Source organism: Desmodus rotundus, chromosome 5 (genome assembly GCF_022682495.2).
Source record: "Desmodus rotundus isolate HL8 chromosome 5, HLdesRot8A.1, whole genome shotgun sequence".
Classification (NCBI taxonomy): Eukaryota; Metazoa; Chordata; class Mammalia; order Chiroptera; family Phyllostomidae; genus Desmodus; species Desmodus rotundus.
The window spans coordinates 5,478,181-5,609,504 of NC_071391.1; the positions used below are offsets into that span (position 1 = coordinate 5,478,181).

General features: G+C 53.3%; 14 protein-coding genes and 1 non-coding gene across 36 annotated transcripts in view; 6 read left to right on the forward strand and 9 right to left on the reverse strand.

Annotated features, from left to right (window-relative positions):
• Positions 1-7,112: 7,112 nt before the first annotated feature.
• On the reverse strand, positions 7,113-23,476 carry LOC112317039 (solute carrier family 22 member 20). 6 transcript variants are annotated; one of them, XR_006653202.3, is made up of 11 exons: positions 23,078-23,475; positions 22,898-23,001; positions 21,023-21,183; positions 18,231-18,399; positions 17,525-17,648; positions 16,585-16,700; positions 15,330-15,544; positions 13,742-13,850; positions 13,358-13,561; positions 8,344-8,623; positions 7,113-7,585 (listed from the first exon to the last, which is right to left on the reverse strand). XR_006653202.3 is itself a non-coding variant. In XM_053923957.2 (10 exons), the coding sequence occupies exons 1-10, from the start codon at positions 23,450-23,452 to the stop codon at positions 8,527-8,529; spliced, it is 1,668 nt and encodes a 555-aa protein (XP_053779932.1). In that variant the 5' UTR covers positions 23,453-23,475; the 3' UTR covers positions 7,113-8,526. The 6 variants fall into 6 exon arrangements, 4 of the variants coding, with proteins under 4 accessions (XP_053779932.1, XP_045039423.2, XP_045039422.2 ...); XR_006653203.3 differs by having other exon boundaries at positions 7,113-7,588; XM_053923957.2 differs by having other exon boundaries at positions 7,113-8,623; positions 21,023-21,177.
• A 1,106-nt stretch (positions 23,477-24,582) lies between these two features.
• On the reverse strand, positions 24,583-46,004 carry CAPN1 (calpain 1). Of its 6 annotated transcripts, none has more exons than XM_053923964.2 (22): positions 45,986-46,004; positions 44,215-44,482; positions 43,991-44,060; positions 43,610-43,728; positions 41,993-42,126; positions 41,735-41,903; positions 40,965-41,048; positions 40,567-40,652; positions 40,173-40,247; positions 39,875-40,035; positions 31,392-31,570; positions 30,493-30,504; positions 29,664-29,875; positions 29,536-29,575; positions 28,906-28,971; positions 28,760-28,817; positions 27,335-27,399; positions 26,855-26,923; positions 26,528-26,606; positions 26,006-26,122; positions 25,679-25,737; positions 24,583-25,306 (listed from the first exon to the last, which is right to left on the reverse strand). In XM_053923964.2, the coding sequence occupies exons 2-22, from the start codon at positions 44,479-44,481 to the stop codon at positions 25,280-25,282; spliced, it is 2,148 nt and encodes a 715-aa protein (XP_053779939.1). In that variant the 5' UTR covers position 44,482; positions 45,986-46,004; the 3' UTR covers positions 24,583-25,279. The 6 variants fall into 6 exon arrangements, with proteins under 6 accessions (XP_053779939.1, XP_053779935.1, XP_053779937.1 ...); XM_053923960.1 differs by lacking the exon at positions 45,986-46,004 and adding an exon at positions 45,747-45,880; XM_053923962.2 differs by lacking the exon at positions 45,986-46,004 and adding an exon at positions 45,386-45,404.
• Positions 46,005-51,983: 5,979 nt separating this feature from the next.
• SPDYC (speedy/RINGO cell cycle regulator family member C) lies at positions 51,984-53,719 on the reverse strand. The gene is made up of 6 exons (XM_024573991.2): positions 53,569-53,719; positions 53,264-53,322; positions 52,914-52,999; positions 52,641-52,812; positions 52,218-52,560; positions 51,984-52,012 (listed from the first exon to the last, which is right to left on the reverse strand). The coding sequence occupies exons 1-6, from the start codon at positions 53,702-53,704 to the stop codon at positions 51,984-51,986; spliced, it is 825 nt and encodes a 274-aa protein (XP_024429759.2). The 5' UTR covers positions 53,705-53,719.
• An 8,461-nt stretch (positions 53,720-62,180) lies between these two features.
• Positions 62,181-62,286, reverse strand: LOC112317467 (U6 spliceosomal RNA). Its single transcript, XR_002976099.1, has one exon. It is a non-coding gene; the product is annotated as a U6 spliceosomal RNA (small nuclear RNA).
• Positions 62,287-63,683: 1,397 nt separating this feature from the next.
• SYVN1 (synoviolin 1) lies at positions 63,684-70,926 on the forward strand. Of its 5 annotated transcripts, none has more exons than XM_045183167.3 (16): positions 63,684-64,125; positions 64,829-64,977; positions 65,194-65,286; positions 65,375-65,527; positions 65,642-65,714; positions 66,113-66,216; positions 66,835-66,961; positions 67,055-67,154; positions 67,245-67,310; positions 67,411-67,527; positions 67,622-67,785; positions 68,050-68,178; positions 68,269-68,424; positions 68,509-68,695; positions 69,454-69,605; positions 69,685-70,926. In XM_045183167.3, exons 2-16 carry the CDS (start codon positions 64,846-64,848, stop codon positions 69,789-69,791), a joined length of 1,860 nt encoding a protein of 619 aa, XP_045039102.1. In that variant the 5' UTR covers positions 63,684-64,125; positions 64,829-64,845; the 3' UTR covers positions 69,792-70,926. The 5 variants fall into 5 exon arrangements, with proteins under 5 accessions (XP_045039102.1, XP_045039103.1, XP_024429958.1 ...); XM_045183168.2 differs by having other exon boundaries at positions 63,684-64,026; positions 68,272-68,424; XM_024574190.4 differs by having other exon boundaries at positions 63,684-64,026; positions 65,666-65,714.
• Positions 70,830-75,043, reverse strand: MRPL49 (mitochondrial ribosomal protein L49). The gene is made up of 4 exons (XM_024574203.3): positions 74,914-75,043; positions 73,764-73,914; positions 72,881-73,005; positions 70,830-72,767 (listed from the first exon to the last, which is right to left on the reverse strand). The coding sequence occupies exons 1-4, from the start codon at positions 74,989-74,991 to the stop codon at positions 72,621-72,623; spliced, it is 501 nt and encodes a 166-aa protein (XP_024429971.2). The 5' UTR covers positions 74,992-75,043; the 3' UTR covers positions 70,830-72,620.
• Positions 75,044-75,122: 79 nt separating this feature from the next.
• On the forward strand, positions 75,123-76,609 carry FAU (FAU ubiquitin like and ribosomal protein S30 fusion). The gene is made up of 5 exons (XM_024574202.3): positions 75,123-75,243; positions 75,480-75,562; positions 75,652-75,796; positions 76,215-76,270; positions 76,437-76,609. Exons 2-5 carry the CDS (start codon positions 75,488-75,490, stop codon positions 76,560-76,562), a joined length of 402 nt encoding a protein of 133 aa, XP_024429970.1. The 5' UTR covers positions 75,123-75,243; positions 75,480-75,487; the 3' UTR covers positions 76,563-76,609.
• Positions 76,610-78,924: 2,315 nt separating this feature from the next.
• On the forward strand, positions 78,925-80,383 carry ZNHIT2 (zinc finger HIT-type containing 2). The gene has a single exon (XM_053923974.2). The coding sequence runs from the start codon at positions 78,979-78,981 to the stop codon at positions 80,176-80,178; it is 1,200 nt and encodes a 399-aa protein (XP_053779949.1). The 5' UTR covers positions 78,925-78,978; the 3' UTR covers positions 80,179-80,383.
• On the reverse strand, positions 80,379-84,805 carry TM7SF2 (transmembrane 7 superfamily member 2). 3 transcript variants are annotated; one of them, XM_053923972.2, is made up of 10 exons: positions 84,615-84,804; positions 83,920-84,116; positions 83,764-83,818; positions 83,208-83,402; positions 83,025-83,128; positions 81,831-81,950; positions 81,584-81,752; positions 81,280-81,360; positions 81,074-81,196; positions 80,379-80,768 (listed from the first exon to the last, which is right to left on the reverse strand). In XM_053923972.2, the coding sequence occupies exons 2-10, from the start codon at positions 84,100-84,102 to the stop codon at positions 80,608-80,610; spliced, it is 1,191 nt and encodes a 396-aa protein (XP_053779947.1). In that variant the 5' UTR covers positions 84,103-84,116; positions 84,615-84,804; the 3' UTR covers positions 80,379-80,607. The 3 variants fall into 3 exon arrangements, with proteins under 3 accessions (XP_053779947.1, XP_045039099.1, XP_053779948.1); XM_045183164.3 differs by having other exon boundaries at positions 84,540-84,780; XM_053923973.2 differs by lacking the exon at positions 83,208-83,402 and having other exon boundaries at positions 84,540-84,805.
• A 94-nt stretch (positions 84,806-84,899) lies between these two features.
• On the reverse strand, positions 84,900-90,520 carry VPS51 (VPS51 subunit of GARP complex). The gene is made up of 10 exons (XM_024574200.3): positions 90,212-90,520; positions 89,619-89,748; positions 88,608-88,754; positions 88,308-88,527; positions 87,481-88,198; positions 86,906-87,121; positions 86,532-86,750; positions 85,997-86,118; positions 85,821-85,908; positions 84,900-85,294 (listed from the first exon to the last, which is right to left on the reverse strand). Exons 1-10 carry the CDS (start codon positions 90,503-90,505, stop codon positions 85,034-85,036), a joined length of 2,415 nt encoding a protein of 804 aa, XP_024429968.2. The 5' UTR covers positions 90,506-90,520; the 3' UTR covers positions 84,900-85,033.
• Positions 90,521-95,543: 5,023 nt separating this feature from the next.
• TMEM262 (transmembrane protein 262) lies at positions 95,544-96,123 on the forward strand. Its single transcript, XM_024574451.3, has 3 exons — positions 95,544-95,717; positions 95,823-95,922; positions 96,011-96,123. The coding sequence occupies exons 1-3, from the start codon at positions 95,544-95,546 to the stop codon at positions 96,085-96,087; spliced, it is 351 nt and encodes a 116-aa protein (XP_024430219.1). The 3' UTR covers positions 96,088-96,123.
• An 11-nt stretch (positions 96,124-96,134) lies between these two features.
• On the reverse strand, positions 96,135-104,682 carry ZFPL1 (zinc finger protein like 1). Of its 4 annotated transcripts, none has more exons than XM_045183454.2 (8): positions 104,543-104,682; positions 99,550-99,659; positions 99,128-99,239; positions 97,810-98,003; positions 97,628-97,700; positions 97,408-97,554; positions 97,062-97,185; positions 96,135-96,594 (listed from the first exon to the last, which is right to left on the reverse strand). In XM_045183454.2, the coding sequence occupies exons 2-8, from the start codon at positions 99,649-99,651 to the stop codon at positions 96,408-96,410; spliced, it is 939 nt and encodes a 312-aa protein (XP_045039389.1). In that variant the 5' UTR covers positions 99,652-99,659; positions 104,543-104,682; the 3' UTR covers positions 96,135-96,407. The 4 variants fall into 4 exon arrangements, with proteins under 4 accessions (XP_045039389.1, XP_024429874.1, XP_045039388.1 ...); XM_024574106.4 differs by lacking the exon at positions 104,543-104,682 and adding an exon at positions 99,959-100,114; XM_045183453.3 differs by lacking the exon at positions 104,543-104,682 and adding an exon at positions 99,780-99,877.
• CDCA5 (cell division cycle associated 5) lies at positions 100,263-104,705 on the forward strand. 2 transcript variants are annotated; one of them, XM_024573994.3, is made up of 6 exons: positions 100,263-100,395; positions 100,624-100,718; positions 100,795-100,860; positions 100,939-100,974; positions 103,954-104,388; positions 104,568-104,705. In XM_024573994.3, the coding sequence occupies exons 1-6, from the start codon at positions 100,329-100,331 to the stop codon at positions 104,646-104,648; spliced, it is 780 nt and encodes a 259-aa protein (XP_024429762.2). In that variant the 5' UTR covers positions 100,263-100,328; the 3' UTR covers positions 104,649-104,705. The 2 variants fall into 2 exon arrangements, with proteins under 2 accessions (XP_024429762.2, XP_045039391.1); XM_045183456.2 differs by having other exon boundaries at positions 100,795-100,974.
• Positions 104,706-117,773: 13,068 nt separating this feature from the next.
• On the forward strand, positions 117,774-129,469 carry NAALADL1 (N-acetylated alpha-linked acidic dipeptidase like 1). The gene is made up of 18 exons (XM_053925352.2): positions 117,774-117,977; positions 118,064-118,236; positions 118,323-118,444; positions 118,787-118,909; positions 120,745-121,028; positions 121,122-121,223; positions 121,970-122,055; positions 122,173-122,292; positions 125,873-125,958; positions 126,042-126,105; positions 126,189-126,256; positions 126,453-126,544; positions 126,621-126,711; positions 127,790-127,871; positions 127,954-128,127; positions 128,202-128,289; positions 128,397-128,489; positions 128,798-129,469. Exons 1-18 carry the CDS (start codon positions 117,778-117,780, stop codon positions 128,982-128,984), a joined length of 2,235 nt encoding a protein of 744 aa, XP_053781327.1. The 5' UTR covers positions 117,774-117,777; the 3' UTR covers positions 128,985-129,469.
• A 53-nt stretch (positions 129,470-129,522) lies between these two features.
• The window catches only part of SAC3D1 (SAC3 domain containing 1), a 2,387-nt gene continuing 585 nt past the window's right edge, over positions 129,523-131,324 (reverse strand). For both annotated transcript variants that reach the window (XM_053925354.1, XM_024574502.4), the window contains 2 exons: positions 131,062-131,324; positions 129,523-130,046 (listed from right to left, as the gene is read on the reverse strand). The exon at positions 131,062-131,324 is cut by the window's right edge. In XM_053925354.1, coding sequence (XP_053781329.1) covers positions 129,523-130,046; positions 131,062-131,324 — 787 coding nt within the window. The remainder of the gene's footprint in view (positions 130,047-131,061) is intronic.

Consider the following 131,324-nt stretch of genomic DNA (forward strand, 5'->3'; position numbering starts at 1 on the left):
CCCCCGCCCCCCGAAATATCTCCACATTCTTTGTGCGAAAATCACCTTTGGCTCAGCTTAGGTCAAACAACCTGAGGCATCACGCCCCGCCAATGGGATAATAGACTTGTAGAATCTGTCTAGAAAACAGTTTGGCAACATAATCAGGAGTCTTAAAAATGTTCATTCCTCCTTGACTCAGTATTTCTTATCCTAAGAAAAGCAGCCAAAACCCAAAGTTTTATGTACAAAGCTGTTCGTCGTGGCCATATTTACAATATTTTTTTTTAAGGAAACTGTCTGAACACCCAAAAGTAGGAGCTAATTGAGGACAGTATGGGGTTTTAACCAAAGCAGGGATTCTCCAGGCTGTGCCAAAGAGGCTAACGACTCCTAGGGGGCAGCTCAGGGTATGCGTGGAGACGAGGACCAGACGGAGCAAGAGCACCCTGTCTCAGCCTCAGTGGGGCAGTGTGGAGCTGATCAGAGTCTGCACATTAACCACAGCAGGGATTTGGGGGGAGGTGTTGTGGAGAGGGAAAACCCCTCACTCAGCCCTCACTCCTCTGCCTGGTGGGGTCCAAGGGTGGAGGGTGGGAGTGGTCCACCTGGGCACAGGGCAATAAAGGGTGTGTTAGCTTTCCATTGCCATGTAAGAACTTATCACAAATTTTAAATGGGTGTTGGCTTAAAACAACACCCATTGACTTGTTCACAGTTCTGTAGGTCAGAAGTCTCAGCACAGCATGTCTGGGTTCTCGGCTCAGAAAGGCTGAAATCAGTGTCGGCCAAGCTGCTTTTCTTTCTAGGGGTTTCTTCCCCAGCCAGAGAACCCGTCTTTAAAGGGCCCATGCTGTAGGTCAGATCCACCCAGATAACGTCCTTCTCTTAAGAACGATTAATTCTGCCCTGGCTGGTGTGGCTCAGTGGATTGAGTGTCAGACTGCGAACCAAAGGGTTACCGGTTTGATTCCCAGTAGGGGTGCATGCTTGGGTTGCGGCTGGGTTCCCAGTAGGGGGTATGTGAGAGGCAGCCACACATTGATGTTTCTCTCCCTCTCTCCCTCCCTTCCTTTCTCTCTAAATATAAACAAATAAAATCTTTTTTAAAAAATGATTAATTCTGTTATCTGTCTCTGTTTCTATTTTGTTTGTTAAATTATTTTGTTCATTAGATTCCACATATAAGTGAGATCATATGATATTCAACTAGCTTACTTCACTTAGTGTATTACACTGGCTTAACATGAAAAGACGTTGACCCAAGAAAGCCCAACAAAGAAAAATAAAACCAAAAAGACAAAGTTATTGAAACAAGGGCTGGATCTACTTTGAAATATGTAATGCCTTCAATACGGTAATTACTGAAGATAATGTCATATAGAAGAGGGAAGTTAAAAATCATCTGCTCAGATAGACTGGGTGTGTCATCCCCCCCCTTCCAATCCTTCTCTGAATTACCTGCTGCCTGTGTGTCCGCAGATGCGCTATGCGTTGAGAGATTGGTCCTGGTCTCTTGTACAGAGTTGCCAATAGGACGTCAAGACCCTGTCTCTGGACTGTGGGATTATTTGTCATGTATCATACGCAGATAACAGGAAAAATCCCGTTCACCATTCTGTTACAAGTGCTTGGCGACCACTTGGACTTCCTCTTCTACCACTTGCACGTTTATATCTTCTGATCTTTGTCTTTTCTCACAAAGTGTCAGGAGCTCCTGCTAGATCACCAACCAGATATCAATTCGACCATTCCGCTGGCAAGTTAGGAATAGTTTTTACATTTTTCAATGTCCGAAAAAATTAAAAGAATAATAATATGAAACCCAAATTTCTGTATCCATAAAGTTTTGTTGGAACATAGCCACGCTCATTAGTTTATGGGTGGTCTGTGGCTGAGTCTGTGCCACACAGGCTTGCGTAGTTGCGACAATGACCGTATGGCCCTTGAGCCTCGTGTACTTATTACCTGGTCCTTTATAGAAAATGTTTGCCCGCCCTGCCCCAGACAGGATCATTATCGGATGTGTTGCACACGGATTTCCCAGCCTGCCCTTTGGCTTTGAGGTTTCTTCTACCAAAAGTTTTCTATTTTTTATGTCTATCTTTTCCTTTATGGCTTTTGGTTTCCTGCTCTCTTAATAAGGTGTCCCCAACCTAAGCCTATGTAAATATTCTTCTGATTTTTCTTATATTAATTTAATTGCTTTACATTTTAATTTACATCTCTCCTCTACCTGGAATTAATTTTAGTTACGATGTGAGGAAGGATTTAGTTTTGTTTTCTCCCAGACAAATAGCCGATATGTCAGTTACACTTAGTGAATAAAACGTTCTCCAACGGAAATGGACTGTGATCTTTTCCTGTATTAGGTCCTCATAAATAGTTGGATATTTTTCTGGATTTTTAAATTCTATTCTACTGATTAATTGGTTGCCTTTTCTGTGTCAATATAACAATGTTTTGGTTGTAGCAGTGTGCGAGCTAGGTTTTATATCTGTGACGTACAGACAGATCTCAGAATCACAGGGGCTGGGACAGAACAGAAGTTTATTTCTCTGTCAGGTAAAATAATTCCAGGGCTGATCACGTTCATCAGAGACTGGGTCCTTCTGTCCTTCTGCTCCACTATCCTCGAATTAGCCTTCAGGTCACCTCGGAGTCCAAAGTGGCTTCTGGAATTTCAGCCATCACATTCATATTTCAAGTAAGAGGAAAGTGGGGCAAAAAAAGGCGAGTCTTACAACATCTAGGCGAGTCTTACCACCTAGATGTTCTTCCTTAAGCTGTGGTCTTAACTGTGCTTCCAGAACCAGGGTAGCACTGAGCTGGCCCCTCCCCCCGCCCCTGTTTTGGCTGTTTATCTTGTCCTTACAGGGGACATGGCAGGAGCTGTGTGGGTCTCCATGGATCAGGTGAACATCTGAGATGAACTCTGCTTCTCTCTTTAGCACTTACGGAAGGGCAAGCCCAGGTGACTCATTTTCACCATGTTCCCCCTGCCTCCCCACCCCTGCCCCATTTATCAAAGAAGAGCAGTGCCTCGCTGGCCCCTCTCCCTCAGGGCTGGTGAGTGGGTGGGGACGGTGGCAGAGGAGGGGTGCCATTCTCTCTTTGCCGTGTTTCACCCTAAGATCCAGCAGGAGGAGCGCTGTTGGCTTAAGCGCTAGAGCTTTCTTGGGCCAGGGGACAGGTAAGTTTAACAAATCCAAATGTTCTTCTGGCTAATTCTGGGAATGGTATGGGCTTAGTTAAGGTAGAGATTGACCTTTGTTAGGGAAATAATACCAGCCTAGGACATGACTACCTGCCATGAACTGCTTTTAGTTAGAAAGTTTTAATTTCAGACCATCCCACGGGTTTACTTGAGGTCTCTGAGTGTGTAAGGCTGCCACGCAGTCCTCCCTGATCGGTCAGGTTTCACATGTGGCCCCCTTTCGCCCACAGTTACCACCTGTTTACATCAGGTTAGGCAAAAGTTTGGGAGGAGAAGAAACTGTCAACATTATGGTAAAACAAAGTGACTGAACAGAAACCTTTGTTATGTGCCATCGCCATCGGTTTCTCCCCATAGGGACGTATCTGCAACGAGGGAGCACTTACCCTGTAAATGCCAGAGCCCCAGCGCCCCCCTCCAGGGTGGCCCTGCAACCCATGCTTGGCTCTCCCCTCTGTCTCTTCCAGTGTCCCTTCTCCTTGCCAGCACCTTCTCTTGGTCACAGATTAACACCTTCCCTGAAAAAGGTCTGACTTTATGCAGACAAGCCCAGCTTCTAATTGGAGAGGCCCAGAGAAAATGAAAATGGAGGACTCCCAGTTCAAAATGATTAAGAATGTCAGGGTGGCAGCAGAGCACCTGTGGGACCCTTCTGAGCGCGGATCCGGTGCAGCTGCACAGGGTACAGACCCAGGAAGCTGGCTGTGTTCACAGGCGTTCTGGGCTAATGGCAGAGGGTCCCTTTGCTTGAAGCCAGCACCGGGCCAGGACCACATGGGCCGGCTGCCCCTCGCTCGATGGATCTATATTAAAACCTCACCGGGTCCTGAGACCCACTACTGGTCCAGGAGAGGGAAGGGTGTGCGAGGAAACGCCCTACCTGGGGAACTGGGAGACTTGGCTGGGTTCTCTCTCCAGCTAGAGCAGGGTGAGGGCTATGACAGCTGACCTGGGGTTGCCCTTGAGTTCTTGCTGAATAGAGAAGTGGCCCTGGGACCTGCCAGCCGATGAAAGTCTGTCCTGAAGAGATAACAATGGTAGCATTATTTAAGCTGTGGTTTTGATGTTTGTTTTTTTTTTCTTTTTTGGATTTTGCATAGTCATCCTTATTTGCACAGAACTGCTCTAGAAATTTCCACCTAAAAGTAGTAGGAAATCACCCCAAAAGTCTTATTTTTCCTACATTACCTTATTGGTTAAAAACAATCAGGACTCATTACGAAAGGTGTCCCCTTGCAAATGGGCACTTCATGCTCAGTGCCTCTTCAGCAATGGGACTCTAACACCCCACCAGTGATGATCCCGTGCTCAGAGAGGAAGCTTCTAGAGCAGGGTGATGGTGGAGATGTTCTTGATCTGTGCTGCCTGTAGCATACAGCGGCTGCTAGCTGCAGGTGGCTACTGACCATCGGACTGTGGCTAGTGAAACCTAGGAACTGACTTTTACATTTTACTTGATGTTACTTAATTTTAATCTCGGTAGCCACAGGTGGCTAATAGCGATCACATTGAACAGTACAGACTAAATCTAGATTCTGGATTCAGAACACTGTAACCCCAAACAACTTCAAAATACTTGTCAAAACCAAAATAATATTACAAAGTTATGAGTCACATGAGTCAGGGCTCAGGGAATTGGGCCCTGACTGGTGTGGCTCAGTGGGTTGGGTGGTGTCTCGCAAACTGAAGAATCACAGGTTCAATTCCGGGTCAGGGCACATGCCTGCGTGGTGGGCCAGGTGCCCAGATGGGGCGTGTGAGAGGCAACCACATATGGATGTTTCTCTTCCTCTCTTTCTCCCTCCCTTCCCCTGTCTAAAAATAAATAAATAAAATCTTTTTTTAAAAAAGTGGATTGAATAGTTGTTGGCAAGCGTCAGACGAAGACTCTTCACTGGGCCCTGACTGATGCGGCTCAGTTGGTTGGACATAGCTCCACAAAGCGGAAGGTTGCCGGTTTGATTCCCGTTAGGGCACATGCCTAGATTACGGGTTCACCCAGGTTAGGGTGCATGTGGGAGGCAACCAGTGTTTTTCTCTCACATCTATGTTTTTCTCCCTCTCTTTCTCCCTCCCTCTCTTTCTAAAAAAATGAAATACAAATATTTTTTTAAAAAGACTTCATTGGCCAGTGGTCAAGTTGAGAGCCGCAGCCTATGTCTGGGTTAAAGGGGCCACCCGCCCTATGAAGAAGAGCTGAAAGAGATGGGTGGTCCCTGTCTCCACCCTGACCTCCTGGGTCTGAGATCTTCCCTTCCTTCCACCTCCTTTCGATCCCTGATCCCCGGAAACAGCCCCTGCAGCAACCACTCCCCCTTCTGCAGCCTTCCCTGTGTCTCACCCACATCACTTGCCCAGACTTGTCCCTGGGGACTCAGCAGTTTCTTCCGTATACACCTTGTGCCATCCTGAAGCACCTCCCCGCTGGCCTCAGGGGTGTCACCTCTTGTTCATGATAACTATCATCAATATCCATAATTACTCAAATGCAGGGAGCAGAGTGGCTGCCAAAGAAGCACCAAGTTGGAGTTCCCCGCCCCCACTGTCTTTTTGCTACTTGCAGGTTCCAGTAGCCTGGTTGCCCGTGGGTAGGCCCGGGGAGGAAAGAATAGCACAAGAGGGGTTACTTGTGTGGTTTGGTCTCTTATAGCCCATCTGAGACTCCTCGCCTCCCCACCCCAATCTTCATAGTTGAAATTCTATTTAAGTGGGGGGTACCCTTTGGGGTGAACTCCTGAATTGAGAGCCCCACTGGCAGTGCATGCTGCACTCGACCCTGAGCTCTGGCCATCCTGTTGTCTTTTTCGGTTTCTCCTCTAAAGGCCATCTTTCAGGGGCACCTGCTGTCTGGCAGGCAGCCCAGGTCTGATCAACGTGTTGATTCCACTGACGTGGCACGTGGGTCACGATCGGGGGTTTGTGGGCTTCGTGCCATCTTCCAGTCTTCCCCCTGCCCGGCACCAGGCCACACTGCCCGCGGGACCGTGAGAATGTAGGGGGCTGCTTCCATAGCCTGCACCTCTGCCCGTTAGGCGGAGTGCTCCATTCCATGCACAGGTGTTGGCAGCAGAGGCCCAGGACACCGTCTGCCTCACCATCTGCCTTAGCTGATCTTTCCTGGCCCAGGCAATCTCTGATACATGGAAGCCCCGGGCCCTTGGCAGCCATGTCCCTGTAGACACAGGCCCACTGATACTTAACGAGAAACTTAGAGGTGTTTGGGAGATTGTAGCGGAGGGCTGGTCAGTGCCTGAAGGTGTGAAGGTAAAGATGCCTGGAGGCCGTCCGCCAGTTACCGGGAAGAGGGGGACAAGGAACGTCAGCCAAGTGGAGTCCTGTTTAGACGATGCAGTCTACGTAGCACCATCGGGAGCTTGTCTTCACTTAACGTTTCTGGCCCGCGTTGTTTGCCAAGGATGAGGCTGGTCAACCGCATGGTTTTACCCCAGGGACTGTGACCTGTAACCTCAAAATTATTTATGCTTGTCGTGGCCAACATTCATGTCAGAACATTTGATGTAGAAAATCAAGTTTGTTCCCATAAAAGTATGTCTTTCCTTTGTGCTGGGAAATCAGCTCACTCACCTCATGGTAACTCACCCGACCTAGGACTTCACAATATTGTTACTATTAACCCTGTCTCCTGGGGGAAGCTGCGCCAGTTCTCTTGCTGGTGAGGAAAACTACTTCTAGACAGCGGCTCTCGGCTCTAACTAAAGACGTCAGAATTCCTGGGAGTGGACCCCATCCCTGTATTTTTTAAAAGCTCACAGCTGATTCCAGAATTGAGAATCAGTATTTTAAGTTTTCTTAAAAAATAAAAACGAAATGGTGTTTCTAACAGATGTATTTGTAAAATGCATACAAAATCTTGTTATTTTATCCATTTCTCCCATTCAGTTTTTCTCCACCAGTGTTCACAGTGACAGGCCACTTGTGTTTTGTACCACCCTATTTCATTCACTCCGGTAGCATGAACTAAGCACCTACTATGTGCAGGTCACAGTACTGGCAAAGATGACCTAACTCTGCCTTCCAGGAGCTACCAGGTGAGACCAGCATGTAATTGGATCCATTACAACACAGTGGGAAGGATGTGCAGAGGGCATCATGGGAGCCCAGAGGTGGGCAGGGGAAGTCAGAGAGTGCTGCCTGGAAGAGGTGACTCCCAAAGTGAATCTTAAAACATGACCAGGTACCTCTGCCTTTCAAGTTCAGTGACCTGCTAAGGGCTGTGAGTTGAGAACAATTCTAATAGGAAAGCTCATGTATCGGATGGTTGAAACAGAGACACAGCTGTGGGAAGGACTGAGAACTTGGTGCATCAAGGCCGGGGCCTCAGGACCGCTTCTGGGGCAGTTTCACTCGAGCTCCATTCCAAGGGCTGAGCTGCTGAAAGACTGACCTTGGTGATAGGTTGCAGTGTTTCCTGCCCAAACTGTGACGTTCCTACCTCTTTCCTACTCTGTGCTTTTGCTTGGACTGTAGGGGACTGAGCCTTTAACCTGTTTGATTCTCAGGCAAGTCCCTGAAGAAGGGATTAGACAAGGAAACTTGCCCCAGGCCCCCAGTAGGCCAGGATTTGAATCCCTCATGAATTTAATCTGAATTCTGATGAAGGTCAGGGTCAGGGATGAAGGCACCCATTAGGCACCTGGGCTGGAAATGGGTCTGAGGTCAGAGGGGCACCGCGCCCCTCCGCGTGTCTTCCGCAAAGCGGGATTGCTGGGAATACAGTGACGGGCAGCGGTCTCTCTCCACTGCCCAAGACTGCTTCGTCATTTATTCATCAGCTATTTATTTAGCGCGTGCCACGGGAGGCCCACTGCGAGGGGCGAGAGGCTCTGGCATGGAGACATTTGCCCCTGAGGGGGGTACGTCACACACACAGTGGAGAGAGCTTGCGTCCTACAAGGCAGGAGAGAGGAATGCCTCACCCAGGGAGCACAGCGAGTTCTGATGTCCCTCAAGGACAAGTTGGCAGGGCTGTTCCAGGGACAACTAGGGGCAGAAATGTTCCCCTCACCCTGCAAAGACACAGCATTTTCAGGTGGAACGAGAATGAGCAGAGAGGTTTTAAGGGGCAGAGTCGGGGGTGGGAGAGGAAAACAGTCCCTCCTCTGGTCACAGGTGTGGCTTTTCCTGACCTTCTGTACATGTGTGACACTGGTAGCCGCTGGTCTGGTGTCTTCCAGCAGCCCCAGCCTGGTTTGTGGGTGGCTCTTCGACATGGGCTGGCAGAGCTGCCATGGTGTCTGGCCAACCTCGTCCCCGGGCAGCACCAGCAGAAGCCTGGACACTGGCTGGGGTGCTGCCCAAGTGCTGGCACCTTAGATGGTTTCTATGAGGGGAGAAGCTCCCAGCTGCTGAAGAGAAATTTCTTCCCCCTTCCCTCCTGCCTCCTTCTTGGAAAGGCCTTCTCTGGCTCTGTGGACATGAACAGGCAAATGAAAACATGGCAAGGAAAGGTGGAAAGGAGGAGGCGAGGGGCAGGGCGGGCGTGCATAACATGCAAGCATGTGTTTGCACCACACACAAGTCCTGTCTCCACGGTCCCTTCTGCCCCATCCTTGCTCTGTTCTTGAGGTCTCACGGTGGCAGAGGCTGGCCTGGCTGGTAAGAGCCGGACTTGGAAAAGCTGCAGGTCAAAGAGATTTCCAAAGAGAACCCGAAGCCAGACACGCACTCGAAGTCACCCAGTGGGGCCCAACTCAATGTGGACCAGGGGCACCAGCAAAGACCCGGGGGCTGGGCACTGCCAGGCCCCTCTCACCCTGGCCCAGGGTGGAGAGGCAGCCAGCCCACCTGGCAGGGAGGGCAGAGGTCAAAGGCCAGCATCAGGGGAAGAGGAGGGCAGGGAAGTCCCCTGGAATAGGCTTCCAAAGAGCCTGAGGGCTACCCACCCGATGGGGTCCAGTTTGCCCTATTTTCCTTTTAATCTGCTAGTCTTTGCAATGATTTGTTCCCATCTCCTTTCGTTATTTCATCCTAGTGTAGCACAGACTGAGAGCTGTTTGTTCTCCTACTTAACAGTCTTCCTTGTCCTCATCTTCTTGTTTTAATCACGTACACATCTTGCCAATTTCTCCTGTCAACTTTTAGCTGGTTCCATTTTTAGAACTTTTTCAAAGTTCAAAACATTTTATCTGTGTTTTCTATCCTTACCTTTTAACTCTTCTATTTCTGGTCTTTTAGTTCAATGATTTAAGCCATTTGTGTGTGTGTGTGTGTGTGTGTGTGTGTGTGTGTGATATTTTTCTTAACAGAATCACAGAGAAACCATTCTATTGCCCCCCACCCTCTAAGGCCTTCCTGACTCTGTCCTTGGGTTCGCTGGGCTTGTGAGTTTTATCTGCTGTGTGCCTGTGGGTGGGAGCTGAGAGCTGGGACCCTGTGTCATCCCAGTTCTGTTTAATAGAGTCCTCATCAATTAAAGATAGTTCCAAAAAACCCAGAGGCGGACATTCTTTAGTTCAACTGCTGCAAATGGTTAGGCTTGCTCCACACCATTTTTAACTCCTGAAATGAGCAAAGACGACAAGAGCTAGCCTGCTGAGTGACCTGAAATCCATGGACTTCTTTTCCAATGTCTGAAATGTAATAACACCAGCACGAAAAATGTACTCGGGTCAGCCTGCCACTGGTGCTCACCATGGGTGGGAGGGTGGCAGGAGGTCCCAGCTGGCCAAGGGCCTGGGCCACTGAAAGGCTGAAAACCTGTCCCCTGACCCCTCAGCTCCCCAGGGCTCCCTACCAGTGGGAGGAGCTCCATGGAAGGTCACTGGTTGGAGCCTTGAAACTTTCTCCAGGCCAGGCCACCTCTGTGCCAGGTAATTCCATCATCTGGGTGGGCTTTCGGAGCATTGCCTCCCCCAGATGCCTTCACCAGCCTCTAGGCAATAAGGGGGACTGCCCTGCATTTTTTCATTGTGTGCTTCTTCCCTCTAATTACCAAAAACAAACAAAACAAAACAAAAACAAAAAACCCTGCTCAATATAGATAATTTGGAATTAATTTAAAAAGTCTAAAGAAGCTAGGAAAAAACAAATCATCACCCATACTTCGAGGCAAGCGCTGTCACCATTTAACATATTTCCTTCTCCTTTTTGGTCTGTATTTCCTGACATATAAGAAATATTATGAGAAATTCTAATGTACTGTTTAACAGTATATTGTAAACATCCCCCAGGTCTTTAACAACTTTCATCAACCTGTTTTATATTTTGCACAATAGACTCAGATATTTGGAAAGTTCACTTTTTTTTTCCCGGTATATTACACACGGTGATGGATGTTCTTGTAAATAAACTCTGTCCACACTGAAGCTTATTTTCTTAGGGCAGGGTCCCGGAAATGTCATCGCTGCTTAGAAGAATATGAAAATTTTTATGACTCATGATCAGTAATCCCAAAGAAACTTCTAGAAAGGATGCAGGAGTTTCCACCCCCCTACTAACACATCTTCTGCATTGTCTATTACTATGTTTCTAAATCTTTCCTCATTGGATATTTTAAAGTGACATCACTGATTTAATTTGCATTTCTTTGATTATGACTGACATGAATACTTTTCCTCTGTTTACTTCCTAGTGGTGTTTCCTCCTTTGTGAGTGTTTTTCATTCTTACATAAAAGGATTTATGAACGGGGTGAGTCAACTATTCCTTTGCTATGTGGCTGGAACACACACCCACGGGGTCACTGGAGCTGACCCCGGGACCACCGTAGGCATTCAGGCCATTTTGAAGAATCAGTATCTAGTCTTGTGATTAATGGAGGATCTGGCAATTTAGATAGAAATAAATTATCTATAAACAGATTTTGGTTGGTCTATGAAATGCATCTGGGGAAGTTCACTGATGGCTTAAGCTCAGGAACCAGCGTTGTAGGTAGGTTAGAGCTGAGCGCTCTTGGCTTGCTGTCCTCCTGAGGATGAGGGACTTGAACCTTTGAAAGGGGTCATTTTTTTCTCATCCTGATCCTTGGCAGCCCAGGCCTGTGAGCAGACTCATAGTTATCTGATGGGATTAGAATTTAAGGAAAACGGGATGGGCTGAGGAGTTCCAGATTTCCTATTGTCCCAATATCTGAAACTCCGTTTGATGGGCTCAAGAGAGAGGCTCCCTCTCGCCACCCTCTTCCTCAGCAACCCCCTTGCCTACAAAACCAAGACAAGTCATTTCTAGGGTATGCCATGATGGAGTAGCCGCTTGAGCTGAAGCCGAACCTTTCTGTCCAACGTTTGGTTGGACTGGAGCAGTCGAGGAGAACCCCAAACAGGCTACAGAAGAAGCCCGGGGGCCAGAACACCAGGGAGTCATGCAGGGGCAAACTAAATGCGCATTGATTGTAAGCCTCTCAGCAGCTCTAAAAAGCCTTAACTGCAAGGAGTCTTTACAGGCATGACGGTGGAGCATGCATTCTCCATAGGGGTGATACTGCTCCCAGGGGGGCAGAAACCAGTTCTTGGGGGGCAAAAATATCCGAGCTACTGCAGCGGTTTAGGCCTTCCAGAGGGCTACAGTACACTGAGAGATACACAGGGGTATTCAAATGTTATTGGGACGGTGGGCTGTGATTAGGACAATACATAAAAGGCCTCTTGGAGGGGGTGGGGGGCAGATAACATAAAAGGGCTGAGAAACTCTGTTCTAGAGCAACTTTCCTAAACGTCCAAAGCCAAGGCCTCATTTAGGGTGAGATTTAATAATGCCAAGAGACAGAAAGATCTTTTCAAGATATAAATTTTAAAAACTAATCTCTCCCTTCAAGTCCTGCACCGGTTTCTCCATTAACTGAAGACAAAAGCCTGAAATCCCCGAGGGGTCTCAGCGTGCCCAGCCCACCACTCCTACCTTGTCTTTCGAGTTCCCGGTAGGGCTGTCACTTAGCTCCTCCCAGCCCCCTGGGGCCCCAGGGGGTTGCTAGCCGGCTCCCTCCTCCAGGCAGACACTCATGGCCTTCTCAGCCTTGCTAACTCCTCCTCCTCCTCCTCCGTCAAGTCTAGCAGCATCCCCCCACAGCCAGCAATCTCTCTCTTAATTACACAGTTATTTGTGTGTTTGTTCTCCGTGTGTCTCCCTTACTCTGAAGCCCCAAGAGGGCAAGACCACATCTGTCTTGTTCTCACTACATCCCACACTTAGCACTGCGTCCGGCACACAGTAGGAACTCAATAACAATAATTGAACACGTGAATTGGATTTCAAAGGGCCTAGATTAAACACCAGGTGAAACCCTCGGCCCCCAGCTCTGCAGCAAGCCCTTCCCGAGCTGGGCTCACAAACCTTACCCACTCACTCACGACCACGCCCCACCTGCGCGCACTCTCGCTGGTGTTCACCCGAGGGTGGCATTGTTTTCCCGGCTGCCAGCCCACCTCCCTGTTAATAAGCACCATGGTCTGCGTCTGGCCTACCTGGTAGCGTGGCTGGTTTTGGCTGTGACCAGTGGGATAGAAAAGACCCCTCAGCAAACTTGTGCCTAGATTCCTTGAGAGTGTTACCTTCCCTGCCACTGATCCCCAAAATTAAGGGTCTTCACAGAGCCCACTGTTGCTGAGAAATGCTTCTAGAAGCCTCTGGCACTTAGAAACATTGTCAAGGACAGTGCTGTCACCTAACTCAGTGACCTCTCTAAGGAGACCCATGAGAGAAATTTTTTTTCCAGGAGAAAAATTTCTTTAGTGCTACTTGCTAAGAAAACCTGCATTCCCCCGCTCCCCGCTCCCCCAACCCCCACCAAGGAATTGGTATGCCTTTTCCTCCCTGACAGTAAGAAAAAGTCACTAACAGGGTCCTCCTTCCTGTTGTCAGGAAGCTTCGAGCCAGATCCGAAGCCATAAAGGTCACGTGGGCTGGCCTTTGTCCCAAATAGGGGGCCCTCCCTCCCCCAAATTGTCAACCCCACTGCCCCACCGGGAAGTCCATGTCCGTCCATGCACATTCCTCTTTCTCCTGGTCTAAGGCTGATTGTTATTTCTATCTCTCCACTCATGGCCATTGGGTCTGTTCTTGTGATAGGTAAGTCTCTGTCGAGGAGGGAGGGAGGTGTGGCGATGGCACAGTCCTCACTCGCCCAGGGACACTGCCCCCCCAGTTGTTTTGTGGGAACCACAGCCTGTGTGGTCGTCCCACCCGGCTGTGCCCAGAGGTCCCTCACCTCCTCTCCATCGCCTCAATGGTCTCCACCAGGGGTGTGTTGCGGGTCTCAGCCAGGAAGCAGACAGCCAGCCCAGCCAGGATCGAGGTGGCCCCAAAGGCCACAGGTGGCAGGATGGCGCTGAACTCCCCGACCACGGTGACCAGGGGTGCCGCCAGGCCCCCGATGCGGGCGTTGATGGAAGTGAAACCCATGCCCATCTGCCTGTCCGAGGAAGGTGGACAGGTCAGTGGCCATGGCCCAGACTGACCAGAGAGCTGGGAGTGTGGGGGCGAGGGGCAGAGCAGAAAGAGAGAGGGCACCTGCCTCGGCAAGTGTTCCCCAGGAGAGCCAGGGGTCCCCGGTTTGGGGTAGGTGCTCCACTGCCTCCCCCTACAGACCCACCTGATCTCTGTGGGGTACAGCTCTCCCGTGAACAAGTACACGCAGATGAAGGAGCTGGCCAGGCAGCCTTTGCCCAGTGCAGCCTGGGCCGTGCGCAGGGCCTGCATATCTGGGGAAGGGGAAAGGACAGAGCTGTGGGAGGGAGTGGCTCAGAGCCCAGAAGGGGACCAGGGAGGCAGAGGGGGGTAGTGGTGGGGGTGGGGGACTCAGGAGGAAAGGGTGGGGGAGAAACAGGGGGAGGCTTAGGGGCCTGTGCTGGGCACAGTCACGGTGGCCAGAACATGGAAGGGGTGAACCAGGACTTCTACCACCTCACGTTCCCACCTGGGACCCAGAAGTACCCACACAACCCTTCTCTGACCTCTGCCCCCTCCTCCTCCCTTATGTCCATATGTCACCAAGTCTGGCTGGGGAGCCAGGACAAGCTTTAGAGTTAGGCTTGGGTTCAGATCCCAGCTCTGGCCCGGATGGGTGACGTCGGTCACTGCTACTTAACCTCTCTGAGCCTGGCTGTCCTCATCTGTAAAATGAGGCAACTACCAGCACCTGCCCCACAGGCTTGTCATAGGTCGGCACGATGCGTGAGTGCAAAGTGCTGGGTGCCCACTAGAGGTTTGCGTTCCCACCGTCATTACTATGCGCACCCTGCCCTTGGGCATAAACCGTACAAGCCCAAGGCCCTCGCCCAACATCGGGGCAGTGGTCAGGGAAGTTACAGCATGTCCTTTGGTGAAGCACGTGTACTGACGTGGAAAAGCATGTTCATGGTATAACAACATGGAAAAGCATGTTTCTATAAACATGCAATGTGGAAAAGGATATATTACACATGTAAATATATACACACATATATACATACATAATCCTTTTTATATTATTGTATATATACATGTATATAATAGTGTCTCAGTTATGTCAAATACAAAAATCAATAAATAGGAAAAACACTGGAAGAAGTTTATCAAAACACCAATAGTCAGAACCCATCTGTCTCACAGATAGGGGGTGAAGCACCGAGGACTCAGACAGTGTGCCTAAGTCCATGGTTGTCACACTGAGCCCTCGGCTCGGCACGCGCTCTAGGACTGTGACACCCAACCCTGGCTTCTTGCTGCACTCGCTGGACAGTTCTTTAAATCCTAAGGGCTGGGTCCCACTCCTGAGACCAACCGCACTGGCCGGAGCCCCTGGGCGTGGCGGTTTGTGAGGGTCTCCAAGTGGCGGCAGTTACAGGCAGATTGCAAACCCCTGCTCCAGGGCCAGCAGCTGAGGTTCAGACTTGAGCCTCTCAACCCTGGAGATGCTGCCTGGCCAGGCTCCAGATGCGCACACACCAGCCAGCCCCCTGGTTGGTTTTCTGCGTCAGTCTAACGTCCCTGATGAGATGGTAAAGGCTTTGAGGGTATTTACAACCACAACGCTGATACTAGGCACTGAGTGCTTTATAAAAACCCTACTAATTGACAGTCACTCCAGATCCAGAACCAGAAGGCTGTCTCTCAGCCTTGTTCCCTTGTTGGATGGGTTGCCCACCAGACCCTTGACCCCAGAGGCTCCCAGGCGGCAATGGCAGAAGCCGGTGGCTCACCTTCTGGCACAAACATGTTGGCGATCACCATGAGCCCGGCCAGGATGAGGAAGGAGGCCACTGTGGCCCGGCGGCCCACGTAAATCATGGTGGCAGTGGCCACCAGCATGGCCGGGATGTCTATGACCCCGAACAGGACCTGTACCAGGTAGACGCTGAACCCAAACTTCTGCAGGCCCATGGCCAGGCCGTAGTACGCCATGGAGTTGGAGAACCTGGGGAAGGCAGTCCTGCTTTGGAAGGTCCCGAGGGGAGGACAATCCCACATTTCCAGCGCACAGGGGACAGAGTCCCAAACTCAAATAAGAGAACGGACTCTTTACCTGAGCATTTCCCGGGGCCAGGTGTGGGTTTTCCTGCCAACTTTTAGTCCTCACAAGGACCTTAGGGGCAGATACATAAGTAGGGAACGAGGCACTAGAGGCTGGCTCACTTGCTCTGGGTCCGCCGGGGGGTCTGGGGTACCTGAGCCCAGCTGGCTACCACTAAAGAGAGTGCCCAGGTCTGCTTCAGAGCACAGAGAGTGTGCAGCCTGCGCTCCATGCTTCATAAATATCAACCCCTATTATAATTTCATGTCCAGGACATCCTGTCAAGCAAATTGAAAGCTTTTTTAAAGCAGCCCCTTCCCTCAGGATTTGCTAGCTTCCAGCCTGCGCTAACAGGCAGGGGTTGCCTTTGCATTTTTATCCATTCCACACCTTCACGCCCATCTCTGTACCTGTAAGGAATCCCTTCCTGCTTGCCTGGCAAACTCTATTAACTGTCTTTTAAAGCCACCCAAATGCCATCCCCTGCGTGAAGCCCTCAGCAGCCCCAGTCAGGAGAACTGTTTTAGGACACTTGTCATACCTGTGGAAATTACTGTTCTCCTGTCTGCTCCCTTCTGCACCCACAAGTGTTTGTCCAGAATGGGCCATGTCCCAGAATCCCCTGGGGCGCCCCAAGGGCATATTAGGATCAGATTTGGTGCATTCTGAGACAAGCTGCCCGGATGATTCCAATAAGTGTCCCCACCCAGGTGAGACCCACTGCCCAGAAGTGGGGTCCCCAGGTCCGCACGCATGTCTCACCCATGACCACACCCCAGCACCCAGCAGAGGGCCAGAGGACCCTGGAGAGAGGGTTTGGTGCAGGATTGAATTCACAAGGTTCATCTGCTCCTTGCATCGAGCGCATTTAAGAGTGAGTCAGTGGGGACGAGAATTGTGTCTCAACCTCGGGTCAAAGTCTGGGGCACGAGCCCACCACCTACCAGACCACCATGAGACAGCATGTGACCTTGCGGATGGCCGGGGTTCGGAAGAGGTCCAGAACTGAGCTGGAGGTGCGGACGCTTGTAAACTCACTCTGGACGTAGGAGCTCACCACCTGGGCAAAGAAGGCTTGGTCAGGGGAGGAGGGGGATCTGAGACCCTAATTTCCTGCCAGGTGTCCCTTAATCCATGGAGAGGAAGGCCAAGGTCAAAGTCCCTGGGAAGAAGGCTGGTCCTCGTCTCCTCTCCATCCTGGGGCTGATGGCCCTTACCAGGCTGTTTCCAGGGATTTGGGATGAAGCCAGGGCTCTCCTAAGTGTCCCAAGGCTCCTGAGCTGCCACCCATGTGGCTGAAATAGCCGCCTGCTGTTCCAGCGGGACCCTCACGTCCCACCCTTTAGGTAGAGACCCTGAGACAGTCTTGGCCAATGGTTAAGAGCAGCAGTTCTAAGTGGTTCGGCCACTTCCTGCTGTGTGTTGTGAGGCAAATTACCTGACCCATCCAAATGTAGGTTTCCTCCTCAGCAAAAGCGAGACATTAAATAAGATTGTGTATGTAAAGCCCTTAGCATGCTGCCCAGCATGAGGCTCGATAAATGGTATTTATTTCTACTAAACGGTAATGATCTTATCATAAATAGTTGTATAATAAATAGTATTATGGTTATTAATTCTTCATAAATTTTATTTTATGATCTTTAATATTTTTATTTTATTATTTTATTTAAATGTTGGCTGGCTGTCAGTGTGAGTGGGGTCATTTCTCCATTGCACCGATGGATAGTCCTATGAACAAAGCAGCTGAAGAGGCCGTTTACACCCAACCTCTTCCCCTGGATGGTGGCTGAGTCCTGGGAAGCTACTAAATCCTGGCACAACGCAAGGCCACCAGCAAGACTGAAAACTGTTCCCGCCCTTCCTCCCACCCGTCCCTCCTACCTCCTGGGTCAACCTGTCCCCTTCCTCCTTTCTCCCATTCATCGCGGCCACCTTCTGCAGGTTCCTCATAGCCAGCTGGGACTTGCCGTGGAGGAGGAGCCAGCGGGATGACTCTGGCAGCCACCTGGGGCCAAGAGAAGGGTGGAGAATGACGCAGGGCTGAGTGGAACTCCCTCCACTACCCAAACCCAAACATGCCTTTGTTCACCTTCTTTCAGACCCTAACAAAGGTGAAATGTCCTGCTCTCTGAAGAATCGGGAAGACTGGGGGACACACCAGCTCCCCTTTATTAGCAACACATCAGACAGAGAATCACTGAGGTACTTAGAGACGACTTGGGATTTGGGACTTGGACAGGTCCAGTTTTGAATCTGAATCTGACCTGGGCGCGTGGCCTTGAATAAGTCATGGACCCCCCCTTGGCTGTGACTCACGTCCCCTCCTACAAAATGTCGAAGATGCTTGCGAGACACAAAGGGGTTGATAAAGGCAAAACCACTCAGATTGTCCTGGAGCCCTAAGCTAAGGTAAGGGTTTTTCCAGGGCTTCCCCAAGGCCATGCACACACTCGGAAGCCCGTGGCCCCACAAGCACTGCCCTCCTTCATATCCCCCCACACAAAGAGCAAGTCCCAGTCACTGCACTCCCTGAGCCTCCCAGAGGGACAGGTCAGCCACACAGGTGCACCCTCCCCCACCCACGTACCAAGAATAGAGGGAAAAGATGAGGAAAGGAACAGAGACGGCAAACTGCAGCCACCGCCAGGGGCGGATCAGGTATGCCACTCCAGCCAGGATGAGCTGGCCCAGGGTGAAGGAGAACCCCAGCAGGGCGCCCGCCGCAGTCCGGCCCCGGGTGGGCATCCACTCCACAACTGTGGGAAAGCACAGCAGGTCAGTGGACTCTTCACTTACAAGGTTGTTTAGTTTGCCCGCCCCCCCTGCAGTGACTGTGGTCCCTTGAAGTCACCTCAGAGATGGGCTGAGACCCAGGCAAAGGCATTCTGACCTCACTCCTCACACTCAGTAAAATTCCAGGTGGGCCGACAACACAAATATAAACAACAAAACCACAAATGTATTAGAAGAAATCATGATAGATTTTTTCTTTTCCTTTTTTTTTTTAAAGATTATTTATTTATTTGTTTTTAGACAGAGGGGAAGGGAGAGAGAGAGGAAGAGAAACATCAATGTGTGTTGCCTCTCGCATGCTCACCACCTGGGACCAGCCCACAACCCAGGCACGTGCCCTGACTGGGAATTGAACCAGCGACCCTTTGGTTCGCAGGCCGGTGCTCAATCCACTGAGCCACACCAGCCAGGGCAGATTTTTTTTTTTTCAGTCTTAGAGTCAGGGAAGGCTTTTCTGAGAATGTCACACAACCCACTATAAAGGAAGCAATAAAGGAAAGATCAATACACTTAACTTCATAAAAATAAGAAGTGTGTGCCTTAAAAAAACAAAAACAAAAAAAAACCCAACCCACTATAAGCAAAGTCATAACACCAGTAAAAAAAGAGAAAGAAAAAAACTGCAACTCAGCAGATAAAGGGGGAACTTCCCTAGCCTTGGAAAAGTTCTCACAAATCAATAGGAAAACAACCAACAAGCCAAACAAACAAGTAACAGGCAAAGGATGTGAAGAGTCTGGTGGAAAAGGAAATATAGAGGTTCTTAATGACACGATTTTTTGGTGAACAGCAAAACTCAGAGACAACCTGAAGTGCACACGCGGGGGACTGGTAGGTAAATCACGACATACTTGTACAAGGGAACCCTAAGAAATTGGCAAGGACGCTTCTTTCCAAGAGCACCCCGCTCCCCCATTCAGTCCATCAGCAAATCCTGCTCAGTCGAGCCAGAGTCTGAGCCCTTCCCGTCCCCTCTGCTGCTGTACCCTAACCCAAGCCAGCCTGGCCTCTCACTGGGTGACCACAGAAGCCTTCCCGCTTCTGTCTTTCGGCCAAATGCCAGCTGAGGGATTCCGACAAATGCTAACTCAGACCAATGAGGTCTCTGCTCAGCCCAGGACCCTCCCGAGGCTCCCATCTCAGAGGAAAAGCCAGAGTCCTTAAATGGCCACAAGGCCTAAGGATCTCCCCCCCCATCTTCCTGACCTCATTGGTCACCCCCCGCCCCCCACCATCTCTGCCCCAGCCACAAGGACATCCCTGGGCTCGCTCTTCCTTAGGGCCTTCGCCTGAAATGTTCTTGCCCTGGAACCGCAGGGCGCGCTTCCTCACCTCCTTTAAGCTCTCCCTAAAGTGACCCCATTTCCCTGATCATTCCAATTAAGACTGCAGACTCCCCTCCACCCTGGGCATCCTCACTCCCTTTCCCACCTTTAGTTCCCTCTGTGGCACTTACCACCTTCTAACACACGGAGTGACTTGGGGTGACTTGAGTTTTTGTGTTGTTTGCTACCTATCTCCCTGCACGAGAATGCCCACTCCACGGGGGCGGGGGCAGGGCCTGCTTTGTTCATGCTGCATCTTGGTGCTCAGAACCGCACCTGGCACCTGGCAGCAGTGTGCGCACGTGAGTGTGTCTGCATGTGTGTGTAGTTGTGTGTGTGGTACACGGGTGATTCTAGCATGAGATGGGCCTTAGACACGTGTTCCTGCCTTCAGATTCCATAAGCCACGGCTGGACATCCACCCGAAAGAACGAGGCCGATGGGCTGGGGTTTGCTGACATCTTGCTGTGAGCTCAGCGCCCTTCGATGTCCTAATGTGGGAAGGGAGGGTGTGGCCTGGTGCACCCTGGTTCTCTGGGCCCCGAGATTTCCCCCCAACCCTGAAATGAAAGGCCCAGTCCACTTTTGGCAGTAGTTTCCAAATCCCTCAGACCCTCCCGGAGGCCTGGTGGTGTCCCCAGGAGCAAACGAAGACGAGGGCAGTGTAGGTAGGTGGCAGGCCTGCATCCAGGGTAGCCTCCTATTGCCCCTCCATGCTCTCTGCCAGGGCCACTGGGGGGCTGCCTGGAACGAGCCTGGAGTGAGGACTGACCCTGTCACTTTGAGGGGTGGGTACACACTCGCCTGGCACCCAGGAGGCCAGGTCTCTGCCATGGCGCTAAGGGGTCACCAACTTTGCAGTGTGGTGAACCCCGCCTTTTTGGGGTTTACATCATCTCAGGGCTGCCTGCAGCCCTGGGCACCGCTGTGTCTCACCTCACTTCTGTGTGCCCACACTGGGAGCCTGGCACACAGTAGGTGCTTAGTAAGTGGTTATTGCTGACTAACACACATGGGAAATAAACCCAACCCTCTCGGCTAACTGATAGCAGATCACAGTCAGGGTCCATGGCTCACTGCTGGCAGGGCCACTGCTGAGAGCCCAGGTCTCTGAAGACCCTGGTGGGAGGCTCAGAGTCGAGGTCACTGCGCGAGCATCCCACACAGCTCAACAGGTGAGATGTCTGATGACGGGGCTGCCATGCTCCTTCCACAAGCCTTCCCCCGCCCAGGCCCCCCCGCTTCCCTTGGCTGGACTCACCCAGAGAGAAGGAGTTGAGGATGATGCCAGAGAAGGTCATGCCCGTCAGGAACCGGAAGACACAGTAGGCACCGAAGGAGCTGAAGTACGCCGTGGCGGCCCCCGAAACAGCCAGCTGCAGGTATGACCAGACCAGGGGGGCCTTGCGGCCCAGCCTGAACCTAGCCATGGGCACTGCATTAGGGGATTATTGAAGGAGGGCGAGAGGAAGCTCCCCCGCCCCACTGCCACCGAAGCCGCCCCTCCATAACAGAACCGCTCATCTGCCGGGACCCCAGCACTGGTGGTGCAGGTTGGGCCAGCAGGGAGGATCGTGATGTGGAAGAACATCGAAGATGAAGAGGTGTATTGTCTCTTTTATTTCTTCACTCGAGTAGTATTTCTGGCCTCCCTACCAAGCCACCCCATTCCAGGGTCAGGGACAGGCAGGGATTCTGCAAAGGCCCAGAGGCAGGGGCAGCAGGTGGTGACTGGAGAGAGGCCTCAAGCCAGAACTCCCAGGCTGGGGCGGGGACTTGTCACACCACAGAGGCTCCTGGGTGGAGCAGCAGCGTTACCCCTCTGCGGCCGTGGCACTGCCCCATCTGTACGTGGGGGTGCAGGAGGGCAGCAGGCCAAGAAGGGGCCGGTTGTATTTCTTCTGCACACGCCCCATGATACACCGATGCATTCATTCACTCATTCACTGTGTTACATAAAAGTTCGCCCATCACCTCTAAGTGACAGGCCTCCACTGGGGGCTGACGACATACAGGACACTATGGAACAGGTAGGACCCGTGGATGTGAACAAAGGTGTGGGGATTGCCTGAGGGAATGGGGGTGCTGGGTAGAGGGGGAAAATTGGGACAACTATAATAGCATAATCAATAAAATACGATAAAAAAAGACACTGTGGATCAGAGGCCAGGCTCTCTTTCATACCCAGAAAGACCAGGACATGCCGTGTCGCGGGGCAATAGGGCTGTGACGGGGCTCCCACCAGGGACCTGCCAGCAGCACCCTCCAGGGTGTGGGGTCTAGAGTCCAGGAAGACCCCCCTGAACCTGAACTGGCAGCCATGAGAGCAGCATCGGAGAGGAGAAGGGGAGAGAGAAGGGGAAAGAGACAGGGAGGAAGGAGAAGGAAGCCCAGAAGAGCAGGCGTGGGAACTGACTCTGGCAAAGTCCCGGATCATGCTGTATTTTCTGGGCATCTCTCTAGAGGGGCTGCAGTCCGTTACTGGGGGCCTGTAGTTCCGACTCATCCCTGCAGTGGGGTGCAGCACAGACAGTGGGGAGGCTGGGGAGCACTTTCTGAAGGCATGCGCAGAGGCCTTGAGGGGAGGAGAGAGCCAGGTACAGAGCTGTGTGGGGGTGTGCCAGCATGTGTAAAGAAAGGGGGACGCAGCATCTACACATTTTTGCTTGGGTTGCATAAAATGTCTCTGGTAAGGTCCATAGAAACCAGGCTGCCTTCCAGAAGTTCCTGGAGGGTGGATAGCAGTGGGAGAGGGATGCTTCCCTACAAACTCTTGTGCCTTCTGGGATTTTGAATAATGTGAATGTATTACGTGTATTATCAATCTACAAATACGTGAACAACATGAATAAAGAAAAATTGCCGTGAATGGTGTGGTTCAGTGGACTGAGTGGTAGCCTGCAGACCAAAAGGTCACCGGTTCAATTCCCGGTCAGGGCACTTGCCAGGGTTTCAGGCAGGTCCCTAGTTAGGGGCGTTTGAGAGGCAACCAATCTGTGTTTCTCTCAAGCATTGATGTTTCTTTCTCTCCTTCCCTCCCCCTCTCTCTATAAATAAATAAAACATTTTTCAAAAAAAAGAAAGAAAAGAGAAATGAACAAACAGGCTGGGGGACTTCCAGCCTGTGCTGGCTCACCTGTCCGCAAGGCTGCCGAACACAGCAGCGCCCAGCAGCACCCCAGCCATGTATATGGTCTGAGCCAGGTCGCGGAGGGTGCGGGCCTCGCACACCAGATTCCACTGCAGGGGAGAGAGAGGTGCGCTCCAGCCTCAGCTCCAGGCAGCAGCCCCCCACGCCACCCTGATCCCCACAGACCTCCGTCACGATAGTGGACGGGAAAACACTGTGGTCATAGACCCAGCCATCCTTGCAGCTCTCCATGGCCTCCCTGCCGACTGAGGTATTGGGGCTCAGGAGGGCCCACTGAGGCTCCGTGAAGCGCTGGCAGGGCTCAGGGACCCCAAATTGGTCCAAGGGTACGGTGGCTCTCAGCCAGGCCCCGGAGCTGTTGGTGGCGGCTGCAGTAGGTTTGGCAGGGCCTCGGCAGTGGTGGCGGGGCACGGCGGCCGTGAAGTTCTGCAGGAAGTTGTGGCAGGCCAGCAGGCTGCAGGGCAGCAGCAGCAGGGTTGTGTAGATGAGCTGGAAGCGGCCCATGCCCCCCAGCGCGTCCAGCAGGTCTGTGAAGGCCATGCCTCAGGCCCGACCCAAGGCCCAGCCTGCAGGGGCCTTATGTAAAGGGGATGGGACCAGGCCCTGGGAGGTGGAAGAACAGGGCCAGGGTTAGGGCCACAGACACCGTGGATCCAGTTACACCTCACAGGAGGCCTCAGGTGTCCCCATGTCCTCAGGGCTCCCCCTCCCTCCAGACCCTTTCTCCCCAATTTCCTTAGTCTCTCACCTCCCTTGAGTGTTTCACAGCCCACTGCCCAAATCTGTAGCCTGTGCCCTCCCCAGGGGATCCCAGCAGTAAATGCTTCCTTCCCCTTGCCTTTGTATGGGTTTTTGTGTGGGGGTAGGGCCCCCAGGTCATCCAGCCCCATGGTGTTTCAACTCTCATCTCTCTCATCAAACAAAACCCAATGCAGAGAACTCAGGGGACTGGACCAGCACGCTTACCCACCCTCCCCCTGGCTCCTCCACCTGGCCCGCTCAGAGACAGCTCAGGCTCCCAGGGAGTGGTGGGCCAAGCCCCTTACTGATGGGGACACCTACACCCCACAGGACCTGGCCCAGGGACCCCCAAAGACAAGATGCTGGCTCAGGATGGCCCGCTCCAGGCCCTGTGCCAGGCTTTGGTGGGCGGAGTCAAAGCAGTCTGCTGTTTGGGGCTCCCACCTGGGGCCCCCAGCAGCCAAGGGCAGCCCCACCCCCCACACCTGGGCTCCATCAGCCTTTGACCTGCACAGCCTGTCCTCGTTTGTGGTTTCCTCTTCATCCACCCCCCCCACCCTGTCCCAACTCCCCCTCTACCCCCACCTCAAACCACTCTTATCTCTGGTAAGAAAAGCCCTGATCCCAGAAGGGGTGGAAGCCACTTACATAAGCTGCAGCTGCCTGGGCCAAGGGCCCCTGCCCCCAAAGAGCACCTGAAGGAGGCTCTGTGCTCTGGGGAGCTGCCTGGGGGGTCAGGATTGGCTAACTGGGGGTTTTGATTTCAGCCAGAGCCTCACAGGCAGGAGCGTGCAGGGAAGGTAGGGGTCAGGCCTCCAGCACTGCTAGGAGGGGGTGTAGGCCCAGCTGGGTCACACTGCTAGGGTCCCAGTTGGCCCTGCAGGATAAGGCAGCAGTTTGGGGCAGAAACACATTCGAGAGAGAAGACGTGGGGCCTTTCTCCTTTATTATTTGGGGTTTCTCTGCATGGAAACATGAGTCCCCCCACCCCACACCCAGGTGCCTGTGGCACCTCCATAAGCTGTACACCAGTCCCTGAAGTCCCCTTTAACATCACCAATATAAAAAAGGAGGGAGGGAGGGGCAGAGGGGAGGCCTGACCATCCCCTGGGCCAGGCGGCTCCTGGGCAGCAGACAGGGCTGGGGGCCAGAGGGGGCATTGGCTTCTGCACAGGAAGGAACAGGCATTCCCAGCCCTGGGGAGGCAGCCCGGGCCTGGCTGGGAGGGGGCCCTGCACACTACAATACAGACTGTGCAGAGCTAGTGGTTACGGTTTAAAGTCTGCAGGGGAGGCCAGGTGAGTGGTCTTGTCAGGATGCTGGGAGGCTGGACTGTCAGCCTCCCAAGACCCTGTCCCGAGGCAGGAACAAGCGAAAGCTGCCCTTCTGGTTTGGTGGCGAGAAGGGCTGGGGAAGTCCATCTGGGCCCATGGTCTTCGGAGCAGGGCGGGCCACACAGCTCTGCCCAGAGCAGATGAGCCTTGGCGGTGGGGAGCTGAAGGGACAGGCCACCTCCACTCCGAGGAAGGCACTTGCAGCTGGCGTGGCCTGATGTGGTGTCGTGAGAAGGCGTGGCGTGGCAGATGACGGAGGGAGAGGAACGCGGCAAGGGGGCTAACTGTTGTCTCATGCGAACATGGTCAGTTGCAGCCACTGCCAGGTGCAGAGGAGAGCGGAGAGCAGGGTCAGCCAGGGCAGACCCCAAGGCCAGTCTCCCAGCCCCATGGCTCAGGGGCCACCATCTCCTCAGCCCCTCTGAAGGCAGGTCAGAGAGGGGCCCTCTCGGCAGGAATGGGGACATGCTTTCCTACCTCTTCTACCCCTGGGAGGCCAGGCTGCTGGCTCCTGCATAGGCCTCCATGGGCCCGGCTCTCCCTCCCTGCTCCCTTCCCAGGACCCAGACACCCCACCCCACCCTTCCCTGGCTTTGAGGTCTGGCTCTGAGGCCACAGGCTCCAGCCCCAGGAGGGTAGAACACTCCACCGCCCGAGTACTTTCCCCAAACTGGCCAAGGGAGCTTCCCACCTTAAACAAGTCAAAGGTCACAACTCCATCCAGGTCTGTGTCCAAAGTTTTGAAAAACCCTGTGTATTGAAGAAGAGATGCCGTGAGGCTGAGACTTCTGGGAGGTGTTCTCACAAGCCTCCCCTCCTACCTCACCCCCGACTTCCCTACAGCACCCCAAACTCTCTCACTGGTCACAGCCATTAGAGGCTCTTCCTGCTGCCTGAGAGCACCCCCACCACACAGGTTTCTTGGCACTCGAGGGCACAACCCCCAAGACCTCCGCCTCCCTGGGACATGCCTTGGAGGGTCTCTGTTGGGAGGGGGGAGCTGAATGGGGACACTCACGGAACATGGTCTCCAGCCGCACCAGGCAGCACACGAAGTTGTCGAAGTCCACGGCCAGGTCAGGCTCCGAGTAGCGGGTGATAATGAGCTCATACAGCTTCTTATTGAGCTTGAAGCCTGGCCCAGGAGAGTAGGTGAGAACCAGGGAGGCCCATCCCAACCCAAGGGGACAGGGAGGGAGCTCAGGGTTGGAAGGGTGAACCCTGGGTCTCTCTCACTGAAGGCTATAGCGCATTCCACTCCCCACCCCCATCTGTGCAGCCTCAGGCCAGTCACTTCCCCGCTCTGTGTCCCACTTTTCTGTGCACAACGGGGACAATAAAAGCCCCAGTCCTCAGTAGCTGCAATGAAGACAAAAGTAAATGCTGCTACAGTACTTAGCTCAGTAGCCGTGGGAAAAACGGAGAGGGCTGTTCCCACAACCCTGCCATCGCCATCGTCACCCCAGGGACAAGGGCCAGTTATCAGGGAAGCAGCCTGGGGCCTGGGGCTCCACAGGTACCCGCTGCCCTCAAGCCTCACCTGCAGACTCGATGGCCATCCGCATCTCGTAGGCACTCATGCTGCCCGACTTGTCCAAGTCAAACTTCCGGAAGATGGACTGGGGTGGGGAGCAGAGGGTGAGGGCTAGACTGAGACAGCCAGCCCTTCCAGTCCGCCCCAGAGTGGAGGATCATTCAGAGTGGAGGGGACAGGCCCCAACAGTGGGTCAGTGGCTGGAGTGTGCGGGCTCCAGGGAAGCAGCCCCAAGGCGGAGGGCCTGGTCCACGCAGCCTGCAGCCCGGCCTGGCCCTGCCGTGACTAAGGCCACAGAGCAGGGGAGACGGCGCTGCCAGCAGGTCCACCTACCAGGTAATTCCGGATGCGGTTCCACAAGATATTGAACTCCAGTAGGCCCAGCTTCCCGTTGCCATCTCGCTGAGCAGCCATTAAGAAAAAAATTCCACAGCTTAAACCAGGCATGGGGAGTGAGCAGGCAACTGGGGAGAAGGGGAGACTGGCCGCAGAGAGCGCCAGATAAGGGAAGAAGCAGCAAAACCCGAGCACAGTCGGCCCATGGCCAGGCCCGCCCCATCCTCTGAATCTGGGTGGGCCGGGGACGCGCATGCAAAAAGAGCATCGGCCTGAGGGGTGCAGGCCCTGCTCCACCGCTCACTGGACACAAGCCCCGTGACTCAGTTTCCGCTCCCAATCAAGGGGACAATGCCCAGAAAGGAACTGGTCCATCCCACTCCACAGAACTTTGTCCCTTTCTCTGCACTCCTGGGACAAGTCACCCAGCGCCTTTCCCACGCCAACCCCTGCAACCCCAAGCCCGCGGCAGGATACATCCATGAGGTTCACCATGCTGCGGCAGGACTCCAGGCTGAAGCCCTTGGTCCGCAGGTCTTTGTCTGCAAGGAAAAACAGTTCCAGAGATGTCCCCCAAAATTAAAAATGGATCTGCCTTTGGAGCCAGTGATCCCGGTTCTGGCAATATATCCGAAAAACCTAAAACCCTGATTCGAAAGAACACAAGCACCCCCGTGTTCACTGCAGCGTTGTTTACAGTCACCAAGATGTGGAAGCGGCCCAAGTGCCCATCAGTAGGTGAGTGGACGAAACAACTATGGGACATTGTCACAATGGAATGCTACTCGGCCGTAAAAAAGAAGAAAATTTTACCCTTTGCAACAGTATGGATGGACCTGGAGAACGTTATGCGGAGTGAAATAAGCCACGCAGAGGAAGACAAACACCACATGATCTCACTCCTATGTGGAATCTAATGAACCAACTGAACTAACAGGCAAAACAGAGACTCATAGATGGAGCGCAGATGACAGCTAGTGGGGGCGGGAAGGTGAAGGGTGGAGGGATTGAGTAAAAAAGGAAAAAGGATTCATGGACATGGACAACGGTGTGGTGATTGCTGCGGGGAGGGGGTGTAAGGAACTAAATGGTAATGAAAAGATAATAATAAAGATTACATATTAAAGAAAAAAAGAAAACACAGTTCCAGCACCCCAGCCTAGTGAGCTTCCTGGGCCTGCCCCAAATGCGGGGGGGGGGGGGGGGGGGGCACTGGTAGGACAGGGTCAGGTAGGCAACATTCCTGTGGCCCCTGGCATATAAAATTTATCACAGTAAGTGTGTAGTAGTACTTTTTTATAACCAGAAATAACAGTTTAAAGTCTTTCAGCCATCAAGCCAGCGTCCTTACAGCCAGACCAACACCACGATCAGACCAGGGTAAAATGAGACAGGTGCAAAGTAGCAGTGACAGACGCGGCGGAAACAAGCAGAGAAGGCGGGTCTGCTGCAGGCTCCAGCGTGAGAAGAGGGGTGGCGTTCCGGGTAGGGAACAGCATGGATGGAGGCTGGGAGTCAGAGGGCAGGGGTGGTGGCAAAGGGAAGGTTGAGGGGCGGCTGCCTTCAGTTGTGCACATCGGGGAGTAGCCCTGGGCCCATCTCTGGGAGGAGGGGTCCTGTACATTAGCCCTAAGGTGCTGTCAGAGGCTGAGCTTCTAATCGCACCAGGGCACTGCACTCAGGTGCAGAGAACAGGGTCCAGCAAGACGGCATGAGGAGTTTGGGAGGAAAACGGGGGTGAGCAGGGCTCAGGAAGGCGGTGCAAGGCTTCCCCACCCACGAAGACCACGGAGTCGGGTTTGGTCAGTGGGGGAGTGGAAACCTAGACTGTGGAGTCTGGAGGCAATGGGGGGCGGGGGTGGCAGGACACAGGATGGGGAGCAACCCCTCGGGGACACTCACGTTTTTTGATGATCCTGTTGAGGATGGTCTGCAGCTCCTTGACGCTGATCTCCATGTCCTGCGGGAGAAGGGAGGATGGCACCCGCCCTGGGGAGAAGCTGCCCCTCAATGCCCCAGAGGCCCTGCTCTATCGCACCCCCACCTACCTCCCCTGCCAGCTGTCTGAAGAGCGTCTTGAAGCTCTCGTCGATATCCTCTTCCGAGAGCACTTGCTGGATGGAGAAGGGGGGCAGGTCAGGGACACCCCAGCATGGCCGCTACGTGGGCAGCAGCTGGAGGCAGGGCTGGGACCACTCATTAGCTACGTGTCATTTCACCTCTCCGAGCCTCACTCTTCTCATCTGTAAAGTGGGAATCTAGCCCCCACTCCACCCCCGTCCAGGATTCTTGTGGCTTAAATGAGGAGGCAGCAGTTCACTCAGTGATGGGTGAGCTTTGGCTCCCTGCTGTGCTACTCTGGGCAAATTCCTTAACCTCTCTGAACCTGAGTTTCCCACTGAGAGGGGAGATGCTGACAGAACCCTGATGGTGTCATGGAGGAAACAGGGAGACTCGGAGAAAGACCTCAGCGCAGACCCGGCAGAGAACGAGAGGGACACAAAGTGCTCTGCAAACTGGGAAGTGCTGGGCAAATGAGGACTCAGTATTACTGTTGTGGCTCTTGCCAGAAGGGGCTCTGCCCCTCCAGCCAGAGCCCGGGGCACAGGACCCCAGGTTCTGCTCACACACCAAGGGGGAGGGAGAGGGGAAAGCACTGGTGGGGGCAGGGCACGCACCTCATCAGGAAGGTTGGCCTGGACCTGGTCATCCAGCTCCCTGCAGAGGATGGGGAGAAAGAGGGGCCAGTCAGGAGAGGGCAGGAAGGCCTTGGGGAGTGGGATGCAGGGAGGGGCCCATGACTCACTCGGTCCCGGCGCTCTTCTCCGAGAAGAAGCGCAGCACAAAGTCACCCTCCTTGTTGGGCTCGAAGGTGGAGGGCACCACCACGTACTCCCCAGGAGGCAGGCGGAAGCGGGTGCTGACCTCCCGCAGGTTGATGAACTGCTCTGATCGGGCCCGAGACGCGTTAGCCAGGAAGAAGTCACGCTTCAGGTGCACGGCTGGCTGGCCCACCAGCTGGTGGATGGGAAGGAGGAAGTGGGGGCTGCAGCTATCTGCTCAGCCCACCCTTAGGAGCTGCAACATGGGGTGGTAACCCTGACTACCGCACAGGGGTGGAGGTGAACGTAGCTACTATGGCCATGCAGTAGCACTCTCCTTGTTGCTACTCGGGGCTGCCTCCATGTCAGACACTGCAGGGCACTTCGCATATGGCCCCTCACTGAGCGCTCACGACAGCCCTGTGAAGGTGCCCTTAAGCCCATTTCACAGACACTGATGTCAAGGCTTATAGCTTAAGGGTGCAGAAGGCTCAGCCATCTACTGCCCTGCTCCTAACCAGTGCCCCGGAAGGCCTCAGCCAACACTTTGTGTATGTAGTATAAACAGTAGGACAGGAAGAGCCTTGGAGGTGCATGGTGGGTAGGGCTCTGGAGGCCAGGGTTCAAATCCAGCTCCCTCACTTGTTACTGCTCTGACCCCTGGAGAGCAGTTTGTTCTGCCCCCTGAGCAGCAGGCATTTTGTGAGCAGGGAAACGAGGTGACTTCCTAATTCTCTCTGTGCTGGGCCTGCCACCATCAGGCATGCATGTGCAGGGGCGAGCAAATCCAGGTGAGTCCTGTGCCACACCTACCTCCGGGGGGACCTACAAGAGAGACAGGAAAGTTAGAGAAGTCGTCAGCTCAGGGCCAGAGGGTGCAGTACATACTGGGGAGGAGCCCTGAGTTCTGAAGATGGGAATGACGAGCCAGGAGGCAGGGCCCTGGGCCTGGGGCCAGCAGTTATCCAGACCTGTTTTCATACCACAGAGGGGCACCCAGAACTGGGGGGTGAGGGGACAGGCAACATCCTTGGTCCCTGAAATGTCCCTGGGCCTCAGCTCTGAGTCAGAGCCCCCATGACAGCCCCCAGGGTGGTCAACAGCAATGTCCTACAGCCCAGGGACATCAGGGGTTCTTCTGCCACCAGGAGCTCAGGGCCCAGGCCGAGGCTGTGGCCGTCCTTTACCTCCACCAGGGAGGTCCAGTGTTTCTGTCTGTCTGGAACACAGTGCAGGTGTATCATACACCTCCACACCAGCCTCTGCTTACACACTTCCAAGACAGGGAGCTCACTACTCCTCCAGGGCAACTACTTGCCCACTTTTTTCTGAAGCTGAGCTGGGGTGTGGCCCCCAGAAGCTGCCTTCCAGGTGTCAGCCAAGTCAGCTCCCTCTTCCCACCAGTGGCCTTCTAGCCTGTGAGAATGGGAACAAATCCCAGAATCTTCCCTTCTCCTAGCCAAACATCTTCCTCCCCCTCCAGCCGCCTCACGGGATGAATTTTAGGCCCCTCCCTGCCTCAAGTCTGGCAGAGAAGGCCTCAGCATGTGCCTCCCTGGGATCAGTCTGCCTCGGTGGCCTGATTCACCACCCCAGGGGCTCAGGATGGGCCAGTGACAGCAGCGGTGTCCTCGGGCGCCCCCTGTCGGATCTGGCCCGCAGTGGGCGGGAGCCTGGCTTTGCAGCTAGGTTCTGGGTCCATCAGGGCTCACCTCATATACTGCAAAGCCGATGGTCTCCATGTCGCGGCCAAAACGGCGCTCGCGGCGGCGATGCTTCTGCATGAGCGCCAGGACGAAGCTGCAGCCTGACTCTCGACCCCCATAGTCGTCGTCAGGGTCATCTGTCTCCTCCAGCCGGATCTTGAACTGGGGGTTCACCCAGAAGGTGGCTACAAAAGGAGAAGAGGTTGCGATCAGAGCCTCAAGCCTTCTCCTCCCCCTTGTGTCCGTCCATTGTCATTCACTTAACAAATATTACTTAGTGCCCACAATGTGCCACGTGCAGGGGGACACACACACAGTTCTCCCTGCTCAAGAATTCACATTCCTGATAGGGGAGGCCAAGCATGAGCAAGCCAGGTTAATTAACAGAACAGTTACAGAGAATAAGCAACCTGGAGTGGGTCAGGGAAGGCATCTTTGAGGTGGCATTGATCTGGGAACTGAAGGGGTGCCCTGGGAAAACACTGGGAAGCAGGGGTCAGGCAGATGGAGGTGTAAGCCAGGGTCTAAGTGGGCTCTGGGCTCCAGGGAGGCGCCAGAGGTTTGCAGGAGTCAGGGTGGTGGTGAGGAGTGTGGATTGAATCAAAGAGCATAAGGACCTTCCACAGACTCGCATGGGAGGGCATGACTGGGTTAGGGACAAGGATTTAATTTTTCTTTAATCCTCACCCGAAGACATCTTTTCATGCTTTTAGAGAGAGAGGGAGAGAGGAAGGCGGAGAGAAAAGCACTGATGTAAGGGAGAAACGTGGGTCAGTTGCCTGTCGTATGTGCCTGAACCGGGGATTGAACCCGCAACCCAGACATGTGCTCTGACGGGGAATCAGACTTGCAACCTTTCAGTTATGGGACGACATTCCAACCAACTGAGCCACACCAGCCAGAGCAGGATTTCATTTTTTATTTTTATGTATTTTAATCCAGCTAAAGGTTTTGATGAATTTACTGTACCTAAAATGGATTAAGATTTTAAAAGATGGCTGGAGCTACTCTGTGGATAGTGAGAGCCCTGGCTGGTGTGGCTCAGTGGACTGAGCACCAGCCTGAAAACCTAAAGGTCACTGGTTTGATTCCCAGTCAGGGCACATGCCTGGGTTTCAGGCCAGGTCCCCAGTTGGGGGCATTGAGGCAACTGATCAATGTCTCTCTCACACACTGATGTTCCTCTCCCTTCCTTTCTCTCTAAAAATAAATAAATAAAATATCTTAAAAAGAGAAGAAGAGGATGAGAGAAAGCAGGTCTCATAGGAGGCCACAGAGCTGCAAAGGGTGACGGACGGCACTTGCATTTCTGACAGTTTGGTGATTCACCTCCCTGAACAACTCCCCTGCGGAAAACCCAGTGCTGGATGGAATATGCAAAATTTCGTTTTAAAGGCACTAAGAAGCCACAGCATCCCCCCTACCCCCACACAAAGTTGACATTAATAAAAAAAGATATGTAATAACAAGTGTTTGCCAGGACGCGGAGAAATCAGAGCCTCGAGAAATCAGAACCTCACACACAGCTGATGGAATGTGACGAGGTGCAGCCACTTTAGAAAACAGCCTGGCAGTTCCTCAAATGGTCAAACTTAGACTGAACCATATGACCCTGCGATTCCACTCCTAGGCATATACCCCAGAGACATGAAAACATACGTCCACACGAAAACCTGTACGCGAATTCCATAGCAGCACCATCTACAAAAGCCAAGTGGTAGAAACCACCCAATTTCCCACGAGCTGATGAAGGGATAAACAAAACGTGGCGCAACTGAGCAAAGGCATATTATTCGACAATAAAAACGAATGGAGCACTTACGGATCGACACCGGGACGTGATGAACTGCAAAGGCACGCTAAGTGAAAGAAGCCAGCCACAGAGAACCCCGTGCTGTACGAGTCCATGTACACTAAAGTATATTGTCTGGAACAGGCAAATCCATAGATTTGCTTGGTACCAAAGCCAAGTTAAGGATATCACAAGAAAATTACAGACCAGTATCACACATGAATAGCAATATAAAAATCCTTAACACAATACCATTAAGCCAAATCCAACAGTATATTAATAGGATTATAGAGCCCTGGCCAGGTAGCTAAGTGGGTTAGAGCATACATAGTCCCAATACACCAAGTTGCAGGGTCGATCCCCGGTCAGGGCACATACAAGAATCAATCAGTAGAACAACAAATGGACGTTTATGTTTCTCCCTGTTTCTCTCTCTCTCCCCCTTCCTTCCTTTCTCTCTATAAAAATCAATAAATAAAATTTAAAAAAATAAAATAAAAATGTATTCAAAAGAGGACTATATAACATGCAATAGGCTTTAGTCCTAAGAATGAAAGGACAGCTCAGCACATGAAGATCAATCAGCGTAACACGCCACATTAATAGAACAAAGGGAGAAACACACGATCATCTTAATCGGCAGAGAAAAGGCATTGGACAAAATCCAACAAACATTTGCGATAAACTATTTGAATAGACACTAAAAATAGATAAACAAATGGCCAATAAAGAAATACATGAAATGGTACTCAACATCATCAGTCATTAGGAAAATGCAAATCAAAACTTCAACAAGATACCGCTTTCTACCCACTAGGAGGGCTATAATAAAAAAAAAAAAGTGGACAATAACAAGTGTTGGCAGGGATCTAGAGAAACTGGAACCCCCAGATATTGCTAGTGGGAATGTAAACTGGTGTTGCCACTTAGGAAAACAATGGCAGTTTCTCAAAAAGTTAACCATCAAAATACTACACAACCTAATGATGTCCACCTCCTACTTACAGACCCAGAAGAACATATGCTCACACAGACACATGTACACGAATGTTCACAGCAGCACCGTTCGTAATAGCCAAGCACTGGAAATAACCCAAATGTTCATAGACTGATGGATGAATAAGCAAAATGTAGTCTACCCATATCATGGAATAGCATCCAGCCATAAAAATGTAATGAACTATTGATATATGCTACAACGTATATGAACTTTGAAAATACTGTGTTAAGGAAAATAAACCAGGCACAAAAGGTTACATATTGTATCATCCCATTTATATGAAATTTCCAGAAAAGGCAACTCTTTAGACACAAAAAAGCAGATTAGTGGTTGCCAGGAGCTGGGGAAGCGAGGACTTGGAGGGATCACAAATGGATACAGGGTTTCCTTTGGGGGCTGTGAAAATGTTTCAGAACTAGATAATGATGATGACTTCACAGCACTGAGAATATACTAAACCCCACTGAACGGTACACATTAAAAGACCGAATTTTGCCCCGACCAGTGTGGCTTGGTGGGTTGGACATCATCCTAGAAAGTGAAAGGTCAGGCCATGTGCAGGGGCTGCAGGTCCGGTCCCTGAATGCGGTGCGTACAAGAGGCAACTGATTGGCGCTTCTCTCTCACGTGGATGTTTCTCTCCCTCTCTTTCTCCCTCCCTTCCCCTCTCTCTAAAAACAAGTAAATAAAATCTTTTTAAAAAAGAAAAAGGGTGAATGTTATGGGTTGTGAATTATCACAATTCTTTTCAAAATTATGTATCAACATTGTATAACTCAAAGATACATTTGATCAGGACATGTATGAGAAGCAACGAATCGATGTTTCTCTCCCTCTTTCTACCTCCTTCCCCCTCCCTCTAGAAATAAATAAAATCTTTTTTAAAAATAGTAAAAAAGACACATTTGGAGGGAAATTTATTGCCTTAGGAGCTTATATATATATATTTAAAAAAACTCAAATTAATGAAATAAGCCTCTAATTTAAGAAGTCATAAAATAAATTTAAAAATAAATCCAAAGAAAGCAAAGGAACAGAAAAGCAAAAATGAAAGAAAAAAAATTACTATACACAGGATCAACTGTCAGGAGAGATTTCTTTGTGAAGTCTAATATTGACAAATTTCTCACAAGATTAACAAAGACAAAAGAGGCAGTGCAGCCCTGAGGGGTGTAGCTCGGTTGGGCGTAGTCCCTTCAAGGCGAAAGGTCACCAGTTCCATTCCCTGGTCAGGGCACATGCCTGGGTTGCAGCTTCTGTACCCAGATGGGGAGCATGCAAGAGGCAACTAATCAATGTTTCTCTCACACATTGATGTTTTTCTCCCTATCTTTCTCCCTCCCTTCCCCTCTCTAAATATGAGTAAGTAAAATCTTTTTTTTAATATGTAACTTAAAAAAAAAGAAAGGAAAATGACACAGCCATAAAAAGAAGGAAATCTTAGCCTTTGTGGCAGCATGGATGGACCTGGAAAGTACTATGCTAAGTGAAATAAGCCAGTCAGAGAAGCATAAGTACCATATGATTTCACTCAATAGTATGGTGATTACCAGAGGGAAAGAGGGGTCGGGGGAGGTTGGAGAGAGAAAAGCAGGGGACTAACGCTGACGGAAGGAGACTGACTTGGGGTGGTGAACACACAATTCAATATACAGATGATGTGTTATCGCATTGTACACCTGAAAGCTATGTAATTTTATTAACAAGTGTCACCCCAATAAAGTCACTAAAGAAATGAAGAAAGGAAAATTACAGGCAAATCTCACTCACGAACGCGAATGTAAAACCATTGTATAAAAATGTTATGCTATGAACTTTCTTTTATCTCAGAATGTCAGGCTGGCTTAATATTATAAAAGTGGTAAATGTAATTTACCATTTGGACAGATAAAAGAAAAAAGTATATTATAATAATAGATACAACCAAAAATACTTAGTAAGATTACACTGCATTAATCAGGTAAATGGTGTCTACAAAAGAACCGAGAGTAGGAAAGTTTTTAGTGAGGAAACCTATAGTAAAGACTTAGTTAGTGAAAATTTTTCCTTTAAGAGAGGATATAGCCATTTCTTTTTCTTAAAAAATTTATTTACTTTCATTTATTTTACTTTTTAAACAGACTTTATTTATTTACTTTTAGAGAGAGGGGAAGGGAGGGAGAAAGAGAGGGAGAAGAGACAGCAATGTTAGAGATACATTGATCAGTTGCCTCTCGCAGGCCCCCGACTGGGGACCTGGCCCGCAACCCAGGCATGGGCCCTGACTGGGAATCAAACCCGAGACCTTTTGGTTTGCAGGCCAGTGCTCAATCTACTGAGCCACACCAGCCAGGGTAGGACACAGCCATTTCTATTCAACACTTTACAGTCCTGGCCAGCATATGAAACAAGAACACATTAGAAAAATTATAAGAATTGGAAGAGAAGAAACAAATTTGTCATTATTTGCAGAAGCTACATTGTCAATTAGAAAACCAAAGAGAACCTACAGATAAATCCTTAAAATTAATTAGTTTAACAAGTTTGCGGGATACAAAGTAAACTTAACAGGTCAACTACACGCTACTGTATCGGAAGCTCTTCCTTGAGAGATGTTATTTTAAAAGAGATACTATTGCTCTGACTAGTGTGGCTCAGTGGGTTGGGCATCATCCCTCAAACCAAAAGGTCACTGGTTCTATTCCCCAGCCAGGGCACATGCCTGGGTTACAGGCCAGGACCCTGGCTGGGAGCATGCAAGAGGCAACCAATAGATGCTTCTCTCGCACGTCCAAGTTTCTCTCCCTCTCTTTCTCCCTCACTTCCACTCTCTCTAAATATAAATAAATAAAATCTTTTTTAAAAAATAGAAAGAGATACTATTTAGCCCTAACCAGTGTGGCTCAGTTGGCTGGGTGTCGTCCTGCAAAGCAAAAGGTCACTGGTTGGTTCTTAGTTAAGGCACATGCCTGGGTTGTGGGTTTGGCCCCAATTGGGGTGCATATGAGAGGCAACTGATGGATGTTTCTCCCCCTTGCTTTCTCCCTCCATTCCCCTCTCTCTAAAAACAAATGAATAAAATTTTAAAAAGAGAGATACTATTTACAATAGCAACAAGATGGAAGAGCCTCTAGGAATAAATCTCAAAAGATGTATGAGCTCTCGCTGATAAAAATTACAAAACTTTGTTGCAAGAAATTAGAGAAGGCCGAAATAAATAGGGATATACAGTAGTCTTCCCTAATCCATGGGAGAAACGTTACGAGACCCCTGCTAATACCTGAAGCTGGTACGAAACCCTATGTATTCTATGTTTTTCCCTATAGATACACGCCTACAATGAAGCTTAATTTATAAATGAGGCACAGTAAGAGATTGCCAACAATTGCTACTAATAAAATACAGTAATTATGATATACTGTAATAAAAGTTATGTGAAGGTTTAAAAAATCAAAAAATCAAATCAAATAAAAAATAAACCTACCAACCCAGAATGTTCCGTGAAGCAGCTCTCTCAGAATAGCGCATATGGTACTCACCCTTCTTTTCGTGATGACGTGACATGCCACAATGCCCACGTGATGTGACGAAGTGAGGCAGTGACGTAGGCGTTGTGACGGAGCAGCAGACTACCCTAAGGGCTACTCGGTCCCAGGCACGGTGACACCGAGGCAGCGGCTCTGACACTCTAGACTGCTACTAAGTGACTACCGGGCAGGTGGCGGATACAGCATGGGCTCACCGATCAAAGGGGTAACTCCCGCCCTGGGCGGGTCTGCCCAGGATTTCATCACGCTACTCAGGCTGGCTGGCAATTTCCAACTTACACACTGTTTCTTTCTGGGATTTTCCAATGCATACTTTCAGATCTTAGTTGACTGGGGGTAACTGAAACTGCCGAAAACAAAAATGCAGGTACGGAGGGATGACTGCACCATATTCTCGGATAAGAAGACTCAAAATGGTAAAGATGGCATTCTGCCCAAACTGACCTACAGGTTTAATGCCATTCCAAGCTAAAGTCTCAAAATGATTTTAGGACTTGGGAAATTGATTCTAAAATTCACACTGAAAAACAAAATATAGGAATAGCTAAGAGACTCCTGAAGAAGAAATTTGGCCGCCTGATAGCAAGACTGCTTCTAGATCTATAGCAGCTAAGTCAGCATGCTGCCAGCAGAGGACAGACCAAGGGGCAGCACGGGAGCCCCAGAGACCCACACATTTGTGGTGGCTCTGGCACTATAGGGCGGTAAGGAGAGGACAGACATCTCAATAAACGGTACAGGGAACAATGGCTACCTATTTGGGGAAAAACTGAGATTGGATCCCTAGGAAGAAGGCAGCTTCAAAACAGAGGGCCGTGAGCCACGCTGAGAGTGGCTGGGGACGCAGGGCGTGAGAACAGCTGCGGTGGGCAGGCCTGGTAAGGCCACTGCTGCCACGGCCCTCGAAAGAGCAGTAGCAGTGGTGAGGACAGCGGCTGGAATGGAGAGGGGTAAAAACTGGGCTGGATGTAAGAAAGAGAACAGGAGTGGGGCAATTCTTGAGAAATTCTGCTTGGAAGGGGAGCAGAGAAATGGGTGGGGAAGTGAGGTCAAGATAGGGTTGCTTTACTTTAAGACAGACAATTCCACATAAAGACAGGAGAAAGGTGATAACAGAGAAAGGGTTTCAGAGGTGGGGGAGAATGGGGTCTCCAGCAGAGGTCGGGGACCCCAAGGGCAGGGACAGTTCTGCCACTGTCACAGAAGAGAACACAGTAAAGATGGCAGAGTTCCAGAAAGGGTGGGGGGTTTGGAGGAGGGGATATGTGGGGGTGCCCCACGTGGAGAGGTCTGTTTTCAATGACATGCCCAGCCAGGTGTGCATCTGATGAATAATCGCGGAGGGAGGTTTACAGAGACAGTGGGGATGGTGCTGACTAGCAGTGGAACTGCCGGAGGCCATGGAGAGCGCGCGTTTGAGGTTTGTGGCTGTGCACGCACAGGGAAAACATGGCCCTGGCTGGGTGATTTCTCCCCAGCCACATTCAGTGGCTCTGGAGCAGAGGGAGAGGACTGTAGTTGTGCCAAGTGAGAGGAGCAGAGGGAGCCAGGAGCCAGGACCGAGTCTGCAGGGGCAAGATTAACGAGACCCCAGGAGAGGACGGGTGGGAGATGCAGGACAGTGCAGAAGCAGTGGGCTGAACAGATCACAAGGTCAACGAGCCCAAGGGCTGCCAGGAGGGGGCTAAGGGCGGGGGGCGGCTCAGGAGGGATGTTGGGAACAGCTCCCAGGCGCTCACAGGGTGGCGGCTGAGCTATGGTGAACGAGAAGGTTGCTGCGGGTGAGGGTGACAAGCAACTGAGAGGCCAGGCAGTGGACCCGTCATCCACATGGATCTAGAAGCCCAGGGAAAGGTGACCATGGGGTCAGGGAGGAAGACTGTGGACCAGGAGGAAAGTCCGGGATTGAGGAGTGACAGGAAGTGGCTGGGATGGCAACAAAGTCTCTTCCCGGGTTAGCACCCTGGGCTCAGGCCCCAGGAGGGCGGGGCAAGCGTGACTCTTTAGAATTCACAAGGACATTCAATATTTGACTCCTCAAAGCAAGTTCGAGAGGTCAGCACAGTCATCCCCATCTTCACCATGACCAACTGAGGCTCAGCAGGAAGAGGAGGCAGCAGGGCCCAGGCCCCACCCCTGGGCTCCCGGTATGCCCATGAGGTCAGGTCACCTGGGTAGTTCCGGCAGCCCCCTGCAGTGCTCCCCCGCCGCCAGGTGCCCTCGTAGAGGGTGGTGTTCCATTTGCGGTACCGCCGGCTCTTCAGGGCATCGGGCGTCAGGTTGCAGATCTCTAGGCGGGTGAACTCGCGCATGAAGTCTCGGAATGACATCCTGGGGGTCAAGGAGCAGAGGTGAGCCATGGTCCCCAGCCAGGATGCACAGGGAGGGGGCACGGGCTGGGTCTGTGGGGTTTGAGAAGTGGGGTTCGAAGTCTCCAGAGGGGCCAGACCAAGGAGGGAGCTGCTCACCAGAACTCCCCATCCTCCATCTTGATCCGGAGCTGCTCCCGCTCATAAGGGTCCACATTGTTCCACTCTGAGGAGCTGTGGGGGGAAGGCCCTATCAGGGGCTGGCAGGCACCGACCTGCCTGGCCTCTGTTCCTGGGGTCTGTCCTCCCCTAGCCCAGGTCAAGGTTAAGCCAGAAGATCCCAGGTCCAGGGGCTGACTTGTCAGGGCCAGATCAGATGCCCTGAGGATGCTCATGGGCAGGGCACAGGGCCCACGTGCCAAGACCTAAACACGAAGAGAGCCCCTCTGCTCAATCCTGAGTCCACCCCAGGCTGGCAGGGCCCCGAGCAGAAACGCCAGAGGCACTGGTCAGCCTTCCCAAGCCTCCCCGGCCAGTGCCCACTGCCCCTCACCCGTCACTCCAGGCTCCTGTCCACTCCACCTCGCCCCAGGGGTTCCGCATCCGGATCAGGCTCACCATCTGGCCCATGTAGTTCACCTGCTCCCCAGAGCTCCCATCAGCGCCCGTTTCTGGCATGCACTTCAACAGACGTCCCCATCCCCAAGCCCTCCCCGAGCCCTGCCCAGCACCCGGCGCCATCCCCACCGGAAACGGAGAAGCAGCTCTGCACACAAGCTACAATAAATCAAGGCGACACGTCAAGATAAACACCTCAGAATAAGAGTCCCAGGAGACAGATAAAGTGCTACCACAGCAGAGCCAGCCCCTCCCACAGCCCTGGTCACAGGCCAGAGAGACAAGGGCAGGCAAAGATGCGGGCACCAGGCTGCAGGGAAGGCCCCGTGGTACCTGCTTGGCCCCAGTCACAGAGTAGGCGTGGCCCTTCACCAGCTTCTTGAAGGTGACGGCCTCCATGTCCAGAACGCTGCTGATCTGCAGAGGGACATGTGCTGTGGTCAGGGGCGAGGTTCCAGGGGCCCAGTCAGATCCCCGCCCCAAGGCAAGAGATAGCCCTGAGCACTTGGGTCTCAGACAGTCCCCTTGTACATACGACAGCTCCTGGGAGTGGCTGGCAGGGGCTCTGATCCTATCTAACCCGACACCTCTACATGTAGACGCTGCCCCCAGAAGGGGGGCTGCCAGAGTACCCCAGCAATGCCACCAGTGGTGGGAGGGCCTGGGCACCCGACACTACATTTGGCCAGAGCTAGCCAGACCCCGTGCAAACCCAGGGGTTAGAGCTGTGGATGCAGTTGATAGCGGGGGTGGAGCCCGTTATCAGGGATGAGTCCTGGGACAGAAGAGCAGCAGAGGAGCGAGCTGGGACTAGGGGCGAGCTGAGGTCTGGGCCAGAGAACTGGACAGTGATGGGCATCACGTTAGGACAGGAACGAGGAGCGGAAGGTCAGGACAAGCCAAGGTCTGAGGTTCGGGGACAGGAATGACGCCGGCACGGAGAAGGAGGAGGAGGATGGGACTGCAAGGATGGATGAGGCTGAGTGCGGATCCAGGTGTGGTGTGAAGCCTGGGTGAGGATGAGGCTGGGCTGGGTTGGCAGAGGGCACCGCTGGACCACGGGGCTCAGGTCACGGGTTGGGGGATGGGCTGGGTGCACTCACATCAATGGAGCAGCCCAGCAGGGAGCCCCGCTCCAGGGCCTTCAGGATGATTTGGTAGAGGTCGCTGGGTGCCTTGCGCAGCTCGTACCACTCGGTGACGCCCCCTGTGAAGTCCTCAAAGCCCTCGGAGGTGCTGCCTCCCGACAGGGCTTCATAACTGCCATTCACCCTGTGGATGGCCCCAGGTCAGCGCTCTGGCGCCACGCAGGACGGTGCACCCTGGGGTGGCCGGCAGCTGCCCCCTGGGCCCCTACTCACTTGGCATAGGCCTTCTCGAGCAGGGCACTCCAGAACTCGTTGCCTTGGGCAGAGTGCACAAACACCAGCTTCCCGTCCTTGGTGGGCAGCAGATCGTCCACAACCACGTCCACCCACTCGCCAAACTGCCACAGCTGTGTGGGGGTGGAGAGGGGGAGCAGTGAGAACCTGCTTCAGGACCCTCTGTCCCCAGCCCGCAATCAAGCCTCAGTCTGCCACTTACTAGGTCGCATATCCTAGAAGTTATCCCCTCCAAGCCTCAGCTTCCCTGTCCACGAAAGGGAATAGTAGTACCTTCCTCATGGGGAAAAACCAACCTGATCACGAGGGTAAAACTGCCCGAAAAGGACAGCACTGCTGATATTTTTGAAACAGACCAAGGTGCCTCCACAGGAATGGAGAGGTTGGGAAACTCCCTGGCTCTCCGCAAACTAGCCCCCTTTAGCACACGCCCTCACCTCTCCCCTCCCGGTTCTAGGCCCCGGTGCATGTGTAGGGGTGGGGGAGGGATACATATATAAAATGGCTGTGAACAGAAAATGTAACATGCAGATCCTTCCGCCACAAGATGGGCGGGGTTCGGTTCCTGCAATCACAGGTTTTGCCTCAGAGAGGCCAGAGGGCCAGGTTCCCTGGGGGGAAAGAGTCACCTTGCCTGGGGCCAGAAGCGACCCAGTGCTACGGGGAAGAAAGGGTGAGGAACGAGAGGGAAAGGGGAGCTGGTGCACCCAAGTAGCAGGGGTTGTGTGTGTGTGTGGGAGGGGGGTAATACAGAGCCAGCCAAAAGAGGTGGGGAGGAGTGAGGGAAGCGGGCAGGGAAAGGGGCAGGGAGGCCAAGCCCCTGCAGCGGCCTGGGCAGGTGTGGCACTTGGCCAACACGGACCACATGGGGACCCTGGGGATCCTGTGGGTCCTGTGGGCCGTCTCCTGGGACCCAACGTGGGTGAAAATGGAGTATGCTAAGGGGGCTCCCTGAGTAGGTAAAGGACACCCAAGAGTCCCCAGGGCAGGGCTGGCGGCCACTGGGACCAGAGGGTCTCATCCAGGGGTGCCGGGGGTGTGTCTCGCCCCACACCAGCTCATTAAGAATTCATTAGTATGACTTGAAAAACGGGCTCAGTGTGCAAAAATGACGGCAGGAAAAGCTGGCTTAAATAGACTTAATCCCCAGTCTTTCTTTTCTGCAGCGCTCTGCCAGAGACCTGAGGTTGCCAAGGTCCAGCAGGGGTGGGGGCAGGAGACTGACCCCACAGGGGAGATGGGACACCTGTTTGCATCCAGCAGAACCCCATCCCTTTTTTTTTTCAGAAGAGGAAACCGAGACCTTGGGGAGGCAAAAGGATTTGTCTCACAGGACATAACAGAGATCTTTCTATTCTTCCAGGCACTGTCTTCTCGACACGCACAACCACCCAGGAAAATTGCAAAATACCTGCCCAACCGTTTCACACATGACAGACCCTAGACGGCCTCGAGAGGTCGCATACTTTCTGGAGAAAGGGCTGGCCCCCGCAGGCTGTGGCTCTGAGCCACCCTAACCTCAGACTGCCGCAGGCCCTCAGGCCTCACCTCCTCTGGGGCCTGCCACCGCTCTCTCTCCGACCCCCTGCTCCTCACCTGGAAATGGAAGATGCCGGCATAGCCATCCTGGAAGCTTTGGCCGTGTGGAACCACTCGGTGCAGCAGGGTGTCATTGAGGGTGAGAGAGGCAATGGCAGCCAGCAGCCAACAGTCCCCTGGGATGGGAAACCCACATCAGACCTGCTCTAATTTGCTCCTGGAGGGGCACGCATTTGCCCAGGCTGGGGAGAACCTGGGCTTCCCTGGGCAGCATACCCCTCAACTTACAGAAAAGCCCCAGGAATCTGGGCAAACCGGCCCCAGCACTGATAGCCAGGCTGTCTGAGCTTGCAGAAGGGAGGGGTTGGGGCAGAGCCAGAAGAAACGGGCATGGGGAACTCCTATGGAAAAAAACACCCAGAACCCCCTCGGGCCTACCCAGAGCTCCCTGGCAGATGTCTGTGCGGGTGGCTCCATCCACGATGAACTGGGGGTTTGAGAGCAGCTCCTGCAAGAGACCCAGAGTCCTGTCTCTGGGACAGCCCCTCCTGGAAATTGGGACCCAGCCATCCCAGACCCCTCTCCCTACTAGGAACTTGGAGTCCCTGCTAGGCACTCAGGATGGGGGTAAACTGAGTCCCACCCAGGGTAGCCCCTCTTACCGTGGGACGCTTCCACTTGATACCATAGGTTTTGGAGGAGTTGGGACCCAGGTCCTTGTAGCCCAGGCTCTGGGGCACTGGGGGGAAGGCGTCATCTCGGAAGAGGGCTCCCCTCTGCAGGCAGTGAGACTGCAGCTGCTCATAATCCTGGCCCATGTATTTGATGGCATTTTCATGGCGGCCCAGGCCCAGCTCCTTGGCCCGCAGCTTCTGCACTTGTGCAGACACCCCGGTGCAGTACACCGGGGTGATGATCTCCTCCGCCATCCTGAGGGACAGACAGGCCTACTCAGACCCCAGGCCTTCCCAGGACTAGAACTGGGGCTCCTGCCTGCTCTTGCCCACCCTTCCTCCCCAAACCTGAGGCTTCCCCACATCACTGTTCTCCTCACAGAATTCAGGATTCTACCACCTCTTTGTGCTCCCAGGAAAGGAGCTCCCCAGGCCCTGGGGTGTGCTGGCCTCCACCTCCCTACTCCCACACAGTGCTACCACCTCTCCCTTCCCAGACGCCCATTGTCCTTGGCCTGCAGTCCTGTGGTCTGCCAAACGGCCAGGTGCGGCAGGGCGGGGCCCGAGGTAACAGGGAACTGGGAAGGTGGGAAATCCCGGGAAAGGCTTCTTAGACCCCGTTGGCCTGCCGGTAAACCCCTCCCCAAACCAGGCAAACTCCTGCCCACTGCCCCTTCCCCGGCGTGAGGGCTGAGAACGCCTGGCAGTCGGGGTCTGGTCCCCAGGCCCCTAAGACGGGCTAGGGATCCGGCGCTGGCCCTCAGTCCCTTCCCCTCCGGCCTCCCCCCGCCCAGCCCCGGGAGACAGTGCAGTGGTGCGCGCAGGCTGGGGCGGGCGCCTGGGCAGTGCGCTCCGCGGCCCGGGGTCGGGGCAGCCCCTCAGACCCAAGCAGTGGCCGGGATCGAGAATCCCGGCCCCGCCACTCAGCTCCTTACCTGGAGGAGGGTTGGGCGGGGGGGGGGGGGTCGCTGCGGTCTCAGCGGCTGGCTTCCCGGTTGGCAGCTCAGGGCAGGGCCCAACCAGGAAGAGCGCTCCTCCCCGCCCTCCTCCCGTGCCCCTCCGCCCTCCCTCTTTCTTCTCCTCCTCCGGCTCCGACCCCGCTTCCTCCCGGCTCCTCTTTATCTCTCGGGCACCTTCGCCGACTATCTCCTTCACTCACGGAGTCTTCCCGCCCCTTCCTCCCCCGGCCCGCCGCCAGCTCCGCGCGAGGACAAATTAGTAAAAGGCAGAGTTGTCCCCGGGGAGGGGCCAGCGCCAGTCGGGGTGGGGAGGGCTGAGCCTGGACGGAAGGGCACCGCCGGGGGGCGGGAGGAGGGGGCAGGGCAGGGCAGTGGGTATTTTTAACCAGGGGCAGCAGCTCGTGTTGCAGGGCCCGGCGGCCCCACCCGACACGGCGGCCCCCGAGCGCATTCCCGGGCCTCTGGCCGCAGCCCCGGGCCCGCGGGCTCCTCCCCGCCCCGCCCCCGCAGCTGTCCTAACCCCCCGCCCTCGGGAGTCCGCAGTCGCCCGGCCGAGATTACCTCCGGCTGTGCTGCAGCTGCTCCACGCGGGGGCCGGGCCGGCGGCGAGCGGATCCCTGCCGGACGCTCGGCAAACGGCAGCCCCACCCGCCGGGTCCGCGCTGCAGCCGGGTTCCCGGGCCCAGCCCGCTCTCCGCCCTCACCCACCCCTCGCCCTAGGGAACAGGCTCCGGGCGCCTCTACCCCGCCCGAGCGGGTCCTCGCATTGGGCACCCCCAGTCTGCGGCTCGCTGAATGACCTTGGGTGAGTCCCTTCTCCGGTCGGCTTGGCTTTGCAGCGAGTGGAACGGATTTGAGCAACGGTAGGGGCCCATCTTTCTCCTGCACTGTGGGGTTAATTGACCCGGGCGGCTACGAGAGGCGGGCGTCCCGCCCTTTCCCCCTAGACCTCAGCCCACCCTCCTGGGAGCGCCCTTCTGCACGTGCCATCTCACCCAGTAGGGGGCGGCAGAGGCTGCGATCGGGACGACGGGCCCACCCCGGACCCGGAGATCCTGCCTCTGGAACTGCAAGAAGTTGAAGAAACCTGAAGCTGGAAGGACAGGGACTGCGGGATCCCTCTACTTCACTGGCCTTGAGAGCCCCAGCCCAGCGGCTGCTGCAGCTCTTAGGACGTGTATACACAAGCATTTTATGGGGGGAACAGTGCCTAGCCGTCCCAGGGTCTTATGACCCATGACCCCAGGAAGGTGAAAGCTACTCCTTTAATCTGCCCCCACTGTCACTCCCACTTTACAAACGAGGACAACTGAAGCCTGATAGGGTGTGACTTGCTGCGCTCTCCCCTGGTGAGTCACGGCTGGGACCAGCTCTGGGGTCCTCTGCTTGTCAGCAGTCAGCATTTATCTGTCCAATCTTGGCTAAAGCCTCCTGGCCGGTCTTTGCACAGCAGACTCGTGACTAAGGCAGAGGAGCCCCAGCTGGGGAAGGGGGCTCTGCCCGTCCAGTTTGGGGATTAAGAAAGTTGAGTCCTGATGGACAAGTAGGAGTTAACCAGGTAGGGAGGTGCTGGGGAGGGTATTCCTAGCAGAAAACAGCAGGTGCGAAGACCCAGAGGCCAGGAGAACCCATGCCAGGGAGGGAAACTCCACGTATTCCTTGAGATCAGGTCACAGGAAACAGGGACCTGGGAGCGCAAAGATGCTCTGGATAGGTAGCAAAGGTCACCCCTCCCGCCGAGCCAAAGCACTCCGGTGCTACCTACCATCCCACAGTCCCCAGAATTACCTTCACAAACCTGTCGCTCCTCCTGACCGCGTTCCATTGTTCACCCAATGGGCTCTGGTCACCTCATATGTGTCCAAGGCATTGTGTTGGCCAGTACGTAAGGGGGTGAAGGCCCATGGCCTCAGCTCCCTCTGAAGGAGGCAGACATTGACTCACTATCACCCCATAATTAATTGGAGGAAGAGCTGGTGCTAAGGAAGTGGGTGACTGAAGCCCTATCTAGTGTAGGAGTTCAAGTAGACGTGTCAGATGCAGGGAGTTGGGGCAGGAGTGGGAGACATTACCCTGGGACAGTGGAGAACTAGGAATATACTTAGTGTTGCTTGAGCAGAGACAAAGGAAGGGAAACATTATGGTAGGGCTGGGTAGACCACGGGAGTTTCGATTTTATTCTGCTCGAGCTCAGATTTGTACAAATGGAGAAGGAGGATGCATGGGAGTGGGTTGGGTGGGTGAGAGAGGACGCAGGGAGTCCAGTTAAAAGACTAGGGGGAGAGAATGGTGTCTCACTCTAGGGAGGTGATGGGCACAAAACGGAAATAGGTGGACTTGATAAATGTTTAGGATACACCTTATTTTTATTTTTAAATAAAAATTTAACTCACACTGGATTATGCAGCTAAATGTCAACTCTAAAACTGTAAAACTTCTAGAAGAAAGCAGAGAAAAAAATCTTAATCATCTTGGGTTTGGCAGATTTCTTAAAGATGACACATAAAACACAGACAATAAAAGAAAAAATTGAACTTCATCAAAATAAAATACGTGTTCTTTAAAAGGTACTATTATGAACATGAAAAGCAACAAACTAGGAGGAAATAATTGTAAAAAGTTATATCTGATGAAAGGCTTGTATTTAGAATATATAAATAACTTTTTACAACTTTAAAAAAGAGAAAAAGTGCTGAACATATGCTAACCACATGACCCAGCCACTCTGCTCCTAGGCATCTCCCCAAGCGGAATGAAGGCATATCCCACACGAGGACTCGTGCGTGAATGTTCCTAGTAGTTTTACTTGGAATGGCCCAAACTAGAAACAACAAATGTCCATCAACAAATTGTGAAAGGTTAAACAAATTGTGGTATGTATGTGATACAGAATTCTACTCAGCAATAAAAAGGAATAGCAACGGATGAGTCTCAGAGTAATTTATAGAGCATAAGAAGCCAGGTAAGAGCACATACGGTGTAAATTTTCACATGAAAATTCTAGAAAGAGGATGCCAATTCAGTGGCAGAAAGCAGATCAGTGGTTGCCTGAGGGTGCTGGCAGATGGGGAAGGGCAGGACAGAGGGATTATCAAGGTGCTCGAGGTAATTTATTGGGGTGATGGGCATGTTGATAATCTTGATTATGGTAATGATTTTTGGAGATTTCTATATGTCAAAACAAAAATGTACATTTTAAGTGCATGTGGTTTATTGCATGTCAACTATGCCTTAATAAAAGATGAGGTTTTCAATAAAAACCACTAAGATAATGGAAGAAACTTGGTATACAATAAATTGCAGATGAACCCAAGATTTTAATATAAAAATGAAGACAAAAATACAGCCAGGAGCTAAGGAAAAGCTTTTTTAGTTGTCTCAGTGTGGAAAAGTTCTTTTTATTTTAAGATTTTATTTATTTATTTTTAGAGAGAGGGCAAGGGAGGGAGAAAAACATTTCTCCCAGATGTGAGAGGAATATCGATTGGTTGTCTCTCGTACACACCCTGCCCGGGGCCCGAACCCACATCCCAGGCATGTGCCCTAATAGGGAATCCAACCATCCAACAACCAACTGAGCCATAGTGGTCAGGGCTGGAAAAGGTCTTTTTAACTATGACAAAGCCCAGAAGCCACACAAAAGTTGATTTTACTATATTGAAACATCTATACAGAGAAGTCACAATGATAAACTGAACAAACACAGTTTACACCTTGAAGGCCCATTTTTCCTTCAAACGTCAGTCAGAAGCCAAAAACAGCAGAGCACTGGGCAGAGACAAAGACAGTGCACAGAAAAGACAGACAGCTCTTAAACGTGTGAAACAAAGCCCAGGCTCGCTCAGAAGAAAAAGAAATACAAATTTAAATTTCACCAAGAGACCCTTTTCCACTTTTAATAAGATTAAAAATCAGGACAAGATTAAAATCAGGTACCTGCCCTGACCCGTGTGGCTCAGTGGGCTGGGTGTCTTCTGTACAGGGCAAGGTCACAGGTTTGATTCCTGGTCAGGGCACATGCCTGGGTGGGGGTTCAGTCCCCAGTTGGGGCATATATGGGAGGCAACCAATGGATGTTTCCCTCTCTTTCTTCCTCCCTTCCCCTCTCTCTAAAAAAAAAAGATAAATATATATATTTTTAAATCAGGTACCTCACTATTTTTGGTGAGTGTTCTGGCAAACAGCCTTCCCATGCACTATGGAGGTGGGGGGCATTATGGGTATAACCTCCATAGAAGAACATTTGGCAAAAATCATCAAAATGGCAATCTTGACTTGGCATTTGGTTGAACAATTCTTCTAGGAATTCAACCCACAGATATATATTTTTAAATCTTTTTTGCCCTGGCTGATGTGGCTCAGTGGATTGAGTGCTGGCCTGCTAACCGAAAGGTCGCCAGTTCAATTCCCAGTCAGGGCACCTGCCTGGGTTGCGGGCCAGGTCCCCAGTAGGGGCTGTGCAAAATGCAACCAATCAGTGTCTGTCTCACACATTGATGTTTCTCTCCCTCTTTCTCCTCCTTCCCCTCTCTCTGAAAATAAATAAAATCTTTTAAAAAATAATTTTAAAAGGGGGTGGGACGGATACAGATATTTGGTGTGGTGTCTTTTTCCTGATACCACTTCACATCACACATGTGTTTTTTCCCCAGATGTCAAATACATGTGGTTTTCCTTCCCACACCAATTCTCCAACTCTCCAACACCCATTGGGCACCTAGAATTCAATTCAATTCCGACACTAATTCCCAGAGTTAGCACAGACCCCATAGGTTGAGTGCTCAGTCCCACACAGCTCCAGCCACAATGGGATGTCCAGGCGACTCTCACTGCTGCCTGACCAACTACAAATTTGAGGGTGCCATGACCCCCTCCTCAGGCTTGATAATTTAGTACTAGACTCACAGAACTCAGGAAAGTGCTTTACTATTACCAGTTTATTAAAAAGGATACAACACAAGAGTCACCAAATAGGAGGGAGGCATGGGGCAAGGTGTTGGGGGGACAGGGTACAGAGCTTCCTCGCCCTCTCTAGGTCAGCCTTCCTCCCAGCACATCTGTGTCCACCCACCCAGAAGCTCTGAATCTGCAGTCCTCCCACACCCTTTAGATTGATCTTTCTGGAGACCACCCCCCACCCTAAATCACTCATTAGCATAAACCCAGGTGTGGTCCAAAGGTGACTGACTCTTTCTTTACTCCTATGACTCAGGAAATTCCAGGGATTTAAGGAGCTCTGTGCCAGGAACCTGGGGCAAAAACCAGATGTATATGTTATTTATCACACCCCATTTGGTAATGTAGGTTAGATTCCTTTCTGGAAAGATATAAACTATTACTTTCATTGCTTCCAGGGACAGGAGCCATGCGGCTGAGTCAGGAATAGGAGGTGACTCGGTTCAAAATTCAAAATGTGCATGTGAATGTATCACCTGTTTGAAAAACAAATGAATGCCTTGTAGCCTTTGTCATGGCTTCTAATGCCCGAAGTCGCCAGGCTTTCTTACTGGAAGGATCACGTCCACATTCGTGCGCTCTGGGCCTGGGACCTGCTCCACCTTCTGTCCCAGCCCCAAACACACCCGCCCTTCAGTCTTTCTGTAGACAGCATTTTCCTCTTCCACTCGTAACACATTTGAGCTCTACTCCTTTTTTTTTTTTTAAGATTTTATTTATTGTCAGAGAGACGGGAAGGGAGGGAAACACAGAGGGAGAGAAACATCACTGGGTGAGGGAAACATTGATTGGTTGCCTCCTGAGCGCCCCTAACCAGGGGCCTGGCCGGCAACCCAGGCTCGATGAGTGAGCATCCTTTCAGTTTGCAAGCCAGCAGTTGATCCACTGAGCCACACCCGCCAGGGCCAGCTCATGAGACAGTCCTAAACTTTTCTAGGATTAACTCATTCAATGCCCATTTTAGCGTAATACCCATTTTACAGATGAGGCAATGGAGGAGATTAAATATTTCAAGTTCACACAGGAAGCAGGAATGTGAATCTTAGGATGTCCAGCACTAGACACCGAGACTTAATCGTTACTCTAGGCTGTCTAAGAATACCCTTCCTCATAAGCACCCCCACCCGCCACCCCTCCTGGGCAAACCTGACAGTGTGAAAGGACCAGTTCAAATCCCGCCTCCTCTGGAAACCTTCTCTGCCCCTTCATTAACAAACACACTTTTTGGGGAGGGGATGTTCTATAATAATTACATTGTATTTGATTGCAGCCCAGGGCAAAAACCAAGTCATTCCCTATACAGACCTGGCCCTGCAGGCATTTCTAGTGCAGGGCTGTTCTTCACTTGAGCGGTTTTGGTCCAGTCGGCTCCAGGCCCTCCTCTAAGGGTGCACACACCTCATCTCATTCAATCCCGCCTACACTGTGTAGATCCATCACCCATGGGTGGAGTCACAGAGGGAAAATTGAGGATAGGGATGACTGGCCACCACCAGGAAGGAGAAGAGCTACCACAGAACTTGCTGAGTTCATGAGTCTCAACCGCTGACATCTAAACCTGACGCGCCCCCCCACCCCCCCAGCTCCTTCCCTACCCAGACCCTGGGTCAAGGAGCTAGGCCAGGGCCTGAGCACAGCTGGTGTCCTGCGGACACAGGTTTATTGGGGGGGCCAGAATCAGAGTGGGTACAAGTTGCAGATTGGGAGGAGGGGCAGGGGGTTGGGCAGCACTGACAGCCTGAGGCCCACAAGACAGGAGTCCAGGGGCCACAGCCCGTAGAGCATCTGGTCAGCAGTCACGCAGGCGGGCTGCTCTTCACCCTGCGTGTGTCGTGTCCGCGCCTACGGCATTGACGGAGGCTTTGGGAGGACTGGGGGGAGAAGGGCAGAGAGAGGCTCAGAGAGGAAACTTGCCAAGCTCACACAGCCAGGAGGTGGCAGAGCTGGGACATGTGCCCAGACCTGCTGGTCCCCAGGCCAGGTGTCCTGGCGTCCCTTCTTCTCATTCTGTCAGGACCCACACCTGCTTCCCAGGCTCCCAAGCCCATGCCCCTCCATCTCCTGTCCCCAACTCACTGTGGAGGGTGTAGGTGCCTGGCTCCAGATGCAGCTGAGGGGGCAGGACCATGAGGAAGCCCCCACCCCAGGGGTCTTCAGCCACTGAGAGACAAGCGTGGGAAGGAGGGCAGTACCACTCAGGGTTGGGGGAAGGACACTTGGGTAAGACAGGCAAGGGGCGGGGCTGGTGGCAGCAGTGCCTATAGAGACAGGGCACACCACAGAGGGAACAGTAGGGTGGTGAGAGCCCGGGGCCCCGGGGGAGGGGGACCCGGGCCTTTGGGCAGCTCCTCTGAGCCCCACCGTGGTGGGGGCGCCGTTCCCGAGTCCAGGCCCAATGGTACGGCTCCTTGGCCATGACCTGGCAGGCATAGAGTAAACAGTAAATGGGGTGGGAGGGCCAGCCTCTTTTTCCCACCCCAGGACACCATCGGCCCTCACCTCCTCACAGCACTGGCGGCTCACAACAGCCCGGAAGCCCATCCTTGCCCACAGCTTGTCCCTCTGACGCAGGAAGTCTGCCACCTGACTATGCCAGTTTTTGCCCAGGGCCCATAGAAAAATCACACATTTGGCATCCTCCAGGTCCTCCTCCATGTCATTTGCAAGGAACCTGGCCACAGAGGTGGGGGTTGGGCAGAGGCTATTAGCATCTGCCCTGCCCAGTCCTCCAACTCAGAACAAGTGCCTCCACCACCCACCCGGGACACTCACAGTGCCAAGAACAGGTTGCTGCAGGTGTACTCGCTGAGCTTCAGGTTGGCACGCTGGAAGTAGACCAGCACCATGGCCAGGAGGTACTGCAGACACAGAAGGGGGAGAGGTCAGAGTTGGGCACTGGGAGGGACCGGACTGTGCTAGGCCCCTTTGCTCCCAAGGAAGTTCTGGTGGGGGCCTAGGGAAACAGGGGTAAAATGTGAGGAGGGGTCTGCAGAGACAAGGGTTAAAAAGGCAGGTGCTCCCTCCACCAGACAACGGGACCCAATGAATCAGCAGCACAAGAGACCCACAAATTCAACCTTCCTCAAGTGACCCCAACTTCTACCCACACTACGTCCCCTCACCTTATCTGAAATCTGGAAACAGGGATCTCTGGAGAGGAATTCCTGAAGGAAACTGTGCTCTGGAGGTAGAGGGGAGAAATGGGAGGCTGGAGTTACCACCCACCTCCCACAAGACAAGAGTGGCACCCACTGAGCCCACTTTCTGGCACAACCCTCTGCCCCCACACCTGCCAAACCAGGGTCACCTGAGAAGGGAAGGGACAGAGACTTCAGACCCTCGAGTGGGCAGATTGAGATCCCACCTCTCACGTGTTTCAAACTTGGTCCTTACAGCCCCACCCCATGCCAGCCCCAAGGCAACTCACCCAGAAGGTAGAGAAAAGCCCGAAGCTCCTGGTACTGGCGGGAATAGAGAGCCCCACTGCCCCCATCCTGACCACTCCAGCCCCACAGCTTCACCTGGGTGGCAACCACATGGGCAGGGTCTTGGGCTCCGCTCATCTCATAGGGGGTGGGGACGGGTGGGGTGGGGTGGGGGTGGGTGCCCTGTAGAGAGAGGAGCCCCACTTCTCAAAACCTGTCCCCTCACTCCTGACAAGTCCAAGGGGTTGGCGAGGCTGGTCAGAGAGAGGCTCTCCAGAAGGTGGAGGGATGAAGATGGAGACTGGGGGACTCGGACAGAAGGAAACTGGGAGGCCTGGAGGGTGGGGAGGTCAGAAAAGCAGTAGCTCCCACGCCCACCCTGCTCTCCAGCCGGAGCCTGGGAGTAAGAACAGCAGCAGCAAGCACCACTGAAGGTGCCCTAGGTGCCGGGAGCTGTGCCTAGTGCTTTAAGTGAATCATCTTTTTCATCCTGGTTGGGAGGTATAACCCATTTTGCAAACACGGAAACAAGTGAGGAAGACTCATGGCCACCTAAAAGTGGAGCCTGTCTGACCCCTAAAGCCAAAGAGTTTGATTGCTCCTCTTGCCCCGCCCCCACTCTTCACAACTTCCTCACCACGCACCAAGATGGCAGACTTTACAGAACCACCCACTCCTTACTTCACGGAGGGAAACTGAGGCCCAGGAAAAGGGATATTATACAAATCCTTGGGGCCACCTCAAGTATTTCAAGCCTAAAGGACTCGGGAGAAAGTAGGGTCCACCATCCCGTAGTCAACGGGGAAGCCTCCATCTAGGAGCCCACAGGTAGCCCAGCCTCCCTCCCCCATTGCTCCAGAAACCTCACCTGAGCTCAGGGATTACCTACAGCATAACCAGCCGCCTCCAGCCACTGCCTTTATATAGCCTCAGATATGCCACGCCCACAGCACTCCACCAATCAGATCCCGTCCTGTGGGTGGGGCTTCGGCCAATTCCCAACCTAACTCTACCGGAGCAAATCCAGCCTTCACCAGCTGCCCAAGGTAAAATCTCCAAAGCTTCATCACCTACAAAGAGGGGTGAAGGCCAACCAGCTGGACCCCATGGCCTGAAAAGCGGCGTGGACCCTCCCCGCCTCTTTACAAATGCAGAGCCAAGGTGCATCCCCGAAATGAGGCCTGGGCTGTGCCGAGTGACAGACCGGTAAATTAAAATTCCCTAATTGTTCCTTCCTGGGGCAGAGGCGCAGGATGTGTCTATGTTGTTGTCTTCAGATCCAGGAATCCCCAAACCTGGGGGCCAGAGGGGAGATTGTCCTGTCGTGAGAATTTGCAGAGGCCACATCCTCTTCCCAAGACCCTTTGTGGTGGAGAGGGCTTGACTGGTGGCTCCGGGTTGGTGGGGGAGGCCTTTGCCCAAGGCCACCCTGCTGCCCCCGCCCCACCCCACCGTCAGCAGCCCTAAGCCTTTCCCGCTTCCTGCCTTCACTGACTCACTCATTGACTGTCCACGTTTGAGGGATGACCTTTTCCTCATTTGAGGGGAGGGGGTAAAACACATAACATAAAATTTACTACCACAATCATTTTTAAGTTTCATGTGTTCAAGTACATTCATACTGTGAAACCAACAACTACCATTCATCTCCAGAACTCTTCACTTCGCAAAACGGGATTTCTGTACCCATGAAACACTAACTGCTTGTTCTCCTTCCCGCAGCCCCTGGTGCCCCCATTCTGTTTTCTGTCTCCGTTAACTCAGCTGCTTTAGGTACCGCATAGAGGTGGAATCACGCGATAGCTGTCTTTTTATGACTGGCTCGTTTCACTTAGCGTAATGTCCCCAGGTTCATTCATGCTGTAGCATTTCTCAGAACTTCCCCCCTTTTTAAGGCCAAATAATATTGATTCTATGTACATGCCACATTTCAATTAGCCATGTGTCCATCCATGTACACTTAGGGTTGTTTCCACACCTCGGCTGTTGTGAATAACGCTGCTGTGAACATGGGTGTACGAGTATCTCAAGACTCTGCTTTCAATACTTTGGGTTATATACCCAGAAGTGGAACTGCTGGGTCTATTTTCAATTTTTTGAGGAAACGTTAACTTGTTTTCCCCAGCGGTTGCACCGTTTTACATTCCCACAAACTGTGCAGGGTTCTCATTTCTCCACATTCTCGGCCAATGCTTGTTATTTTCTGTTGTGTCAATAGTAACCATGTTAACAAGTGTGAGGCAGTAACAGGTGACTTAAAATATGAACATAATTGCCCTGATCCATGTGGCTCAGTTGGTTGGGCACCATCCTGCACAGCAAAGGCCGCCGGTTCAATTCGGGTCAGGGCACATGCCTGGGTTGTGGGCCAGGTCCCCGGTTGGGAGTGTGTGAGAGGCAACCACATATTCATGTTCCTCTACCTCCCTTTCCCTAAAAGTTAATAAATAAAATTTTTTTTAAAACTTTTTTGGTGTCTAGTTCTATCAGTTTTATTGCATGTGTAGACTTGTATAAGACCCTCTCAATCAGGATTAGAACCCTCACGGTCTATGTTTTTCCTAATTAAGAGTCACACCCTGCTCCTTGCCCCTGCCCCTGGCTACCATTGATCTGTCCTCTATCTCCATAATCCTGTCTCATTGAGAATATTATATAAATGGGCCCTGGCTGGTGTAGCTCAGTGGATTGAGCACGGGCCTGTAAAGCAAAGCATTGCCGGTTTGATTCCCAGTCAGGGCACATGCCTGGGTTGTGGGCCAGTTCCCCATTTGGGGGCACAAGAGAGGCAACCACACATTGATGCTTCTCTCCCTCTCTTTCTTCTTCCCTCCCCCTCTCTATAAAAATAAATAAGTAAATAAGAATATTATATAAATGGGATCATACAGTATGTGACCTTTAGAGACCCTTGTGACTAAATTGGGCCCACCTGAATAATCTAGAATACTCTCCTTCGTGTCAATTTCTTTTTTTTTTTTAATGTATTTTATTTATTTTTAGAGAGAAGAACGGAAGGGAGAAAGAGGGAGAGAAACATCCATGTGTGAGAGAGACATTGATAGGTTGCCTCTTGCAAGCCTGCAACTGGGGCCTGGCCTGCAACCCAGGCATGTGCCCTGACTGGGAATCGAACCAGCAACCTATTGGTTTGCAGGCTGGCATTCAACTCACTGAGCCATACCGGCCAGAGCCATCTCAATTTCCTTATCTGCAAAGTCCCTTTAGCCATGTGAGATAATCTGTTCACAGGTTCCAATAACTGGGATGTGGACATATTTGGGAGATCATTATTCTGCCTACCACATTTATCACTGCATAATTTATGCAGAGCTAACTACTATTTATGAAATGATATATTTAGCACCGAATGTCACTTATAAAAAATATACATTAAACACAAGGATGTAAACAATCTGAGTGTATAAGAATAGAAAAACATCAGGCAAATGCTAAAAGAAAGTTGGGGTAGCTATATTATCATCAGAAAAAAAATTAACTTTAGATTGAACACATTACAAGGAAAGAGTGTGCTTTCATAGTAATTTAAAAAACATACAGCGGCACTGGAGGGGTGTTTCAATTGGTTGGAGCTTCGTCTTGTTCACCAAAAGCTTTGCAGTTTCTTTCCCCAGTCAGGGCACACACCTGGATTATGGGTTTGATCCCTGGTTGGGGTGCATACAGGAGGCAACCAGTTCTTGTTTCTCTCTCTCTCTCTCCCCTTTTCCCTCTCTCTAAAATTAACAACAAAAACATCTGTTTAAAAAAATAAACAAATAAATAAAAATATACAGCAATTTTGCCCCGACCCGTGTGGCTCTGTTTGTTGGGTGTCATCCCACAAATCAGAAGGTTGCCAGTTCGACTCCCAGTCAGGACACATGCCTAGGTTGCAGATTTGGTCCCCAGTTGGGGCACGTGCAAGAGGAAATTATCAATGTTTCTCACATAGATGTTTTTCTCCCTCCCTTCTTCCCTCCCTTTCCCTCTCTATAAAAATAAATAAATAAATAATCTTAAAAAATATACCTAATAAAAATAGGAGGAATAAAATAATATAGAACAGAAATTAGTAAAATAGAAAACATAATGGAAAAATGAAAAAAGTATTCTTTGGTTCTTTGATGACACCAACAAAAATGACAAACCTAGCAATAAGAATTCAGAATAATTTTTTTTAAAGAAGGCAAAAACTAATAACAGGAATGCAGAAGATAAAACTATCCCTGGTAGAAAATAAAAATATGGAAATGTTATGAACAACCTTATGCCAACTTTACATTTTATATATAAAATATGTATTAATTTTATATATTTATATTTAAGTTTGTATGAAAATAGACAAGTCCCTATAGAGAAATAAAACTCAGCAAAATTAAAACAAGTAGAAATAGAAATCCTAGTTAGTCCTAGAATGGTAAACAAATGGAATCAGTACACAAAATCTTATCACAAGGAAAACTCCGGGCCTCTACGTCTCCACCAGTAAGATTATCCAGACACTCAAAGAACAGAAATGCTCTCTGTGTAAGTCCTTCCAACTTCCTCTACACGTGTCATAAAGGTAGCGTGCTTGCCACCACAGACTAATAAGGACGTCACAGGAAGCAAATACGGCAGGCTCATTAACATAGATGTAAATATCCTAAGCAAATTATCAGTAAACTGAACCTAGTAATGTATAAAACAAATAACACACTGGGCCCAAGTTGGATTTATTCTAAAAGTGCAAGGTTAGGAGATGAGAAATTTCATTTGTGCAATTTACTCCTTTAACAGATCAGAGAAGAAAAACTGCAGGGTCTCAGTGAATCCAGAAGGCATGTGTCCAGGCCCAGTGACACAGGCCCCACGAGGTTCGTCACAGCAGGAGGGGCACATGTGTAAGAGCAACAGGGGACACAAATGACTGGGCAGAAAGTTTGAGCAAGTTTTTTCCTTCCTTTTATTTTTTTTTTGTTCTTGTTGAGACAGCTGTTGAGATGGGACCTAGATGTTGGCAGCTTTCTCTGGAGTGCAGTCAGTTTTGCATGGAAAAAGCAAATCCTTTCCATTCTTAACTGAAATATTTTTACAAGCATATATATATATACACACACACTGATAAATATATACGTCTATAAATATATATATTTTATCCTCACCTGAGGACATTTTTTCATTGCTTTTAGAGAGAGAGGAGGGGAGAGAGAGAACCATCTGTGAGAGAGGAAAATTGATCAGCTTCCTTTCTGTAGGTGCCTGGACCAGGGGTCAAACTCGCAACCTGGGCATGTGCCATGGACAGTAATGAGCCCATGACCTTTCAGTCTATGGGATGACTGCTCCTGGCCGTCCTGAGCCATGCTGGCCAGGGCTCTAAGAATATTTATAACAAAATAACCATTTGAGTTTTTGAGAAAAATAAAAGTAATGAGTTTAAAAATATAAAATTGGGGGTGTGGTATCTTGGGGTGGGAGACACAGATGTGATGGGCGGAGGAAATAGGGGAACGGCAATGTTCTAATGTTCTGGTTCTCAAATTGGGGTGTTATTATTCACTCCATTATTTATGTATATTTGACACCAATTATTGTGTATATATCACATATTTTGTAATTTTAAAAAGTGAACTCCACATACTACCTCCAAATGTGCTATCTCTGGGATTCTCCATCTTAAGACAAAAATTTCACCTTCCACACAGGAGCCTGGGGCCACTGGGCTTCTCTCTTTCCCTCTCTCCCACGCTTAACCAGATGCTGAAATCAGGCCTTGCACACCTTCTCCACCCCTGTCCAGCCTGTGCAGACCAGAGCAGGCTCTCTTTACCCCTCCCTGAGCGGCTGCGTCAGCGCCCCGCCCTCCTTTGGTCCCCCACTCCACTGCAGCCAGGGATAATATTCCCCGGTGGATACATTCAACCATCTCCTGCTTAACCGGGGCCGTATCTTTCCACTGACCCTAGAGTAAACCCCTAAGTCATTAAGAGGCTGTTTACATGGCGTGTTGAACTGGCTCCGCCTACCTCTTCTGACTCCTTTTCTGCCGTTCTCAGCCTCACTCCTCAAGCACCAGGCATCCTGGGATTCTCTTTGTTTCCTAAAATACACCCAGATTTTCAGGTCAGAGGGTCTTCCCCCTGACTGATCTTTCCACCCACTCTATCCTCCAATCATCTTACAGTTTCATTTAAAATGTCACTTCCTGCCCTGACTGGTGTGGCTCAGTGGATCAAGCCCTGGCCTGTGAACCAAAGGGTCACCAGTTCAATTCCCAGTCAGGGCACATGCCTGGCTTGCGACCAGGTCCCCAGTAGGATGCACAAGAGGCAACCATACATTGACATTTCTCTCCCTCTCTTTCTCCTTCCCTTCCCCTCTCTCTAAATATATTAAGAAAAATAAAATGTCACTTCCTCATCCATTTATATTCCTCCTTCTGGTATGATCTGCCTCACTTCCTATATCCTCTGACTTCCAGCCTAATGCAGACCCTCCCCGGGGAACTCCAAGGGGATGGCAGAGCCACAAGACAGAAGGAGCCTGGGCTCTCCTCCGGTTGCTTCTCTAGCTCCTCTATCAGAGATATACTGGTTATCTGCTACTGTGGAAAAATCATCCCAGACTTTGTGGTTTAAATTTAAAAAAATTATTATGAGTAGTAAACTTCTTTATCCTCTATGTTGATGAATTTGGCTCAGTTGGGTAACTGTTTGTGACCTTTTATCTTTACAATCTTCTAAACCCACTTATATTTCATCCTCAAGAAAAATATTTCCTGGGAATGCTTATTCTATTTTTATATCTACTTAAATATTTTAAATTACTTTGGTAAGACTTTTAACATATGATAATCAGGTAGGAAGGTATTTTGAAATATAGTTTGTCAATTATTCTCCAATAAAGCTGGAATTAAAAAAAAATAAATATACTGGATCTGGCTCGTGTGGCTCAGTGGATTGAATGCCAGCCTGTGAACCAATGGGTTGCCAGTTTGATTCCCAGTCAGGGCACATGCCTGGGTTGTGGGCTCTGTGCTCTCACCCCGTCAGGGCGCTTGTTGAAAGCAGAAGGCAACCGATGGATGTTTCTATCTCACATCGATGTTTCTCTCCCTCTCTTTCTTCCTCCCTTCCCCACTCTCTAAAATAAAATAAAAACAAAAACATAATAAAATTTTTAAGAGTTCCTTATATATTATAGATACAGGTCCGTTATCAAATATATAATTTGCAAATATTTCCTCCCATTCCATGGGTTGTCTGTTCACTTTCTGGTTGATGCCCTTCAAAGCACAGCATTTGAAAGTTTGGAAGATGTCCAGTTTGTCCAGTTTTTCTTCTGTTGCTATGCTTTAGGTGTCATATCGAAGAAACCATTATCTCACCCAACGTCATGAAGATTTATGCTTCAGATTTCTTCCAGGACTTTTATAACTTTAGGTCTTACATTTAGGTCTTTGATCCATTGTGAGCCAATAGTTGTGTATGGTGTAAGGTAGAGGCCACAGCACCATTTGTTGACAAGTTTATTGTTTCCTCCATCGTTTTGTTGCTTTGTCTTGGCACTCTTGAAACAGTTATTTTTTATTTTTTTATTTTTTAGAGAGGGGGAGGGAGAAAGAAAGGGAGAGAAACATCAATGTGTAGTTGTCTCTTGAGCGCCCCCCACTGGAGACCTGGCCTGCAAACCAGGCATGTGCCCTAGGCTGGGAATTGAACCAGCCACCCCTTGGTTCACAGGCAGGCACTCAGTCCACTAAGCCATACCAGCCAGGGCTCAGAACAGTTTTTTAACTTGTCGATTTTTATGCCTTTTAGTGTTTCCGCTATTTTTTGTGTCACCTCTTCCATATGGGCAAAACATTTCCCTTTGAGGACTTTTTTCATCCCAGGAAACAACAGAAAAAGTCGCTCAGGGCAAGATTGGGTGAATAGGGTGGAGGCGGTATGCGGATATGCCATTTTTGGTCAGAAACTGCTGAAGACTCAGTGCAGTGTGGGCAGGTGTGCTCGTAAATCATCCGTCATGAAATGGGCAAACGCGTTAAAAGTCTTCAAAAAAAATTCACCGAATCCGAATGCAGCCTCTCATAACAATGCTAACTGGTACACTGCTACAGATGGGTTCCTAGAATACTCACCTAGTGGTGGAAGCCTGTACTACAAGGATCCCACTGCCCGAAGATAATTCCAATTTGTTTGGGGTCCCATTTCATATTTCTGGACATAGTTCTACTCCATTGATTTATTTGTCTATCTTGATTAGTGTGGATTTGTAGTACTTTTTGTTTTAAATAAAGATTTTATTAGTATCAGAGAGAGGGGGAGGGAGGGAGAAAGAGAGGGAGAGAAACATCGATGTGAGAGAGAAACATTGATTGGCTGCCTCTGGTACACCCCCCAACTGGGGACGGAAGCCACAACCCAGGCTTGTGCCCTGCCCTGGAATCCAAGTGACCACCTTTTGGTTTGTGGGCCGACACCCAACCAACTGAGCCACACCAGTCAGGGCTGTAGTAAGTTTTAAAATCAGAAAGTATGAGTGCTCCAACTTCATTCTTTTCAAAACTGTTTCCTCTAGTCTGGATCTCATGCATTAAACGTGAATTTTCTTCATTTTATGTTTTTAAAACATGCAATCCTTCATGCATTTGCGTGTCACCCTTGCACAGGGATTGGCTAATCTTCTCTGTATCCTTCCAATGTGAGTTTATGTGCTGCCAAAGCAAGCACTCAAAGTGAGTTTTAGGATCACCTTGTCAGTTTCTGCAGTAAAGGCAGCTGGGATTTTGACAGGGACTGTTGAATTTTTAGATAATTTGGGGGAGTATTGCCCTCAAACAATATTGTCCTCAAATCTATGCTTACGAGTTATCTATTTATTCAGATCTTTAATTTCTTTCAGTGATGTTTTGTAACATTAAGTGTACCAATCTTATACTTCTGTTAACTAAATTTACTCAAAAGCACTTTTTGTGTGCATTGCAAGTAGAATTGGTTTATTGAGTTCATTTTTGGATTGTTCATTACTGGTATATAAAAATACAATTGATTTTTGCATATTAATCTTCTATCCTGCAACCTTGCTGAACTCATTTATAAACTCTAATAGCCGCTAGAAAGGCACAGATAGCTTTACGGGGAGTCAACTCAGTGACAGGTTACAAGCCAAACTGAATAGGACAACTGAGGTCAACAGGTGGTGGCGAAGGTGGCTGAGGCCAATAAAACGGGACCCAATGCCAATCCCAGGACCGGTCTTGATAAATCTCTGGACCTCAATTGTCCCACGTATAAAATGAGGATAGCACCACCTAGCTTATAAACTTAAATGATTGATAGGTAGATCTAAGACAACAAATTTGCAAGGCACAAAGTGGGTGCATTAGTCCATTAACTCCATTCTGCCAAAGAACAGACTGGGTTGGCGGCGACCCAGACACAAACTGAAATATGGGGCAGAACGACAGGAGAGGGAACTGTGCCTATGGCCCAGAACTGATTATACAAGGACAGTAAAGCTACAGGTACCGGGAGGCTTGCGGGAACGCAGCTTTGAAATCAGTCCTTTTGCACAAAACATTCCCACTCCAAGATTAACTGTGTTAGAGATCTGCCTTCTCCTCAGCCCCTAGCACACTTGACTGACCCTCCCCTCTGTAGCGCAGCAAACGTTCCCGAGGCAGTTTTGATCACCCTCCGACTCGCTGACTGTGCCTTCCCCTACTCCCCGCCCACAGGGGTTGGACCTAGTCCTAGGCAACGCTGCCTTCCGCCCCTAGCAACCGCTCACCTGTTTTCTCTTTCTATAGGCCAGTAAATTTCCTTTATTTTTCTTATTGGTCCGCGTAACTCTATCTTGACCAATCAGTAGCAGCCACGGAGACCCAACTCACTCCCATACAATTTGGGGGTAATCGTGGAGGAGACAAGTATTTCCTTCTCTGAATCCAGCTTTCCCAGAAAGCTTCTTATTCGTCAAACTGTTGTAAATCCCCCCAGAATGAGTTTCTAAAACATTAGTCTTAAGCCTGTAATGTCTAGTCGCTGCCTACTTCCCCTCTTCCACGTGGTACGGCCCGCACAAAGCTCCACCTTCCAGCCACTTTGAGAGCCTGAGTCCTCCGCTAAGTATACGCCACTCAGTGACGGAGACGATACCACCTCTGATTGATAAGTAGGGGAACTCTAGCCACCCCCCGGGTTGTCCTGCTCCGCTCCGGCCACATATTGCATCTCTTGTTCGGACCATGGGCACGCTATGGTGGTAGGGCGACTGCTTCCAGCACCACAGAAGGCACGCGATGTGGACAAGAAAGGGAGCACTTGGTACAGTCCACGCCGCGCCCCGCGCTGCCGGAAGTGAGGTGTCTTACCCTCGAAGTTCCGGCTCGCAGGGGGTGGAGGAGTGTTGTTAACCGGGACGCCTCCACATTCGCGGGGATTGAGCGGGCTTGCGGCGTTGGGCTCCTGGTGAGTGGGCCGGGACTGTGGTTGGAGTCGGGACCTGGACCTTCCCCAGGGTTGGCGCGCTCCTCCGCCCGCCACTCACTTTCGGCCTGTCAGCTGGCGGTAGGTAGACCTCAGGCGCCCTCGCGGCCGCTCTCTGAGGCTGGGCCCCGCCTGCGACGCTCGCTGCTCCTGGCGCTTCACAGGTGCGCGACCACGGGGCGATCCCGGTCCCTCCGAGTCCCGCCACTGCGTCCTGTGGGTCGGCCGTTTCTCCGGTGCCCCGAGTTGACACTGCCGCGGGGGGTTGGGGGGAAGCAGGTTTCCAGACTGACGGACCTTGCCCGCTCCCGCGGGGCGCGTGTCGGAGCTGTCCACTCCGGCAGAGCTGTCACCGGCGCTGTCGCCTGCCCGGCTGTGCCCCGTAGCGCTTTGGCTTCTCCCAGTCCAGGCCGCACGTTCCCTCCTCTGGAGTTGTCTTTTGTATCCCACAGCATCATCTTCACTTTTAAGTAGCAGTTCTTCCCCCTCCAATGTTGCTGCCTTTCCTCATTACTCTCTAGGGGCGGCGGCTTGGCAGGGAGGCAGCGAGGAAAGAGCCCTAGATTTGAGACAAAACTGATCTAGGCACCAGTGTGAGCACTTAACCACTTCGAGTCTCAGTTTCCCGTTCGCAATACGGGGGAGTGAGTCTGTGCTGTTCTTGATGCGATTGCGAGGGTGAAACGAGTTTTTATTTATTTATTTACTGACTCTGGGTTTTGGGCACTTGCTAGGTTTGCACCGTATGGGCATCACACAAGTCATTCTTTCCTTTCCCATGCAGGTTTCCAGGCCAGGGCCATGTTCCGCACCGCAGTGATGATGGCGGCCAGCCTGGCGTTGACTGGCGCAGTGGTGGCTCATGCCTACTACCTCAAGCACCAGTTCTACCCCACTGTGGTGTACCTGACTAAGTCCAGCCCCAGCATGGCAGTGAGTTGAAGGCTCAGGGAGGGAGGAACTCCTGGGAGGAAAGGAGGAGATTGCTTGAGAAGGGGTGGGGCTAGAGGTCAAGTAGGAGAGAAGTCGCCTCCAGCTGCTTAACTTTGAGTAAATTGTGATAGGGATGTGGGGAGGTTCCTGAATGCTGAGCCCCACGCAGAGCAAAACGGAAGCTGACCGCAAACCAGAGCCTCTCTTTCCTCTTAGGTCCTGTACATCCAGGCCTTCGTTCTTGTCTTCCTCTTGGGCAAGGTGATGGGCAAGGTGTTCTTTGGACAGCTGAGGGCAGCAGAGATGGAGGTAAGATGTTTGTGGTCTCAAAGTGAGGGCCAGGGAGCTGGGCAAGCACATTGTCCGAGTTCCACATTATTTCTCGCCCAACCCCCAGCACCTTCTAGAACGTTCCTGGTATGCGGTCACTGAGACTTGTCTGGCCTTCACCGTCTTTCGGGACGACTTCAGCCCCCGCTTTGTTGCACTCTTCACTCTCCTTCTCTTCCTCAAGTGTTTTCACTGGCTGGCTGAAGACCGTGTGGACTTTGTGAGTCGGGTCGGGGGTTCTCTGGAGCAGACGGAAGCCAGAGTGGCCAGTGGGCAGGCTTGTGGAGTGAGGGCTGGGTCTGGGATATGGGGTGAGCTCCAGCTTTCCTGACAGGACCCCTCTTCTGCTCTGCCTCAGATGGAACGCAGCCCCAACATCTCCTGGCTCTTTCACTGCCGCATTGTCTGTGAGTGAGACCCCTGTGAGGGGCGAGGCGGGAGAGGAGGCACCGTGGAGGGTTGGGACATAAAACGTCACTGGCTGTGGCACAGGCCGTCACCTCAGCCACAGCTGTACAGGAAAGATAATTTAGGAAATTAATTTGCATCATCTCTGTCCTGTTCCACTCCACAGCTTCTCAACTGCCTGGCCCCTCAGCTCTTTGCCTCCTCACCTGGAGCTTGGGCTGCCCCAGTGCCCCGCTAGGCAGAATTGGAGTTCCCAGGGGGCCGGGTTCAGTGGTGTGCTCACCTGACTGGAGGCCAGGACCTTGGTGGGCTTGAGGGTGGGAGCTATCTTAGAATAGGAAGTGGCTGCCAGGCCCTGGGCTGACCCCTCCAACCCCCATTTCGGGGGTCCCCACAGCCCTTATGTTCCTCCTGGGTATCCTGGACTTCCTCTTCGTCAGCCATGCCTATCACAGCATCCTGACCCGTGGGGCCTCTGTGCAGCTGGTGTTTGGCTTTGAGGTAAAACTGGCTTGGGAGGTTGGGAGGACAAGCCTGAGGTGGCACTGCATGTGCCCTGAATAATGCAAAAATGCTTATCGAGCACCTGCTCTGTGGTTAGCCCCACTTGGGCCACCAAGGAGCGGTCATCGGTCAGTCCCAGCCCTCTGCACCCTCAGCCTGGGAGAGTGGGGAAGGCACAGAGGTGCCTGTGGAGGAGGAGTGCTGACCTGGCGCTCAGGGAGGGCTTCCTGGAGGCTGGTGCCAGAAGGCTACCAGGCTGTTGATGGACAGAAGGAATTAGTGTGGAGGATGTTGGCTGGGGGAGAATGTGCTCCTTGACAGTAGCTCACGTTGTCGAGTGCTTGGTGGGTGCCAGGCCCTGTGCTGAGCGCCTGCCCTGCGTGTCTTTGAATCAGCAAAGCAGTTAATTCTGTCATTTTACAGTCAAGCACAATGTAGTTCAGAGAGGCCCAGCGGGTCGCCACAGGTCGCACCAGCTAGTGAGTGGAGGAGCTCGGCAGGCCCCGGCTATGTCCGTGCCTGTGCTTGTACTCGCACCCTGCTGTGCAGAGGCCTGGGAGCAGCAGCGCTGCTGGAGCAGGGCGCTGCTCACGGCCGCCATCCCCTCCCCCACAGTACGCCATCCTGATGACCATGGTGCTCACCATCTTCATCAAGTACGTGCTGCACTCCGTGGACCTCCAGAGCGAAAACCCCTGGGACAATAAGGCCGTGTACATGCTCTACACAGAACTGTTTACAGGTGAAAGGGGCCTGGGCCTCCCCTGACCCGGGCCAGTGTCCCCGCTCTGCCCCACAGGCCCGTGACCAGCCGCTCTCTGTACCCCGCCCCCAGGCTTCATCAAGGTGCTGCTCTACATGGCCTTTATGACCATCATGATCAAGGTGCACACCTTCCCCCTGTTCGCCATCCGGCCCATGTACCTGGCCATGAGGTGAGCCCGGCTGAGCCACGCCCACCGCTCCCCTGCCCGTCCCGCCCCTCCCGCTCCCACTCCCAACCAGCACCGAAACTGTCCTTTCAGGCAGTTCAAGAAAGCTGTGACAGATGCCATCATGTCCCGCCGCGCTATCCGCAACATGAACACGCTGTAAGTGGCCTGCCCCGGGTGCTCTCCTAGGCTCTGCCCCAGCTGTGGTCCTGCGTCCTCCAGCTCCGGTCTTGACATGACCTTGGCCTGTCCTAATCAGGTACCCAGATGCCACCCCAGAGGAGCTCCAGGCAATGGACAATGTCTGCATCATCTGTCGAGAAGAGATGGTGACTGGAGCCAAGAGACTGCCCTGTAACCACATTTTCCATACCAGGTAGGGGGGCCCCGGGGAGCCTGCACGTTGGGGATGGGCTCACAGAGGCTGGCCCCGAGGGGCATGCTGACCACCACCTGGTCTTGACTCCCAGCTGCCTGCGCTCCTGGTTCCAGCGGCAGCAGACCTGCCCCACCTGCCGAATGGATGTCCTTCGTGCGTCACTGCCAACCCAGTCACCGCCACCCCCTGAACCTGCGGATCAGGGGCCACCACCTGCCGCCCACCCCCCACCACTCCTGCCCCAGCCTCCCAACTGTGAGTGACCCCCCCATTTGGCCAACTATCATACTGTCAAGTACTTGCCCTGGGCTAGGAATGGGAAATACTGAGGGGAATCAGAGTCCCTGCCCAATAGGAGCACAGTTTGCGGCGGGGGGTCATGGGAAGAGAGATGATTGCAGTCGTGGTCAGTTGTGAGCCCAGAGAGGACCTGTGGGAGCAGAGGATGTAGATCCCAACACCCAGCCCCTCGCCTGTGATTTGGACCTTTTCTCATGACCCCCCGTCCTCTCTCTGCAGTCCCCCAGGGCCTCCTGCCTCCTTTTCCTCCAGGCATGTTCCCACTGTGGCCCCCCATGGGCCCCTTTCCACCAGTCCCACCACCCCCCAGCTCAGGAGAGGCTGCAGCCCCTCCATCCACCAGCGCAGGTGAGCCTCGGGCACTGCAACGACCAGGGGGTGGGAGGAGTGGAAGCGGAGGCCCTCAATGCTCACCGACTTCCTGTTCTTGCTCTTCAGCAGCCCTTTCTCGGCCCAGTGGAGCAGCTGCCACCACAGCTGCTTCTGCCGCCTCTGCCCAGGCACCTGGCTCTGCCCCCACCTCTGAGGCCGCCCCTGCCCCGGGCTTCCCCTTCCCTCCTCCCTGGATGGGCATGCCACTGCCACCACCCTTTGGTAAGTAGGGCCACTCAGGATTGTTCTTGGGGCTGAGGGGTGTATTGCCCAGGTAACCCATGCTGAGTCTCCACCTCTCTCCAGCCTTCCCACCAATGCCTGTGCCCCCTGCTGGCTTTGCTGGGCTGACCCCGGAGGAGCTGCGGGCTCTGGAAGGCCATGAGCGGCAGCACCTGGAGGCTCGGCTGCAGAGCCTGCGCAACATCCACACGCTGCTGGACGCTGCCATGCTGCAGATCAATCAATACCTCACTGTGCTCGCCTCCTTGGGGTATGTCTGCCCGGGGCACCGGGGTGGGCAGCAGGGGCGTGCAGCTGCCAGGAGGCGGCTCCCGGCAGTGGTTCTCGGCCTTTTTCTCTTCTGCTACCTCATACCTGCTGATGCAAGGCACCTCTCTGAAGGCACATCCTGGGTCTGAGGGCTCTTGGTGCCTCTGATCCTCCCTTTGCAGGAGGCCTGTCTGGATGAGGAGTGAGGATTACTAGAGAGCTGACTGAGTCTTGTCACTTCACGTTTTTGTAAAGTCAGCTTACTCACAATTCTGTGTTTCAGTTCATTGTGTGCACCGTCCTGACACGGTGGCACTGTGACTGGGAACGAGTGACCCCGATCTGAGACAGCAAGGAAAGTTAGTTACTTGGAGCCAGCCTGGCCCAAGTTCAGGTCCTGGTCCATCACTCACATGCTTCGTGATCATCATGACCTTACTCGAATAGAAAGGGTTCTCTTTCCTGTTCACAGGTCACGTGCACACAGTGCCTGGCAGCCAGTGATGACAGCACAGGCGTGAATGGGGGCTGGAGGCTCTGCAGTGAACAGGCCTGCGTCCCTGCCTACAAGTGGTTTACAGTCAGCCGGGGCGTAGTCACAGGAAGGCCTGTGTGCGCTGACTCTGTCTGGTGGTCCCTAGGCTGCAGAGGTGCATCGGTGCTGGATCTGTTTTGCAAGGCTAACTGAGAACAGGAGAATCTGCCTGGTCACGCCAGGATGTCAAAGCTGTGCCCACCTCTTGTCCCTTCTCTCCTTAGGCCTCCCCGGCCTGCCACCTCAGTCAGCCCCACTGAGGAGGCTGCCCCTACAGTTGTTGCTGCTGCCTCCTCTACCAGCACCCCCAGCTCTGAGGCCACCGCCCCATCCCCGGGAGCTTCCCCACCAGCTCCTGAATTTGAAAAGCCTCCAGGTAGTTGTGGTCAGCCTCCGGTTTGGGGGTGGGGATGGGCAGGGGACTTGTGTTCCACTTGTGACCTCTCTGTCCCCAGCTCCCGAGTCGGTGGGCACCGAGGAGCTGCCTGAGGATGGGGAGCCTGATGCAGCAGAGCTCCGCCGCCGCCGTCTACAAAAGTTGGAGTCGCCTATTGCCCACTGACACTGCCCCAGTCCTGGCCCCTGCTCCCACTCTCAGCAGCCCTTGCTGGAACATGTCCTGCCACCAAGTGCCAGCTCCCTCTCTGTCTGTACCAGGGAGTAGAACCCCCCAGTTCTGAGACGGAGCAGGTGGCATCCCCTAGACCCCAAGTGGACAGAGGGCCTAAGGCCCCAGCTAACTCCAGCCCTTCTAGTTCTGGGCAGCCATGGGGACTGTGGGTTGGTTCCACTCTTCTTCCCCAGCCCTGCGGCCCGTGCTCTGCTGGGGCCGTGAAGGCAGAACAGCACAGCCTCTGAAAGCTCGCTGTACCCCCACCCCTTTCTGGGGGGGAGGCAGCCCCTCCGAGCCCTGTTTGTGAGTCTGGAGCCGTGCTGCAGGGGCCGAACAGTATTAGCTCCCGTTCCCAAGTGTGGACTCCAGGGGCCGGGGGCAGGCTGGGAATGTACTCCCTGGCTCCCCAACTGAGACTGGTACCAATGTTCCTTTCTTACCCTAAACTCCCTGGAAGCCCTTTTGTGGTAGTGGCTGTGTCCCTTACGCTGCGTGACATTTCCATGTCTTACTGTCAACCACACAACTCAGGGAAAGGAGTGCCTGGGGGCAGAGAAGCAAGAGGGCAGCACTGAGGGACACTGCCCTGCGCCCCCCCTCAAGGCCCCTCTCTCCCTGTAGCTTGTCTGAGATGAGGCTGCCCCTGGTTGAGCAGGCAGCAGCCACTGCCCAGCCTCCCTCCAGGCTGAGGACTCATGTGTCTGCTCTGGAGCCACTGCAAACCCCAGAACATACAGAGGGCACTTCTCAACGTACAGAACTTATTTTGAGTTTAGAAGAATTGGAATAACTTCCTTGCTATTTCCTTCAGCTTAAATCTTGTCTTTGAATTTGAATGCTTGACCCCCCAGAAACAGAAACAGGAATACCAGGCTCCTGGTCTTTCCAGTTTAGAAAAGGCTCTGGGCCAGGTAGCGCTCCACAGGAGCCAAGGCCTGCCTGGCCCTGTCTTTTTCCCCTTGGTTTTGTGTTACGTGAGTTGCAGGAGAGTTTCAGATGATTATTTAATTTGTAAATATTGTACAAATTTTAATAGCTTGAATTGTATATACAGCCAAATAAAAACTCGCATTAACAATTGGTAGAGCTGGTGTCAGGGTCAGTGAGCCGGGCTCCTCCTCACTCAGGCTATAGACTCCTGGCCTGGACTCTAGGAGGGAGGGTTTATTTACACAAGCCAGTCCTGTCCTTGGGCACATTGTAGTCACACTATTAGAAAAATATACCCATGCTGTCTACGGCCATACCACCCTGAATGCGCCTGATCTCGTCTGAAAGATACACCTGTACTACACATAAAGAGACTGAGCCACAAAAAGGTTAAGAGACCAAGTAGGGGAACCAGGCTCTGAACCCTGTCTTAGCCAGTCTGATGCTGGGGTAGGGGTGGCAACTCAGGGATTTGGCCCTTGTGGCAGGCCAAGGGTGAAGTTTACTGGCTGGGGGTGGGTTGGGATGGGATAGCAGGGACAAAAGGCCAGCATCTTCCTGCCTGCAGTCCCCCTATTCACGGTAGATACCCGGTCAGCCAACTGGGAAGCAGGCCCTGTGCTGGGCTGTTCGGAGCTCCCAAGCACCCCCTTGTGGGCAGACCAACTACAGCTTATCACTCAGATTCCTCCAGCTGGAAACCCAATCAGGTTCAACTCTGGTCTGAAATGGAGCAGAAGTGAGTGGGCCTTCTACCTCACTGTGAGTAGAAAGAATGAGCCCTGGGGCTGACAGGGGCATGCTGTGCCCTTGTGCCCAGCACTGCACTTGGAACTGAAGACTCCTAGACCCATGTCATTCACCTGTATTCTCCGTCACCTCCAACAAGGCCAGTCTGGCCTAGAGCAAGGGCTTGAGAACGTTTGCAGCAGGGAGTCCTGAAGGCCCAGGAAGGCAGATGCCCAATGGGTCTGTCCTGTGCTGCCGTTCCCTGAACTTGGTTGGGCTACTGCTTTCACCAGATGGGCAGTCAACAACCTCCAGAATTTGAATAGCTGAGCCCAAGGAGCCCCAATGAAAAAAAAGCAGCTGGCGTGCCTCCGTTGGTTGGAGGATGGTACAATAAACTGAAAGGCTGTGGGTTCAATTCTGGGTCAGGGCACATGCCTAGGTTAGGCTGTGGGTTCAGCCCCCCGCTGGAACACATGCAAGACGAACCCAACTGATGTTCCTCTCCCTCTCTCTCCCTTCCTCTCTCTGAAAATAAGCATGTCCTCAGGTGAGGATTTAAAAAAAAAAAAAAGCAGGAACAGACCAAAATCAGGGGTGGTAGTGGTGGGGGAGCGCAACTAATGCCCCCCACTATCTTGGCTGTTTCTGGTGCACAGGTGGCAAGCACAAGGCCCAAATATGGTCCTCCACCTTCTTTTATCTGGCCTGGCACCTTGTTTCTACCCAGCAGCAGCACTGAGCTCTTGCTTAACGGTTAGGGAGTAGTTACATTTATACAGTCCTGAATTTACATTCGGCCCTTTGGAGGCAACCTCGAGGCTGATGTGGCCCCCAGTGACAATGACTTTGACACCCCTGCTCTAGTGGCTCTCCAGTGTTAGGCTCCCCCTCCCCCAGTGCCGGCACCTGTGCAGATGGTCCTGTTTCCCCCTTTATGCAGGCAAGCTCCCTAGCCTTGAGAGCTTGGGAGCTTAACCCTCACTCTACCCTGCCCCAGCCCTTGGCCGGGGTCTCTGAACCCCCACCCTAGTTGCTCCAGCACCCACCTCTCTCCTCCTGAGACCCCCTGGACCCTAGTCTGTGGGAGATGCTGTCACGGAGGATGCTCAGCTAGGTCTAGAAGCCCTTCTCCAGGAGCCAGGCTTTTAGTTGCTGGTCAAAGTAGCCCTTGACCCGCAGAGTGCCTGTCACCTCATTGACCTGGGTGATAGGCGTCTTCCCCAGCAGTGGGCTCAGAAAATCTTCCACATCCTTCTGCAGGGCCTGGGGGAAGATAACAAATCAAGCCCGGTCAGAAAACTGTCCCCTGTAGAGGACTCCCATCCCTTCAGCCCTGGAAGGGTCACAGTCACACCGTGACCGGTCCACACACTTACCCAAATATCTCCCTCCACCTTCCGGATCAGAGTCATCTGGCGGTTGCCATGTGTGATGTCCTTATAGACAGGGATGTTGTACATCCGAGAGCGCCGCACAAAGTAGGGCAGACTGGGTGCAGGGTCTGGGGCAGGGAGGACAGTGATAAGCTACATCTTCCCAGGCTTTATCCCACCGCAGCAGAGGGTAGGTGCACCAACAGTGAAGCCTGGTCCAGACGTCAGGTCAGGAGACCTGCTCCTTCCCTACGTTTAGAGCCAGGACACTGGTACCCCAAGACCCAGCACAGGCCCAGGCACCAGAAGATGCTCAAGAAGAAATGAAGTCAGGGCCCTGCCTCCCTGGGTCCCCCTATGGGGCCAATCCTTGCCCTTCTCCTCTGGGTCAGGGAGACTAAAGTGAACCTCTGGCACAAGGGGTTGAGGATTTACGAGCACTGAACACCTACACACACCAGACTCCATGCTAAGAGCTTCATGTGCCAAGCAGATTATCTCCATGTTGCTGAAATTGACACAACATCACCCTGGCAGAGAAGAGCAGAACCAACTTTAGACCCAGAACTGCCCAGCTCCCAACCTGTATTTTCAATCATGATACACGGCCTTTGGTGTGTTGGAGTGGGGGCGGGCGTAGTCCAAGCTCTTGGGTCTTCCCTCTATGCTTTACTTTTCCTGCATCCCAATAGTGTGGATGCATGTTCAGCTGTAACACAAGGCTCCAGTCCTGGGCCCTTCCTTGAACATGAGACAGAAGCTAGCCTTGAGGAATTTCGACACGAACCCGGAACCCCCTGAGTTCTGAATCTCAGCTGGGGCAGACTGACCACTACGGAGGGGTACTTCCCTGCAGCCTTCAAGCCATCCCCATTATCCAGCTCACCTCTGGGGGGCTGCCAGCCACTAGAAGTAGGGTAATGTTCATGCTTTGGGGGCTTTGGGATGCTGGTGGGGGGTAACAGGCGCTCCACAAACTGGTACTCATCCACAGACTCCACGAAGCTGGGGTAATTGGGAGGTCCCTTGGTCTGGCTCTGAGGCAAAAACAAAAAGCAACCATCTCTCCATCAGCCCATTCACCACCCAGCCAACACAGGATAGACAGAACTTCAGTAATCAGAGAAAGGAAACATTACAGGCCAAGAGAATGGCATACATAAATGGCTGGAGACTGAAAAGCACCAGACTTCAGTTTATCATGGTGCAGGTGGGACTGGAAAGGAAGTTCAAACAATCTAAAGAGCCTGCCTCTCCTGCCTCTCTTGGGACTCAAATGACAAGTGTGTGTATACTTCTGAAAAGCCAATTAACTGGAACTCTGACCAATGTGGCGTATTTGAGGATTGAAGTTTCACCTAAAATGTTCCTGTTCCGGGTTGGGCACTTTCAGCAATCGCGATAGCTTTCCTCTCACCCTCACCTGACACGATTCTCTCTTACCTGGAAGGTTTCAGCCTCATTTGGACGACACCACCAAGCACTCACTTAATTCTTACATGGCGACAAGTTATGTATTTTATTACACACTTTTTGAATCCAAGGAAGACTTAAGACATTAAGCACTCCACCTAAGATCGTACTCTGGAGGCTGTCTTCCCATCCTCCAGCCTTAAGATCCTTCTTGGACACTTCTCCCTACAAATACCCCGGAGTCCGGATCGGCCCCGGGGTTACAAAGTGTGCAGGGAAGCAGGGTAAAGCAAAGGCCCTATTTTTGAGTTCTAGGCTCCCAGAAGTGGTACGGACCGGTTTCCCTTCAAAACAGTAGACAGCGAGGGTCGATGTGCAGCCCCTCCCAGTTTTGACTAACCAGAGTTGTCTTCCAGTCAGGTTCCAAGACCCCACACGCCGAAGCCCACAGCAGGCCGTGTCACCTTCCTTCTCAATCTAGTATCTCAGCTACAGAAAAAGTCTCCCTGGTCAGATGGGGAAACTAAGGCCCCAAGTAGGAAAGCGACTTGCAAAGTTCCAAGGGCTAGCAGTGAGCCTCACACCCAGCCCTCTGCTTCCAGCTCCAATCTCCGTGCTCTCACCTGCAGCCGTATCCCGCAGCCCGGCTGGACACCGACTCTCCAGCCCCGCAGCGAAGCCCGGAACATGGCCGCCGCCATCTTGAACTCCCCCTCTGCGCGCGCAACCAGCCCGGTCCCGCCCCTGCTAGAACACGCCTCTCGGGACGGAAAGGACGCCTCTGGAGCGTAAAGGGGCGGAGCTAGGACGGCCGTGGGCGGTACAAATACCAGGGGCCGCCCTCGGCGCTCAGCAGTGACGTGAGACGCAGCAAGCGGCTAGTACGTGTTCGCTCTTGTTCCTTCCTCTTTCTAGACTCCATCTTCGCGGTAGCGGCAGTGGCCGCAGTTCAGGTGAGTTTGGTGGCACGGTTGAATCTGGAGGGCTTCATAGCGAGGTCAGAGGGCGTGGGGAAAATAATGGAAGAGGAGCTGCTGTGTGGGCCGAATTTTTTTCCCCATTCGACCCCCCTGGTGGGTAGGGCCGGTCTTATCCACGTGAGATTCTCGATCGCCCCCGGCCTGCCACCGGTTTCCGAGCTCCCTTTCTTCTAGGATATTTCTTGTCTTACAAGCATTTCTTTCCTCAGTCGCCGACATGCAGCTTTTTGTGCGCGCCCAGGAGCTACACACCCTCGAGGTGACCGGCCAGGAGACTGTCGCCCAGATCAAGGTAAGCCTGCGTGGCGCTCCCCGGGCACGCTTCTATTCTTTCACCTCGCTCCCTGAGGGAACGCTGATCAACCTCATTTTTGTCGGTAGGCTCATGTAGCCTCGCTGGAGGGCATCGCTCCAGAAGATCAAGTGGTGCTGCTGGCAGGCACTCCTCTAGAGGATGAGGCTACCCTGGGCCAGTGTGGGGTCGAGTCTCTGACCACTCTGGAAGTAGCCGGCCGCATGCTGGGAGGTGAGTCGGAGGGGACTGCCCTTTGAACTGCTTGTCAATAATGAGTCTGGAAATCAGTGTTCTCAATTCAGGGTACTTTCTTCCTGTTTATCTCAGAATTAACTCTTGAGAGGTCTGTAAGACTGAGCCAGAGTACAGTTCTATTTCACTCACTCACTGGATCCTTGTCCATTTCCCAGTTTCCTCACTAAAATCAGGTTAGACCAGATCCCCAGGTGCTCTCCAGTTTTTGTGTATAAACCCGCCGTGAAACCCAGAACATACCAGATTAACATTCTTGGTCAGATGGGAAATCTCTGCAACTTTGTTATTCCCTGTTGGGCCCAGCTTTAAAGACTTGAGTTGAGGGAGAATGAGTTCTGCTGGCTGGGGCCTTCTTGCTCTCCTAACTGCTTGCTGTTCTCTTCGTCCACCACAGGTAAAGTCCATGGCTCCCTGGCCCGTGCTGGGAAAGTAAGAGGTCAGACCCCTAAGGTAAGTGAGAGTAGGAGTAGTATCCTTTGGGCTTCGTTTTTTTTGTATCACAGATAAGCTGAGACCCTTGGCTCTTGAGCTGTCTGTCTTCTCTCGCCCTGGAGATGAGCTTGAGGGAAGGCATGGAAGAGCCAGGCAGGGTCTGATCAGCCTTCCCTTTTTCCAGGTGGCCAAACAAGAGAAGAAGAAGAAGAAGACTGGTCGGGCCAAGCGGCGGATGCAGTACAACCGGCGTTTTGTCAATGTCGTGCCCACCTTTGGCAAGAAGAAGGGCCCCAATGCCAACTCTTAAGCCCTTTGTCATCCTGGCTTTCCCCAATAAAGCCACTTTGCCCAGTCCTCTTGTTTCATCTTCGTTTGCCGGACCTTAGGGGGAGAGATGGCTTCTAGGGCTGGTGGTGTGTCCACTGTGATAGTGAGGTCTCATTTGGGTTTCTTGGCAGTGTCAAGTGAGGACGGCAGAGGCCCTTGGCTGGTAGCAGGGGCGGGGGCGTGTTTGAAGTGGTAAACTCTAAGAAAAGGGTTCCTGTGAAAACCAGTAACAACATGTGCCGTTCTCTCAAATGTAGAGGTGGGGAAATTTCTGCTATGATAACTTGGTAATTCCCTCAAATCTTTGTGTTCTTTTTGTTTTACTTTTTTTTTTTCCTTAAGATTTAATTTATTTTTAGAGAGAGGGGGAGGGAGGGAGAAAGAGAAGGAGAGAAACACCAATAGGTGGTTGCCTCTCACACCCCCCCCACTGGGGACCTGGCTGGCAACTCAGGCATGTACCCTAAGTGGGAATCGAACCAGCAACCCTTTGGTTCACAGGCTGGCACTCAATCCACTGGGCCACACCAGCCAGGGCTATTTACTTATTCTGTTGTTCTTAAACAGAAGGTAGGACTCATTATGGTGGGAGCTATAGGAGGGAGGCATTCTGGTGGAAGAAATGTCGGGATGCTGGTATGTCTTTTCCCTGAACCTGGGACCAGCTGTGGCCTTCGTGCGGAGTCCAGGGCGGGAACTTGGTCTGCCCCAGCTCCCGAACATGTTGTCTGATTCCACTTGCACTGTATTGACCTTGTTTGCACTTCTGATTACTTGGTGGGTCTTGTCAACCTAATCACAGCTGAGGTTAGTCAGTTGATTGTTTCACTGTGCCCAGAAAGTTGAGTTTTCTGGGACTGATTGAAGGGTTCTGTTAGTAACTAGTGCAAACCCACACATTCATTTGGCTGATGCTTTTGAACCTGGTGTTTTCTGGAGAAAGACCTTGGGCTCTAGACTCGGACTACCTTGAGTTTGGATCGTTGATCCCTTTATATCTATTTAATCTCTGCCATTGTCTCTTGAGAGTTGCTGTTAGGATTAAATAAAGGATGCGAAGTGCTTAGCGTAGTAAGTATGAATATATTGGCTGTTTATGTCTCTGGTTAGAAAGACTTGACCTCCTTTCTAGGAATTTATACTTCAAGATTCACGTGAGGAAACCAGAAGTGTTCATAGCATCAAAGAAAGTCAGTAGGGTGCTGTAATGAAGGGGGTTTGGGTACAGACATGTCCTGAGAAAGGTCTCTGAAGACAGGATGTGAAACCTGAAACAAGGAGCCAATCAGGTGGTTGGATGGTAAGTTCCAGCTGATAGAGCTGCAGTCACACATGGGAAGGAATTTGGGTCTGAATGCAGTGGAGAATCACCAAGGGCAGGGAAAGGTTTAGTGATAACATTTTCTCTGGCTGATTTTTCTAGAGGGCTGGCAAACAAATTAAGGTCGAGTCATCCGGTTGAGGGGCAAGGAGCTTAGACCACCAGTGGTGGTGGGGATGTAAAACGAACATACTTGACTGTCTCACCGCTTCACTGACCAACTCGCACTTTAAACTCAAAAAAAAAAAGGCGTGAAGGTCATTACATTTATCAAGATTTTGGTATGGAAATATGATCTATATCGAAATAAGTACAAGGTATCTTGAAGGCAGAACTGACTAGGTGAGATTGGATGTGAGTCGAGTGAGACCAAAGAACCAGAGCTTGCTTTCAGGGCTTCCATGGATCAACTCAGGTTTGTGGGTCATTGCCCCTCTCAACCAAAAACTAAGCATTATGATAGGACCTCGTCTTTTGGCTCAATGTATTTTTGGTGCCTCGTATGGAATCTGCACTTTAAAGTTGGATAAATGATAGGTTGGGAGGAGGAAATCAAACTGGAGCCCAGATATTTGTTAAATGTTGCTGTTTTGAAGAGGGAAAATGCCCCACGCCACACCCAGTGTGGGCTAGTTACCCCACCTTGGCCCTTCTGCTGTCTCCCCTTTGTCTGTGACACCTAGTAGAATGGCTGCCCCTACAGCGGAGGGACGCATCTCATCTCCCATGGGCCTGGCACAATATCCCAGAGTAGGTGCTAAGCAAAGATGGGTTTCTGCCTCTTCGATTTATAGTGCTGAGAAGGCAACCGCCAGGGGGCGAGCTGCCCGGCGGAGGGCGCCATCCTGCCTCACACCGCGCAGGGCGGGGCTCCTACGTCACCACCAGCCCCAGCCCTGCCCTAGCGCATCTTGAGAAAGGGGTGGGGCTTGTGTTCCGAGTGTAGGCGGGAGTTGCCGAGAGTCTTCGGAGAGTCCCTCTATTGGCTCCTTAGAGAGGAAGGAAGCGGGAAGCACCGGAAGTTGCGGAGCTGCAGTCCCTGTGCGCTTGCGGGTGGCACGCGGTGCCGGTTGCCATGGAGCCGGCCGGGCCCTGCGCTTTCTGCCCGGCTGGGGAGGCCCGGGCAGCGCGCTACACTTGCCCCCGCTGTAATGTGCCCTACTGCTCACTGCGCTGCTACCGGGCGCATGGCACCTGTGCCGAAGGCTTCTACCGTGATCAGGTGCTGGGAGAACTCCGCGGCCGCAGCGCCTCTCCCAGCCGCCTAGCCAGCGCCCTCCGCCGCCTGCGTCAGCAACGCGAGACCGAGGACGAGCCGCAGGACGCAGGCCTCAGACCTGGCCCGGCGCCCGGCGGCCTTTTAGGACTCTGGGAGCGGCTGGCCCCGGCCGAGAAGGCGGCCTTCGAGCGGCTGCTGAACCGTGGCGAGGCCGGGCGGCTGCTGCCCCCGTGGCGGCCGTGGTGGTGGGGTCGAGGGGCCGGGCCACGACTTCTGGAGGAGCTGGACGACACCCCGGGCGGTGAGGCCGGAAAGCTGGAGCCCGCCCCTGCGGGAGCGCCGCCTGAACCCGCGAAAGATGCCGCTGCCGCGGAGGAGACGGTTCTTGGAGACGCTCCGGGGGCCTGCACGCCCGCCGTGCCCACCCGCATCCCCACGCTGGCCAGCCTGAGCCGCGGCCGGGCCTCGCCGCTTGTACGCTTCCAGCTACCCAACGTGCTGTTCGCTTATGCACACACTCTTGCCCTGTACCACGGCGGCGACGACGCGCTGCTCTCCGACTTCTGTGCCACGATGCTCGGCGTTTCCGGGGCCCTGGGCGCCCAGCAAGTCTTTGCCTCTGCCGAAGAAGCCCTGCTAGCCGCAGCTCACGTGCTGGAAGGGGGCGAGCATCCACCCGGGCCTCTGGGCACATGGGGTGCCATGCGCGAGGCCGCTCGCATCCTGCTGGGTGAGGGCCCTGCCAACCAGAAGGGCTACACGCTGGCAGCACTGGGGCACCTGGTGCAGACCCTGGGCCGGGCCCGAAAACTGGCAGAGGCCACTGAAGAGCGAGGTCGCCTCTACCGGGCCCGGAAGAAGTGCCAGTTCCTGCTGGCTTGGACCAACGAAAATGAGGTGGCCCTCCCAGCCCTGGCTCTGGATTGTGCCAGGGCCCACCGAGCTCACACGGTAACAGCCGAGGAGGTGGCAGCCCTCACTGGGGAGTTGGAGCGGCTGTGGGGAGGTCCCCTGCCACCTGCCCCAAGGACTCTCATTGAGGAGCTCCCTGGCTGAACTGTGGACCCCTTGTCAATAAAGCTGTTAACTGCTCCGCCCTGTCAGCAGTGCCCATTTCTGAGACCGCTGTTGTTCCCACCCAACCCCAGACTCTTGGGCCTGCAAATCATCTCTCAGCTGCTCCCTGAGTAGGACTGACCTGGCCAGTGTTTAAACGCCCCCGCCCCAGAAAGGGAGAAAAGCGACACCAAGGGTTCTGGACGTTTATCAGAGAAGTGAGAGCAACCCCTCCTCTCCAGGTTTGGGCACTGGCTTCATTTTCTCCTTGCTCCAAACCACCTCTCTGAGGCTCTTCGTCCCTGCCTGTTGGAGCTGGGGGCAGGACTGAGCACAAGCTTTTGAGTCTTAGGTGCTTCCAGGTTCCTGGGGCTCTGTACCCAGCAGACAGGCACGTGCTCCCACCTGGGGTGGGTGGAGCCAGGCCCTTCAGTAGATGTAGGGCACAATTCGGTAAGGCACACGCTTGCAGTACTCGTGCCAGGCTAGGCCGTACTTCTGCAGACACTGCTGCTCGTCCCGGGCCTCACGGTGCACCAGCAGCGCAGTGAAGTAGAGGAGGTAGAAGTAGGGCAGCAGGTGGGACACCCCTGTGGAGAAGGGGGCTCTGTGACCACTCAGGCAGCTCCCCAGTTCACAAAGGTTTGCACACCTGATAGCTCACAGGGGCATCAGGACTCAATGGTGAAAAGTCCGGCGTCTGCAGCAAGGTACCAAGGGGGCGAGGCTGGCACAGAGGTCTGCTCAGCCACATCCAGTCCATCTCCAGTTCCCCGACTGCTGCCTCCACTGTAGTGCACCTGTCTCCACACCCAGACTGGGTATCCTGTGGTTACCAGTCCATCTCTGCCCCATACACATATGGCCCCACCCTGTACCAGCCCAAGCCACTCACCACAGGGCAAGGACCAGGCCAGAGCCATAATGAGATCTCCAAGGTAGTTGGGATGGCGGACCATACCCCACCACCCAGACACGAGCAGCTGCCTCCCCGTGGCTGTAGGGATGGTCTCAAGGTCTGGGGAAAGACAGGTAGTGGGATAGGTGAGGCCCAGGAATCCCAGCCGCCCCACCTCTCTCATGGTGCTGTAGACAGCTCACCTGCCACTCTGGGGTCAGAAGGATTCTTTCGGAAGGTGTTTTTCTGGGAATTGGCTGCACGGAAGACGTAGAAGCCAACAGCTAGGGGAAGGCATTAGCAGTCAGGGTTGAGGGTCAGATCCTAGCTGGCCCTGGTCATGCCCCCCACAGCCAAACCCAGGCTGCCTGGAACCCAGGACCCAGCCCCTAGTTTTAGAGAAGAGCCTGAGGCTTAGCACCTACCTAGTGGGTGCTGAATAAACAGTGAATGAATGAAAGAGGAGGGAGAATGATGCACCCAGCCTGCTGCCCCTTCCTCACTGACCATTCATGAGGCAGATGACTGAGGCCATGGGTAACTCCAGGGGCTGTGGGTGGTACAGCAGGAACTGGGCCTGCAGGCTGTAGGTGAAGGGTACCCAGGCTAGGTCCCCAAAGGCCAGCATGAAGCCAAACCCGTCGTGTTTGATGTCCATGGTGGTGAGGACAGCTTCCTGCGGGGACACGACCCAGACACACTCTACAAGGTCCTCAGGCAACTTCCTCTGTCTCCCTGCCTGGTCTAACCTCACCTCATGCCAGAGGGCATCACCCACATAGAGTAACTGGAAGCCATTGACCAGCCACATAGCCAGCGAGGGACTCCCCCGAAGTTCTGCTTCCTGTACCAGCAGTGCCAGGTTGATGAGGACCTGGGGTTGGGGGAAACAGGGCAGTCTGTCCCCAACCCGTCTCCGTAGAGGGGGCAGGGTGGGGCAGTATTTAGCCTCTCCCTATCTCTCTCTCTCTCTCAGTCACTAACTCTCCAGCTCTCTTGTCAGATGGACCCAGACCTTGTACCCAGGGGCAGAGAGCCTGCGATGGACCACCGCGGAGACGCTTCCAAACTGTTCTGTCTTGTCCTGTAGTGTTCGTTTTGGGAGAGCAGCATAGGAAGTATATGGATGCTTCAGGCCTGAGAGTTAAAACAGGCCTGGTTTTGATCTCAGCTTCCCCACTTGGGCAAGTTGCTTACCCTTTCTAAGGCCCAGCTTCCCCACCCCCGTGTGGAAAACTCCGTCTGGGAGCAGTGCGCTAGGTGCTGTCATTAAGCTGCCCAAGAACCACTACTGATCCTCACAATAATCTTAGCAGGAAACTCTTACTTTATCCTATTTCACACACCAGGACATAGCCTTGGAGGCTGGGACCCAGATCCCCAGCACTTGGTATTCCTCCTGCCTGTGGATGAGGTTTCCAGGGTGACAGGAGGGACCTTTGGGAAATCCTGACCGCAGTCCAGCACCGAATATAACCGAGAAACACAGTCGGCACGTCAGTGATGGACAGGTTGCTAAACCCAGTGACCAGTTCTAAGTTCTGAGCTGCTATGACTAGCAAGCAGTATAAGATCACTCTCCTTTTCAAAATAGATTTTGTGCTTGACTACTCTATTTAAAACTGCACCTGCTCTCCCAACTCCCTCCCTGCAATCGTTTCTCCAGAGCACTCAGCATGGCCTGATATGCTGTATATGCTCATTTTTTGTCTGTCTTCCCCACTAGAATGTTGGCTCTGTGAAGACAGACATTTTCTCTTTTCTGTACTTTTTTTTCCTTGTGTATCCCGGTACCTAGGGCACATGTTGGATTCAATAAATATTTGTGGAATGATTGAATGATGAATGATTTATGTCTGTGCAACACTGGGCCTGCCCTGCCCAAGAACTGCTTACCCATCCCACCCCTCCTGCTGGCTCGAGTCCTACTTAGCCATGCCCAGCATACCCAGCCGATGAGGCCAGGCCGCAGTTCGCAAAAATATTTGAAGTCAAAGGACCAGATGCGCGGGTTGAGTTCTCGTCCCAGGAAAAAGTCGTAAATGGGATTGCCTGGAGAATAATGGAGGATAAGGGTGCAAGCAATCACCCCCATCTGCTTCCACCCGCACCCTACTGGAACCCCGCTCACCTGAGCTCCCCCCAGGTGCCAGGGCGGAGGCAGGGGCTGCTAGAGCCTTCAGATAGAGAAGGAGGCTGAAGATAAAGGCGGTGAGGGTGGCCACAAACGCCAAGGGCAGCAGCATTTCTGTGAGTGCCCCCAGGGGCAGCCCCGCCAACACCCCGAGGCCCACCAACAGGGCTGTCAGCACCAGGGCCTGGAAGCCTGGACCACAGCACGGAGTGAGTCCTGGGGACTGCACCCTTTCACCTCCACCCCCTGCCCCCTCCCCCAACCCCCAGCTCAAAGCCCAAGGAGGTCACAGACTCCATTCCCATTCCAAGCCATTAGGTCGACACCTTGACTTTCAGACGATCACCTCAGCGGCTGCTGCGGTGCAGAGTAGCAGCGAATGCTGTAGGAGGGGGTGGGGGACAGGGGTGTGCAGAGGGACAGTGAGATTCCCCCAGGTCTGTCCCGGGCGGAAGAGACACATAAAGGAGTTTGGGGCCAGGGGTTAATCCCGCTAGACTCGGAGCTCCGCCCCACCCGTGCAACTCTAGCAAAAGGACCCAGCCCTGGGCACCGTTAATGGGGTAGCGCAGGCGACTCTTGTCCTTCAATTCCTGGCCCTCAGCCATCTGCGGGCACAAAGGGGTTTGACAATGGGTGAGGGCGCCTTTCTTCTCGCCGAGCCCTTCCCTCCACCCTCTTCCCGCGTGCGTCCGAGCCCTGTCCACACCTTGCTCGCAGGCAGTAGGTAGAATGCCGCCTGCAGGCCAAGCCAGGTGAGCCACAGCAGCAGTGCCCGGGGACTCCACAGAGCCTCGGGTCGCGGTAGGTACTGGGGTAGGTCCAGGAGGCGCGCTGGCCCGGAGCGAACCGCCAAGAGCAGGTGGAACATGGTAGCAGGGAGCAGCAGCATCAGCGCTGCAGCTCCTGGTGAAGGGGGAGGGCGATCACGTCAGGCATCTGCTCCCCAACTCTCCGACCCCCACAGGCGCCCCGTCGTCTCCAGGAACCTCTCAGCATTCCCATCACCCTGCTCCATATCCCGTTCTCAGCCCTCAGCCCCCTTCCCTAGCCTCCATCTTGGTCCCCGCCTCCAGGCTCCCTGGAAGACCCTCTTCTCGCCCCCCGGGCTCTGTCCAGTCCTCCACTCCACAAATTCACCGCTCTGCAGTCCCCAGGACTGGTTCTTCTACAGCTCCCTCTCCAGACACTGCCTCACAACAGCCCTCCATCGCTCTGCCCCCGATAACCCTCAAACCTTCCGATCCTGCCCCATCCCGCTCGTAGCTCACCCCTCCAGTTTTCCTGGGGGAACCTCAGGCCCCATGCACCCCTTCTCTGCCCCATTACCCAGGGGTCCCCCGAATTCCAGTGGGGCCCGCGGGCCCATGGTCTGTCTCCTCTCCGCCAAGGGATGGGGCTTACAAAAATTCGTCAAGGAATCACACCCCACCCTGTCCCCTAGGAGACAGAGTGACGTGAGGGATCGGGCCTCCAAGGCACCTGCACCTGTTTGGGATAAACTCGGAAGAAAACTCTGGTCCCAGGGTCTTTAAGTGGATCCGCCCCCCCGGATCATCCTGGGCCCAGTACCATAAGCCAATCAGCTCTCGGGGGCCAGCCCAGCGCCGGCACCTCAGAGGCAGTGTTGAGCCTCAGCCTCGAAACTCCACCCCCAGCAAGTCCCGCCCACCAGGGAAAGCCAGAGCAAGGAGACAGCACATCTTTATTAGGAAGGTCTTGAGGCTGGAAGGGAAGAAGGGCCACGCAGCGAAGGCCAGGGGATGTGCGGATTGCAGTGACCTGGCAAGCCCGTGCATGACATGACATGACAACGGCCGGGCCTAGCCACGCTCACAGATGACCTCTACGACACTGGGTTCCATGGGCACTGGATCCGGGCAGCGCAGGGCAGCTGAAGCCACCACTTCATCCAGCAGCAGGTGCACAAGCTCCTCGTCCGCCACAAAGCGCCACAGGTAGAGCTGCAGGAAGTGGCAGTCCACCTGCACCTGCTGCAGCCCAAAGCGTCCGAAGGTGCGCAGCCGCACACACTCCAGCAGCGTCTTCAGGCTGATCTTGATGATGCCGGTCAGCACCGACACCTGTAGGAAAGGACACAGGGATGCAGCTCCACACCAGCAGGGGCCAGGGAGTAAGATGCCAGTACCTGTGACAGTGCGGAAAGCTCTACGGAGGGAGGGATACAAGGCTAGCCCCTTCAGCTGCAGGGAAGCAGACAGGGAATGCCCAGCAATCACAGACAGGGATGCGGGTCAGCACTGACAGGGGGAGAGGGGCTTCCTGAGCTAGGAAAACACCACCAGGTCCCTCAGCACGGGCTGGGGCAGAGACCAGGGTGTGAACAGAAATCCCTGGGAAGGACCCAGGGCTACCGAGGGTGCTAGAAGGGCCAAAGAGGCACGCTAGATAAGCACCCAGACCCAGGCTGGGAGCACACCAAGGTCAAGGCAGAGGGCCATGGGATGGTAGTGGTCGGGCTCTGGGCAACCCCTCACTCCTAAAAACACCTTTCACAGGTAGGGGCTGAGGGACAGAGTTCTAGGTCTCCCTGCACCAGTGTGGAGTGGCCTCAGCCAATCGTCCCCAGGGCCCCTGCGCACTTCGGACCTTGTTGAACTCAACAGGGCTGAATACGTCAATACGTTCCGAGAACAGCTTCTGGATGTTGCTCAAGAGGTTGGTGTCCATCGGGGCACTGCATGGGGGGAAACAAGCATTCAGAGCCCACCTCGCACCCCATTCTCCTTCATCCATTTTCCCAGGGGCTGCCCTGGCCAGCAGACCTGGGCGTGTAGCTGGGTGCATAGCGGCCCTGCTGCCTGGAGCTGCTGTACACCGAGAAGGTCCTCTTGCTAGAGTCGCTACTCTGGGCCTTGCGAACACCCTCTTCATACAGGAGCCCCACCTGCAGGTGCAAAGGGACACTGCAAGGAGACCAGAGCACAGGGGACCCCCAGCCCACCAGATGCTCTGGCCAAGGGCCAAGGATGCCCTATGTCACATACCCACTTGCTATGAGTCACATTTGTTACAGGAATCACAGGCTTGGTTTACCTAGTTAGCACCTGGTCACTATTTACAGAACTAGTGGAATGGGGCAAAGGTGGGACATACACAGCTGATACTGAGGCTTATTTTCAGGGTGACCCTGGGCCTCAGCTTCCTCATAGGTGAAATGGGGGTGATGACGCCACAATCCAGGGTGCAGGAGGACTGAGGCCATGGGTGCAGGTACTGCCTGGCCCCTGCAGTCTTGACCCTCAGAGGGCTGTTTCCCCAGCACCCACCCCATCAGCAGCAGGGCTCCCTGGCTCGCACCTGCACATCAATGGCTGTCGTGTCCTCCACCACCCGCTTCATGACGGCACGGACATTGCGGGGCTCCAAGGTACTGAGCCAGTCCCGCGTCTCCACACTTTTGCGCAGCATCTGTGATATGACCAGGCCCTGCACCTTCACGTAGTGGGTCAACAGCCGCCGTGCTGTCTCCCTGGCCTCTGCACACAGTGTGCTCACAGGCGTCACTGGAGACTGGTCCTGAGCCAGGGATGCAGAGGACAGAGACAGTGGGTCCTGGGGGAAGCTCAGGGGCACAGGCAGCTGGCCTGGGTCTGACCATGAAGGCATGCAGTCTGGCCTCCTGTGTTCCCAGCACCACCCTTCCCCACCCTGCCACGGGGCCAACAATTCACCTGCACCAGAAACTGTTCATCAGTGAGAGTGAGGATGTACGAGATGGTGGCAGTCTCATAGTCCAGGCAGAGGCGGGAGAGGAGCAGGAGCAGGGCAGGTGGCGTGGCACCCCCCTTCTCCCCAGGGCTGTCACAGAAACTCTGAGCCGTCTGACACATGGACCGGATGAAACCCACGATGAGCCCCTCACGGACTCCCTGGCTGCAGAACTCACCCTGTGAGGAGGAAGGGCCCAGATATACAGGTTCCCTCTTCTAGGCAGGGGCTGCTAGTGACGCTCTGCTGGAACCCCAAATGCCCTGGCCCTGCTCCAAGGGACAGCTCCCTGCTGCATTCCACTACCCCACAGCAGCTGCCCTGCTTAGGACTGGCACATGGGACCCTGCTTGCAGCTGCCCTTGGAGCCTTCCCCACCCCTTCAGATTGTGCCAGCCTTCCTCATGGCAGTCTGAAACCACACCCAGAGTGCCTGGGGGCAAGGACTGAGTGCCCTGGTAGCTGCCAAGCTGTAGACTGATAAAATAATGCCCAGAAAAAAACCAAAAAAACAAAAACACCAAGGGGCAGGCCATACCCGGAAGTAGGGCTTGTTGGAGAAAGACACCTCCTTGGCGGTGAAGAGGTGTACAGCAGCCAGCGAGGCCTTGATGTGGCTCAGGACGGAGCTGGCCACATTGGCCAACAACTCAGCCAGGCCAGGGCCTTCCTTCCCAGCCAGGCGAGGTGCAGCCAGTGCCTGCCGCACATCGGTCAAGCAGTCCAGGAAGGCTGCCCGCAGGCCCTGCAAGTGGTGGCCCAGGCGCTCATGGGCCACTCGCTCCACGATCTCCGTGGCAGCCTCGGCCAGCCCAGCAGCAGCCAGCAGGGCCCCAGGTGCCTGAAGGCGCCGATGGAAGCGGTCCAGTGCCCGCACCAGCAGTGAGTTGTCACCACCTCCCTGCTCCTGCGCCAGCCGCCTCTCCACCAGTGCAAAGTAGCGGCCGCCCAGCTCCCGGGCAAAGGCTGCCAGCTTGTCAGCACCTGCTGGGCCCTGAGCCGCAAACAGCTCCTGATAGGCTGTGGCCACCTGGCAGAGGCCACCAACAAAGCCACTGCCTCCATGGTCGGTGAATTCTAACACATCAGGGGCTGGAGGAGAGGGCCCCAGCTCCGCCTCTAGGCTTCTCAGCTCTTCCTCCAGCCGCCCTCGGGCATGTGCCAGGAACTCCTCGCACAGCTCCTCCGCAGGCTCGCCCAGGGCCAGCAGCAGCTCCACGCACTCTGCCTGCTCAGGAGCCCCGGAGCCGCCCTCCCTGCCGGGAGGAAGATGGCAGGGAAGTGCAAGAAGATAGAATCCAGGGTGGGGCTGGGGGGAGAAGGAAAGTGCTGGGCAGGGGTAAGATAAGGACCCAGGTGCCACACCTGAAACGCTGTCGTAGCTGCTGGGCCAGGCGAGTTGTGATGACCTGGCAATCGTCCTGGATGGCACGGAAGGAGGGCAGGTGCTGGTACTGCTGCAGCACGGCCCGCGCGCGGCCCTGGTAGCGCACCGCCTGCCCGTAGGCGCCCAGCTCCACACACTTTGTGAGGCGCGAGGGCAGCTCAAAGAGGAACTGCAGCTTCCGCAGCAGAGCGTGGACCCCTGGGGGTGAGGGCAGGTGATGTTAGCCCCAAAGCCCTGAGGGTAGCCCACTTTAGCACCTTCTCTGGGGCAGGGCCCACCTGCCAGCTTGGTAATGCGCTCGTGGCGATCCTGCAGCGTGGCGCTGATGCGCGCACTAAAGTCCGTGATCACAGCCATGTTGGTGGCCAGCCGGTCCATCTCGTCCTCCATCTTCCGGAAATCGTTCTTCATCTTCCTGATGGTGTCTGGGAGGGCAAGGGTGCAGAAAAAAGGAGATGAGGGAGGGCAGTAACAGGCACAGCACTCAGCCTGAGAGCACAGTCCAAGTGCCCTCACACACGCTCGCGCCCTTCCCAAACGCACGGAGCCCGGGACTGGAGGGTAGTACTGTTTCGGTGATGCGGGCTGCCGTGGTGCCTTGGTCACAGTAGATGGGAAGGGAGGTCATTATGTCAGCGCAGCAGGTTTTTTCTGAGCACCCCTTGTGCGCATCCTGGGCCTGGTATGGTGGGAAAGCAGCCCACGGAGCCGCAGTCCCCACCCTCAGAAGATGCCCAGGCCCAAAGGAGGGCACAGGGCACTTGGCAGAGAATTGTCTGCTTATTCCCAAGGGGATCCTCCATGCCCAGTACAATGCCTGGCTCTGGGGAGACAATAAACACTCGTTCACCTTTCTCTGCTTCCCAGACTTCACAAACCTTCTCACTCTGCCCTGAGATGGAACATGGTCCATCTTCTCTGAAGGGTCCTTTCTTTCCCTTTCGTTCCAACAGAAACCTGCCCAGGGAGGCTGTTCTCCCTTTCACATCCAGGTGCCTCAGTGCCTGGCCCTTTAATGCTTCCAGACAGTTCCACTCCTCCCTTCAAGACCCCTGCTAGGGAGGAAGGGAGGAAGGGAGGGAGGGAGGGAGGGAGGGAGGGAGGGAGGAAGGAAGGAAGGAAGGAAGGAAGGAAGGAAGGAAGGAGAAAAAAAGGAAGAGGCAAGCCTATCCTCAAGACAGACCTGCACCAGAGATGGAGGCTACCACTGATGAAAGAAACTAACCCTTACACAGGGGGAGGGACCGGGGCAGGTGGGACTGTGAGGGGTATGTCCCAGTGGGAATCACCTGTGGCTGAGATGAACTTATTGTAGTTCTCATAGACCAAGGTCTGCATGTCGCTGTCTAGAGCCCGGATCTGCCGCACCATGTCCGTCTCACTGTCCATCAGCTGAGCCAGCGGGCACTCTCTACGCAGCTGGAGGAAAGTGGATGTGTAGTGTTCAGGTGAGAGGTACTCATGTCCGCAAGCCTTGCCCTTAACTGGAAGGCTTTCAGGGCAAGAACACCCTTTCCCCACCCCTGTTAGGAATCCCAAAATGGAGTCTATAACCGGCGTAGCTCAGGAGTTACTGCGTTTGGGGAACCATATTTGGGGTCTGTCAGCACTTGAAATCCTCAGACCAAGGCCCAGTCCAGTGCCTGTCGGCGCCTGGGCCACGCCCCCCCTGCTGATACTCTCAGAACCTCAGGAGACCTCGGACCCCGCACCACCTCAGGTCTGTCCACTCCCCCTTAGACTCCAGCTTTGTTCCAACTACCTGGCCAAGGGTCGTAATAGCCGAGGGCAGTCTTCCTCGTATGAATCCCTGCTTCCTTCACCCCCGCAACAGAGTCGGAGGCACGATCGCGGGGGTCTGGTTCCCCCCACATAAACATACCTTGTCCAGATACACTTCCGGGTCGAAGTGCGCCCCGTTGAGATCAGTCGGGTCCAGGGGGTCCGACCCCGCAGGGCGCCCCACTGTCTCCCCCTCCGAGAGGCCGTAGTAAAGCTTCAGCATTCCGTGTGCTTTTCTCCGACGCTCGGGAGCCTCCGCCTCCGGCCCCTCTGGTAAGTCCCCAGGTCCAGACCCAGTGCCAGGCCCAGCGGCTGCCGCCGCCATCGCTCCAACTGCAGCCCACCCGGCGTGTGACTGGGAAGGGGAGTGGGAGGAGGCACTTCCGGGAACCATAAAGTTGTTGTTGAAATGAGGCAGTCCTTCAGGCAAATCGTTCCCCGCCGCCTCGAGTCCTTCGAGACTAGAGTTCCCCTGCATCTTTCCGCCACCGAGCGAAGAGGTTCCGAGAGAGCCTTTGGTTCCCCCCAGCTTCTCAGATGGAAGAACTTTGTGGAATTGACCGGGTTGCTGCCCTCCCAAAGGGAGGGCGGGTAGTGGATCCCAACCCCACTATCCCGCACCCCCACAGGCAAGGGTGCACGAAATATGCCCTTAGATGCAGTGTGCGAAACACGAGCTGTAAAGCCAGAGAGCGTGTGTAAAGCCGGGCAGTAAAACCTGGGCAGCGGCTCAGTTGCCACCTCAATTCCTAATATTGGGGTACACACTTCACGGGGAGCTGCGAGGGCTAAATGCACATATAGTAGCCGCACGGTGCCTCTAGTGCAGTCTCTGCAGGCCTGGTTCTCTGACGTGCTTCAGAATTACCTGTGGTGCGTTTTAAGATTCTGGGCTTCGCCCAGATATAGCTTCTGCTGCTGCCGCTGCTGCTACTTCTTTAATAAAGATTTATTTACTTTTACTTTTAAAGAGGGGGAAATAAAGGGAGAAAGAAAGGGAGTTGCCTCTCCACGCGCTGGACTGGGAACCGAACCCACGACCCAGTCATTTGCCCTTATGGAGGGTTGGGCGGGCGGGGGTGGGGGGCGGCGGCTGGGTGGGGGACGAGGTCAGGGCAGACCTAGCTTCTTTTTAAAGATTTTATTTGGCTTCTCCATTTCCTATACTATTCTTAACCTCCCCCTATTTTGTACCTACCATTATGCTTCTTAAAGAACTTATATGTATGACCCACGGACATGAACTAAGTGGGGAGGGAATGCTGGTGACAGGGGAGGTGCAGGGTGGAGGGGAATAAAGAGGAGACAAAAAAATGGGACAACTGTAATACCATAATCGGCAAGATATATTTTTAAAAAAGATTTTATTTATTTACGTTTTGAGAGAGAGGGAAAGGTAGGGAGAAAGGGAGACAAACATCAATATGTGGAAGATACGTGGTTGACTCTGCATTACCCCCAACTGGGGACGTGGCCCTCACCCCGGCATGTACCCTGGCTTGGAATGGAACCAGGGACCTATCGGGTCGCCGGGGGGCCCTCGGTCCACTGAGCCACACCAGCCAGGGCTAGACCTAGCTGCTGCTGCTGCTTCTTTTTTTCTTTAAAGTCCCCAAGGGGTTCTAGTGTACTTAAATATACCGTGTTTAGAGGACAGACCTGGCAGATCTTAAGTGACTGACAGGATGTGCTGAGTGAGGGGTTCAGTGGAGATTTGAGGATTATTCTCAGGTTCCTGATTTGGACAAAGGTGCAGCTGTTCACAAGGATGGAAAGCTCAAGAGGACCGGGAATGACTTGGAGTTCAAACTGAGACACTGAGTGGAACAAAGGACTTTTATCAACGTGGTCCTTGAAACACTACTTATGATGGGCTGGTGGGATGGGGTGGGGGGATGGTGGGGGAATGGAAACAATCTTGTTTAATTATTCTTTGGCGGGGGTCCTGTGAGTCAAACACATCTCACCACGTGTTTTCATGTGGACTATGAAATAAGATTTTTTTCATTTTTAAATGGTTGAAAAAATAGTATTTCATGACACATGAAAATTATATGAAATTCATATAATCATAGGGTCTTGAAAGTTCTCATCACAAGAAAAAAATACTGTAACTATGCGTGGTGACAGATGTTACTGATGCTGACATGTTACTGTGGCGACCATTTCCAGATATACACAAATATTGAATGAAACTGTTCCACGTCAGTTATATCTTCATTTAAAATTATTTTCATAAAATCATATGAAATTACCTGTGTCTATAAATAGTTTTATTTGAACACAGCCATGCCCATCTGCTTTCTCTCTACAACGGTGGAGTTGAGCAGTTGCTACAGAGACCATATGGCTGGAAAAAGCTAAAATGTTAACTGCCTGGTCCTTTCAGAAAAAATGTGCTGATCCCTGAATCTATGGGATGTTCAGAGGCCATTTAAAAAAATACATATGAAGACTTCAGCCTATGAAGCTATAATCTTAAGAAGATGAAGAGAGCATAGATTTAGATCAACTCCAAGAAGCCTATTAACTTTTTCAAGGGATGCAGAATACTAAGGAAAATCATCCAAAATTTGGAAATAAGACCAAGAGTGTAAGTAGGTCCTTTGAGTGTTATACTGGGCCGTTCTTTCTTTCTTTTTAAGATTGTATTTGTTTTTAGAGAGAGGGGAAAGGAGAGAGAGAAACATTGATTGGTTGCCACTTGTACGTGCCCTGACCGGGAATCGAAGCAGCAAACTTTCACTCATGTGGAACAATGCCCAACCAACTGGGCCACACCAGTCAGGGCTGGGCTACTATTTTGCAAGCCCACCCAAGGATCATTTAACTACCCATAGGAATGTACATTTGTTTGATTTTGCTATTTACTATTAAATGTTCAGAATGTGACATTACACAAAGATATTTTCCAGGAGAGATGAAAAATATACCCAGTAGAAAAAATAACCTAAACATTTTTTTAAATTAAAAATTATATTGTCCTGTAGGACATCAATCAGTTTTGTATCTAATCTAGTAATCATATTCGAACATTCCTCTTTAAGTGCCTATCAATATCCAGCTCTTCAAGATGTATTACCACCTTACTAAGGGGGATTCCCCTCAATAGTGAGCTAATATATCTTACATGTTCATTCAGTATCTAGACATCCTGTTTTTAACTTTTTGAAAATTTTACCTTGACAATGCATATGATGTGATTTTTTTTTTAAACTTGAGGATACATTTATTAAAGCTGGGGACAGTGAAACAAAAAAGGGTTTAGGATAGGGGAGAAGTGGGGCTGCTTTGGCTCTTTAGAAATGTCATGGGAAAGAAATGAGCCAAGGTAGGGCTGCTGTCAACCCAGAGTCAGAGACAAGTGGGCCTAGGGGGCAGATTCAGGGGATTAGCCCAGACAAGCAGCCGCTGCCCGTTGTTCCCCTGGTCAGGAGTCTTGTGGTGGTGACCCTCAGAGTTTAGGAGACGCCTATGGGGGAAGAAGGGAAAGGAAAAGGGGTGGGCGTGCTCCCTGGAGGGAGAGCACATCCATATGATGTGACTTTTAAAAATGCTTTTTACCCTGGCTGGTGTAGCTCAGTGGATTGAGCGTGGGCTTGTAAACCAAAAGGTCGCTGGTTCGATCCCCAGTCAGGGCACATGCCTGGGTTGCAGGCCATGTACCCCGTAGAGGGTGCACTAGAGGCAACCACACATTGATGTTTCACTCCCCCTCTTTCTCCCTTCCTTCCCCCCATCTCTAAAAATAAAATCTTTAAAAAATTTTTTTAAAGGTTTTTTTTTTTTTTTTTTTTTTTTTTTTTTTTTTTTTTTTAAAGCCCTGGGCGGTGTTGCTCAGTGGATTGAGTGCTGGCCTGCAAACTGAAAGGTCGCTGGCTAGATTCTCAGTCAGAGCACATGCCTAGGTTGTGAGCCAGGTCCCCAGTAGGGGGCGCCTAAGAGACAACCTCACATTGATGTTTCTCTCTTTCCCCTCTCTCTAAAAATAGTCTTTTAAAAAATGTTTTTTTAAAGCTATCCATGTGTATGAGCATACACAGGTGTATGAAGTTACATCAAGAAAGGACCCCAAAGATGCCCACTAACATGGTATTGAACTAAAAGCCCTAATTTATACATCTTTATTTTTATTCAAATGAGAACTTAGGTGCAAACAACTGTTTCCACAGTGGGTCCATGGCTGGGCATTGGGGCATCACTCCTTTAGTGTTAGGATAGGGGCCTGAGGGGCTGCTGTGATTAATGACGCTAGGCAGTAAGCATGGATGGTGAGGTCAGGCCCTAACCCTACAGCTTTGAGGTAGAAGATTTGGGGCTTTGGACTGACCTTGGACCTAACTTCCGGGGCGAACAGTAAGGCAGGAGGCAATGGGGGTGGCCAACTTCAACCTCCCGGTTCTTCTACTTTAGTTTTCGGGAGCTTGCATGCCCCTCCACACCACCTCTGGCCATTTTCCTGGCTTATTTTGTTGATGGTCTTGGAGTTTCCAACTCTTACACATAGGGAAGAAATGTTTTCTTCTTGGCTTCTAACTTTCCATGCTCCTTGCACAGCCTCGGGTGGAGTTGGATCTTAGTCTGACTTCAGTACTGATTCCCTTGCTCATTGGCTGCGAATGCCTGAACTCACAGTCCCTCTCTGTACCTCAGATTCATGGGTAAGACAGGACTCACGCCACGAGCCTCAGCTTTGTCACAGGACTGTAGAAATGACAGACGTGATGGCTGTGAAAATGCTCTGAGCGCCGGAAGGTGGCAGAGGGGGAAGCTGGCCAGTGTCAGGCCCTTGAAGAACATCCAGGGACAGTGAAAGGCCAGCTGCTCTCAGGGCCACACCTGAGGAAGGTCCTAGGTCAGCTATGGGAAATCTGATGTCCCCACCTTCCCTTAGCTCCTCTCCACTAGGTGTTGAAGCAAACACTGGAGCCTGTGAGCCCAGGCCTCCCCTCACCTGGGAATGCCCTCCAGCTGTGCAACTGAGTCCTAATCTCTTACCTGCCTAATTCTTGCTGTGGACCTGGGACGTGTCCCCCTCTTTTCCTGAGCCCCAGTTCTTCATCTGTAGTGTGCCCACACTAACTCCTCATTGGAGCTGCTCAGAGGTATCAGCAATAAGACATGCCCAAGAGTGCAAAGTATATAGGTGGTGTGACTGGGACGCTGTCCCTTCCACACATGGGCCCCACTGATCTGTACCATTAGCCCACCACACCTCCAAATTCAGAACTCCCCTGGCCACCCATGAAACACTCCTGTATTGGCTGGAACCAGCCTGTGTTCTAGAATCTTGTCCCCTTGAATGTCCTGGTTCTAGAATTCCACTGCTATTCCAGGCTGCATTCTAGAAGCAGAGGGGTCAGCTGCTTTTCCCGGGCATTGTTGGCTCGCTCAAGCTCTCCTGTCTGACTTGGGTCTGTGCTGCCGCCAGGATGCGGTGGCGGGACCGCATGGCTGTGCTCTTCTTCCCACAAGGCATGATGCTCACCATGGCTGCGCTGATGCTCTTCTTCATACACCTGAGCGTCTTCGCCAGTGATGTGAACAACTTCTGCTTTACCCACCACTATGACCGCATGAGCTTCCGCTACACCATTGTTCTGATGGTAGGTTGGGTAGGGCCTCAAGGGCTGGTTGGGGGAGGCCCAGGGGCTGATGGAAATCCCACTGCTGTGTCAAGGGGCCATTCTCCCATTGGGTGGGGCCTATAGTTCTCCCAGGTGATCAGCATCTGCTGGGCTGCCATGGGGTCACTCTACGCTGAGATGAGAGAAGACAAGTTCCTTCGCTGCTTTGCCCTGACCGTCCTGAGTGAGTGGGGAAACGGGGAGCTTTGGAACCCTGAGAAGGTGCAAGGAGGGGGCAGGAAAGGCTGATGCGAGCTCTCTCCTCTGCTCAGTGCTCAACGGAGCCATGTTCTTCAACCGCCTGTCCCTGGAGTTTCTGGCCATGCAGTACCGGGAGGAGACCCACTGAGGCTTGGGGGTTGGGCTGAGAAGGGGGAAGGAAAAGGAGGCTTTGGGTATTTTAATAAAGTCTGCCATTTATTTCCACCTGTCAGCTCCTTCATGGGTCAGGAGCAGGAGGCCAGACACCCAGGGAAAGCAGGTCAAGACAAACACTTGATCTGCGGCATCCCCAGGCCCAGCCTGCAGCCACTCTGGTGGCCTTAGCCTTGAGCCTGGGGTCTTAGTGTCTCAGGCTTGAGAGAGAGGAGCAGAGAAGGTCCTTCAGACCGCCCCACCTCCCCTCCTCAGGCCCCCAGGTCCTAGGCTGGCCCAGCCACAAGCAAGGGCTCAGGAGGGTCCCACACGGATGTGAGGGTTCATGAGTGGGTCCAGGTTGGGATCATTGTCAGCTGCAGCCCGGCCCAGGCGAGACATGAGGGCAAGGAGGGCCAGGAAGCCCAGCAGCCCCAGCAGCAGCAGCAGCCCCGCCCGCTGGAGCAGGGTCAGCGGCCGCTTACGAGACCCATCCCGGCTCCTGAGGGGATGAGGGGAAAGTCAGATCAGGCCGCTAGTCCCTGGTGGCCCCCGTGGCCTGGAGAGGAGCCCTGGTCATGACACTCGTCTTCTGGCCCCGGTGCTACCATCCCTGAGCTTCCTCTCCTCAGTGCGCCACCATCCCTGTACCTGCCTACTACAAGGGTGACTGTGCAGCTTGAACCGGCAGACGCAATGCCTGTGTTCTGGAAACTGGACCGTGTCAGGCATGGGGACAGTCACAAGATCAGGTGGTGCTGAAGCAGGAAGGGGCCTCAAAGAGCCCAAGTCCAAACCTCATCTATAACGGCCGAGGAACATCCCGAGAGAGCAGACCCAAGGCTCCTACACAGCCCCTAAACCTGGGGACCAGGTTGAGCCCCTTTTGTCATGAAACTATTGTGCTCCAGCCTCTGGCTCTCACTTCCTCCCCCTTCCTGGCATCCCGCCCCACCTGACCCTGTATACCTGAGCAGCTGGGCCAGCCAGCCCAGGGCAGGCCGGCGACGGTACTTGTCATCATCGTAATCCCCATGGAAGCCTGGTGCCCGGTCATCATCGCGTGTGTCATACACCTTCCTTGGGGCTGAGGCTGCAGAGGCAGAGTCATCAGCATCCACAGACTCAGGGAAACTGGCCCACAGCAGGAGCGGTGGGTAGGGCAGGAGATCCTTCCCCTTCTCAGACTGACATTATATCTCAGAACTGTGGGGAGGTAATGTCTGTGCTTGGAGCGAGGATGAGTCCCTCTGGATGGGTGAAGCCCCCCTGCCCCCTTTCTGTCCTGCCCTGGCCTGGCCAACCCCTGGCTCACCATGGGTCAAGGGCTCAGGACTGCCCACGTGGATCACCGTGTGCTGCTCAGGACGGCTGGGAGAAGCTGGGGGTCGGGGCACTTGGCTGTAGAAGGCTGGGGCAGTAGAAGTGCTGGCTATCTCTCCTTGTTCAGGAGTACCACTGGCTGTGGCAGGAAGACAGTTGTCAGCAGAGCAGGGAGGCAAGAGCCCCAACAGCAGGTGGAGACCACCACTCACCGTTAAAGCTGGACCAGTCAGAGAAGTCAGAGCTGTTGAGGGGTTCTGGCTCCGGGCTCACCACCTCATCGATCTGGAGGAAGGAACCTGTTGTCTCCAGCCTTTCCACTGCTATCCCCACCCACTTATTTGGCCCAGATGGGACCGAAGGCTGATGGACAGACAGACAGAGGGACTCTCACCAGAGGAAGGCCCAGTCCTGCCCGGGCCCAGTTGACCGTGGTCAGCTTCTCTCTCAGCACAGAGGCCACGGGGCCAACCAGGTTGCTTGGGGGGAAGATGGGGCCATTGCAGCTGGGACACTGGTAGCCAGCAGGTGCTGTATTTCTGGGTAGCTGGGCAGCACGTTCATTGAGGCAGGCCCAGTGGAAGAGATCTTAGGGCCCATGAAAGAGTAGAGAAAAGGCATAAGGAAGACGACACTTTGGATCCCTAGCCCAGCAACAGCCCCCAGCCCACTGCAGGGGTATATGCACACATACATGTAAGCCCAGAGCCTCCTCCCCCCCATCCTCACCCAAGGTCCACTTCATCAGTGTTCCCTAAGCCTTCAGCCTTACTATCACCACCTCACTAAGGCAAAACAGACGCTACAAAGCTCCCCAGCCCTCTAGGGGGTGGGTGTGGGCGGGAAGAAGATGCTGCAAGCGCCTGGGCTAACAGCTAATCAAGACAGCTTCAGAAAAGCTTCCTAGACGTACACACAGGCGGATGCGTGGTTGTACACATTCCTGGGCACATATATACATGGGGTTATATACACATAATCAAACACAAGTGCCATCCTTATATCTGTACTTAGACACACCAACTCACACATGCACATCTACACACTCATTTGTTAACACGAGCACCTCACCCACATATTCTCCTACAGCCCAACACACGTACAGTCACGTTCACACACAATGCAAGTACAAATGAACACACTAACACTTATGTAAACACACAAACCACACTAAATTCATGCACAAATATCTGCGCACACACACTGAAAAACACATACATAGAGCTCACTCTTTTGCACTAGCTCCTTCAACAAGTGGAGCTAAGGCTCTTAGACCAGAGTCAGGTCAAGGTCATGACGTGTGTCTGCTGACTTGTTTTAGCAGACTTGACTGTGGGAAACTCATTTCCTTTCTGTTGAACATTAGAGTCTGTAATGGATCTCAAATGCCTGAAAACCCTATGCTTTTAGTTCATGGCTGGTCTGGCCAGCTACTGCTCATAGCCACAAACACATCCACAAGTTTGACTGGCTCTCACTCAACTGAGATTGGAGGGAGGAAACTAGGAGCTTTAATTTTTAGGGAAAGCCACTGAGGCCTAGAAAGGAAAAACACTTGTCTGAGTTCATACAGTTGATAACCCAGGAAGACTAGGAACTGGCGCTCCAGCCTCCTTGGCTAGACAGTCTCATTGTCCTGCTGCTTCGGGAGGGCCAGGAAACGGTAATTGAGCTGGGCCTGTCCTGATACCCCTAAGGTGCCCAGGTCTCACCATAACAGACAAGGCGGGTCGTCTCCCGGGCGGCCAGGGGTGTGTCGCACAGGCGGCAATGGGAGCTGTAGTCGCTATCTTGGAGCCACTGCAGGTATGATTGTACGATGCACTGGAGTGGGAGAGACAGGTCACACTGGGTCAGGGTCTCCACAGCCCAGCTCCCTAAGGCCAACTGCCTCTTTAACTCTTGCCACAGAGGAGACTTATCCTTTCGTTTGTTCAATCAGTAAGCATTTATTGAGCACACACTGTGTGCTAGATTCTGTCTTAATAGCTGGGGATATAGCAGTGAACCAAATAACCAAGTCCTTGCCCTCGTGGAGCTTCCAGTCTAGCTCCAGGTCCTTCATGAATTTGGAGGAAGTCAATACTATCTGCCTTCCCAGTGCCCCGCTTAGCGGCTCCCCTACAGGCCCCACCTTGGCGTGATTGGCTACGAGGCAGTGCTCGCAGACGTTGACCCGGTGTTCGAAACAGAATAGGTTGGTCACCTTCCTCTTTGGGCACTTGCAAAGCCCCATGGTCGACCCTAGGGAAGAGTAGTAGGGAGCCAAGTTCTGGGAGCCGCCACTAGGCACTCACCAGCCCAGTTCGTTTCTACTCCCCTGGACGGTCAGTGGCGCCAGCCCCAGGTTTCTGCCCACCTCACCTCTTCACTCCTGACCACGCCCCCTGCAAAAATTCCGCCTCCGAAGACCCCCCGTTCCCGCTGGATCCCGCCCCTGGCCAGGATCCTCCACCAGCGTCTCTCCGATACCACCAGCCCCGCCCCAGGGGCCCCTCCTGGGTTCCACCCCTCCGCGCTCCGCCCCCACTTTCTCCACAGACCCCACTCTCGGCGTTACTGCAGCACCGCGGCACCCGTCCCGACGAGCGGGAGCGCTGGTCAGAGGGGTAGACCCCGCGCTCCGCCGACCTCAGCTCAGCTCTTTCCAACACCGGCCTCCCGGATTATCCCTCCGCTGCCACGTCTCTTCCGGGTGCGGCGCGTACTGATGACGCCAGCGCGCCCCGGGCCCCGCCCCTGCGTTACGTTGGCTGTGGAGACGGGTGAGGAAGGGGAGAAGCGACCGCCTTCACCCTCCCGCCTTGCGTCACTTCCGCTTCCTCACGGCCAGGGCGGGTAGTTCGAACGTTTTTGCTTCAGGAACGTGTGGAGTTGGCGCGAGCCCCAGCACCGGCGGCGGCGGCGCGGCGGATGTCCAGACCAAGGCCAGATATGTCCGAGAGGCGAACGCGGTCCGGTGGGGCCGCCAAAGTCTCCGGTGAGAGGAGGGCGCTCGGGAGACGTGGGGCCGAGTCCTCTGAGGGACGCCGTCCCGCGTGGAAGGCTCTACCCCTACCTCCTGAGGAGGCTCGGCTCCCGCCCCCACCCTGCGGAAGCGCCCCCCGCGGGCCTAGTGGGGACCTTCCTTCGCTCTCTCCAGAAGCTGTTTTCCAGACTCTGCGGTCTGGAGTCCCCCACTACCCCCTAACTCTTTTTCCCCCCCCAGGGCTAACGGCCGCATCTCCTACCAAGTCTCTGCGGAGATCCCAGCGGAAATCCGGCTCTGATCCCCCCAGCACCCTCCCTGAAATCCGTCCGAAGGTGAGCCGGGGTCCTCAGTGCCTGCCCCGGCGGCCCCTGGACTAACACGAGACTCACGGTCGCCCCTTGTCCCCAGGCTCCCGATGCGGCTCCAGTCAGGAAGCCCATCGTCTTGAAGAAGATCGTGGCCCACGTTGTAGAGGTGAGGGCTGAGAGCGGGCTGTGGGTGCGGAGTGCCTCTGGGCGCCGGCTGGGTGCTCAAGCAGTGTTGTCTCCGCAGGTGCCCTCCGTCCACTCGCCTCGAAGGAGCCCCAGGGTGAGTTCCTTTTCCTCTGCTCTGGGGCGTGGAATGCAGGGCATTCTCGAGCTGGCACGGGGCACGGTGCCTGCTCACGGGTGCTCAGCGGCTGTTTTGCAGTATTTAGAAAGTTTGCTTCTTGACACCTGCATCGCCCACCTTGCCTACTCCTTGCAGACTTAGCCAGCTTTTCACGCGGTGGTATCCTCTACCATTTCCCTTTAAAAGTGGAACTGTGTCCCAGCTCTCCTTTCTCTTCACTCCATCTTGTCCTTGGTTTTCACCTACGGTTGTAAGGTGAGTTATGTGTACTTGTTTTTATGGTCTTAGCGGAAGCCAAGACGTTTCATGAAAACCTGTGCCGGAAGATATGATGAGTGAGAAATGGTAACTTTTTGAGGAGCTAGTGGGGCGTACAGTCAAGTGGAGAGAAAGTCAAATGAGCAGGTGATAACAGCATTGTATGATGAGCACTGAAAGGTGGAAAGAACTGGGTGCTGTGAGGCGCATCTAACCCAGACCAGATGGCTCAGGAGCGTTTCACAGAAGAAGTGTCTTAACTGAAGTGAGTCTTTAATGTTGACAGACAGGTAGGAGTATACCAAGCTGCATTTGCAGAGACCTGGAGTCCACACCACACACACACAAATCACGAGGTTTGGGGCGCGTCCACCATAGCCCTTGTCAGGGGAGGAAGTGTGCTAAGCTGGCACAGATCTTGATGAGGCATGAAAGCCATGCTCAGGAGCTTGAGCTTCTTGTCCTTGGCTCTGTGGGCAGCCTTTGGAGAGTCCTAAGCGAAGCAGTGACTGAGTTAAGCTTGGGTGTGGGTTTTACAAAGCTCCGTCTTGGAGCTGGGAAGAGAATGGGCTAGAACAAAGCTGCCTGGGACCCTAAGACCAGGTAGGAAGACTTGACAGGAATCCGGAAGTGGTGGGGGCCTGAACTATTTTGCTGTGTACAATGTGCACCTTTTTTGCCCAAATTTTTGAGGGGAAAATAAGGATGCGCATTATACATGGGTATTATACCATGGGCATAATAATCCCATGTATAATGTGCACAAAACATGGGTGCGCATTATGCACGGGAGCACATTATACATGGCAAAATACGGTAAATAATGGCAAAGTGATGCTCCTCCCACACCGGCTCACCACATAACTATCTCATCACACAGGACTGAGCTCAGTGGATACCTCCTCCCAGAAGCCTTCCCTGACTGCCCCTACCCTGTTACTGTCACCTTCCTTTTTCTTTCTTTTCTATTAAGATTTAATTTACTTACCTTTAGAGAGAAGGGAAGGGAAGGAGAAAGGGGGAGAAATACCGATCAGTTACTGCCTCTCACATACTGCAACTGCGATCAAACCAGTGACCTTCAGGTTTGCTGGGGAGGGACTTCCACTTCCCCCATGGTGGCCACTCATTCTTATTGGTTAACTGATCGTTTCATGAGACATTGAAGAGAAAGAGCTGCAAGGACGTGGGTGACTGCATGGTGATAGGGATGAGGAAGAAGTAGTCGGATAACCCCCATTTTGTTTGGCATCTCTTTTACTAAGACCCGTGGGGCATGTTCCCCAGAACTTGTAGACAGGAAATGTTTCTCTTGATAACCAATATCCTTCTAGTTGATCACAGTAGTCATTGAATTTGTCCTGTTTTCCCCCTTGTCTGGGCTGCCAAAAAGCTCAGCGCCAAGTTTCATGTACATTAACTTGGTAAGTACTTACTGAGCACCTGCGGCACTCAGGGCTCCGCCAGCGGTGCTGGGCAGAGGCAGGGTCAACCGGACACGAAGTCTGCTGTTCTCATGAAGCTCCCATTCTGTGAGGGGTGGCAGTTAACAAGTGAATAAACCAAAACCAGATTGTAATGCTTGCTGTACAGGCACGAAGTTGTCAAAGAGAGTGACTAGCAGAGCTGAGGAGGGGCTGGTCTAGATTCCAGGGTAAGGCACAGCCTCGCTGAGAAGCAGCATCTGAGCTGAGTAGAATTATGAAGTGCCAGTAAGTGAACCTCTTAATCCACATGACAGATTACACCCTTTTCTGCTCTCAGCCTTGCCAGGGCTCCCCGGGTCCCATCTTACAGTGGCCTACAAAACGCCTGTAACATCCCCTGTTACCTCTCACACCACAAAATCAGTTCCTCCTTACTTCCTCTCCTTCAGCCACACTGGCCTTCTTATTCTGTGACCCTAACAGGCACACCTCCATCCTAGGACTTCCATACCACCCGTTCCTTCTGTCTCAACACATGTCCTCCAGATGACTCAACACCCCCCACCCACCTCTTTCAGGTTGCAGCACAAATGCCACTTCAGTGAAGCCTACATTGACCTTCACCTACTTAAAATTCCAACCTACGCCCAGTACTCTATCCTGTTCTGTTTTTTCCCAGAATGTTTGCTATCTTTAACATGATTTTTCCCCATTTATTTTTTCCCACTAGAATGGAGCTCCACGGAGACAGGGTCTTCTCTGTTTTATTCCCTTCAGGACTCCCAGTGCCTAGAACAGTGCCTGAAGCAGACAGGCGACCAATAAGTACTTACTGACTTAATGGACACTTTAGGAAGATCATTGTCAATTGTGACAAAAGGACCACAGAAGGCAAGAGTGGAAGTAGGAAGAGCAGTTAGAAGGTTATTGGATTAGTCTAAATGACAGGTAATGGAGGGCTGGCATCAGTCTGAGGTGGCTAGATTCCAGCCACATTTTGGAGACAGAGCTGGCAGCACCAGCAGAACGTGGCGAGTCTTTGTGTTGCAACAGCAGGCTCCTCAGCAGCAACAATCGATTGTTTTTTTCCCCCTCTCTCCACATCTTTCTCAGGGTCTGATTTCGGGCCTGACCTATCTCCTTTTTTCCTTTTAAAAGTGTTTGTCCTGTGGATCTGTCCTTCCACCCAAGAGCTGCTTGGGTCTTTCGGGAAGTAAGTAGTAATATAGCTAAATAACAGGGAGGTATTCTCTCTCCTGTCCTGGTACAGCTTGCATTTTTCTTGGAGAAAGAAAACAACCCTCCTAGCAAGGAGCTCACTAGGGAGGACCTCTTCAAGTCATGTAGTGTCCCTGTCACCCCCAACACCACTCCTGTGCTGTGCGACCTGGATGTTGAGTCAGAGTCCAGGGAAGGAGACCTGGACACCAGAGACTTGGAAATGTCTAAGAAAGTCAGGAGATCCTATAGCCGCGTGGAGACCCTTCGCTGTGCCTCCACCTCCACCCCAGGCCGCCCATCCTGCTTTGGCTTCGAGGGGTTGCTGGGGACAGAAGACCTGGCCGGAGTCTCGCCTTTGGTGTGTTCAAAATCAAACGAAGTTCCTAGGGTCCCTGTGAACCCTTGGGCCCCAGACACGACTCTCCCTGGAATCTCCCCACCAGTGAAAGAGAAAAGAAAGAAGAAGAAAGTGCCAGAGATCTTGGTGAGTGAGGGGCAAGGGACGTGCCTCTGCCGTCACGCAGACATAGGGGGCAACACGCTGGGCCAGCACTCTGCTTTGGCTGTTTTGAACGAAAGACAGCGCCTGCAGGGTGTGGGTAGAAAAGATCTTGCCAACATGCCCCCTCCCCACTCACCTGTCCCCCATTTCTCTTCCCCCAGAAATCGGAGCTGGATGAATGGGCCGCGGCAATGAATGCTGAGTTTGAAGCTGCTGAGCAGTTTGATCTCCTGGTTGAATGAGATGAAACTGGGGTGCACCTAGCCAGACTCTCTCCTCTTCTCCCTGTACATAGCCCCTTCTTCCTGTGGAAAAGACACTTGGGGTCCCCCCTTCACTGTCCTTGTTGACTATGCGTGTTGCTGCGCGTGAGGTCTGTCCTCTGAGCGTGTGCACGGTGGCAGCAGCCGTTGCAGCTGTAGGAAATAGAGCTCATCTGGCCAGGTGTCCTGGCTCCAGTTAGCGACCCACCCCTGGCTCCTCCCTACCTCCCAAGGTGTCCCGGCCAATTTCCAGCTGAGCTACCGAGGGGGGAGGAGGACTCACTGGCCCAGCCAGAGGGGGTTGCAGAGCTGGGGACTGGGCAAGAGCTTCTGCTGTCTTGGGGTAACGTGGCCACTCTGTGCCAGACCCAACAGGAATAGGCGCAAACAGCCGTAGCAACCTCAGGCTTTCTCTCCCAAGTTGTCTCTCCTATCTGTGGCTTGGTTCTGTCTATATAAAAAGGCTTGAGTTTTCTCTTAGATTCTGTAGGTGGTCCAGGAGAGAAGTCATGGATTGGGTACAGTTCTGTCTGGGGGGAAGATGGACACAGCCAGTAGAGTCGGGTCTTGAAGGAGAGTCGGGAACCTTGGTTGGTCCCTGACCGTGGGTGTTTACTCCTTAGAAGCTGTGTTTTATGGTTCTGTGTTCTGCTGTTGAGATGTTTGGTTAAATGCCAGGCTGATGGAGGGCTCGTTACCTGGGGCAAAGGGTACATTTAGGGGTGTGACACCAGGTGCCGCAGGCTCCAGCCTCCACAGAACCTTAGGCGACCCCTCTTGTCACGCATACCTGTTTCTCACAAACTGAAGTGCACAGTCTAATCAGCTCTAGGACGAAAACTTGCAGGTTGAACAGTCAGCCCCACTGGCATTTTGCAGCCACACTTGTAAAGGTGTAGGAAGCTTTTCTCTTGATCCAGAAGGGGCAGGGGTTGATAGCAGTTTAACCTTTAGCTTCCTTAGTGTCCTCTCACATGAGGGCGGTGCCTGAGGCACGTGCCAGGAGTTGAGCTGAGTGGCCAGGGGGATCATCTCTTTGTCTTCAGGGAACCCTACTCCCCCACCCCCTATTTGTCTTTTCTCAGTGCCGGTAAGAGGTGTGCTTTCAAAGGCTGCCCAACCACAACTTGCACCATCCCCCAGGTAGTTGAACCTTTGCACATTTACAGGGTTGTAGACGTGCAGGCGAAGAGGACTGGAGGGGCTAGTGGATAGCAGAGTGTCAGGGAAGATGAGTGCTTGGTTGGGTTACCTGAAACGCCACAGGCCTGGTGGGCGCTAATTAAACTCTTTACAAGGCCTGAGAGTCCCCGGACTACGTGTCCCAACACTTTATGTCAGATCCTGCAAGCAAGTCCCTTTGCCAGGGTGAGCCAGATGCCCTTGAGCTGGACCACACCTGAAGAAGCTTGTCCTCACTAGCTGGTGGGCAGGCTTCTGGGAAAGGTCTCAGTCCTGCGGAATCAGGAGTAGCCAAGTGATAATGAGCTGATGTCATCACTGCAAACCTCTGTCCCTGAAAAACTAAGAATGTGGAGTTTAAGGGAAAATTGGAGTTTCTTTTTTTAAATAAATCTGATTGAAGAGTTTCTATCTCTTTGGAGATTGTGTTTCTTTCATTGGGTCAAAGGAAGAGCTGAGGGTGTGAGACCCAGAAAGCTAAGCCTTCTTTGGGCTGTATCACAGGGTTGTCCCTTTTACAGGGGCTGCCAGCCTAGCCTCAGTACCCTGTGGTAGATCAGTGCCCCCACCCCCCATGTTCTGTCCAGTCGCTCACACCCATTCCTCCGAGGCTGGGCTACCTGTGAAGGAGGCCTCAAGGGGAGCCCCATCCCCTGCTGTTGCAGGAAGAAAAGTTGAATCTGGTGAGGCTGCTAAGAGCTTTGTCCAGTGCCTAGGAATGAATCCTACTCCCTAGCTGAAGTCCAGCCCTTGTTTTCCCGTCTCCCCTCCCCATCAGGCTCCTGTGGAGGAGCTAGCTGGTCACATGGGCCCAACCTGGAGGCTCTGTAGCAGGGGGTGCAGGAGCCCCCAGGGAGCTAGTCAAAGACAGATACCTGAGCAACTCCATGCAGAGGGTCAGGGTGGCACAAACCAGTCTCTGCAGGTCTCTTTATACTTGTCCTTGCCTCCTAGATTGAGCAAATGAAGGCCTTTAAATTCTTAACTTCTCTCTACAGCCTCCCCAAACCTCTACTCTGCTTCCTTCCCTCACCCAGAGGAAAGCAGGCCCCTCTTTTTCAAGGCCAAGCTTTCCTCTTTGGCTTTTGATCAAATTCTCTCATCTCTGAGAACTTGTGCCTCTCTCTTCTATAAGTCCTAAACAGGCTATGTTCATTTTATTGTTGAAAAAAACCATCCTAACCCAAAAAAGTCTTGACCAGTCTCCATTTTTAGCTACTTCCACTATGCCTTTCAAGGTTGGGCTCCTTGAAGGAATGTTGAAGATTGCTCTCTGCTTCTGTCCCATCTCCTCCAGGTGCCTTCACTGCATTTACTGCTCAGCCAGAGAAACCGGTAACCCCATGCTCTGCAGTGCTGTGGACTCAGGCCTCAGCAGCCTGGGCCGAGAATGCCCTTCTTGGGGCCATGGCATTGTTGACCCCTTTCTTTGCTTCCCCTGAGATGTCGCGGTTCAGTTCTGGAACCTCTTTCCAATCTGCTTGCTCTCCCTAGATGACCTCCAGCTCTCTAGGCCACCCTGTTGCACAAGACTTGCCAGTCTTTCTCTCCAGCCCATACCTCTCTCCTGCACTCCAACCAAAGTCTAGAATTATCTTCTAGACCTGTATCTCTACTCAGAAGTCATCTCGAACTCTGCTCATCCATCGGCTTGCCTCTTCCTGTGCTCCCGCCATTCACATCACCTCGAGCTGACCCAGTTGCACAAGCCAGGACCCTGGGGGTCATCTTCTCCATCACCTCACCCTGTCAGCCACAACCTCCACATCCCTCCATCCCCACGGCTACTGGACACTTGCCCCGGCCTCCTCCTGGCTCTGTTCTCCAAACTACTGTGGCCAGAATGTGTTTCCTAAGGGAAAATGGTGCTGTTCTCCCTGCTTAAAGCCCTTCCATACAGTTCCACTCCTGGGTGTGATATCCGAAAGAGTTGAAGGCAGGGTCTTGAAGAACACTTGTATACCCGTGTTCGTGCATGGGCCATAACAGTCCAAAGGTGGAAACAACATAAGTATCCATCCCTGGATGAACAGATAAGCCAAATGCAGTGTACAGATACAATGGGATGCTATCAGCCATCAAAGGGAATGAGATTCTGATGCACGTTATACCACGGGCGAACTTTGAAAGCATGATGCCAAGTGTCACGAGCTAGACACAACAGGACAACTACTGCATGATCCCATTTATGTGAGGCACCGGAGACAGACTCCGAGACGGAGAGCAGAGTGATGGTGTCTGCCAGGGGCTGGGGGGCAGGGGGAGGGGTATTTAATGGGGGCAGAGTTTCAGTGTGGGAAGGTGGTGGTTGGATGGCAATGTGAGTGTGCTTAATGCCGCTGAACTGTGCACTTAAAATGATTAAAATGGTAAATTTTATGTATATCGTCACAATTAAAAATAACTCACACTTTGGTGACTTCCCATTTTCTGTGCAGTGGAATAATGATGGTTACTGGGTTTCAGCTGCCCAGTATCTCAGCCTCTACAAGTGAGCTGTCTGCGTGAGACATACTTACAGTGAAAAAAGTTTCATTGTTTATCTGGCATTTAAATTTAACCAGCTCAACCTGGCTGATGTGGGTCAGTATTGAGTGCTGGCCTGCAAACCAAAGGAGTCAACGGTTCGATTCCTAGTCAGGGCATATTCCTGGGTTGTGGGCTAAGTCCCAGGTAGGGGGCACTTGAGAGGCACCACACATTGATGTTTCTCTCCCACTCCTTTCTCCCTCCCCCATCTCTAAAAATAAAATCTTCAAAAAAATAAAAACATTAGCCTTTTAAAAAATAAACCAGCTCACCCTGTTTACAGCAGGAGCACCCCACACTTTTGGCACTGTCCCACCCAAACTGTTTCTTCTCTGGCCAAGATACCCCACTCATTAAAGGTCAAGCAGCACCTCCCTGAGGAAGTCTGCCTGGAGCTCCCAAGCCAAAAACACGGCCCCTGCTCTCACAACCAGGGATTTCTGTTCAGGCCTCTTTATGGCACATTCTCCTCACTATGGTCACCTGCCAACCTGGCCTACTCCCATCCCTTGGGGCTTCTCTGGTGGCAGAGCCAGGTCACAATCTATCCATGTGTTCCCAGGGCCTGGCCTGAGGCCTTCCCTGCCGGCTAGTCAGTCTGTGTTTACTGGGGACCGTGAACTACAGAGGGAATTGTATTCTGTCTTGATCCTAAGTCATCATTTATTTACCTTTTCCTATATTTGGGCCCTTTTGGCCAGTTTTTCTTTTTGGTGTGAATCAGCCACTGTGGGCCTCTGTGTGAATTATTTTTATTTCCTTTGGAGTAATTTCTTTAGACCTAGTTTCCAAAGTGAAGTTACAAGGGCAAGGTTCTGGCTAGTTTTGTAGGTCTCGTTCATTATACACTGCTAGTATCCCTCCAGGACAAATCAAACCCCACGACAGAGCTCCCTGCTTGGCAGAATGGGTACCATCCTGGAGCTTGGTGAGTCCCTCTGAGGGCCATGGAGGTTCTGTGCACATCGTGAGGACAGGAATGGTGACATTTAGGCCGCCTAGCAAGGTTCAATGGAACAGAGAGCACATTCATAGACTCCACACCACAACCCACAGCCCGTCAGCGCCTGGGTGGAGCGCAGTGTGAAGGACACACCTGAGATCGCTTACCACTTGTCCTCTAACTGGATTGTGCCCCTTCATTCTGCCAGAAGATGCACAAGATTCTGAGAAATCTGAGAGTGAAAAATGGTGTAAATTCCATCTACTGACTTATGACTTCATGATCTGGGGAGAAGCTGTTACTTCAAGTCTGCTTGGTGGGAGACCTCATACCACCTCGGAAGCATCCTCAGGCTCAGCCCAGCTCCAGCTTCACTGCAGACCCCGCCAGGGGGTCCCAGGGGAGGCAAGTTTGCTCAGCCGAGAGAAGCATGGGCTGAGTTCAGGCTGCAGAAGGGGGCAGGAAGGGAGACGGTGAGCATCACAGGCAAGAGCATGGCACTGAGCCCTGGCTGGGGTGGTTCAGTGGACTAAGGGCCAATCTGCAGACTGAAAGGTCGCCGGTTCAGTTCTCAGTCAGGGCCCATGCCTGGGTTGTGGGCCAGATCCCCATCTAGGGTCATATGAGAGGCAAACACGCATCGATGTTTCTCTCCCTCTATTTCTCCCTCCTTTCCTGTGTCTCTAAATTAAATAAATAAAATATTTTTTTTTAAAAAGGGCATGGCACTGGGGAAAGTTTGCGACGGTGTCGGCAAGTGAGGCCCCTGGCTGGTCTGAGCAGAGGCTTGTTCGAGGATGGTGGAATATTATGTGGGTTAGAGCCAATGGTGTCCGTAATGGACGGTCTTGGATGCCAAACTATTTGCTTCTCAGTGTCCAACTTAGACGATTTCTATACCAAAAGTGGGAGGGATTCTCCACTTTTTATAAGCTTCTCTAGGGTTCCTTTACTTGGTGCCATCCCATCCCGCACCAACACCCCCACCCCCACCCCTTGCCTTTGCAAGGATCTGATTGGCTGGACAGAACTGGTAGTGGAGGCTCTCCAGGCTGGAGTCTGCCCATAGAAAACCAGATAAGGGGAGGCTGATGGGATGATGGATGTGGCTCACCAACCAGGCTTCTGTTTTCCTCAGTCTCCTCGGGGCAGACGAAGAGCCCGTTCTAAGCCCATTGAGAAGCCAGTGGTGCAGCCTGTTGAGGAGCAGAAGCTGGAAGACCCTCAGGTCTTTGGGGAGCTGGTCACAGAGGTGACAGGCAGGGTGGCAGGAGGCCTGGTGAAACTCTTCTTTCCCTGCCTGGGTGGAGATCTGAACTCCCAGCCATTGCTCCAGGGTGTGGGAGGACCCAGGCCCTTGGGCTGCCAGCCTCATGTCGCTTAGGTCACCATGTTCCCTTCTCTGCCAAAGCCACCTTCTTCAGAGCCAAAGCTAGATTTGCAACCAGAACCCACTGTCAAGTTCCTGTCCACACTCCTGAGCGCAGCGGAGTCCCTTGAGCCCAAGCACCCTGAAGAGTAAGGCTGTGAGCGTGTGCAGGGGAGGGAGGCCGATGGTGCTTCTCTCCCCGCCCCCCCCCCCCCCTATTAACACTCAGGCCTGAGCCAGGACTCAGCCCTGGAGTGTGCAGAGGGGAAGCCCACATAGGACTGAAGAAGCCTGGGCTTTGAGCCGCAACCCCCCCCCCCCCCCCCACTTTCTGACCACCCATTCTCTCCCAGCCTATTGATCCTCTGGTCCCTCCCTCACTGCACACCCTCCCTAGGGACTTGGAGATCCAGGAGAGCCGGTTCCTGGATAAGGAAGACTGGGGTGCCCAGCGAACCTCAGAGGAAATTGGCTATTTGCAGAATGCTTGCAAGAGGTGAGCCAGTTCAGGGCAGGTGGGGCCAGGTAGGGTGACAGGGCTTTCCCCCAAGGAAGTCAGCGCCTGGGGCTTGCCGGCTGCTGCGGGTTTGCACCTTTACTTGTCCCTCTTCTTTCCCTCCTCCCCCTGCTTTCTCCTTGCACTACTCTGGATGACCTCCTTGCTGGCCGGCAGGTTTCTTCCTCCTGGCCTTTGGTGTCCTTCTCCTGTGTTAGCGGGGCCTGCCCACACGTGTGGGGGCCACAGCTTTCTCCTGTCAATTGACTCCATGCCCACGTGCCTGGGCATTGGGTAGTCTATAATGCTGCCTGCTAGGGACCCCGCCTTTAATTGTTCAAGAACTTGAGGGGTAGTGTGGTCTGTGGGGAGCAGGTCTGTTCACTGCATGTCAGACTCGGGCTCGGGCCTGCACATGACCCCACGGCTGTTTGCCCGTCTGTGGTAGTGCCAGGGTCAGTGTCCCCCTGGAGACAGCGGTCCGGGGAAGTGTGATGCCGTTTCCCCAGGGTGCCGCCCAGGCTCCAACAGCCGTGGTTCTAAGGGGTCAGCAGTGCGTTTGCTCGCACGCCACTGACTCAGAGGGCTTGGGCAGGGCCGGTCCCACACAGGACTCACACAGAGTCTTGTCGCAGCCCCACTGCAGCCCGGCAGGCTGGGGTGGCTTATCCCAGCCTGTGTGAGGCAGCAGCCTGCCTTTCTCTTGCTAGAGAAGAGAAAAAGCATACTTTGTCTCTGTCAGGGCCCCTGCCAGGAGTCACAGGGGAACAACTCCCTCCCCATCTGTGGCTTTGCCAGAACAATGTGGGGGTGCAAAAATAACTTTCTCTCACCTTCTAAGTTCTTCTAGCTGGGCTAATAATCAAATTAACATGAGACAGACTAAAAGGTGAAAATGTCCAAAATTTATTACAGTGTACATGGGCGGGGGCGGGGGGGTGCTGTAAGATATAAGGCCCGAGACTATGCCATTCTGGACAAAGGAGAGGGAGGCAGGGCTCTGGGACTTTGGCCAGGCCACCCAGAAACAATGGGACGCTGAGGGCTTCTGACAGGCTTTGCTAGGTTTCCTTCTGCCTGCCACATTTAGTCAACATTACGATGCTAAGGTGATAGGGCCTTCCTTTTACGTAGGTTTTTCTATCTCAATTCCTTTAGGCAGGTAGGGGAGGGTCAAAGTATCTGAGTCTGTTGTTTCTTAATAACCAGCATGAAAGTCAATATCCCAAAAGCCATATTTTGGTAAGACTGGGCTCTGGGTGAAACCCAGGTCTCAGATGGCTGTGCCAGGTGACACAGACCATGCAGGAGTCATGGGTCGGGAGGGTGGGGCTGCCTAAGACAGGAGTTGGGGGACTGAGGGGGCGTCTTTCTTTCAACCCTAGGCTTCAGGAGTCACTGAGCACTATTCAAGCAGACAACCTGGCTCTGAGGGAGAAGCTGCAAAACCTGGTGAGATCTTCTCCCTTCACTATGCCTCCTCCCTGCTCCCCAGCCCAGCTCCCATGCTAGGCAGCCTCAGGCAGCCCTGCCCAGGTCAGCTACCCACCTCGAGCCCCTGCAACCCTTTGTTCTAGCCCGACACCTTGTATAAGAACCTGAAGGAAGAAGGGAAGGCGGTCCAGGAGGGAGCCCAGGAGCCCATGCCATCCAGGGAACTAGGTTCTTCCAGGTGGACAGGTAGCACCGTGGCGAGTGATGAGGGAGGGTATACCTCACTCCCCTTGCCCGAAACAACCTAGTGCCCAGAAGGCACCCCATGACCACAGAAACCCCATGTCAGCCTTGGACGGGCCCAAGGCCAGAGACTGGACACCTCAGGAAGCCACTCCTACATGTCCTCTCCAGATTCCAGCAATAAACTTCCCCACAGCTGAGCGGTGGCTCCCCAGTGTGTCTGTGGGATGGCGCAGGAGGCCTCCAGCTCCAAACTTAGCTTGGTCCCCCGACTGGCCTCTGATGTCCCCCCACCTCCCTGGGTTTGCTGGTTCTGAACTTCCCCCAACCCAGAGGAGGTTCCAGGTCAAGTTAGTGTCAGCCTCAAGGTCAAAGTCCCAGCGATAAGCTCTGGGGCAGGACTGGAAGGGGGCCACACACCCTCCCGGGGAGGATGGAGGCTCCAGGTCTAACTCCAAAGGGCAGACATACTAGGGAGGAGCAAGAAGAACCACTTCCCACCATGTGACCCCATTGGATAAGTCTGTAACCCTTTGTAAGTCAAGTCATGGGGGGGGCGGGGCGGGGCGCTGGTTAGTGAGACCTCCTTGAAGGGCGCAACACCCTCAGGCTGGAGATGCTTCTGGAATTTGAATTCCCACTCTCACCCCCCAGCCAGGGCCTCCTCCCTTCATCTAAGGGGATCCCCAGTCCTGGGTCACAGACTCACCCCCTGAACCTCCCGAGGACCGGCTGCTTGAGCTCCCAGCTCTGGTCGGTCACTGTGCCCCACAGGCCCACAGCCCTCAGCCTGACATCTGTCTTGTCCCAAGGAGCCTTTCTAGGAGGGGTAAAGTGACCCACTAGGGGGAGGGGGCAGAGGAAGGGGAGGGGAAGGACAAGGGTGTGTTCTCAGGAGGGAGTCCATCTGTGTGCTGTGATACTTGATGCCAGGAGAGAGAGAGAGAATAGGTAGAATAGTCAAAAACACAGAAATAATTCCCATACTACTAGACAAGGAGCGAGCTTCAGGGTTTCTTGCTTTGTTTTTAAACTCCTTAATGAGAAGAGATAACAACCAGTAAGATGACAAAGCCACTTTAAGTGAGAATACAAGAAACCGACACACATAGGTATCAAGTGGGGAAAAAAGAAGGAATCCTGAAATAAGATTGCTATTATTTCAAGGGATACAAAATTGGCCAATACTGTGTAGGGTGACTTGTTTCAAAGCCCCAGACCCCCAAGGCGACATCACTCATTGGGCAGATATCCTCTAGCATGTCATGGGAAGGCCTGTGACCATTTTTCTGCTCTATACCTGCTCCCGGAGGCCACTGGCCAAGCGGATGGAAATTCGGGTTTGTGTCCCCTCCTCAGATTTGGTCTGACTTAAACCAGGCCCCATGGGATCGTGCCCAGGCCAGTAACGCGTAACAGACTTGATGAGTGAAGGTTTGACCTGGCCACAGCTTCAGGCTGAGCCAGCTGACTTCTCTTCACAGCCCACCTCTCCCCAGGCCAGCTCCACCCTCCTTGCCTGGATGGCTTTAGGCATCCCAGGGGTCCCTCACCATCCACTTCCTGGCTGGTTCTCGACCAGTGTTCTAGCCGACCAGTGACCCCACAGCATAAACAGCCCTCTTGCCATTTTCCTGAAGGGAGTCATCCAATACTGAGATTAAGGGGGATCATTGGGCCAACAGCCTAATGGTTTAAAAATGTAACCATTTAAGGACTACTAGCAACAATACATGGTCATCAGGATGGTCCCATTCGAACCTGCTTCCTCTAAAAGCCTCTAGTGTCTCAGCCTGGGAAAGCAGGCCCATGTGGCTGCACAGACAGAGCTCAGCGGCAGCAATGGTTCTGTTACAGGCCCCCTCCTCATCCCCAGTCTTCTCTAAACCACAGGAGTTGCTGGCAGATGCCCTAAAGCATCCTGGCTACAGTGGCCAGGCCCCCAGCAGTGCACTGCCCTGAGGGGCTCAGTCCCTAACAGCTACTCCTGCTGATGACTCGTCCCAGCTGCACTGCAGCCCAGTCTGCAAGGCCCCAGTCGGCAAGGCCCTCTGTGGGGGGAGGTCCCAGAGCAGAGCTGCCCAGGCCCCAGGGCAGTACTGGGTCTTTGAATTCACGTGCATGTGTGTGTGTGTGTGTGTGTGTGTGTGTGCGAGCACACACACACACACACACACACACACACTCCTCCCAGAACTGCTGGTCAGAGCAGGCTGCTGTGTCAGTCACAAGCTGGGCCTGGAGCTTCCAGGCCTCTCAGTCATCAGGACACTGGGGCTGGGTTGGCCAACCCCTCCTGTGACCCCAGGTGGGATCTCTCTTGTGAGGGTGGAATGGAATGCCTCCCCCCAGTGACTGAGAGGGACTGAGAGGGGTGCAGCTCATGCACAGGACTACAGGAGGTGTGGCCACTCAGTAGTGTTGGGGCTTGTTCAGATGGAGCTGCTTCCCCGTGACTGCCCAGGACACCCCTTAAATACCCAGCAGCTGGAGCACGCAGGCCCAGGGTTGAGCGGTGCTGCTTCAGGTCCGCTTTTCCTCCTTTCTGCGAGGATTTGGCGAGCGCCTCCTAGGCGCTTCCGTCCAAAGGAGAGAAGATGGAGTCTGGGGCCAGGACGGATTTCGGGTTCCTTCTGAAGGCACAGTCAACAGGATTTTCCCATAGCCTCCAGGTGGAGTCTGAGAGAAAGACGAGTAGAGACTTTTGGCCTGAGAGTCCAGACGGATGGAGCTGCCATGAACTAAAGCGGAGCTATGGGAGGACGGAATTTGACGGGAAGACCGGAGCCAAGTTCTGGGCATCTCAGTGCGAGCTGACCCTGGACCACTAAGTGGGGCTGTAATGCCGGCGGCCGGGTAGGCTCCAGCTGACTCCAACAGCCTGAGCTGGAGTCCCTGGGCGTCTGGGACGCGTGCACACACATAACACTCAGGCAGAGTCGCCCACTTAGATGTCACATGCTCCTGTCTAGACGTCGTGTTTGTGACTTCACTTGTTCAAGGGACTAAAAACCTTCCATGAGGGGGTTGGGCGGGACCAGGAAGCTGCTGCCTCCTGGTGTCATCACCACGCCCTGTCTCTTCCTCATCAGCCTGCCTGGTGGTGACATTCCCCCTGTGTCCTCACAGGAATGTGCGTGCTCTCCACACAGAGAGGCTTCTGATAAGATCCAAGGTCAATATTCTGGGTGCTGATAATCACCTTGCCAACAACAGTGGCTTCCCATGTGCATCCAGAAGTCACAGATCACACTGCACCCCACCCCTGCACCCACCCCCAGGCCTCCAGAGCTGACATGCCAAGCCTCCAGACCCAGGGAAGAGACCCAGGGAAGACGGGCCTGCTGGGGCAGGGGGCAGCTGGGGCTGGGAGCAGGAAGGGGCTGTTTCTTGAGACGGCTGTGAAACCCCACACACAAATACCCACTAAGCCCGCCACGGCCCAGCTTCCCCAGCTCTTCAGGGGCCTTTGGGCCTGTCAATGGGACGCAGCCTGGCTGGGTGCCAAGGCAGGATGTCACACGGGATGTGAGAGGATTAGTCACAGCTTGAGCCGCCCGGACCTTCCCAGCTCTGCCTGGCTCTCTGTGAGGTCTGGAAGAGGCTCAGTATTTGTGCTGACTACTTGGTCCCCCTGCCACGCCTTTGCCCATGCTAGGCCATTGGTGCAGTTGGCCGGACCCTTGTCTCCTCTGCGTGCTGACTTCCTCCTCATCTTTGGCAGATCCCCTCTAAGGGTCCCTCCTAGCCAGAATTCCTCATTCTCCTTCCCGGGGAACACAGGATTGGTCCTCCCTCTGTAGGGGCACTTACCACAAGGTTGAGTCCAAAGCCTGTCTGTCTCCCCTGCTGGCCTTGAGTTCCAGAGCACCTTTGCTTCCTCAGGCCCTAGTATAGATCTGACATGGAGCTGAACGAATCAACGAGGCCTGCAGGTATAAGCGATAGAGTGAATAAATGGAGGATGGGTGGATGGGAAAGGGGTGGATAAGTGGGTGGGTGAGCAGATGGATGGGTAGATACGAGGGTGGGTAGTGGATGAATAGGTGGGTGGATGGATGAACAGATGGATGGATTCCAGATAGGGTCAGGGATGGAAGAGGAAGTCACTTTGCCAAGTAAGTGTGGGCTTCCCTTCTGTCCTCTAGAGCAGCCTCCCTTTCTAAGAGTTCCCCTTCCTCCTGTAAGCTGCGACAACTGCAGGCTAGACACAGAGAATTCTTCTGGGTCTCTCTTCTTCCTGTATGTCCAGACTTTGCATTTTAGGGGATCCCTCCCCCTCCCTCAAAGCAGGAGTGGCTAAAATATACTAAGCTTCCACTATGTACCAGATACTATGCTAGATATTTGTACAGATGTGGTCTTGTTTAATGAAAACAGAATCACAGTTTTGTAGAATAGGTTCTGTTACCTCCATTTTACAGCTAAGAAAACGGGCTTAGAAAAGCTAAGTGAACTAATTGCCCAAAGTCACACAGCTTATGTCTAGGAAGGATGGGATTTGAACGCAAAACCTGCTCAAGCAGCCAGTGCTGGATGTGCTGGAGGTCAAACGACACCACGGAGACAGAGGTGGGAACGGTGGGCAGCAAGCACAGCCCTGCGCTGGCCACAAGGGCTCTGAGTTCCAGTCCTGGCCTGGCCTCTGTTTTATTGGGACACCCTGGATGAGACCTGGTCCCTCTCTGGGCTTCAGGGCCCCTGTGTGGACTTGATGCCCCTGCAGGTCTTTTCTGGTGAACGATACAGACTTTGAGGGGGTGTGAACAGCTCCTGGCCCTCCCTGAGGGGTGCTCCCTCACCTTCCCTGATAATAGGGGGGCCAAAGGGCAGGGCCTTCTTGGGGTAATGGTTAACTAGATCTGACACCCCATCTATAAGAAGCCACCCTGGCTGGCCAAGACTCCACAGGATGCCGTGGGTGAAGGTGCTTGGGGGGCTGTTGGGGGCAGCTGCCCTCTTGGGGCTGGGGATCATCCTGGGCCACTTTGCCATCCCCAAAGGGGCCAGCTCACCAGCCTTCAGTGACTCAGTCTCCCGGGACCTGGACCCAGAGATCCTCGAGACTGTAATGGGACAGCTGGATGCCAGCAGGATCCGGGAGAATCTTAGGTGAGAGGCCTGCCTACCTGCCCCTTCTGCTTGCCAGAGGCCCCTCCCTGACCCTGCACGGGCCCTTTCCTCTGCACACCCTGTAGAGAACTCTCCAGGAAGCCACACCTGGCCTCCAGCCCCAGGGATGAGGCACTGGTACAGCTGCTGCTGCGGCGCTGGCAGGACCCGGAGTCGGGCCTGGACTCAGCTGAGGCCTCCACGTATGAAGTGCTGCTGTCTTTCCCCAGTCAGGGGCAGCCCAACCACGTGACTATTGGTGAGGTCCTGCCTGCTCTGGCTCAGGGATGCCTGTAGGGTGCGGGAGCTGTGGGGTCCAGTCTTGACACTCCTCCCCTCCCACAGTGGGTCCCACCGGGGATGTCCTCTTCTCCTGTCGCCAGAGTGAAGCAAACCTGACTGGGGAGCAAGGGGGGCCTGATGTGGTACCACCCTATGCTGCCTACGCTCCTCCCGGAACCCCACAGGTGGGCCTAGAATACGCCCACCCCGCTGCTGTGGCCCAGCACTCCCCCTCACTCCAGCTGCTCCCATCCTGACCCCACCCCCAGAATTTACCTCCACACTCCATTGCTACTTCTTTCGCCCATCGCTTAGTCTCTCAACAAACACTAATAGCCCCTGCTCAAGGCCAGGCCAGATACAGGGCACCTGAACACAGAGGAAACCAGGTGTAATTGTCCTTACAAGCTCTCGGTGAGGTGGGGGAAACAATCTGAACCCTTCCTCCTGCCACCCAGCCTTCCCTCTCATTTCCCACTCTGTCTTTCCTGGGCCTGGCTCTAAGGATCACCTTCTCTTGGGACTAGGGCCTCCTTGTCTACGCCAACCGGGGCACGGAAGAAGACTTTAAGATACTGGAGGCTCAGGGTATCCAACTGAATGGCACCATTGCCCTGACCCGCTACGGGGGTGTAGGACGAGGCGCCAAGGTAAGCATCAGCCCTCAGTGCGGGCGGGGGGGGGGGGGGCGGGGGGGGGCGGGGCGCGGGGCTGGGTAGGGACAGGGGCCGAGCAGTGGACAGGGGAAAGTGAGAGGAAGGGGAAGGGGCAGTGCTGAGTGGTGGGAGGAGTTCCATTTGTTATGCCGCTGATGCGCTGTGTGACCTCGGGTGCCTCCTCTTAACCTCTCTGAGCCTTAGGAAAGTTTTCAGCTTTGATATTTTGGGAGTCTAAGTCCCCCTGTGAAGTAGTTCTTCCGAATATTCAACTTAAATCCCTCCGCTTGCCCTTCCCCCAACCTGCCTCTTTTCCATTACAAATTTTGACTAAATGTTACATGTCTATGGTTGTAGCATTTTTAAAAATATAAAGAGGTCCAGAGTGAAAGACAGTGCTTAGTGGATACAGAATTTCAGATTTGCAGGGAGAACGGAGTTCTGGGGACGGATGGTGAGGACGGTTGCACAGCGACGTGAATGCACTGAACACCACGGGCCTGTACGCTTTAAGATGGTTAAGACAGTAAATTTTATGTTAGGCATACTTTATCACAGTTTTTACAGAAGTGTCCGAGATAAGAGCTGAAAAAAAGAAAAAGAAAGAAAACAGAAAAAAGGTGGGGGGACAGGCATGATGGAATTTCCAGTTTAAGGAAAAAAAAAACGGTTTATGAAATATCTATCCAGAGTTTCTTTTGGAAGAAGCACATATGAATATATATTCTTTTTTAAAAAAGATTTTACTTAGTTTTAGAGAGAGGGGAAGGGGAAAGAGGGGGTGAGATACGTCATTGTGTGCTTGCCTCTCACGCGCACCCTGCTGGGGACCCGGCAGCCCAGGCCTGTGCCCTGCCAGGGAATGGAGCCGGCGACCCTTTTGGTTAGCAGGCTGGCACTCAATCCACTGAGCCATACCAGCCAAAGCTGAATATATATTCCTATTTCCCTTTCTTTTTACATAGAAGTAGCAGACTATACCCCCTGTTCTGAAATGTGCTTTTTTCACCTTAATACATTTTGGAAATCATCCCCAATTGGTACATAAGCTCTGTCCTTGTTCTGCTTTTTAAAAAGGTACTGTTTTGTTTTTATTGTGGCAAAATATGTGTAAGAAAATGTACTGCTTTACCCACCTTCAAGTGCACAATGCAGTGGCCTGAAGAACACTCACAAAACCGGGCAGCCCTCCCCACCATCCACCTCCAGAACTCTCTCATCCTTCCAGGCTCTGTCCCCATCACACACTCACTCTTCTTCCCCTCTCTGTCCCTGGTAACCTCTCTTCAACCCTCTGTCTCTGTGATTTGCATCTTCTTGGTGTTTCCTATAAGAGGAAGCATGTGGTATTTGTCCTTTTATGTCTGCCTTATTTCCTCTAGCATAAGGTTTTCAAGGTACATCTGGGTTGTATGAGATTTCCTTCCTTTTTGGGGCCGAATAATAGTCCCTTGCATGTTATATACCACGTTTTGCTTCTCCATCCATCTGTCGATGGACACTTGAGTTGTTTCTACCTCTGACCGTTGTGAACAGTGCTACTACGAACATGGGTGGACCGCACGTCCTTGTTCTCTGATACAGCTGCACAGTGTTCCCTGGTAGGGTGCAGGGTGCCCCCGTTTATTCACCCAGCGCCCCCTGATAAGCCCCGGCTTGCCTATGCCCGGCAGTCTCTCGCTCTCTGGAGCAGCACTGTAACAAATGACTTGGGCAAGCATCATCCTGCCAGTGGGAAGACAGAGCTGTCATGGCTTCCATGGCGAGCAAAGTAGGGCGTGCATCCTCCTTACCCCTCCGCCTAAACTAGCCTCCTCCTCCTGCTATAGGCCGTCAATGCCGCCAAGCACGGGGTAGCTGGGGTGCTGGTGTACACGGACCCCGCAGACATCAATGATGGCCGGAGCTTGCCCAACGAGACCTTCCCGCACTCCTGGCACCTGCCTCCCTCGGGGGTGGAACGAGGTTCCTACTATGAGTATTTTGGGGACCCTCTGACTCCCTACCTTCCAGCCAACCCATACTCCTTTCGCCTGGACCCTGCCTCTGCCCCTGGATTTCCCCCAATTCCCATTCAGCCCATCGGCTTCGAGGACGCAGAAGTCCTTCTCTGGTGAGCTTGTGCCCTGGCCTCTCCTGCCCATCCTCCAATGGCCTCCAAACTTCAACCTGCACACCCATATTTGCTACCCTCCCTCACCCTCAGTAACCTGCAAGGAGTCTCGGCCCTGGCTGCCTGGCAGGGAGCACTGGGCTGTGACTACAAGTTGGGGCCAGGCTTCCAGCCTGATGGTGTCTACGCAGGCAGGTGAGATGGGGCCCCTCCTCCCTCAACTCAACTCTCCCCTTCCCTTATTAGGCTGCCCGACCGGAGTTTCTCCTCTGCCCATTTTTTCCAGCCTTTCCCTGTCGGCTCTCTCCCAAACCTTCTCCTGACTCCAAAATATCTGTCTTGTTTTGGGGGGAACCGGTGAAACAGCTGCATGGCCCCCAAGTTCCTGCAGGGTCCCCCCACCTTATCTCAGGCCTCTACTCTCCAGTCACCCTTCTCTTGAACACACCAAGCTGGTTTCCCAATCAGGGCCTCTGCACTTGCTGTTCCCTCTGCGGGGAACACTCTTCCCGACGCTCATGGCTTGCACCTGCCACCCGGTAACTTCTCACACGTCAACTTCTTAGTGTGGTCCCAGGCCCCTTCACCTCCTGCAGCTGTCCACTTCCTGGGGTCTGGCTGGCTCAGGAGAGGGAGGCCCCCCGAAGGCTGAGTCCATGTCTGTCGTCGCCCAGAGCCTAGTGCGGCGCTGGCAAGCGCTGACTGAGTCCCTGATAAATGCTCACCAAGAGAGCGAGCGAGCGAATCACGGAAAAGGAGACAGGAACCAGAAGAGTTGGGCTCCAGCCTTGCTGCCTCTCCTGGCACGTCTGGATGGGATCTCGTCCTGTTCCATTCCGCCCTGGGCCTCAGTTTCTCCTGCACTGGGGCAATGCGTGGGGCGGTAAGGTTTGAGGGCAGTGAGCAGGACCAACAGTCGGTCGCCCCCTCCACTTCCACAGCCAGGTGAATGTGAGTATTCACAACCGCCTGGAGCTGCGGAACTCCTCCAATGTCCTGGGGATCATCCGCGGGGCTGTGGAGCCTGGTGAGCGCCCCCTCTCGGCTCCCCGTGCCCGGGACCGCCCCGCTCCGAGCGCCCTGGCCACGCCCCCTTCGGGGCCTGGCCGACTCCGCCCTCTTCTGACTCCACTCCCCTCACCAGACCGCTACGTGCTGTATGGAAACCACCGGGACAGCTGGGTGCACGGGGCCGTGGACCCCAGCAGCGGCACTGCTGTCCTCCTGGAGCTCTCCCGCGTCCTGGGAACCCTGCTGAAGAAGGGTGAGGCCGCCCCCCTCCCCTGGTCCAGGGACTCTCCCCTCAGGAGTTCACCTCCAAGCCCACTCCTTTCTAGCTCTGGGCATCCTGTCCCGCCACCTCCCTCTCATTCTCCAGTGCCCACTTGTGCCAAGCCTGAGGGCCCTGGGGACAGACACGCACGGACTCCAGCCCTGGCTTCGAGTAGCGCAGTGTGGACCCTTGACTAATTCACTCAGTAGCTTCTGAGAGCCTGCGCATGCCCCTCGATGAACGATGCCCAGGTGCTGCTGTGAGCAAGGCAGTGCCCAGACCCTGCCCTCCGGGAGCTTCAGCCAGTTCAGGCAGGGATGACAGTCATTAACTCAACGGATGTGTCTCCGTGCCCACTACATGTCAGGCCAGTTCTAAGCACGGGGACCCACAGTGAGCACCCCAGGGTTCCTGCATGTAATGACAACGGTGATGCGTGGAACAGAGAAACATATCTGAGCGGCTTTCCAGGTGCAAGTCAGGGGGCAGTTCGGAGCTCCAGGCTGAGGCCACACTATGTGGCAAGGAGGGACTGGACCAGGTGGAGAGCCAGCAGGGCCAGTTCGGAGTTCTATCCAAGGGCGGCAGGGAGCTGGCCAGGGATTTCAATCGAGAGAGCGACAGGATGGAGTCCCAATTTTACATGGCTTCCTCTGCTACAGTGGGGGAGGTATGGGGGGCAGGCGCGGTGTGTCAGACGGATCAGAGGCCTTGCCATCCTCAGAGACAGGGGAGGTGGGAGCTTGGACCAGGTAGGGGCGGTGGGAAGGAGACACAGTGTGAAGACCTGGGGTCTGCTGGTGACAGAGGTCTGCCGGGTGTCTGGGTTTGGGTCTGAGCAGCCAGTGTGTGTGGTGGGGCCCTTTATGAGGAACAACACAGGGTCGGAGGACTGATGGCTGAGCTGGGAGAAGAACGGAATTCGGTGCCTCACATAATGACTTTTTTTGTTTCTTTTTTATTGTGCTAAAATATACGTACCGTAAAATTTACCCTTTTGACCCCCCCCCCAATGTTTTAATTGTGAAGTTTAAGGACTTAAGACCATACTTTGATGTAACTACCTCCCAAGCACAGGCAGGCTGGGGGACCCTTGATTCTCCATGTTCGATGTTCAAAGGGTGTGCAACATTGTAATTTCACATCTTGTGTGTGCTACAAAGTTATCACCCCCAAAAGTCCAGTTACTCTCCGTCACCACACAATTGCCCCCCTTCACCCTATTCGCCCACCACCCGACCTTCCCCTTTGGTAACCACCGATCTGTTCTCTGTATCTTTGAGTTTGTTTTTGTTTTACTTCATTTGTTTGTTACCTTCTAGCCGTTTTCAGGTGTACGATGCAGTGGCATTAAGTACCTTCACAATGCTGTGCCGCCGTCAGCACCGTCCATCTCTAGAACATTTTCCACCTTCCATTTTGCATGGCATTCTGAAGTACTAACAATCTAATTTGAATTGGTACTAACTTAATTTCAATCACATGCAAAACCCCCGCTCCTATAAAGCTCTGTCCTTCCCCTTTATGTTATCGATGTCACGCATTACATCTTTACAGATTGCGTGCCCATTCTCGTATTGATTTTGAGGTGCCCAGAAGACACTGTAGGGGAGAGGGCAAGCAGACAGCTGAAGGTGCTGGCCTCCAGGTTTGAAAGAAACTGCAGAGTGGGTGGCATAAATGGTGTGTGAAAGCACAGGTGTGGTTGTGATTTACTGATGGGGTGGACAGTGCGGAGAAGAATCTGTGGAGAGAGGCCAGGCTTTTGACCTGACCCCCTTTGCTAGTGCAGGAATGTCTGTCTTTGTTATTACGGTTGTTAAGCGTTTTATTTTGAAATAATTTCACTTACAGAGAGTTGTAAAACCAGCACAAAGAAGCCTTGTAAGCCCTTCAATCAGATATTCCTAATATTAATGTATTGCCTTGTTTGTTCTCTCTTTATTTACATTTTTCAAAATGTTTTTATTTATTTATATACAGAGGGGAATGGAGGGAGAGAGAGAAAGAGAGGGAGAGAAAGATCAATGTGCGGTTGTCCCTCACATGGCCCAGGCCTGCAACCCAGGCACGTGCCCTGACTGGGAATCGAGCTAGCGACCCTTTGGTTTGCAGCCCATGCTCAATCCACTGAGCTGCACCAGCCAGGGTTCTCTTTATTTACATTTTTTTCCCCTGAAGTGTTTGAAAGTTGCAGAAGTGCTGCACCTTTACCCATAAACATGTCATTGTGTATCTCGTGAAATAACCACAGGGGCATATCAGAATCAGGAAATTAATGATTTTGTCGTTGTTCCTATAATGACCTTTAAAGCAAAAGAATCTTGTGGTTCAAGAGCCACCCAGGACTGCCTGGCGCACGCGCAGTAGTTGCATGTGTTCTGTATAGTAGTTCTTCAGCTGTTCTTTCTTGATTCTGGTATCATGCTGTTGAATGTCCTTCAGTTCGGGTTTGTCGGATTAGATTTAGGGTATTCATTTTTGGCAGGGAAGCGTATGGGAATTTGTCATTGCAAGCATGTAATAATTTTATACTTACTTTTTTCACTTACAACACAAAAGACGAGGAATGATCAAAGGGGACTGAGCCGCAGCCAGAGGTGGGAGCACAACCGGGAGCACGTGTCACAATGGAGGGTGACGGGGCGTCTGGGGGAAGTCACAGGGCAAGCAAGGACCACCAAGGCTTTTGGGAGGTGGCTGGCGACTGTGGCAAGAGCAGCGTGGGCATAGAGACTGGAGATGGAAGCCAGGCTGCAGGAGGCTATGAGTGGGGCATTGATTAAGCCCCCTGGACTCTGCAGCCAGACCTTGGATTTGACCCCTGGCTCTGCTGCCTACCTGCAGTGTCACCCTGGGCAAATCATTTAACTTGTCTATGACTCAGTTTTCTCAGCTGTGAGATGGAGACAATAGTAGTCTCTCAAGGCGTTGTTGCAAGGGTTATCTCAATATGGATAAGGCCCTAGGTCACAGGGGTGTCAAACTCATTTTCATCAGGCACCACATCAGCCACGTGGTTGCCTTCAAAGGGCCAATTGTAATTTTAGGACTGTATAAATGTAACTACTCATTAACAGTTAAGAGAGAGCTCAGCGCTGCCGCCCTGTAGAAACAACGTGCTGGGCGGGATAAAACGAGGTGGAGGGCCGGATGGCGGGCCTTGTGTTTGCCACCAGTTCCCTAGGAGACCGTTAATCTATCGTCTCCAGGTGAAGAAGGTTATGGGTCAGTTTTTCATAGGGTGCATGGAGAATGGACTGCAGGGGGAGGGTCAGGAGGCCTCCTCAAAAGCATACCTAGAGAGAAGAGGCAGGGCATTCTGGCAAAGGGACCACCCGACGGAGGGAGATTAGCGTTGGGGGCAACGTTGAGGTGGTGCAGAGGCTTCCCAGCAGAGGGAGGCTGGGAAAGGAGCCTCTGGGAAGGCTTGGCTGGAGAGGTATCAGGACTTACCTCTTGGCTGCTCCGCCCCTTCCAGCTATCCCTCCTCTCCCTGTCCCCAACCTTTCCTATAAGTCACCCCAGAGGCGGGAGCCCCTGCCCCCCAGCCCTTTATCCTCATTCCCAGGCACCTGGCGCCCCCGCAGATCGGTCGTGTTTGCGAGCTGGGGAGCAGAGGAGTTTGGGCTCATTGGCTCCACGGAATTCACAGAGGTGAGTGAGCCTCCAGGGTGGGCGATCAAGGGGATCCCCAGGGCGGGGCAGTGCCAGGCTGACGTCACCCCTCCCACTCGCAGGAGTTCTTCAGCAAGCTGCAGGAGCGCACCGTGGCCTACATCAACGTGGACATCTCCGTGTTTGGTATGGGGGGCGACCAGGCTGACTGAGGAGGAGGGAAATAAAGGGGCTGGGGCTCTGATAGAGTCTCTCTGATCCTCCCACAGCCAACGCCACGCTGAGAGCTCAGGGAACGCCCCCGGTCCAAAGCGTCATCTTCTCTGCAGCCAAACAGGTGGAAGGGGCGGGGTCGGGCTGGTGCTTTTCTTAGGGGCTAGGGGATAGGGGCTGGGACTGAGGCTGGGGGTGGGACTTGTAGGACCCATCCCGACTGATCCTTGGCTGGAGACTAGGGTGGACGGGGCAGAGGTTCCCTTAATTGTTGGGTTTGGGGAGGGGCGGGGCCCAAGACTAGACTCCCTTCTGGTCAGATTCCTGCACCAGGCCCGGGTAGCCTCAGCATCTACGACAACTGGATCCGACATTTCAACCGTAGCAGCCCGGTGTATGGCCTGGTCCCCAGGTGAGCCCAGGGCCAGAACCGGGGATCCTGGTGGGCGGGCTGCCCAGCAGCCTCTAGCCCATCTTCCTTCCCGCAGCTTGGGCTCTCTGGGTGCTGGCAGCGACTATGCACCCTTCATTCACTTCCTGGGCATCTCCTCCATGGACATCGCCTACACCTATGACCGGGTGAGCAGCACCCCCTCAGTCTCCCAGCCTGATAGTTTGCTCCACCAGTCAGGCTGCTCTAGTGCAGCCTGAATCCCGCTCCACCAATCAGTCGCTGTGCTACCTCAGCCAAGCTTCCTAACTTCTCTGAGTCGGCTTATGCTCATCTACTTTATCCAATTTAATATGCTATTGATTGTGCCCTGGCCAGGTAGGTTGTTGGTTAGAGCACCGCCCAGGTATGCCAAGGTTGCAGGTTCAATCCTTGGTCAAGGCACATACCAGAAGCAACCAATGAGTGCATGTAAGTGGAACAACAAATCAATGTTTCCCCCTCCTTCTCTAAAGTCAATAAATTTTTAAAAAAGATTTTTAAATTGATTTTTAGACAGAGAGGAAGGGAGAAAGAGGGAGAGAAACATCAATATGTGGTTGCCTCTCATGCACCCCAGGCATGTGCCCTGACTGGGAATCGAACCAGCAATGCTTTGGTTTGCAGGCTGGTGCTCAATACACTGAGCCACACCAGCCAGGGCTCAATAAATAAAATTTAAATACATACTGTTGATTGTAAGATGCATTGTTATGACTCACACAAACCCACAGCCAACTAGTTGTAGGGTAATACTGACTATAAGACGCACTATGATTCCAGAGGTCCTAAAATGTGAAAAGTTGTTTATCTCAGAATAGATTAAGTAACAGTATAAAACAAGGACGAGCCACACTGTGAGAGTGAAATGAGGTGAGGGACGCAGAGTGCCCAGACTGTGTCTCCAAAAACAATTTCTCCCCTTCATGGCCACACAGCTCCTGGGTAGTGAAGCTGGATTTAAACCCTAACTCCAAAGCCCCAGGTTCTTTGTGAAATGGGAAACTGGCACCTGCCCCACTTCTGCCTCTTATTAGCTGTGTTACATCAGGCAGGTTACTTAACCTCTCTGAGCATCAGTTTCTTCTTCTGTAAAGTGAGAATTCTAGAACCTACCTCATAGATTGGGCAGAGACTTGATAATGTCCCCAAATTGTAGCTTACTGTAGGTACACCTCGTCCCTCTTCCCATCTCAAGCCTGTCACCTCTGGGCTTTGTTTCCCCAGAGCAAGACCTCTGCCCGCATCTACCCAACCTACCACACGGCCTTCGACACCTTTGGTTACGTGGACACGTTTGTGGACCCCGGTGAGGATAGGTGCAAGGGCATCCTGAGGCTGGAGGAGGATGGGCTGAAGACTGAGCCCTGGCCTTGTCACCCTCCCCGCAGGCTTCAGCAGCCATCTGGCTGTGGCCCAGACAGCGGGGAACGTGCTTCTTCGGCTCAGTGACAGCCTTTTCCTGCCTCTCAATGTCAGTGACTACAGTGAGACCCTCCGAAGCTTCCTGCAGGCTGCCCAGCAGGACCTCGGGGCGCTGCTGGAGCAGCACAACATCAGCCTGGGTACGAGGCCCCCTGACTTTGAGGCCCGGGGAAACCAGCACTTCCAGGGCTAAGACGCTGGCTGTACCCCACAGGGCCTCTGGTGACTGCGGTGGAGAAGTTTGAGGGGGCGGCTGTGGCTTTGGGCCAACACATATCAGCGCTGCAGAAGGTCACCTTCGAGTGAGCAAGGGCCGCAAGCTGGTATCTGGAGGGTGGCATCTGGGGCAGGATGCAGGCTGGCAGCTGGGCTGCTGGCTCCAGTGACCAACTGGTCCTGTCACCTCCAGTCCCCTGCAGGTCCGGATGCTCAATGACCAGCTGATGCTCTTGGAACGGACCTTCCTGAACCCTCGAGCCTTCCCAAAGGAACGCTACTACAGGTGAGACTCTCCCAAAGCTCTTGGGAGATGTGGTGGGGTGAGGCTGGGTAATGGGCATCAAGGAAGGAGAACGTCAGCATTTCACTGGCATTTAGGGGAATCAGGCTCAGAGGAGGGGATGCAAATCAGTCAAGGTCACCCGGTACTAGAACCTATACCTGCTGCCACCACTGCTGTAACCGCCCCAGCTTTTACAGGCAGCGGGAGGTGCTTTTCTGCCTAGTTTTATACAGCTGAGCCCATTCCAGGCTGAAGCTCTCATTTCTGACCCCCAAATGACCCTGATTCTTCCTTATTTCTCCTGTTAGCCATGTGCTCTGGGCACCACGCACCGGCTCCGTAGCCACATTCCCAGGGCTAGCCAATGCCTGTTCCACAGCCGTGAACACAGGCCCAGGATCTAAAGCCTGGGCTGAGGTGCAGAGGCAGCTCAGCATTGTGGTGGTGGCCCTGGAGGGTGCGGCAGCCACCCTGAGGCCTGTGGCTGACCTCTGACCCCGGCCCTCCTTCCTCAGCTCCCCCCCTTCACCCTATCCCTCTCCCACTCGAGTTTTCTTTGGGTGTGTCCCTGTTCCCCAGTGCCAAGAGAGGGCATGACCACAGGATCCCCTCAAGCTTCTGAGGCAACAGCTCAGGGTCCTACCAGTTGTGGTCACCTGAGGGGAGTGACAAGCCCTGGATGAATGTCTCCCTCAGTCTGGCTCTTGGTTGGCAGAGGGTGGAGAACAGGAGGTAGGGATGATAGGAACGGCAAACCCCCAATGGCTCTTGGTGGTGGGTGGGTGAGGAAAGGACGCATAATGCCAACCTCAGATGCCAGGTCAGTCTACCAGGGCCACCCCTCAGGGACCAGCAGGGAAACTGAGGCCCAGGGTAAATAGGACCTTCCCCACCCTGGGCTCCTCCACCCTCACACCCCTAGCATTTCTCAACTCCTCCCTGCCCTTCCCCCAATAAATCAAGCCTAGCTATTATCCTTACAAAAACAAGTCCCTTTTATTGTGTGGGATACAGAAAAAAGAAACCCGAGTGCTCACACCCAGTCCTGGGCTCCTCGTGCCCGTGACTTGGATTTTTCCCCACCCTCATCTTCCTCCTCTGCCATGACTACTTCCTCCAGGGTTCGTCCTCCAAGTTTGTTGCCTACCAGCACTCTGCAGGCCCCAGCAGGTGGCAGCCCTCCCTCCGTGTAGCGGCCCCGCAGGAACACGACCCTCTCCTGTCCGTCCAAGGGCAGTCCGTGGGCCTGGCAAAGGTCCTGGGCCTCCTCAGGCCCGTCCAGGGCTAGCAGGTGGACCACGAACCCCAGGGCTATGGTCTGGCCCTTGGGGGTGCTCAGGGCAGAAGCGAGGCAGGCCAGGGCTCTGCGGCGGGCAGGGCCCACATGGCACTGCACGGCACAGCTCTGCAGGTACGGCAGGGCCCGGAGCAGGCGGAACAGGCGGGCAGCGTTGCCTTCGCGGAAGGCCGCGTCCACAGCCAGGGCTGTGCGCAGGGCTGGGCAGGAACGCAGGGCAGCGGGCAGCTGCAGAACCTCATTAAGGGCCTCCACCGAGCCTGCGAGGGCGGGAAACTGGGATGAGATTGGGATGAGGCCTTCCAGGACCAGGCCCACCTTCCATGCCATCCTCTTGGGCATCCCCCCAACTCATCTGTGCGCCCACCAGCTCCGGTCCCCCACCAAGCCCGTCTCCCCACACCTCAGTCCTGCCTCCCAACCCTCTCTGGCCACGCCCCTCCCCTGGGCCAAGCCCACCTTCACTCTCCCTTTTCCCCTCAGCCCTTCTGAATGAGCTGCCAGAGGTTGCCCCTTCCAACAGTCTGGACCCTCGTACTAAAGTGAGGCAGTGTTTATGGGTGAGGGAAACGGGCCCGGACGGCTTAACGACTTGCACGAGACTCCCCTACAGTTCATATGCAGTAGAAACCAGTCCAATCAAATCCAAGTCTTCTGACTGGAACGCAGCCCTTCCTCCTGTGCCCTATCTGCCCCACAGGTTAGGGCACAGGCTCAGACACCCCTCCCCTGTTCGCCTGGTAAGGCCATTTCTTCGAGGAGATACTGACCCTGCTTCCCTTCCAGAAGAATCACAGACACTGGAACCTTTGGCCACTTTTGTAAACTGAGGCTCCTGACCCATTAGTGGGTTGTGAAGTCAACAGCATTTTATTACATTTGAATAGAACTTATTAGAATGCACCACACACCCACAAAGGATCTTAAATCTTGAAACTTATGTCTGAGATGTATTCGTAGGCATAGTGTTCTTTACAACGCTGACTGGAGATTTAACAACTTTGAAAATTACTGTCTAGGCCAACTTTCCTGTTCCAACCCCACCCCCTCCACGTTCATTAGGAGAAAACTGACAGATGGGAAGGGACAGGCCTGAAGGCCCACGGCGGGTCGGTGCGCCCTGTGCTGTGACCTGGCACCCCTTTAAGAGGCAGGGGCGGGGAAAGGGCTGAACAGGTGACACTTTAAACCTGCTCTTTCCTTCCCGGCATCCACTGTCCACATGCAGGGTACCCCGCCCCCATGTTCTGTCCCGCTGCTGGGACCCCTACTCACCCAGGTTATAGAGCAGAAAGAGACCCTGGAAGGCGGCTTGGCGGGGGTGCGGCCCGGGGCCCCGCGCGTAGCAGCGCCGCAGCGAGCCGAAGCCCTCCTGCACCTGGGCCTGCAGCAGCACCGGGTCCACGGGCCCGCACGCTGCGTTGGGCCCGAGCCGCGCCACCACGGCCAGCAACGCGGCCAGCGCAGCCTCCAGTACCACCGCCGCCTCGGCGTCACCGGCGCTCTGCAGGGCCAGGTCCAGCCTCACGGCGCGCAGC

Excerpts from the sequence above, each read along its gene's own strand:
- CAPN1 (XM_053923964.2), bottom strand. The coding sequence starts at position 44,481 with ATGGCGGAGGAGATCATCACCCCGGTGTACTGCACCGGGGTGTCTGCA. Across the intron at positions 44,061-44,214 it reads TCAAGTGGAAGCGTCCCACG|GAGCTGCTCTCAAACCCCCA; the intron begins GTAAGAGGGGCT and ends GGTCTCTTGCAG. Across the intron at positions 26,924-27,334 it reads GCATGGTGAACCTCATGGAT|CGAGATGGCAACGGGAAGCT; the intron begins GTATCCTGCCGC and ends ATGGCTGCTCAG.
- TMEM262 (XM_024574451.3), top strand. The coding sequence starts at position 95,544 with ATGCGGTGGCGGGACCGCATGGCTGTGCTCTTCTTCCCACAAGGCATG. Across the intron at positions 95,718-95,822 it reads GCTACACCATTGTTCTGATG|TTCTCCCAGGTGATCAGCAT; the intron begins GTAGGTTGGGTA and ends TGGGGCCTATAG. Across the intron at positions 95,923-96,010 it reads CTTTGCCCTGACCGTCCTGA|TGCTCAACGGAGCCATGTTC; the intron begins GTGAGTGGGGAA and ends TCCTCTGCTCAG.
- ZNHIT2 (XM_053923974.2), top strand. The coding sequence starts at position 78,979 with ATGGAGCCGGCCGGGCCCTGCGCTTTCTGCCCGGCTGGGGAGGCCCGG.
- TM7SF2 (XM_045183164.3), bottom strand. The coding sequence starts at position 84,579 with ATGGGCCCGCGGGCCCCACTGGAATTCGGGGGACCCCTGG. Across the intron at positions 83,129-83,207 it reads GGCACCTGGGGGGAGCTCAG|GCAATCCCATTTACGACTTT; the intron begins GTGAGCGGGGTT and ends ATTATTCTCCAG. Across the intron at positions 81,951-83,024 it reads GGCCTGGCCTCATCGGCTGG|GTCCTCATCAACCTGGCACT; the intron begins GTATGCTGGGCA and ends CCCCAACCCCAG.
- ZFPL1 (XM_045183454.2), bottom strand. The coding sequence starts at position 99,651 with ATGGGGCTTTGCAAGTGCCCAAAGAGGAAGGTGACCAACCTATTCTGT. Across the intron at positions 97,701-97,809 it reads CAGGACTGGGCCTTCCTCTG|ATCGATGAGGTGGTGAGCCC; the intron begins GTGAGAGTCCCT and ends TCCTTCCTCCAG. Across the intron at positions 97,186-97,407 it reads TCCTGAGCCCTTGACCCATG|CCTCAGCCCCAAGGAAGGTG; the intron begins GTGAGCCAGGGG and ends CTGCCTCTGCAG.
- CDCA5 (XM_045183456.2), top strand. The coding sequence starts at position 100,329 with ATGTCCAGACCAAGGCCAGATATGTCCGAGAGGCGAACGCGGTCCGGT. Across the intron at positions 100,975-103,953 it reads CGCCTCGAAGGAGCCCCAGG|CTTGCATTTTTCTTGGAGAA; the intron begins GTGAGTTCCTTT and ends GTCCTGGTACAG. Across the intron at positions 104,389-104,567 it reads AGAAAGTGCCAGAGATCTTG|AAATCGGAGCTGGATGAATG; the intron begins GTGAGTGAGGGG and ends CTCTTCCCCCAG.
- NAALADL1 (XM_053925352.2), top strand. The coding sequence starts at position 117,778 with ATGCCGTGGGTGAAGGTGCTTGGGGGGCTGTTGGGGGCAGCTGCCCTC. Across the intron at positions 118,237-118,322 it reads GCCCAACCACGTGACTATTG|TGGGTCCCACCGGGGATGTC; the intron begins GTGAGGTCCTGC and ends CCCCTCCCACAG. Across the intron at positions 126,257-126,452 it reads TCTTCTCTGCAGCCAAACAG|ATTCCTGCACCAGGCCCGGG; the intron begins GTGGAAGGGGCG and ends CCTTCTGGTCAG.
- MRPL49 (XM_024574203.3), bottom strand. The coding sequence starts at position 74,991 with ATGGCGGCGGCCATGTTCCGGGCTTCGCTGCGGGGCTGGAGAGTCGGT. Across the intron at positions 73,915-74,913 it reads GCTGCGGGATACGGCTGCAG|AGCCAGACCAAGGGACCTCC; the intron begins GTGAGAGCACGG and ends TTTTTGCCTCAG. Across the intron at positions 72,768-72,880 it reads AGGTGGAGGGAGATATTTGG|GCCCTGCAGAAGGATGTGGA; the intron begins GTAAGTGTGTGG and ends ATCTTCCCCCAG.
- LOC112317039 (XM_045183487.3), bottom strand. The coding sequence starts at position 23,452 with ATGGCCTTCACAGACCTGCTGGACGCGCTGGGGGGCATGGGCCGCTTC. Across the intron at positions 15,545-16,584 it reads TGCTGTCTCATGGTGGTCTG|GTTCTCCAACTCCATGGCGT; the intron begins GTAGGTGGTGGG and ends TGCCTTCCCCAG. Across the intron at positions 8,624-13,357 it reads ATTGAGGCGATGGAGAGGAG|AGCCAGAGAAGGCCTTTCCA; the intron begins GTGAGGGACCTC and ends TCATGTCCACAG.
- SYVN1 (XM_045183167.3), top strand. The coding sequence starts at position 64,846 with ATGTTCCGCACCGCAGTGATGATGGCGGCCAGCCTGGCGTTGACTGGC. Across the intron at positions 67,528-67,621 it reads AACCACATTTTCCATACCAG|CTGCCTGCGCTCCTGGTTCC; the intron begins GTAGGGGGGCCC and ends CTTGACTCCCAG. Across the intron at positions 68,179-68,268 it reads CCCTCCATCCACCAGCGCAG|CAGCCCTTTCTCGGCCCAGT; the intron begins GTGAGCCTCGGG and ends CTTGCTCTTCAG.
- FAU (XM_024574202.3), top strand. The coding sequence starts at position 75,488 with ATGCAGCTTTTTGTGCGCGCCCAGGAGCTACACACCCTCGAGGTGACC. Across the intron at positions 75,563-75,651 it reads AGACTGTCGCCCAGATCAAG|GCTCATGTAGCCTCGCTGGA; the intron begins GTAAGCCTGCGT and ends TTTTGTCGGTAG. Across the intron at positions 75,797-76,214 it reads AGCCGGCCGCATGCTGGGAG|GTAAAGTCCATGGCTCCCTG; the intron begins GTGAGTCGGAGG and ends CGTCCACCACAG.
- VPS51 (XM_024574200.3), bottom strand. The coding sequence starts at position 90,505 with ATGGTTCCCGGAAGTGCCTCCTCCCACTCCCCTTCCCAGTCACACGCC. Across the intron at positions 88,528-88,607 it reads GCGCATTACCAAGCTGGCAG|GGGTCCACGCTCTGCTGCGG; the intron begins GTGGGCCCTGCC and ends CCTCACCCCCAG. Across the intron at positions 86,751-86,905 it reads ATGAACAGTTTCTGGTGCAG|GACCAGTCTCCAGTGACGCC; the intron begins GTGAATTGTTGG and ends TCCCTGGCTCAG.
- SPDYC (XM_024573991.2), bottom strand. The coding sequence starts at position 53,704 with ATGAGCGGAGCCCAAGACCCTGCCCATGTGGTTGCCACCCAGGTGAAG. Across the intron at positions 53,000-53,263 it reads GTTTCCAGATTTCAGATAAG|TACCTCCTGGCCATGGTGCT; the intron begins GTGAGGGGACGT and ends CTGTGTCTGCAG. Across the intron at positions 52,813-52,913 it reads AGCAACCTGTTCTTGGCACT|GTTCCTTGCAAATGACATGG; the intron begins GTGAGTGTCCCG and ends CTCTGTGGCCAG.